Here is a 144,179-nt window from a genome sequence, read left to right as displayed (position 1 = left end):
AGAAGTTGCAGAAAGTTAATTCCAGTCCTTTCTCTGCCCAAGACAGAAGCTGCAACTGCAGGCCAACACAGCAAAGATCACAGCAAAGGGGTAGTACCTCCTCACAGCTTCTCCAGCTCTTTTTATCAGGTTCCTTGATCCAAAAGAGTTCTAAAGTCCTGGGTTCAGGGCCCCAATATTTATACCACATTTACTCTTTGTTCTTTTTGTTGCAAGGGTCTCAGAGCCCAATCCAAACCAGTTCTGCCCTCTCTGACCCAGCTTCACTTCAGGAGGTGGAGACAGCATTGTACAGAGGAGACACTGTCTATTCAGGTGCTAGTGAAAACTCCTCCAAACACTCTAAATGCAAATCATGCCTATTCAACCCAACTATGAGTCACCCAGGAATGGCAGGACAGACCTCAACCCCCCTTGTGGTTGTCTACAGTGAATGCACATCCCAAACCAGCAGAGGCACAAAGAATGGTTAGACAGGAATATATCCACTTTCTAAAAGTGGCATTTTCATCCACATAACATAAAAATCATCTTTACTAAAAGATAATATTTTGAAATCCTGAGTTCAGGTATACTAAACTTTATTTCCCTATCTTGTCCCAAAGAAAAGATATTCTTGCAAGATGTTACAAAGCAACTCCCATGTTAGCCTATGGGACAGGTGGCCTGTCAATAGTGAAAAAAGAAATTGGCATTATTTCACTATCAGGACATGTCACACACCAGGACGTGTGCTACTTTCACATACAATGCACCCTGCCCATGGGGGTACCTTGGGCCTACCTGTGGAATGGCTTACATTCAAGGAAAGGGAAGGTTAGGGCCTGGCAAGTCGGTGCATTTGCCAGGTCGACATGGCAGTTAAAAACTGTACACAGACAACGCAGTGGCAAGTCAGAGACACATTCAAAAAGCTATTTGTGTGGGTGGCACAAACAATGCTGCAGGCCCACTAGTAGCACTTGATTTACAGGCCCTGGGCATACCTGTGCACTGTACCCGGGACTTAGTAGTAAATCAAATAAGGCAATTATGGAAACACCAATCCATAAACACAATTTACATGGACAGCATAAACGCTTTAGCACTGAATAGCAGTGGTAAAGTGCCCAGAGTCCTAAAACCAACAAAAACATGGTCAAAAACAGGAGGCCAAAAAGCAAAAGGTCTGGGGTGAAACTGCTGGTAAAGCCAAGTCTAACAGATATGTTAGTCATGTATATGAATTGCTCCAATGGCTTGATTGCACATGAGATCAAAGAATGTTTCAATAAAGAGTGTTTAAGTGCAAAAGTTAGGCATATTCCCTAATGGGCAAATTTATGAGTCCATTTCATCGCTCTTGCACCAAGCAACATGGTGCAAGAGCAACGCAACTTAAAAATGAGATTCATGAAGCCACAAAAGACCACCTTGTGTGGCCCTGAGTTGCTGCATAAATCTTGAGTAACACAAGGCAGTGCAACTCGCTGCATTATATTACTCTCGTCAGGGAGGTGTTTCCATGGGCAGCACATCCATGGATTTTATGCATTCCGAGATTTACCAGAAGTGGTAGATCTGAGAATGTGACGAAAAACCTATGCCTTCTCAGGTGAGGCGTAGCAAGGGGAATATAAAGGGAGCTTGTGAGTGTGGCCGGGGTAGCTGGACCCCTGTTCTTATTTTTATTTGCCCTCATGTTTGTTACTCTGTTTTTAAATTGAGCCCTCACATTCTACAACGCCTGCGGCCACACCTCCTTCACACCCCCCAACCACCCCTATGGCCTTTAAAACCAGCCGAGTCTGATCTCATGCACCTCGTTTCACCGACTATCTCAGTAGTATCATTTCCTTGTAGGCACTAGCATGCCGGGGAGTTGCCAAGCTCCCACCTAGTTGCCATCTTGAAGTAGAATATTTATATATTTTTGCTGCCAAATCTAAATATGGACAGTACAAATAAAAAAAGCTACTGATAAAAAAATTGACTACCCCCATGGTAACTGATATAGCAGTAAATAATCAAGATATTTGCAATGCTCTAGCTTATTCCTTCCAGCAGTTGTTCTGCAAATATATCTACAATATTAAGCACTATGTAGGTCAGCTTCGGTCACTTTACGGCCCTTTCAGTGGCGCAGATTGTTGAACTTATTCCAAAGATTAAAACAGGATCTTCCTGCGACCCATGCCCCCCTGAGATTGCTCACCTATTCCAAGAAATTATAGCACACCATCTATCTGTTATCTTCTCCACCATGCTTAACACAGGGATGCTCCCCAGCTCCTGGAAAACACCCTCAGTGCTTCCTCTTGCAAAGAAGCCTAATCTCAACATTTTGGATTAAAAAGAACTATCGACCCATAGAACGGCTTCTTTACCCAGCTAAGCTAACAGAAAAAAACATGAATCTCCAACTTTCCTCCTTTATTGAGGATAATATTCTTCTGGATGAAATGCAGTTCAGTTTTAGAGAAAATCACAGCACCGAAACTGCTCTGATTACAGCTACGGAGGAAATCAGAACATCCCTCAACAGGGGGGGGGCAATGCGATCGTTATCCTGCTGGATCTTTCAGCGGCTTTTGATAGGGTAATCACGAAATACTGGCAGACCGTATGAATGATTTGGGGAGTGGAAACCCAGCCCCAGCAGGTCTTCTGAAAGCTGTGGTCATTGCGATAGTTTTATTGCGACTGGATTACTGGATTGGCCAATAGGGCCACTTCCGTCAAAAAATTCCTAAATCTCAATCAGCTAGGTCAGCCATTGGACAACTGCATTGGTTGACGGTTATCCATCGTATCACCTTCAAGGCACTCTGCTTAGCCTCTAAAATATTCTATGGTAAAGCCCCAGTGCATTTTAAGAAATACCTGGTGTATATACCAGGTATAACTTTGCGTTCCAGTGCAGCTAGACTCATAAAGGTTGTTTCCTTCAAACTCACCACCTGGTGGGGGAGAAGCTTTTTCTGAGCTACGGCTCTTCATTGGAACCAATTGCCACCTGAAATGAAAACAGCATCCTCACTCCTCGTCTTTAGGAAACAACTCAAAACCTGGCTATTTAATCAGTGATCACCTACTACACTATTCAGGACACCATTGGCTCTTCTCTGCTCCACATAGCGCCAAGACGCCTCTGGGCATTCGTGCACTTTAAACTTACATCATTCATTCTTTCATGTTTACATACATTACACTAAAAGAAAGGCACATGAGGGGGGCTTACGGGACAATGGAATGTGGGAGTAAAAAGGATTGGTAGGGGTACTAAGTGAGAGAAAACACAATGCTTTGTAAAATAGCCAACATCTTTGAAGACTTTGAAAACAGAGCAAGGGAGAGTGTGTGTGTGCATTCTTTCTGTGTGTATGTAATCATTCTTGGTGAATTCAGACAGACACCTCACCATGCCTGACTGAAAGCAGCTGTACCCAACTATTTACCACAAAATACATGTATTAGGTGGATGTAACAGCCCAAACATCCCCTGATGCTATGCCCCTGAGTGCCACATACTACAAAGTGCATTGCATGTATTGAGAATGTAGTTCCCAGATAGGTTTGCCACCAGGCCGGTTGTCATAGATCAGCTAAGCTGGCATTTTTAACCCTTTTCTGTACATTCTCCAAACAGAAAATATGAATAGAAAGCACTTCTAACCCCTTCACTGCTAGGTCTACCTAACCCCCCACCCCCCACCGTGATAAGCCTTTGGGGGCTATTTTGGGTAGCTTAGCTTAGGCCCTTGTTACTTTTTGTCCACATAAGGTATCTTTGCCAAATTTGCACCCTTTTTTCCAATATCCTGGGGATTCTTAAGTTACCCTGCGTTTGTGGATTACCCTGGAGACAACAGAGAAATTAGCAAAAATACAGCTAAATGTAAGTTTTTTTAGAAAACAAAGGGGAACAAAAGTGCCGCAGAAGAAAATGTCTGTTTTTTTCCCTGCAAACGTTATCATTGAAAGGTTTATGGTGCTAAAATCACCATCTTCTCAGATTTCAAGAAGAGACAGGTGTTTGATAGAAAACCAACATTTTACACACAGATTTGGCATTTTAGCGGGACATAGTATATTTTTCCTATTTTTTTATCTTTTAACCTCCTACCAGTTAGTGGTAGAAATGGGTTTAAAATCAACAATGGATCCCAAAAAGCTATACATTTCTAAACAGTAAAGTAAATTCAGAATTCATCAACACATCATTTGTGTGAATTCTTCAAGGTTTTGTTATAGAAAGTAACAGTTGAAATTAAAGAAATAGTGAAACTGAGTTGAAAAACATGCCTACGTTTTTACCTGTAACTTCTTCAAAGTATGGCAGATTTTGAAAAGCAATATACCGGTATATCCAGTGGTGTCTGAACCTGAGGTACCCAGAGTCAATAGCTGAGCTGCGCGTTGCAATGGTTTTCATAGTGTACCCGGTATACCTTAAATCATTTGGCAAAATATAAAAAATAGGTATCAAAGAAACCTGTGTATTTCCGAAATGGAAACAACATATAGATTTTATAAGCAGTGGTTATTTGCACATCTCCGAATATGTTGGTGCCATACTAGCATGTGAATTAGAGGGGATTTTTTAAAATTACTTCTTTTTCATACACTGTCTTACATTTGGAAGGCAGAATTGATTAGAAAGTCAATTGTCAATAACACTTGTTTCACTAATCCTTGTGGCCTAAGTCTCCCGAAAATGGGACCTCACTTGTGTGGATAGGCCTTGTGCCAACAACAGAAATCGGCCCACAACGCAACGTGGACACATTGCGTTTTTTTCCAGTGATGTAAATGTACATTTTTGAAAACTAGATGCAGAGGGAAATCCAGGATGGGCTGACTTGTGTGGCTCTCAACAGGTTCTGTTACTCACAATCTCTTGCAAACCTCAACCTTTGCAAATAAAAAAACATTTTCCTCACAATTCTGTGATGGAAGTTTCTAGATTCTGCGGGGAGCCACAAACTTCCATGCACTCAGCATTTCCAGTCTCTCGATTCAAAATGGTACCTCACTTGTGTGGGTAGGCCTAGTGACTGTGACAGGAAATGTCCCAAAACCCGGGGACACATCCCAATTTTCCACTGAAAACAGACCCTTTTTTGCAATGTGTCTAGCTGTGGATTTTGGACCCTAGCTCACCAGGTACCTATGGAAACCTAGAAAACGTGTAAATTTTTGAAAACTAGATACCCAGGAGAATTCAGGGTGGGGTGTCTTATGTGGCACTCACCAAGTTCTGTTACCCAGAATCACATGCAAACCTTATACTTTTAAAAAAAAACACATTTCTGTGATGGAAGGTTATAGATTCAGCATGGAGCCATAAACTTCCACCCATACAGCATTTCCCCAAGTCTTCCAATAAATATGGCATCTAATTTGTGTGGATAGGCCTAGTGCCTGTGACAGGAAATGGCCCAAAACACAACGTGGACACATCACATTTTTCCAGCAAAAACAGACCCTTTTTTAAATTTGCCTAGCTGTGGATTTTGGGCCCTATCTCTTCCGCACCTAGGAAAACCTAGCAAACCTGTAGCTTTATGAAAACTAGAAAACCAGGGGAATCCAGGATGGGGTGACATGTGTGGCTCCCACTAGGTTCTGGTACTCAGAATCCCTTGCAAACAAACTTTGTAAATAAAAAAAATTCTCAAAATTACAGTGATGGAAAGTTCTGGAATCTGTGTGAAGCCTCAAATTTCTACCTGCTCGGCATTCCCCTAACTCTCCCAATACAAATGGTTCCTCACTTGTGTGGGTCGGCATAGTATCGACGACAAGAAATGGCCCAAAACACAAAGTGGACATATCACATTTTTCCAGTGAAAACAGACCTTTTTTTGCAATGTGCCTAGCTGTGGATTTTGGATCCCAGCTCGGCCCACACCTAGGGTAGCCTATAAAACCTGTATACCGGGGGTATACAACCTTTTCTGTAGTAGGAGCTAATTTTTTTCTATAGAAATCCTCCCGAGCTACTAACATTTGTAGAGATGCAGTAGTAACTACATTTCACAAGATTATATTTGTTGCCACCAAATGAAAGATCACAAGCAGTAATCACCTCTGTGCTTCAGAGACAGTTGCCAGACATAATGTAAAAAGGCTTTGTCAATGTGGAAAGCCTCTACATGGGTAAAACATAACAGCAATAGCTGATGTGCTCCTATGACCAAGTTAATAATATTAGTAATAGTCTCCCCAACATGGCTTGATATTTATCAGCGTTAAACATAATTTGGAAAAATCCGCCTTTTTCCCCCAAAAAATTAGTTTATGAATTCTTAAAATACACACATTTTTGTTTCAAATGTAAACTTTTCAATTTTGGTAAACATATACTCATTCAACCAAGTAAAAGCTTCTAATTTAATTGCTTGTGGTAAACAGAGGAGATCTACTTACAGGTAGCTGGAGAGCTACCAGCAGGTCACAAGCTACTTATTGGAGAAGCATGCTGGATACATTTTTGAAAACTAGACAAAAAGGGAAATACAGGATGGGGTGACTTGTATGACACTCTTAAGGTTCTGTTACTCAGATTACCTTATAAACCTCAAACTTTGTGAAAAAAATACATTTTCTCCACATGTATGTGATGAAAAGTTCTGGAATCTAGAAGGTGAGTCACAAACTTCCAAACACCAAGAATTCACCCAAGCCTCTTGATAAAATTGTACCTCATTTGTGTGGGTATGCCAAGTGCCCGCAACAGGAAACATCCCAAAACACAATGTGGTCACATCACATTTTTCCAGTGAAAACAGACCCTTTTGTTGAAATGTGCCTAGCTGTGGATTTTTGACCCTAGCTCAGCCGGCAGCTATGGAAACCTAGCACACCTGTACATTTTTTAAAGCTAGATATCCAGGGAATTCCAGGATGGGGTGACTTGTGTAGCTCTCACAAGGATCTGTCACTCAGAATCACATGCAAACATCAAACTTTGTAAAATAAACACATTTTCCACAAATGTTCGTGATGAAAAGTTCTGGAATCTGAGGGGAGCCACAAACAGTCACCAACCCTGAACCTGACTCTCCCAATAAAAATGGTACCTCACTTGTGTGGATAGGCTTAGTGCCCGTGACAAGAAACAGCATAAAACGCAAAGTGGACACTTCACATTTTTCCAGTGAAAATGGATCCTTTTTTTGCAATGTGCCTAGCTGTGGATTTTGGACCCTATCTCAGCTGGGACATAGGGAATCCTAGCAAACCTGTACCTTTTTAAAAGTAGACAGACAGAGGAATCCAGGTTGGGGTGACTTGTGTAGCTCTCTTAAGGTTCTGTTACTCAGATTCCTTTCGAAACCTCAAACTTTGTAAAAAAACACATTTTCCCCACATTTATGTGATGGAAAGTTCTGGAATCTGCGGGGAGTCACAAACTTCCAACCTTTCAGAATTCCCCAAGTCGTAGATTAAATGGTACCTCACTTGTGTAGCTATGCTAAGTGCCCACGAGAGGAAACAGCCCTACATACACTGTGGTCACATCACATTTTTTCACAGAAAAATGACCCATTTTTTGCAATGTGCCTGGCTGTTAAGGTTAGACCCTAGCTCAGCCGGCACTTAGGGAAACCTAGCAAACCAGTAAATTTTTTTTTAACTAGACACACAGAGAAAGACAGGATGGCGTGACATGTATGGCTCTCACCAGGCTCTGTTATCCAGAATCCCTTGCAAACCTCAAAGTTTGTCAAAAAAAAAAATCCTCATATTTCCGTGATGGAAGGTTCTGTAATCGGTGGGGAGCCACAAACTTCCACCAACCCAGCATTCCTAATAAAAATGGTACATCACTTGTGTTGGTAGGCCCCGTGCCCTTGACAGAAAAGGGCTAAAACAAAACGTGGATACATCACATTTTTCAAGTGAAAAATAACCCTTTTTTTGCAAAGTGCCTTGCTGTGTATTTTGCACCCTTGCTCAGCCAGCACCTCGGGATACCTAGCAAACTTGTAAATTTTTAAAAACTAGATGCTCGGGGTAATTCAGAATGTGGTGACCTGTGTGGCTCTCACCAGGTTGTGTTACCCGGAATCCCTTGCAAGCATCAAACTTTGTTAAAAAAAAAAAAAAATGTTCCCACATTTATGTAATGGAATGTTCTGGAATCTGCGTGGAGCCACAAACGTCCACCCTCCTAGCATTTCCACAACACTCCCTATAAAATGGTAGCTCATTTGTGTGGGTAGACCTAGTGCCCGCACCAGGAAATGGCCCAAAACATAACGTGGACACATCAAATGTTTCCAATGAAAACTGACCCTTTTATCGCAATGTGTCTAGGTGTGGATTTTGGACCCTAGCTCAGACAGGACATAGGGAATCCTACCAAACCTGTATCTTTTTAAAGGTAGATACCCAGGGGAATAATCCAGGATGGGGTGACTTATGTGGCTCTCACCAGGTTCTATTACCCCGAATCCCTTGAAAACCTCAAACTTTGTAAAAAACAAAACATATTCTCCCTACATTTGTGTGATGGAAAGTTCTGGAATCTGCTGGGAGCCACACATTTCCACCCACCCAGCCTTCCCCCAAGTCTCTTGATAAAAATGGTACCTCACTTGTAGGGATAAGCCTAGTGCCCATGACAGGAAATGGTTCAAAACACAACGTGGACACATCACATTTTACTAGTGTAATGTGACCCTTTTTTTGGCAATGTGCCTAGTTGTGGATTTTAGAACCTAGCTCAGCCGGCACCGAGGAAAATCTACCAAATCTGTAGATTTTGAAAACTAGACACACAGGGCAATCCAGGATGTGGTGACTTGTGTGGCTGTCACCAGTTTCTGCTACCCAGAATTCCTGGCAAAATTCAAACTTTGTAAAACAAAAGACACATTTTCCTCATATTTCTGTGATGGAAAGTTCTAGAACCTACGGGGAGCCACAAACTTCCACCCACCCAGAATTTTCCCAAATCTACCTATGAAAATGCTACCTCACTTGCGTGGGTGGGTCAAGTCCCACATTTTCCTCACATTTCTGTGTTGTAAAGCTGGGGAATCACCGAGCCGACACAATTTCCTACCCAGCATTCCTCCACATCTCGTGATAAAAATGGTACCTCACTTGTGTCAGTGGCCAGTGACCCTCAACAGGGAAGGGTCCAAAATGTTTTGTGGAGATATACTGGGATTCTATTATAGTGAAGGACATGGCCAACCCTGTGGGCACACTGACCCAGGATTTTATCAGTTTTAACATGTAAGGCCTGCCCAGAATCAATAACCCACTTGCTCCCCACAATATAGAACCACAAATTTGAGGTTTTCAGGGGATTCTGGGTAAGAAATCTTTGAGGAATCCATGCAAACCACACCTCTCTGGACTCACCCAGGTGTCTAGTTTTCCAAAATGTCTGGGTTTGGTAGATTTCCCTAGACGGCTGCTGAGTCCGGGACCAAAAACGTATTGAACCCACTTGCAAAATCAGGTTCTTTTGTGATCAATAATTTTGATGCCTCCACAATATGTTTTGGGCCCTTCCCCGTCGCAGGCACTTTGACCACCCACACAAGTGAGGTAGCATCTTCATCAGGAGACCTGGGGGAGCACTGGGTGATAGGAAATTTGTACCAGCCCAGTGATCTCTCAACTTTCTGATGCAGAAATGAGAGGAAAATTTGATTTGTGTAGCTAGATTTGATATTTGCAGGGATTCTCGGTAAGAAAACATTTGGGGATCCACACAAGCCACACCTCCCTGGACTCTCCCTGGTGTCTAGTTTTCCGAAATGTGTGGTATTGGTAGTTTTCTCTAGATGGCCACCAAGCCTGGGACCAAAAACGCAGGTGACCCTCTTGCAAAACCAGGTCCTTGTGTGATCGATAATTTTGATGTCTCCACAATATGTTATGGGTGCTTCCATGTCACATGCACTTGGCCCACCCACAGAAGTGAGGTACTATTTTTATCGGGATACCCGAGGGAACACTGAGTGGAAAGACATTATTGGTTTTTCTGATTCTGGAAATAAATGGCAAAGTTATGCAAGGAAAATGCATGACTTTAGTCACCTTTTGGGGTTTACATGGCATTATGGGTAGGAAAACTTGTTGGGATCCACGAGAGACACACCACCCTGTACTGCCCTGGGTTTTTAGTTGACGAAAATATCTAGAGTTGGTAGGCATTCACTAGAGACAATGTACACCTTGGCAGAAAAAGGCAGAAAAGACAAATATTACTGTCCATACATCTGTTCCTCAAGTACACACATATTCCGGATTGATTTGATACGAGGGTGAGTGAAAGGTTAAAAATGTATCATTTATCAACAAGAGATTTCACAGAAAAGAAATACACAGTTAATAATTGAAAGTTCCAAAAACTAATCCAATGACTCACAGCTTGTGAGCTGTAAAGCTGCATCGAGGCACCAACCGCTTTACAGACCATTCATATACCTTTCATACGTGACATACACAAGAACATTCACACTGCCATCCACGAGCCCAGCACATTACAAAACTCACATCAACTGACAATGTAGAGATAATGTACACCCTGACCGAGAATGACAACATACAAAAATTACTTCACAACTATCTATTCCTCAAGTGCACATATACTGTTTGGATTTGACATGAGGGTGAGTGAAGATACAGAGTGTACAATATTCTTTAAGAAGAGATTTCAAAAAAAAGAAATACACTGTTAATAACTAAAAAGTTTCAAAAACTGATCCAATGACTCACAGCTTCTGAGCTGTAAAACTGTGTCAAGGCACCAACTGCTTTACAGGTCATTCACACAACTTTCATATATGACACACAAGACCATTACCACCGCCAGCTGCAGGCCCAGAACATTACAACACTCAAATAAACAGACAGTGCCATTCAAGCGCCCATCAGTTTCATACGCCAACAAAACTGACAGCAATCACACCGGCTGGCAGTTGCCAGAGTGTGTGCACTGACATTTAGCTAGCAGTGTGTGTACTGACCAGCAGCAAGTCACTTCACACACACCACCAGCCAAACACCAGTCCATGCATGCCGTCAGCCAAGCGCCAGTCCACGTACACCGCCAGCCACGTACCAGTCCACGCAGGCCATGAGGCAAAAGCACCAGTCCATCCAAACTGACAGCCAAGGTCCAGTCCACACACACGACCAGCAAAGCACCGGTCCATTTACACCACCAGTAAAGTGCCAGTCCACGCACACCACCATCATATTATTTTGAAATAAAACACACAACAATTGGAAGTAAATTCAAAACTATAAATACAAAACAACAGCTCTAACTAAATGCACCACACTAATTCCAATCATAAAACTGAACAAAAAATATAAATCAATACAGATCAGGCAGTTTACTTTTACACTCATGGTTGCTCCCAAAACCTCTTATGTGTGTGATGAGGCACAGGGTCAAGAATGATTTGCTTATAGCTGGGTCTGAACTGAGGTGGTGAAGTGAGCTAAAGAAAAATGATGAATTCTGCCCAGATCTGTGACTGGGGGTGAGTGTCTGAAAAGTTTCAGCGCTCTCTCCATCATTTCCTTGTGTTTGCTTTGTTCACCCTAAGTTGGCAGGGGATGCCCAGACTTGGGTCCCTTGCTCACTTTGCCACTGGATTCAAGCTAGCCTGGCTGATGAGGGGTGTTACCCCACAACCTGACCCAGGTAGGTTGTTTCCAATTCAAGGAAGACCTGGCTTGGCAGTTTGGGCTAGACTGTTCCCATGAGGCAAATGGTCAAGACTGATATGCTTATAGCTGCGTCTGAACTGAGGTGGCAAAGTGAGCGAAAGAACAATGATGGATACAACCCAGGGGGTGAGTGTCTGAAAAGTTTCTGCCCTCCATCCATAATCTGCTTTTGTTTGCTTTGTTTGCCCTAAGTTAGCAGGGTATGCCCAGACGTGCGTCCCTTATTCACTTTGCCACTGGATTCAAGCTAGCCTGGCTGATGAGGGGTGTTACGCCGAAATCAGTCCTAGGATGCTTGTTTATGGTTCAGGGAAGATCTGGCTTGGCAGTTCAGGCTGGATGGTTCCCATGAGAAACACGGTCAAAACTGATTTGCATATAGCTGGGTCTCAACTGAGGTGGCAAAGTGTGCTAAAGGACGATGATGGATCCAACACAGATCTGTGACTGGGGATGAGTGTTTGAAAAGTGTCAGCGCTCTGCCCATCATCTCCTTGTGTTTGCTTTGTTAGCCCTAAGTTGGCAGGGTATGCCCCGATGTGGATCCCTTGCTCACTTTGCCACTGGATTCAAGCTAGCTGGGCTGATGAGGGGTCTTACCCCAAAACCTGACCCAGGATGCTGGTTTCCGGTTCAGGGAAGATCTGATTTGGTAGTTTGGGCTGGACTGTTCCCATGAGACAAAGGGTCAAGACTGATATGCATATAGCTGGGTCTGAACTGAGGTTGCGAAGTGAGCTAAATAACTATGATGGATTCAACCCAGATCTGTGACTGGGGGTGAGTGTCTGAAAAGTTTCTGCACTCTGGCCATCTCCTTGTGTTGGCTTTGTCCGCCCTAAGTTGGCACGGTATGCCCACTTGTGGGTCCCTTGCTCACTTTTCCACTGGATTCAAGCTAGCCTGGTTGATGAGCGGTGTTACCCTGAAACAGGTGCCAAGATGCTTGTTTCCGGTTCAGGGAAGTCCTGGCTTGGCACTTCGGGTGGACTGTTCCCATGAGGCACAAGGTCAAGACTGATTTGCATATAGCTGGGTCTGAACTGAGGATGTGAAGGGAGCTAAAGAATGATGATGAATACAACCCAGATCTGTGACTTAGGGCCAGGGAAGACCTGGCCCTAAGTTGGCAGTATACACCCGTAAATTATAGAAATATCCTGTACTGCTCTCAGACAATATATACAACTTAGTTCCATAATGTTCCCTCTTACTAGGAATGTACTGCCTTAAAAGCCCTTGAACAGGACCAAAGACTCATCAACAGCTATTTCTTTCCCTGCAGCATAGACCTCTGAAAATCGATCTACAAAGTAACTAGGACAGGCAGAATCTTAAAAAGAAGGTCACAATCAGGGTGAACCTGTGGCCACGATGAAGCATTATCAACAGAATACAGCATCCGAAGCAAAACCAAATACTCATGATTGCAGGAAATATGTCCTTTAAGTAAAACAGTCTGCATTTAAAAAGAAAATGCTTTATTTAAAAAGCAGTCACAGACATGGTGGTCTGCTAACCACAGTAGGCCACCATCCCTGGGGGTGCTAGCCATTCTCAATGGGGTCACGAATTGCACCTGCCTTGTGAATATTAATTAGGCAGCCAATTTGCAACCCCATTAGGAATCGCAAAACAGTGCCTGAGACACTGTTGTAAATTCCAATTTGCGAGTCACAAATTGCGAGTCGCAAATTGGAAGGTTCCTACATCTGTCCCCTAAATTGGTATTCTACCTCAAGATTCAGGAGTGTGTCCCACCCTCACCGCGGACATGCACCTCTATATACTACCCCTCTCAGTACTTTTATGGGACTTTGTGCACCCTCAGAGCAACTTCATATATTAAGAACTATGTGTCTATATCACCTCCCACCAAATAACAGGGGACTCAATCTTTGGGTATGTAAACCCTCACCTCATCATTGTACACTGCTGATATGGTGCCACCATTACTGCTGCGCTCAATCTGCTTGCCTCTCAGGTCCAGCTCCCTGAGACTTAGCTCAAAGGCCCTCCTCCTCTCCTCCATGGTCAGGCTCTTTTCCTCCAAGGCCCTTTCAGCAACAGTCTTCTCTAGTCTCATCTTGGCTCGCTCCAGATTGAGCTTCCTGTCTTCTTTCCTCTCCATCAGTTCTTGTGAGGTCAGGCTCCTGGCAGACACCCTGCTCCCTGCTCTGTCATGGACATCCGGGTCATTCAGGTAATCTTCTGTGGTCAAGTTGGGCTCTCCTGGCAGCTCAGGACCCTGGGCTGAATCCTCCCTCTCCTTCCCCTTCGCCTGTCTTCCCTCCTCCTCATTGCCATCCACATCATCCTCCTCTGAGGTGGCCTGCCATCTCTGCACCTCCTCAAAGGCCCTGAGGGCTACTTGCAGATCTAGTTTGCAAGCCTTCTTGTCTGTTTTCAGCCCCTTCTGTTTGCAGAGTTTCAGTAGCTCAGTCCTGCTAAGGGTGTCAAAATTACAGGGAAAAAGGAAGGTAGTGCGCTTAAAATTAGAAAAGGGGGGAAATAGGCAATTGAAAAGCTAAGGAAGAATTTAGAAAAAGGGGTCACTACGATGTTAAATTATTTATGTGGGATTTTTGTGTAACACAAAACACTGTATGGCAGTGCACAAACACAAATCCTAAACCATACTGCTGAAAACCAATGTAAGAAAAAAGGTTGTAGGCTGATTTGGGTGTGAACCTTGGTCAAACAACACTAAATTAACCTGTGCTTACTGCTGAGTAGCTTCACACAAAAGCATTCAGGCTTAACTTAGAGGCAATGCGTAAAGTATTTATACTGCACATAAACAGTAATCAAGTGAAAACACAATAAAAATCCCAAATCAACTTAGATAAATAAAGTATATTTTAATAAATTATTTGGCACCAACATGACAAAAACCCAATTAGTAGAAACGGATTTAAGAATGTTTTAAGTTTAAGTTTAAAATAGTGTCTAAAAGATCAACAAGGCAACCGCAGAATAAGGGCGGGTCAAAAACAAAAGTTAAGGCTGACCACAATGGAGCGAAGTTTGGATAAAAGAAATGGATTGGGCATTACCTTTGGACTAAGAAAACATTTTGAAGAAAAATGTCTGAGAAGATAAAGTTCAGCAGGGCAAGGCTGCAGGAGGTGTTCAATCAGTGAGTGACCTCGGGTTGAAACCACAGTGAAGATTTCTATGTTCAGACTTAGTCACTGAAATAGAAGTAAAAAAACTCCAGTGGAACGAGGCAGAAGGCTGTAGTCGAAAACAGTTCCACAAGGTCAGATACCCCTTTGGCGAAGGACTGCTGTAACGGATTGCTACTTTGGAAAAGTACACAGCAGGAGATGCTGCAAAATCAATCTGACCAGCAATGCACATCAGGCGGATATATAAGCAGATTGGTCTCAGTCTTCTCCTGTTTCTCAGAGCACATTTTGGAAAAATGTTGTTAAGGTCCTCGGTTTTGGAAAATGTCCATCTGGGTACATTTAGCACCAAAACCACAGGTGCAGGATTGGTGGGACACCTCTTGGGGGCTACAGACTCACACAGGATGGGCCCAGGTGAGGGTTCAAGATCAGGGGAGCCTGTTATTTCCCTGTGTCTCTGAAGAGGTCAGCAACCAACCCTTGGAGTCACTTCTGGTAGTCCTAGGTGTAGATGAAGATGCAAGGCTCAACAGTGCGGCTGACCTTTAAGGGTTCAATATAGGATCTAGGCAAAAACAACTTCCTTCCAGGTACATCACCAGTCTGGCCGAGTGCACAGCAACTCATAATAGCAGGCAGTCCTCTGAGAGTCCTTCCACAGGCCCAGTAGTGAACTGAAGAGTGGGTCTGACTGTCAGTGACAACCATTCATGTGACCCAGGCCAGCCTTGAGGAAGAAAAGGGATAAGGGGAGAAAAATGACAACTTTCTTTGTAGTGAGGACGGGGTTTTATTTACACACATGGCTATGTTAACATAAGCGTTTTAGAAACTAAACGCCATCTTGCCACTTTGCTGCTTTTGCACACGACACTACAGGTAGCTGTTATTACAAGTAAAACTGCTTGCTTGTTTTTTCTTCACATGAGAACGGTCTGTTGTTCCCATCCTTAGACGTGCTCTGCGACCTTAGTCTGAACACTGTGTGCAGCAGCCATCAAGGTCAAATAACAATGTATGCTGTTGAATTCAGGTTGATCGGCCCACGCTCTAGACACAACACGCTCACAGCTGAAAAATATCTAAAACTCGGGTGCCTTGCATTTGCGTGCCTTATTCAGACACTTTGAGAAAACCTTTCCAGACACAGAGAGCAGAGCTGATCCTGTGATGTGATTCACCTAAGCTGATCTTTGAGGTATGGGGCTCCCCATTCAAACCTAGAGACCTTCTATTACTTTATAAATCTAGTTTACTTGCCAAGGGAGGGTGGTTCACATCGTATTACAGGACTTGTCTTCCACATCATTATTATTATGATTTCTCCCTTCATTTTCTATGGCATTGTAACACTGCTGATGGTTTTGTTTTTAATCATTTGTCTGCTTATATTAGCCAAAGTACTGCACCTTAGAGCACGTAGTAAAAAATAAACATTTTAAACTTTTCCGTGTCTCTGATTACTCTTGTTGTGGACTGATATGAGAATAATAACGAAAAAGTGTTTCTGATTCCCACCATTCCTGAGAGTACTCTAAGTCGCTTGTTCTGGGTTGTCTAATCATTGGTTGCTTCGAGATGCTACAGAGAACGAATGAGACACTGATGCTAGTCGGATAGGGGTTCTGGGTACGGAGGTGAGGTTTTTGGTACACCACAATTCACTGAGGTCCTAGTTTCCTGTGCATAGTTCTGTGCATGAGCAGAATACCTGCAACATCTTAAGGTGGCATTTTCAAACTGTAAGAATAATCTGACTTTACAATTAAAGAGGTATTACCATTACAGTGTTATAGGTACCAAACATTACAGATATACCTCCTCTCAATGCGGAATTCCAGATTATTAAATGTAATAAGGAATTCCTAATGTGACTCTATGGGAGGTGTAAGCCTTACAGTAGTGAGAAAGGAATTTGGGAGTTTTTCACTACCAGGACTTGCAAAACCTAAACATGAATGTCCAAGCTTTCATTTGTACAAGACCCTGTCCTATGGGCAGCCCAGGGCCTACCTTATTTTTTTTTATATGTAATAAAAGGGGAGTTTAATGCTTGCAGCTGAGTTTAAATGCCAAGTATACATGACAGTGGGACATTGCATTCAGGCTATATTGGCTAGACTGAGTTATATTTTAAGGTACTACTTAAGTAGGTGGTACAATAAATACTGCACTCCAACTGGTAGCATTTAATCTACAGGCCCTGGATTCATGGTAGACTATTCTACTAGGGACTTAAACAAGAATTACATATGTCAATTATGTATATGCCTTTAAACCATGTTTAAGAGAGTGAATAAAAACATTTTAGCAATGGTTAGCAGTGGTAAAGTGCACAGAATAGCAATGCCAACAAAAACTAATTTCAGTAAAAAGTGGACGGTAAAAGGCAAAAGGTTTGGAGCTGACCCTGCAGAGCGGACCAGGTCCAACACAACTCTCCTCCAGCCTAAAGCCCGGGGAGACTAATGAATAACTTTGTGGACCTCTCTGTTTAGGCAATATAACAAGGACACTGGCCCTCTACTGCAGAGTTCTGTGCCATTTCTATGCCACTCTAAATTCAGCTGGATACCTCTATCTGCACTCCCCTCAGCCACTGAATTGACTCATGGGTAACCCTTACCCTCACATGTTGACCCCATTTGTGAAGTGCCAAATCTTAATTTGCTCACAGATTCATCCCTGTAAGCAGGCAGTACCGCCATGACCAACAAAGTGATGTGCACCATTCCACGCCTTGGAAAAGACTTCTGCCCACATCTCAATGAAAGCTCTGCCTAAGAAGACAGCAGCCCAGACCACTGCCAGCTATCAGTGTCAACAAATAGGCCCCAGGTCATCCAAGCTCCTCTGTCCTATGTGGTTTCTCAGAGTGGTGGAAAAATGTCGATGTTTTAGGCACACTTCTCCCACTCTATTCTCTTCCAAACTATATATGTTAGGGACTGAGGAGACTGGCTACTCAGCCCAGGATCTATACCTTTAGGATGAATAGGGGTCAGGGATGAGTCCTTCCTCACACTACCCCTCAATCTGGAGCTCTGTTCACTCCATTTGAGAGTGGTACATCAAGATGTCTGAGCTTTCGGTGTGGTCTGGGTGGCTGCCCCTCCTAGCTCTTCCATCACCGGTGGCAACTCATTCCCAAGAAGACCCTCAATGGGTATCTTGGGACTACCTATGACCCTTCTCTGGGTCACCTACCCACCCCACTCCAGGGATACCAGGGCCATGTGGCAGACAAAGACCTCCCCCAGTGCCTGAATTACCCTGCACACTTTGCCGGTGTACTGCTCAGGGGAAAACAGCTTTTCCACTACCATGGTCTGGCTGGCCCTGGTATCACACAGAGCCATGAAAGGGCCCCTCATTCACCTTGACCCTGTGGAATTGGTGACTCCCACCCTTCGGGATCACCAGTCTACTCTCTGAGTGCACCCCTATCTAAGGAAGACTATGGCATGATCAATCACCTTCCCCTTGGGACCATTTTGCCCTTTGGTTATATATTGATGCCCCCTGTAGAGGTCCCACCACAGGGTGGTGTCTTTAGACAGACAGAGTCATCCTGGTTGTGTCCTAGCTAGGAACATTCAAAGCAGCAGGGTTTGAAATGGGGCACCCAGGATCACCACCCATCAGAATCTAGATTCTTCTTCTCAGAAGGGACATGGGAACTGTTTCCATTCTTCATAACCTGAGACTTGTCTGGTATTCCTTGACGTCCCTGTCACTCTGTTGGAGAGAACCTGACCACCCTTCTTGGAGTCGCTCATAGGTACCTTTTTGGACACTCTGGTGCTGACACAGAGGTACGCCTACTCAGAAAGCTTGCTGGGGTTACCAAGCTTGCTATCTACCAGGTGTTGGCGCAGCTCTGTAAAACAGGTATTGAGCATGTGCTCCCTCAATATCAGGTTGTGCAGCCAGTGAAATAATGTACCTTGCTGCCCTTCACCCATACCTTCAGTGTCTTGCTGGCATTGTTTAAGAAGTCCACCTGAGAGTGATTTTTGAGTTTGTGGATGTCAATGAACGTCTGTCTTTACTTCTCAGGGGTCAGCCCAAATTTGGTAAGAAGAAAGGCCATCATGGGGCATAACTTTGTTTGGTATTCAACCTCAAGTGTCTGGAGTGTGTCCCACCCCCACCATGAGTATGTATCTCCACGAGGTACCCTTCTCAGTACTTCTCTGGTACCTTGTGTACCCTCAGAGCCGCTTTATATGCTGAGAACCATTTGTCTACATCATCTCCCACCACATAACAGGGAACCAGGTCTTTAGGTATGTGAACCCTCCCCTCATCATTGGACACTGCTGAAATGCTGCCACTATTACTGCTAGAATCTATCTGCTTAGCTCTTAAGTCCAGCTCTCTGAAACTGAGCTCACGGGCCATCCTTTCCTGGCCAGGCTCTTTTCCTCCAAGGCCCATTCAGCCCCAGCCTTCTCCGTCTCTAGTTTCAATTTGGCTAGCTCTAATTGAGCTTACTCTCCTCTATCATGTCCATCAGCTCCTGTGAGGACAGGCCCCTGCCAGGCACACTGCTCCATGCTCGGTACTGGGCACCCTGGTCATTCAGGTAATCTGTTGGTGTTGATTTGAGCTCTCCTGCCAACTCAGGACCCTGGTCTGGGTCCTCCTTCTTCTTCTCCTCTGTCTGTGCTCCCTACTCTTAATTGCCATCCACCTCCAATTTCTTTGAAGTGACCTGCCATCTCTACACCTCCTAAAAGGCCCTGAGGGCTACTTGGAGATCAAGTTTGATAGCCCTCTTGACTGTTTTCAGTCCTTTCTGCTTGAAGAGTTTTAGTAGTGTGGTCCTGCTAAGAGTGTCAACATTATAGGGATCCATCTTAATGGTGGAAAAAGGAAGATAGACCATTTAAAATTAGAAACAATGAAAAATTGCCAATTGAAAAATGAAGGAAGAATTTAAAAGGGTGTAACACAAAATACAGTATGGTAGTGCACAAACACAGATCCTAAACCATACTGCTGAAAGCGAGTGTGCAAAAACAGGGTGTAGGTTGACTGGGGCATGAACCTTGGTCAAGCAACAACCACAATCCCATTCAGAGTGAACTACAAAAAGTCACTAAATCAACCTGTACTTAATGCTGGGTTTGCGTGGCACGAAAAGCATTCAAGCTTAACTTAGAGGTAATGTGTAAAGTATTTATGCAGGACACAAACAGTAAAAATGTGAAAAGACAATAAAAATCCCAAACCAATATAGAAAAAAGAGCAAATTTTAATAAATTATTTAAAACCTACGTGACAAAAACCCACAATGAAGATTTCTATGTTCAGACTTAGACACTAAAATGGAAGTCTAAAAGCTCCAGCGGGATGAGGCAGATGGCTGTAGCCGAAAACAGATCCACAAGGTCAGATGCCCCTTTGAGGAAGTACTGTTGAACCAGAGTGCTACTGTGGAAAAGAACACAGCAGGAGATGCAGCAAAATCAATGTGACTGAAGATGCAAAATCAATGTGACCGGAGATGCACATCAGGTGGATATGTGAGCAGGTTGGACATGGTCTCCTCCTGGTTCTCAGACACCCTTTTTGTCCAAATTTTGTCTAAGTCCTCGGTTTTGGAAAATGTCCATCTGGGTACATTTAGCACCAAAACCATGTGTGCAGGACTGGTGGGACATCTCTTGGGGGCTATGGACTCACTCAGAATGGCTCCAGGTACGGGTTCAAGATAGTGAGAGTCTGGTACTTCCCTGTGTCTCTAAACAGGAGCAAAAGGAACAAATGTTGGATGGAATACTGAACAATGCAAACATTCACCCCCAGTCACAAAGATCTGGGTTTAGTCCATTGTTATTTTGCTCACTACGCCACCCCAGTTTGGACCCAGCCATATGCAAATCAGTCTTGACCCTGTGCCTCATGGGAACAGTCCAGCCTGAACAACCAAGCCAGGTCCTCCCTGAACCGAAGAAAGCATCCTTGGACTGGTTTCGGGGCACCACCCCATATCAGCCAGGCTAGCTTGAATCTAGTGGCGTAGTGCGCACCGGACCCATGTCTGGGCATACCCTCCCCACTTAGGGTGACAAAAGGAAAAGGAACAAATGATGGATGGAATGCTGAACAATTCAAACATTCACCCCCACTCAAAATGATCTGGGTTTAATCCATCATTCTTTTGCTCACCATGCCACTCCAATTTGGACCAAGCCATAGGCTAATCAGTCTTGACCCTGTGCCTCATGGGAATAGTCTAGCCCGAATTGCCAAGCCAGGTACTCCCTGGACCAGAAACAAGCATCCTGGTCCGGGCATACCCTGCCCACTCAGGGCAACAAAAGCAAAATGAACAAATGATGGATGGAATGCTGAACAATGCAAATATTCACCCTGTCACAAAGATGTGGGTTTAATACATTGTTCTTTTGCTCACCACGCTACCCAATTTTGGACCCAGCCATATGCAAATTGGTCTTGACCCTATACCTCATGGGAAAACAGTCCAGCCCGAACTGCGAAGCTAGGTCCTCCATCGACAGGAAACAAGCATCCTGGGACCGGTTTGTGGGTATCACCCCTCATCAGCAAGGCTAGCTTGAATCCAAAGGCGCAGTGAGCACCAGAAAGTACATTAGGAAAAAACATTTTGTCCTGGTTAGTGTTATTTTTGTGACGCTAAACCAGTGCAAAATGTTAGTAAATCTACTCCAGAGTATCTATGATAAATATGATACAGTGGTCCATGACACCAGATAAAATCCACAGGATGTTCCCAAGTCCAAGTGCATATTGGAGAGGATGCAAAACACATATACATGGTGAAATTGACCCAAGTTCCAAATGTACAGGAAATAAGACTTGTCAGTTATTAAAGATATAATTGGGTTGCCATTTCCGAGAGACACAGCTGCGATTATTGAAACTGAGATCTAAGACAAGAGAAGGAGCAAAAGGATTAGTTGGAAACTGCTCTCCAATGTAATGTTATGTGCAAGCATATTGATAGCCTGGAAAAATAGGCATGAAAAGGTTATCTAGACACATCATAAAGGAGAGCCGATTTCTGTCCTGGGTGGTAACTTGTTCTGGATTCCGTTGGGTGAAACTGAACAGAATAAACATGCGCACCTAGGATTCAGGCTTTACACCTGTTTGATTGACAACATACAGACAAGACAAAAAGGCACGCACAAAGATGAAAGCGAAAGGATTCATGGAGATCAAAATAACAAGAATTGCAATGGAAAGGATTAGAGATGTTAGGAGAAAATGTATTAAATCTATCTTGAAAATATTTGTACAATGACATCTGATATCAAATCAAAGTAATGGAAAAGTGAGGCATGAAGAATACTCTGATAAGTGAAAAGATTTATATCAAACGGTATGTTGAATCTACTGCATTTAGTACATTGACAATGGAAAGAATCAACAAGAAATGTTCAGGTAAAAGGCATTCCACGAATACAATATTTTATTATATTATCTTAATAAACGACAGGGGTGTGTCTAACTTGGACTCTGAAGAATGGATTTTGAGATGTCCACATCTCTTTTGTTACTATGTTAATTATTTGAACCAGGGTATTAAATTGGTAGGTCCTAATTTTCTAAAAAATTCAGAGACGTATAGCATGATTTGTAATAGAAAATCTATGTGTGAGGACATTGTGCCGTTCTCAAATGAAATTACGAGTTGGTTATTTATTTTTCTGCTGGTGATTAATTTGCATCATCAGCTCATTTAATATTTCTGCCAATGTTTTACTTACAGAGAAGTCAGGTGACTGTCCTAAGGTAAAATTTACCTGCAAGATCGATCCTCTGCCCAGAACGTGCAAGACTGACAATAACTGTGAAGGGATTCAGAAGTGCTGCCAGCAGTCTTGTGGCTACCATTGTACAGACCCCGCGCCCCCAGGTACAGTACAAGTGCAAGCCTGTCTATGAACAGGACACAGATTATGTGCTCAGTCCCTATTACGGCTTGTTAGATGATGCAATGTTCTGATGTGCGCACCCTAGAGATCTGATTGGAAGCTGCAAGCTAAATCGCAGTGATCAGGTAATCCGACCTTTAAATTTACAAACATTGTAACAAACTTACTGAATGTATTGCCAATTGTAGCCCTGATGCAAGTTTTGGAAAGCACCTAGAGATTGTACTTAGAGTATTGCTCAATTTTAAAATGCACACTTTACCATTCCAAATTAGTTATCAGTAGAAGCTCTACATCAGGTGTGGGCTCTGGTTACATGGAATTAAAATTGTTTCTTGGTGTACCTGGTAAACTTGCATCTGGTTTGTGATCCTTCTATGAGCTATGACAATATCTGAACAGGTTATATATAAGCAAGATTAGGGAGTGAAGAGGTAGTGTCAAAACAGACACTGGGGTGGATACGTCCTCCTCTAGTATACAGTAATTAAATCAAAAAGATCCACCTAAAAAGGGTATAGCTATGTTTTAGGGAATTGTGTCACTCATCAAAATGTGGAAGCACACAGTGTTTGCTTAAATACCCCTCACACACCAAAAGGGCCCTCGGTGTCATGCTTTATCATAGGGGTCTTCCCTCCCCGCTGTGGGACGGGGCGTGCTACGACCTACGACTACACGGGAGCACTTTTATGATGATACCATGTGTAGTGGTAGGGTAGTGAGAGGAGAGGTCGGGAGTGAATATGGGTAAGTGAGTTAAAAAGGACCTGGCCTCGTGGGCGTAAAGATTTTAATAGGTAATTGAAGCTGGACCTGTTAAAAAAGTGATGCGGAGATCTCCTGCCTTTAATGTGCGGATAATCCTATGTAGTCAACATGTTTCGAAGCAAAGGCTTCTTCATCAGGACTAGAAAGGTCCTCTCAGTGCTCACTAAATTAGTTTTCCCAATGAATGTGCTATAAACAAATAGTGAAAAATGAAAATATGCATTGTTATGTACTTGATACGATACCTGATAGTACCGACTATGTGTTGATCTGAAAGAGAAAGTACAATTACTAGCGCTTTCCCATGCGCAAACACTCGCAATCTGTAAAGGAAATGGATAAAAAGTGAAACAACCACATGGTGACTGTAGCGTGATCTTAGTGCTATCGTTACCGTGGTCTATCAGTGTGAAGACCTGTGGAAGAAAAAGGACATACGAGACACACATACATGAAACAGGAAGCATACACTCTACTTCTGTGGCTAGAGTGACAATTGTAAAAATTATAAATATACAGTGGCATCGATCATTGGATAATACATACTATGTAATGTACGAGGTAATACTCCATGAGCCTGCTGTAACGGGTGGGGGAGGGGCTCGCCAAGCGTAACTCGGTTAGACAAGCTGGAAGGTAGAAGGGGAGTTGGCATTATATCTCAACATACCTCGCATACTCTCTAAAGGCTGCGATGTGCAATGCTAGTGATCATCTGATGCTAGGCAGCCCAGAAATATTCCACATCGGCTATGCCATACTTACAGTCTGGTCGATCTCGCCTCAATGTGACGCCTACCCGCGGCTCCGTGATGGGAAAAGGAACCGCGGTGAGGGTCTATTTATGATGTCAGTAAAGACTTAATTGTCTACACCTGCATCCACAGAACGCCCTAGCGCCACCGGAAATGGATGTTACAGCAATATCTGTCATGCGGCAGGGTTGTCATGGTGACGCAGGCGTGTTTAGGCGGAAGTGAGGATACATTCATGCACAAACTAGAACGTGGAGTTAACCGATTCCGATCGTTGGTTGTGAACACGTTTTGACGTTCATGGAAACACGGAGCTAGAAAATGATCTAAGCGTCGTTAAGTATAGTGCCGAACATCTCTTAATTTATAGAGAGAAAAGGGTGTGGGAGGTTTTAACCCATACATACCCCATCCAAATGAACAACCACTACTGGGATAGACGCTAGTCTATCTAAATGCCGGGGGGAGGAAAACCTTTTGTGTTAGCACATAATTTAAATGTACTAATGTTTTCTACCCAGAAAATCTAGGTGTGATCTTTAAAAAACTCCTATAGAGAGAAGGGTAGAGTACAGTCTCAGCATGCTATATGAAGGTGTACATTGATGGTGACATTATGTACATACAGCCAAACAGGATCATAAGAATCCAGTAGGAGAAACACAGTCAGTGTTTTTTCTGGGGTGTATTATTATAATTGGGCCCATGGTATATCGTCATTAAGGCCAGTGTGATTAGTCTCCAGACGGAACTCCCACCTCTGTTCTTTTTCTAGTAAGTCACTCTTGTTCTGGATTTGCTCTATAAAGGTCCATTTCAGGTCATCCACAGTGTGGGTCATGGTTAGATAGTGGTTCGCCATCTTTCTCGTGCTTTTCTTGCAGCGTACGTTAGTCTTATGATCGCCTATTCTGATCTTCACTGGTCTCGATGTCATGCCGACATATTCCAGTCTGCATGGGCAAGTTGTGATGTATATTACATTTTTATTGATGCAGTTTGTAAATTTCCTCTGTTCCCAAACCTCTCCATTGGTGAACGTGACATTTCTGCATTTCTTGGTGAGATAGCATGTGCTGCAATTACTGCAGGGATGATGTCCCTCTACCGGGGCGATGCTGAGAGACAGTGTGTCCCTCTCCTGTGTTGGTCACGGTCTTGTATGGACCTTTATGTTCGAACCTCTTTTGTGAGAGAACTTTGGTTTTGGAAAATGGAGTTGGCCACAATTCATTACTCTTCAGTGTTTATTTATTATCTTAGATATTTGGTTTGAGTGGCTGCTGAAGGTGGTTACACAAATAGGTCTAGTCGGTACTATCAGGTATCGTATCAAATGCATAACATTAATGCATATTTTCATTTTTCACTATTTGTATATAGCACATCCATAGGGAAAACTAATTTAGTGAGTACTGAGAGGATCTTTCTAGTCCTGATGAATAAGACTTTGCTTCGAAACATGTTGACTACATAGGAGTATCCGCACATTATAGGCAGGACATCTCCGCATCACTTTTTCAACAGGTCCAGCCTCAATAACCCATTAAAGTTTTTACGTCCACAAGGCCTGATCCTTTTTATCTCACTTACCCATATTCACTCCTGACCTCCCCTCTCACTACCATATCACTATACATAGTATTGTCATAAAAGTGCTCCCGCGTAGCCGTAGGTCGTAGCACACCCCGTCCCGCAGTGGGGCAGGAAGACCCCTATGATGAAGCATGACACCAAGGGCCCTTTTGGTGTGTGAGGCGTATTTAAGCAAACACTGTGTGCTTCCACATTTGGATGAATATCTGAACGGGAGCATAGAGCTGCACTATACAAGGAAGATAGAAGAGGTTAACTGCCTTCATAAGAGAAGACGACCATTCCTACTCCACAGCAGGAGCAACGTTACATCCTTCCCTACAAGTGAATTCACATGATTTTTTTTACTATGCTCTTTAGTATTACTGCGACCGTTTACAGAGTCTTCCACAACAACTGGCCCTTTTTTTCTCTTGGAATTGGTGGCAAACCTACGTTCAGGATATTGTCTGACATTATTATCATGCCCTAAATACATGAGCATTAATTAAGGGATCGCCAGGGATAAATGTGAAAATCATATTACATTCATCAATCCATCACACTGCTGCAATACATCTATGTGAAATAGCTGAATTAGGCCATGCTCATCCTTTCACAAAATGTGTCTCTTTGTGGAACACCAAGAGATAGAGTGAGTCATTTTATAGTCATCACTAATGTCTACGTATACAGAGAACATTTAATTCTGACTTATTAATCAAATTCTCTTATGGCTGTTACATTCTGCCTGTAGCTCAAGGGCAAAGATTTCTCAACAAAGAGGGTGAAAGATTTGAACTTTAACTACAGCAAGATTCTTCTATTTCATTTGTATATTATTTCAAAGCCAACACTAGCATTACTTTGGCTCTGGGGGGAGTCAAAACAATGACATTTAGACAAGTATAGACTGGCTTGCAAGCAGAAGTGCAACTACAGAAACAAAAGTATTTCATTGATTTTAAGTGAAATTTCACTGCAATGGACCTAAGGCATTTCCATTGGCCCCAGGCAAAGATTTGTAGCAAACAATCACAAGCAAACGATTCTTTTCTAACAAATCTGTCAGTAGATCGGGGTTGTTTTCTTTTCTTCTTACAATGATCGAAATGCATCATAAGTACCACTTATTTACCTCTCCTGTAAACAGCTTTAGGCCGAGATTTACTTAAAATTTGGTGTTGGGGTTGCATTACATTTTTGGCACAGCCCTGAAGGAGGAGGGATTTACTAAGCCAAGCACAGTGCAATTTGCATGGCTTACAGAAAAAAAATAATAACGCAGTGGGTGGTACTGATATGCATTACCTTGTATCGGAGAGACTTTCCTTGAATGGGGCATGGGCATTCCCTGCATCTACCCATGTATTTTGATGCAAAACCAGATTTAATAATGTCTGCAAAACTACCTTAGCAACAAAATGGTGCACCTATCTGAGGAGAAATATCTCAATATCTCCTTGTTTCATCACTCTTTCAATATGTACTTCACCTTTGCAGCACACGTACAAAGGATCGCTTTTGTGCAGGAAGGTGCATATATGTGAGCAGGTTGGTCATGATCTCCACCTGGTTCTCAGGGCCCTTTTTGGCCAAATTTTGTCTAAGTCCTTGGTTTTGGAAAATGTCCATCTGTGTACATTTATCACCAAAACCATGGATGCAGGACTGGTGGGACATCTCTTGGGGGCTTTGGACTCACTCAGAATGGGTCCAGGTACGGGTTCAAGAGAGTGAGAGCCTGGTACTTCCCTGTGTCTCTAAACAGGAGCAAAAGGAACAAATGATGGATGGAATTCTGAACAATGCAAACATTCACCCCCAGTCACAAAACTCTGGATTTAATCCATTGTTCTTTTGCTCACCACGCCACCCCAGTTTGGACCCAGCCATATGCAAATCAGTCTTGACCCTGTGCTTCATGGGAACAGTCCAGCCTGAACGGCCAAGCCAGGTCCTCCCTCAACCAAAGCAAGCATCCTTGGACTGGCTTGGGGGCACCACCCCATATCAGCCAGGCTAGCTTGAATCCAGTGGCTTAGTGAGCACGGGACCCATGCCTGGGCATACCCTTCCCACTTAGCGTGACAAAAGGAAAAGGAGCAAATGATGGATGGAATGCTGAACAATTCAAACATTTACCCCCAGTCAAAATGATCTGGGTTTAATCCATCATTCTTTTTCTCACCATGCCACTCCAATTTGGACCCAGCCATAGGCTAATCAGTCTTGACCCTGTGCCTCATGGGAATAGTCCAGCCTGAATTGCAAAGCCAGGTACTCCCTGGACCAGAAACAAGCATCCTGGGACATACTCTGCCCACTTAGGGCAACAAAAGCAAACGGAACAAGTGATGGATGGAATGAGGAACAATGCAAATATTCACCCCCAGTCACAAAGATGTGGGTTTAATACATTGTTCTGTTGCTACCACGCCACCCAAGTTTGAACCCAGCCATATGCAAATTGGTCTTGACCCTATACCTCATGGGAACAGTCCAGCCCAAACTGCGAAGCTAGGTCCTCCATCGACCGGTAACAAGCATCCTGGGACCGGTTTTGGGGTATCACCCCTCATAAGCAAGGCTAGCTTGAATCCCTAGGGGCATTGAGCACCGGAAAGTACATTAGGGAAAAACATTTTGTGCTGTTTAGTGTTATTTTTGTGATGCTAAACCAGTGCAAAATGTTAGTAAATCTACTCCAGAGTATCTATGATAAATATGATACAGTGGTCCATGACACCAGATAAAATCCACTGGATGTTCCCAAGTCCAAGTGCATATTGGAGAGGGTGCAAAACCACATATACATGGTGAAATTGACCCAAGTTGTAAATGTACAGGAAATAAGACTTGTCAGTCATTAAAGATATAATTGGGTTACCATTTCCAAGAGACACAGCTGCGATTATTGAAATTGAGATCTAAGACAAGAGAAGGAGCAAAAGGATTAGTTGGAAATTGCTATTCAATGTACTGTTATGTACAAGCATGTTGATAGCCTGGAAAAATAGGCATGAAAAGGTTATCTAGATACATCATAAAGGATAGCCGATTTCTGTCCTGGGTGGTAACTTGTTCTGGATTCCGTTGGGTGAGACTGAACAGAATCAACATGCGCACCTAGGATTCAGGCATTACACCTGTTTAATTGACAACATACGGAAAAGACAAAAAGGCATGCACAAAGATGAAAGCGAAAGGATTCATGGAGATCAAAATAACAAGAATTGCAATGGAAAGGATTAGAGATGTTGGGAGAAAATGTATTAAATCGATCTTGAAAATCTTTGTACAATGACATCTGATATCAAATAAAGGTAATGGAAAAGTGAGGCATGGCGAATACTCTCATAATTGAAAAGATATATAGCAAATGGTATGCTGAATCTACTGTATTTATTACATTGACAACAGAAAGTATCAACAAGAAATGCTGAGGTATAAGGCATTCCACGAATACAATATTTTATTGTATTATTTTAATAAACAGCAGGGGTGTCTCTAACTCGGACTGCGATGAATGGATTTTGAGATGTACACATCTATTTAGCTACTATGTTAATAATTTGAACCAGGGTATTAAATTGGTAAATCCTAATTTTCTAAGAAATTCAGAGACGTATAGCATGCTTTTGTAACTGTAAATCTATGAGTGAGAACATTGTGCCGTTCTCAAATGAAATTACGAGTTGGGTATTTATTTTCTGCTGGTGATTAATTTGTATCATCAGCTCATTTAATATTTCTGCCAATGTTTTACTTACAGAGAAGTCAGGTGAATGTCCTAAGGTAAAAATTACCTGCGAGATCTATCCTCTGCCCAGAACGTGCAACACTGACAACAACTGTGAAGGAATCCAGAAGTGCTGCCAGCAGTCTTGTGGCTACCATTGTACAGACCCCGCACGCCCAGGTACAGTACAAGTGCAAGCCTGTCTACGAACAGGACACAGATTATGTGCTCAGTCCCTATTACGGCTTGTTAGATAAGGCAATGTTCTGATGTGCACACCCTAGAGATCTGTTTGGAAGCTGCAAGCTAAATCTCGGTAATCAGGTAATCCGACCTTTTAAATTTACAATCATTGTAACAAACTTACTGAATGTATTCCTAATTGTAGCCCTGATGCAAGTTTTGGAATGCACCTAGATATTGTACTTAGAGCATTGCTCAATTTTAAAATGCACACTTTACCTTTCCAAATTAGTTATCAGTAGAAGCACTGCATCAGGTGTGGGCTCTTGTTAGATGGAATTAAAATTGTTTCTTGGTGCACCTGGTAAACTTGCATCTGGTTTGGGATCCTTCTATGAGCTATGACAATATCTGAACGGGTTAATATATAAGCAAGATTAGGGAGTGAAGAGGTAGTGTCAAAACAGACACTGGGGTGGATACGTCCACCTCTAGTATACAGTAATTAAATCAAAAAGATCCACCTAAAAAGGGTCTAGCTATGTTTTAGGGAAGTGTGTCGCTCATCAAAATGTGGAAGCACACAGTGTTTGCTTAAATACCGCTCACACACCAAAAGGGCGCTTGGTGTCATGCTTCATCATAGGGGTCTTCCCGCCCCGCTGTGGGACGGGTCGTGCTACGACCTACGACTAGGAGGGAGCACTTTTATGATGATACTATGTGTAGTGATAGGGTAGTGAGAGGAGAGGTCGGGAGTGAATATGGGTAAGTGAGTTAAAAAGGACTTGGCCTCGTGGACGTAAAAAGTTTAATAGGTCATTGAAGCTGGACCTGTTAAAAAAGTGATGCGGAGATATCCTGCCTATAATGTGCGGATACTCCTATGTAGTCAACATGTTTCGAAGCAAAGGCTTCTTCATCAGGACTAGAACGATCCTCTCAGTACTCACTAAATTAGTTTTCCCAATGGATGTGCTATATAGAAATAGTGAAAAATGAAAATATGCATTGTTATGCACTTGATACGATACCTAAAATTACCGACTATGTGTTGATCTGAAAGAGAAAGTACAATTACTAGCGCTTTCTCATGCGCAAGCACTCGCAATCTGTGAAGGAAATGGATAAAAAGTGAAACAACCACATGGTGACTGTAGCGTGATCTTAGTGCTATCGTTACCGTGGTCTATCAGTGTGATGACCTGTGGAAGAAAAAGGACATACGAGACACATATACATGAAACAGGAAGCACACACTCTACTTACCTCGCATACTCTCTAAAGGCTGTGATGTGCAATGTTAGCGATCATCTGATGCTAGTCAGCCCAGAAATATCCCCCATCAGCTATGCCGTACTTACAGTCTGGTCGATCTCGCCTCAATGTGACGCCTACCCGCGGCTCCGTGATGTGAAAAGGAACCGCGGGGAGGGTCTATTTATGTTGTCAGTAAAGACTTAATTGTCTACCTGTCTACACCTGCGTCCACAGAACGCCCAAGCGCCACCGGAAATGTATGTTGCAGCAATATCCGTCATGCGGCAGGGTTGTCATGGTGACGCATGCGTGTTTAGGCGGAAGTGAGGATCAGATTGTGAACACGTTTTGACGTTCATGGAAAAACTGAGCTAGAAAATTATCTAAGCGCCGTTAAGTGTAGTGCAGAACATCTCTTATTAACCCATACATACCCCATCCAAATGAACAACCACTACTGGGATAGACGGTAGTCTATCTAAATGCCGGGGTGAGGAAAACCTTTTGTGTTAGCACATAATTTAAACATACTAATCTTTTCTACCCAGAAAGTCTAGGTGTGGTCTTTAAAAATCTACCATAGAGAGAAGGGTAGAGTACGGTCTCAGCGTGCTGTATGAAGGTGTACATTGATGGTGACATTATGTACATACAGCCGAACGGGATCATAAGGATCCAGTAGGAGGAACACAGTCAGTGGTTTTTCTGGGGTGTACCATTATAATTGGGCCCATGGTATATCGTCATTAAGACCAGTGTGATTAGTCCCCAGACGGAACACCCACCTCTGTTCTTTTTCTAGTGAGTCTCTCTCGTTCTGGATTTGCTCTATAATGGTCCATTTCAGGTCATCCACAGTGTGGGTCATGGTTAGATAGTGGTTCGCCATCTTTGTTGTGCTTTTCTTGCAGCGTACGTTACTCTTATGCTCGCCTATTGTGATCTTCACTGGTCTCGATATCATGCCGACATATTCTAGTCTGCATGGGCAAGTAATGATGCATATTACATTTTTACTGTTGCAGTTTGTTGGTGAGATAGCATGTGCTGCAATTACCGCAGGGATGATGTCCCTGTACGGGGGCGATGCTGAGAGACAGTGTGTCCCTCTCCTGTGTTGGTCGCGGTCTTGTATGGACCAGTATGTCCTTTATGTTCCTACCTCTTTTGTGAGAGAACATTAGTTTTGGAAAATCGAGTTTGCCACAATTCATTACTCTCCAGTGTTTATTTATTATCTTAGATACTTGGTTTGAGTGGCTGTTGAAGGTGGTTACACAGATAGGTCTTGTCTCTTGTTTCCTTGGGGGATTGTACTCCAGGAGGGCATCTCTGTTGTTATTCCTAGCTCGCTTGAGCCCTTACTTCACGATGCGTATAGGGTAGTTACGTCTCAATAGTTTTTGTTTCAGATCAGATGCCTGTACCTTGCAATCAGTAATTTCTGAACAGTTCCTTCGTAGACGAACAAATTTTCCATACGGAAGGTTATCTCGTAGGTGTCTTGGGTGGAAGCTACTGTATAATAGCAGACAATTCTTCGCTGTGGGCTTAAAGTGCGTGGTTGTCTTTAGACCACCACTTTCAGGGTAAATGTTAAGGTAGAAAAACACTAGGTTGCTGCTGGAGGTAGTGTGGGTAAATTTCAGATATGGATTTTGATGGTTTAGCCATGTCATGAAGGCCTCCACAGAATCAATGTTGCCTTTCCAAATCACTGCTTAAGTTAACCGAAGTACTGCACCCTAGAGCACGTAGATAAAAATGAACATTTTAAACTTTTCCGTGTCTCTGATTCCTCTTGATGTGGACTGATGTGAGAATAGTAATGAAAAGGTGTTTCTGATTCCCACCATTCCTGAGAGTACTCTAAGTCGCTTGTTCTGGGTTGTCTAATCATTGGTAGCTTCGAGATGATACAGAGAACAAATGAGACACTGATGCTAGTCGGATAGGGGTTCTGTGTACTGAGGTGAGTTTTTTGGTATACCACAATTCACTGAGGTCCTGGATTCCTGTGCATAGTTCTGTGCATGAACAGAATCCCCGCAACATGGCGCCCAATGTTTTAGTCTTCTGATTGAGACGCCTTAGTAGTGCATATATTTGTCCACAAAACCCTCACTTTTGTTTCCGGTTGACGGGAGTGACGGTTTAAACCTACCTAAATAGTTAATATATAGGTTCTCTCAAGCTTGACAATTAAAAAGGTTTCATTTTAAATTATACCCTTTTTGTGCTACGGTTTAATATAGATTGTTTTTCTTCTCTGTATCCTTATGGCTGAAGTTGCTATTGCAGCGCATAGTCGCGAACCTCTCCGGCGTCATTTGACGCAGTTCGGGGTGCCTGACGATGGGATGGCTATTATCTTTGTACTGATTGCCGATGCATCGTTTCCCTATGAGTTGTTTTACTCTTGGGTTACTTTGCCGGAGTTGAATGTGGATGATAAGACGTTTCACACATACACTCCTACGGCGGTCCCAGCTAATTACACGACGCGTAGGACGCAGGAAATTCCCATTTCTGCTTGGCAGCATCATATTTGGTTCAATGGCCCCCTCCCCCACACCGTTACACCAGTTCGTTTGGGTCCCTTGTCCATTCCAGGGGACTCTTGGAAAGTCTTGGCCGGGTTTACAACACATCCACGTTATTTGCAAGCCCCACTGGATGACTTACGTCAACTCTATACCGCCTTGAATACGGTACATAGGGCTTTAGTGCAATACGTCTCTCGCAATGTCCAGGTGAGGTCACCTGGAGTGGCAGCGCAACCAGCTGGCCCAGCCGGGATTACTATTAGTCCCGTCATGGTTAATTCGGTAATGGGCAAGCGCCCCCAGAATAAGGACGATATGCCTTATTGCCTTGCTGAGAAATTTGACCAGCTGGAAGCAGTATTTCCCAATTCTACTCCTGTGGAAAAACACAGGACCCTTACTATTAGTTTGCAGAAAGACTTAGTCCCAGAGGTTAATGATTGTCAGAACTGGGTAAAGTGTTTTCAGCAGTCTTCTCGAGGTGCTTCGGCACACCGTCTATGACTGTACTGCCCTCCGTGAACAAGCATGTTCAAGACCAACACGGTCCGGAGGCGGCGGTCGAGTTAGGAATGAGGCTTGTCTGTTTGTTCGACGAAGTTGCTGATCTCATCCTTGCTAACATCAAGGGAGATGCGGTTAACTTTCAAGTGTCGAGTGAACTGCGTCTCGTCCCTGAGTTACAGAAAATTATTGCTGAGGCTTATAATACCATTGGCCTCATTAGTTTAGGGCTTAAGCCTTTTGCTAAAGCAATAGCGCAACCACAAACTCAGACGGTTACGCCTCCTAAAGACGACCGTTCAGCTTTTCCTAAACAAAATTGGAAAACTAAGAAACAGGGGAAACAGCAACAGAAACAGGGGTCTCGGCTCGCGACACCAGTACAAGTGACTACTGAACGCAAATATGAATTGCGCGATCGCACTAGAATTAGGTCTCCTGATAGATTTCAGGTTCCTGAACAATGTTCTCCTCGTTCTTCACAGGAAACATCTGTCTCACAGTCCGGTGGCGGAGAACGTGGCAAAGGTCGGGGTGCCCAACCAGGACGTGAGCAACCCTGCCCAGCTGACGGTAAAGGCATCAGGAACAGTTTGCATGTCAGCGACCCCGTTTCAGAAAAAGAAGATTGCTGCACTAACAGCGAGGTATGCCACAGATAGTGAGAACGCAGCTTCGGAACCTGACATGGGCACTAACGCTGCTCGACAGCTCGGTGGAAGTTACAATAGTGCGGCAAGCACTGCGTTCATATCTGAAGGCGACAGCAAGTGTTACTATCAATACTGTAGAAACTGCTGACACTAGAGTGTCTCCCCCTGACAGACTATATGACATAGTCCTTTTAATAAAAGGTGACATACATCGTACCATAAAAGGGATTTTTTGGGAAAATCTGGCCTCTACATATGACATTCTGTTAGCAGAGGCGGACTGGCCCCCAGCTTTCGTTTTGGCAGTTCCGAGAGGGGAGGAGGTAATCCTCCCAGCTTTCGCGCACACTGTGCCGAAAGAGCAAGCTCATAACTTTGCAGAAGAGTGGGCCCTGGTGCTTGCTCCGGCATTGTACCGTACTCAGGTTGGGTGGGATAAATTGTTGCCTAGCCATGAGGTTCCATTACGATCTATGCCACAGCCACAACCCCGATATCCCATGCACAGCGAAGAAATCCTTGAACAATTGGAATATCAAGGTGTAATTGAAATATGTGTGTCACCCATGAATGATCCTCTTTTCACTGTAAACAAACCTGATTGGTCGTACCACCTGGTTTTGGATTATCGGCATTTGAACTCTCATTTTCGAACGTGCGCGGTACAGAATTCCCACAGTTCTGCCCTCGTTGATAGTCTTATGAGAAAAAGGTTTAAGACCACACTTGACATCTCCAATGGCTTTTACAGCCATAATCTGTCCTCTATTAGTAGTCAATGGACAGCCTTTATTTCCGACAGCAAACAGAAACAGTTTAAAAGATTAGCCATGGGCTACAAAAACAGTCCAGGTGTCTTTGCCGCTCGTGTAGTCTCTCTGTTGGAGAGCATTGACCCTGATGCGTACTCGTATGTTGATTATATCTATTTCACAGACGAATTAAGGCCGCATCTGTGTCGCGTTGACCGCATCATTGTTATATTTGCGGACTTCGGTTACAAATTCAACTTTGCAAAATCACACATTGCAGAGTATACAGTGTTGTTTTTGGACTATGAACTCAACAATGAAGGTCGAGGTTTAGCACCTCACTCCCTGGAGAAATGTGCATGTTTGCGCGCTCCAACAACTCTGAAAAAACTACAATCTTTGCTGGGTTTTTTACATTTTGGGCGTACTTACATTCCCGATTACGCCCAGCGTATCAAGCCGCTGTATGCCTTGGTACAACCTACTTTTTCCAAATCGAGCTGGCTGCCAGAACATACAGCTATCCTGCAATCTTTGCAGGCTGATCTTCTTGCTTCTAAATACTTACTGGCGCGTGATAACCACACAAACCTGGTAATAAGAATTGTGCCTGACGCAGTGGGTTTCACCTACTTAACGTTCAATGAGGGTGACACAGTCCCCATTACTTACAAGTCACACTTGTACACTTTGGCTGAAATGTGCTTTTCCACTGTCTAAATTTTTTTGACTGCAGTGCAGATGGCAATTCTGAAAGAGAGAGCACTGTCGCAAGGGAAACGCATTTTGGTTGTTACACCATATCCTACCCTAGAGGCAGTGACAAAAGCCAGTGTACCAAATTCTAAAGCTTTGCATCCGCGTTGGATACAATGGGCCACTTCTTTGACGTCTCCGGATGTCACTTACATCTTTGATGCCTCAGTGCAGACTCAGGAGTATTACAAGAAAGTCACTTACAGGGTAAGTAGTTCTAGAGCCAACACCCACAGGAGCACCGTAGTGCTGGAGTTACCTCACCCAGGAAAGCCGGGTGCATAGGTGTGTTTTGGTGTCGGGTCTCGACGTCATTTTCAATGGGAGCCAATGAAGACTTGCTGCTTGTGAAGACAGGAGAAGTGTCCGGTGGAATCCAAGCCTGGACTCAGAAGAAGGAAGACCTGAAAGCAGAGGGGACAGTGTTTCAAAGTGACTTGGCAGTGACCCGGTGCAAGGAAGATGGATGCCCACAGTCGTCGGGTGATTTCAGGTAGTCCACGGGTGTCTTGACTCTTCAGCCATGAGGTCCAGGAGGTGTCGACGATGACCAGGAGCTGGATACGGCGTGTCCCAGGAAGTCTGCAGCTTACTGCGGTGTCGGTGACTAGATTGGAGCCACAAGCCTTGGTAACAGCAAGTCTCGTGGAAAGACAAAAAGTCAGCGGTACAGACCAGCAAGGTCTGAGGGGCTCACCCAGCAAGGGTAAGTCAGGGAAGGGCTGGAGCAACCAGGAGAGCCCTTTGGAACTGTAGAAAAGTCTTCAGGAGACCCACAAGCCAACAGGCAAGGGATCGCAAAGACGCCTCAGGAGGATCCACTCAACAGGGGCCCACGGTCACTCGGGATGGGGTAGGCCTCTGATCTTTGGAGGGATCCCTGCTAGAGGCTTTGACCACACATGACCCAATGCACAGGTTCATAGAACGTCGTGAAGGGGTTGCACTCGAAAATAGTGCAAGGTACCCAGGGATTGCGGTTTCTCGTCACTCGTGGGGTCCACTTGCCTCAGCGTCACTGGGGACTCACGATGGCCTTGGAGAAGTCAGGAAATCCTCTTCCTGGGCTGCAGGGACTTCGGGCTCCGGCAGGAGCGATGGAGTTTGCGACCGCAGTTTGTAGCTTTTGGTGCCTGCCAAGCAGGGGAGTCACTCCTTGACTCCAAGGGAGATTCTTCCATCTTCCAGAGGTAGTGGAACATCGAAGAACTGGGATTCGTCCTAACTTATACTGGAAGGAAGGGAGGGACTAGCTCTATGACGCCACCTATGGGAGGGTCAGGGGAGTGGGTGGCTACACCCATTTCCCTTTGTCCAGTTTCACGCCAGAGCAGGGGCAGGTAGCCCCTGAGTCGGTTTGAACTGGTGTATGCACAGAGGAGCCTACTGCTCCCCCGGAGCAGGACTTCAAAGCACCCACCCACCCCAATACAATAAACCCTGTCTGGGAGATGGTCACCTATTGTTGGGCTTCCTCCACTGCGAGTTTCGGTCATCGGTAGGAGGGCAGCCCAGTGTCTGTGCCAGGGCTCTTCAGGATTCTACCGTGTTTCCACAGAAGGTACATGTCTATCCCTCTAGAAGGGTGGGATCATACTCCCACACCAGTTACTGGTGTGGGGGTATGATTCCAAAGTGTTTGACGCCAAACACGACATGTTTTGATGCAGCCATTCCAAAGTTAGCATGAGGTTATAATGCACTTAAGAGAGTATGGTTTGACCGCATTCACAAACAGCCCCAGAGAATGAAGTCTGAGAGCTGCAGAGGAGCCCAGCTCAGGCAGAGGCACCCCTTGACATGGAAACCAAGCACCCTGCCCTCAGGATTGATAGGGCCTGCTTTAGGGATGACTGATAGGTTTAAATGTGTGTGCAGGAGAGATATAGGGAACCTATATCTCAGTGAGGAGTGCTAGCATCACCTCACCCAGGCTGCAGTAGCAGGCCTGTGGTGTCAGATTTAGTCTGCTTCCCAGGGATGGCATGATACATGCTTCAGCCCCTGGCAGCCCTGTGATGTACCTATGCCCTTGGTACCTAAGGTACCATATACTAGGGGTTCATAAGGCACCACAGTATCCAATCACTAGTGCACCTAATATGCACTCCATGTTGTTTAGAGAGAACAGAGAGGCTGGGGCCCTGATTAGCAGGGTCTCAGCCAGACTATAGCCAGAAACCAGTGTAAACATTAGAAAAAAAGTGGGGGCAACATAAGAGGCAGATCCTACTCTCCTACACCTGCCATCTCTGCACCCCCTTAAAGGCCCTGAGGGCTACTTGGAGATCAAGTTTGGTAGCCCTCTTGACTTTTTTCAGTCCTTTCTGCTTGCAGAGTTTCAGTAGTGTGGTCCTGCTAAGGGTGTCAACATTATAGGGATCCATCTTAATGGTGGAAAAAGGAAGATAGAGCACTTATAAGTAGAAACCGGGAAGGATAGCCAATTGAAAAATGAAGGAAGAATTTAAAAGGGTATAACACAAAATACGTATGGTAGTGCACAAACACATATCCTAAACCATACTGCTGAAAGCGAGTGTGCAAAAACAGGGTGTAGGTTTACTGGGGCATGAACCTTGGTCAAGCAACAACCACAATCCCATTCAGATTGAACCACAAAAAGTGACTAAATTAACCGGTACTTAATAGTGGGTAGCTTGGCACAAAAAGCATTTAAGCTTAACTTAGAGGTAATGTGTTAAATATTTATGCAGGACACAAACAGTAATAACGTGAATAGACAATAAAAATCCCGAACCAATATAGAAAAAAGGAGTACATTTTAATAAATTATTTAACACCTATGTGACAAAAACCCACAATGAAGATTTCTATGTTCAGACTTAGACATTAAAATGGAAGTCGAAAAACTCCAGCGTATGAGGCAGATGGCTGTAGCCGAAAACAGATCCACAAGGTCAGATGCCCCTTTGAGGAAGTACTGTTGAAACAGAGTGCTACTGTGGAAAAGAACACAGCAGGAGATGCAGCTAAATCAATGTGACTGGAGATGCAAAATCAATGTGACCGGAGATGCACATCAGGTGGATATGTGAGCAGGTTGGACATGGTCTCCTCCAGTTTCTCAGACACCCTTTTTGGCCAAATTTTGTCCAAGTCCTTGGTTTTGGAAAATGTCCATCTGTGTACATTTTGCACCAAAACCATGGGTGCAGGACTGGTGGTACATCTCTTGGGGGCTTTGGACTCTCTCAGAGTGGGTCAAGGTACGGGTTCAAGATAGTGAGAACCTGGTACTTCCCTGTGTCTCTAGACAGGAGCAAAAGGAACAAATGATGGATGGAATTCTGAACAATGCAAACATTCACCCCCAGTCACAAAGCTCGGGGTTTAATCCATTGTTCTTTTGCTCACCACGCCACCCCAGTTTGGACCCAGCCATATGTAAATCAGTCTTGACCCTGTGCCTCATGGGAACAGTCCAGCCTGAACGGCCAAGCCAGGTCCTCCCTGAACCGGAAACATGCATCCTTGGACTGGCTTGGGGGCACCACCCCATATCAGCCAGGCTAGCTTGAATCCAGTGGCTTAGTGAGCACGGGACCCATGTCTGGGCATACCCTTCCCACTTAGGGTGACAAAAGGAAAAGGAGCAAATGATGGTTGGAATGCTGAACAATTCAAACATTCACCCCCAGTCAAAATGATCTGGGTTTAATCCATCATTCTTTTTCTCACCATGCCACTCCAATTTGGACCCAGCCATAGGCTAATCAGTCTTGACCCTGTGCCTCATAGGAATAGTCCAGCCCGAATTGGAAAGCCAGGTACTCCCTGGACCAGAAACAAGCATCCTGGGACCAGTTTTGGGTCATCACCCCTAATTAGCCAGGCTAGCTTGAATCCAGTGGCGCAGTGAGCACGGGCCCATGTCCGGGCATACTCTGCCCACTTAGGGCAACAAAAGTAAAAGGAACAAGTGATGGATGGAATGAGGAACAATGCAAATATTCACCCCCAGTCACAAAGATGTGGGTTTAATACATTGGTCTGTTGCTACCACGCCACCCAAGTTTGAACCCAGCCATATGCAAATCGGTCTTGACCCTATACCTCATGGGAACAGTCCAGCCCGAACTGCGAAGCTTGGTCCTCCATCGACCGGAAACAATCATCCTGGGACCGGTTTTGGTGTATCACCCCTCATCAGCAAGGCTAACTTGAATCCAAAGGGGCAGTGAGCACCGGAAAGTAAATTAGGGAAAAACATTTTGTGCTGTTTAGTGTTATTTTTGTGACGCTAAACCAGTGCAAAATGTTAGTAAATCTACTCCAGAGTATCTCTGATAAATATGATACAGTGGTCACTGACACCAGATAAAATCCATGGGATGTTCCCAAGTCCAAGTGCATATTGGAGAGGATGCAAAACCACATATACATGGTGAAATTTACCCAAGTTGCAAATGTACAGGAAATAAGACTTGTCAGTCATTAAAGATATAATTGGGTTGCCATTCCCAAGAGATACAGCTGCGATTATTGAAATTGAGATCCAAGACAAGAGAAGGAGCAAAAGGATTAGTTGGAAATTGCTATCCAATGTACTGTTATGTGCAAGCATGTTGATAGCCAGGAAAAATAGGCATGAAAAGGTTATCTAGACACATCATAAAGGAGAGACGATTTCTGTCCTGGGTGGTAACTTGTTCTGGATTCCGTGGGGTGAGACTGAACAGAATCAACATGCGCACCTAGGATTCAGGCATTACACCTGTTTGATTGACAACATACGGAAAAGACAAAAAGGCATGCACAAAGATGAAAGCGAAAGGATTCATGGAGACCAAAATAACAAGAATTGCATTGGAAAGGATTAGAGATGTTGGGAGAAAATGTATTAAATCGATCTTGAAAAAATTTGTACAATGACATCAAATCAAGGTAATGGAAAAGTGAGGCATGGCGAATACTCTCATAAGTGAAAAGATTTATCGCAAATGGTATGCTGAATCTACTGCATTTAGTATATTGACAACAGAAAGTATCAACAAGAAATGTTGAGGTATAAGGCATACCACGAATACAATATTTTATTGTATTATTTTAATAAACAACAGGGGTGTGTCTAACTCGGACTGTGATGAATGGATTTTGAGATGTAAACATCTATTTAGTTACTATGTTAATAATTTGAACCAGGGTATTAAATTGGTAAGTCCTAATTTTCTAAGAAATTCAGAGACGTATAGCATGCTTTTGTAACTGAAAATCTATGTGTGAGAACATTGTGCCGTTCTAAAATGTAATTACGAGTTGGGTGTTTATTTTCTGCTGGTGATTAATTTGCATCATCAGCTCATTTAATATTTCTGCCAATGTTTTACTTACAGATAAGTCAGGTGAATGTCCTAAGGTAAAATTTACCTGCGCGATCGATCCTCTGCCCAGAACGTGCAACACTGACAACAACTGTGAAGGGATCCAGAAGTGCTGCCAGCAGTCTTGTGGCTACCATTGTACAGACCCCGCGCGCCCAGGTACAGTACAAGTGCAAGCCTGTCTACGAACAGGACACAGATTATGTGTTCAGTCCCTATTACGGCTTGTTAGATAAGGCAATGTTCTGATGTGCACACCCTAGAGATCTGTTTGGAAGCTGCAAGCTAAATCTCAGTGATCAGGTAATCCGACCTTTAAATTTACAAACATTGTAACAAACTTACAGAATGTATTCCTTATTGCAGCCCTGATGCAAGTTTTGGAAAGCACCTGGAGTTTGTACTTAAATCAAAAAGATCCACCTAAAAAGGGTCTAGCTATGTTTTAGGGAAGTGTGTCACTCATCAAAATGTGGAAGCACACAGTGTTTGCTTAAATACCCCTCACACACCAAAAGGGCCCTTGGTGTCATGCTTCATCATAGGGGTCTTCCTCCCCCGCTGCGGGACGGGGCGTGCTACGACCTACGACTACGCGGGAGCACTTTTATGACAATACTATGTGTAGTGATAGGGTAGTGAGAGGAGAGGTCGGGAGTGAATATGGGTAAGTGTTTCGAAGCAAAGACTTCTTCATCAGGACTAGAAAGATCCTCTCAGTACTCACTAAATTAGTTTTCCCAATGGATGTGCTATAAACAAATAGTGAAAAATGAAAATATTTATTGTTATGCACTTGATACGATACCTAATAGTACCGACTATGTGTTGATCTAAAAGAGAATGTACAATTACTAGCGCTTTCCCATGCGCAAACACTCACAATCTGTAAAGGAAATGGATAAAAAGTGAAACAACAACATGGTGACTGTAGCGTGATCTTAGTGCTATCGTTACAGTGGTCTATCACTGTGAAGACCTGTGGAAGAAAAAGGACATACGAGACACACATACATGAAACAGGAAGCACACACTCTACTTCTGTGGCTAGAGTGATATTTGTAAAAATTATAAATATACAGTGGCATCGATCATTGGATAATACATACTATGTAATGTAAGAGGTAATACTCCATGAACCTGCTGTAAAGGGTGGGGTATGGGATAGCCAAGCGTAACTCTGTTAGACAAGGAAGAAGGTAGAAGGGGAGTTGGTATTATGTCTCAACATACCTCGCATACTCTCTAAAGGCTGTGATGTGCAATGCTAGTGATCATCTGATGCTAGGCAGCTCAGAAATATTCCACATCGGCTATGCCATACTTACAGTCGACCGATCTCGCCTCAATGTGACGCCTACCCGTGGCTCCGTGATGTGAAAAGGAACCGCGGGAAAGGCCTATTTATGTTGCCAGTAAAGACTTAATTGTCTACACCTGCGTCCACAGAACGCCCTAGCGCCACCGGAAATGGATGTTGCAGCAGTATCCGTCATGCGGCAGGGTTGTCATGGTGACGCGGGCGTGTTTAGGCGGAAGTGAGGTTACGTTTACGCATGAACTAGAACGTGGAGTTAACCGATTCCGATCGTAGATTCTGAACATGTTTTGACGTTCATGGAAAACACGGAGCTAGAAAATTATCTAAGCGCCGTTAAGTGTAGTGCCGAACATCTCTTAATTCATAGAGAGAAAAGGGTGTGAGAGGTATTAACCCATACATACCCCATCCAAATGAACAACCACTACTGGGATAGACGCTAGTCTAACTAAATGCCGGGTGGAGGAAAACCTTTTGTGTTAGCACATAATTTAAATGTACTAATGTTTTCTACCCAGAAAATCTAGGTATGGTGTTTAAAAAACTCCCATAGAGAGAAGGGTAGAGTACAGTCTCAGCGTGCTGTATGAAGGTGTACATTGATGGTGACATTATGTACATACAGCCAAACAGGATCATAAGGATCCAGTAGGAGGAACACAGTCAGTGTTTTTTCTGGGGTGTACCATTATAATTGGGCCCATGGTATATCGTCATTTAGGCCAGTGTGATTAGTCCCCAGATGGAACACCCACCTCTGTTCTTTTTCTAGTAAGTCTCTCTCGTTCTGGATTTGCTCTATAATGGTCCATTTCAGGTCATCCACAGTGTGGGTCATGGTTAGATAGTGGTTCGCCATCTTTGTCGTGCTTTTCTTGCAGCGTACGTTAGTCTTATGCTTGCCTATTCTGATCTTCACTGGTCTCGATGTCATGCCGACATATTCCAGTCTGCATGGGCAAGTTGTGATGTATATTACATTTTTACTGTTGCAGTTTGTACATTTCCTCTGTTCTCAGACCTCTCCATTGGTGAACGTGATATTGCTGTATTTCTTGATGAGATAGCATGTGCTGCAATTACCGTAGGAATGATGTCCCTGTACGGGGGCGATGCTCAGAGACAGAGTGTCCCTCTCCTGTGTTGATCATGGTCTTATATGGACCAGTATGTCCTTTATGTTCCTACCACTTTTGTGAGAGAATATTGGTTTTGGAAAATTGAGTTTGCCACAATTCAGAACTCTCCAGTGTTTATTTATTATGTTAGATATTTGGTTTGAGTGGCTGTTGAAGGTCACACAGATAGGTCTTGTCTCTTGTTCTCTTGGGGGATTGTTCTCCAGGAGGGCATCTCTGTTGTTATTCCTTGCTCGCTTGAGCCCTTTCTTCACGATGCGTATAGGGTAATTACGTTTCAATAGTTTGTGCTGCAGATCAGATGCCTGTACCTTGAAGTCAGTAATTTCTGAACAGTCCCATCGTAGAAAAAGAAATTGTCAATACGGGAGGTTATCCCGTAGGTGTCTTTGGTGGAAGCTACTGTATAATAGCAGACAATTCTTCGCTGTGGGCTTAAAGTGCGTGGTTGTCTTTTCACCACCACTTTCAGGGTAGATGTTTAGGTCGAGAAACACTAGGTTGCTGCTGGAGGTAGTGTGGGTAAATTTCAGATATGGATTTTAATGGTTTAGCCATGTCATGAAGGCTTCGACAGAATCAATGTTGCCTTTCCAAATCACTAGGACATCGTCGATGTACCATTTCCAAACAACGATGCAGTTGTGGAATGGGTTATCATGATGCAGTATTCTGGTTGTCTATAAATGATGAACGTACAGCCCGGCCAGACTTGGGGCAAAGGTGCTGCCCATGCTGGTTCCGTGCTTCTGTAGGTAGTGCACCCCTTCATATAGGAAAAAATTATTTGTTAGTGCTAGTGAGATGCACTCCATCACCATGCTGCGCGTAGTCTGATAATCCCATGTAGTGTTGTACAGTACTTCCTCTATGATTTCTAGAGTTTCACAGTGTGGTAGGCTAGTGTAGAGGCTCTCGACGTCTAGCCCGAGAAGAAGATGTTGGTCCGGGTCAAAGTCAAGATTCTTTAGTAGTTGTAGTACCGCCCTAGTGTCCTTCAGATAGGTGGCTGTTTTTTTGACTAAGGGTCGGAGGAAGGCGTCTGCAAATTCTGAGAGGGGCTCGAGTACGGAGCCAATCCCCAAACGCGTGTATCCCTACATATGCGATGACTATGTAGCGATGAGGTCCAACAGAGAACAGGGATCGGATAGTGATCTATCCGACACAGGCTCCAGTGACTAGTATTCCAGTCGCGGGAGTGATCAGAGTAACCGAAGAGGTGGAGCACAACACCAGAAGACATCCAGACCCAGAGGGAGAGGATGGGGACATTACCAAGGCCCCCCCAGTTTACGCACAGTACCCATATGGCCTGCCAATGATGGGCGGCCCTTTCCAATAGTGGAATCCAGCTCCACCTGAGTACAATTATTACGGACCACCTCCCCCTCATTTTTAGTACCACGCCTAGGCCCCCAAAGAAGAAGGAACCGGAGGGGCAACCAAGTTCACTGGCACGACGAGTCCGAAGAGGCAGCCAGGATGGCAACAAGGAGTATGAAAGCAACATTGAATCAGGCAACAGCCAACAGGAGGGGCATCTAGTGGTGAACCTGACAGAACATGTACTCACGGAACCACAGACAACTGTCCTGGAAAAGGGCCTGGGCTTTGTCCCGACCAATAAGATGGACAAATTAAAATTTTGTCTCGAGGTAAAAGAGTTCATGAGAAAACTGAAGCTACATGCTTTATTCTCTGAGAAAAAAATGACAGAGACAACTGAGCAATTGACAACAGATACGGGACTACGACCTAGATCCACCTTCACACCTCTAGACTTCACACTTTCAGTCGAATTACTCACCTTTGAAAAAGCAGTGATGGAGGAGATAACTTGTCTACCAACTAATGATAATCACGTCTTTCAGAATACGACACGCCAAGAGAAACAAGCTCTACAAGTAATAGCTAATAACATCGACCTCGTAATCAAGCCTGCCGACAGAGGGTGTGCGATCGTAATTCAGACAGCCCACAACTATGACATCGAATGCAAGAAACTGTTAGATGACCCAAGGAACTATGAAATCATCCCTGATGATCCAACTGAGGGGATACGGACAGAGATTGCAGGAATGATCAAAGAGGCAACAACACACAACTGGATATCCAGAAAGTGTAGTGAAGACTGCTATTTATATACGTACAATGCTAAGTTAGCACAACCGCGTTAGATGTTAGAAAGCCATCTTGACACTTTTGCTGCTTTTGCACACGACACTGTAGTTACATGTTATTAATTGAGAAATGCTTGCTCGCCTTTGCTTCACATGAGAACTGTCTGTTGTTCACATCCCTAACAGTGAGCAGCGACCTTGGACTGAACATTGTGTAAAGAAACAGTCTGGGTCGCTAGACGGTGCATGTTGTTGGGTTCAGGTTGATCGGCACACTATTTAGCCATAACACGCACGCAGCTGCAAATACCTGAAAGTCGAGTGCTTTTAATATTGCAGTGCTGCATGTTTTGCACACATTCGGAAGAAGAGCTTTCCCAGGAGCAGAGTCTAGCTGATCCTGTGATGTGATTCCACTAAGCTGATCTTTACGGTATGGGATTCCCCATTCAAGCCTAGAGACCTTTTATTAGTCTAATAATAATAATATTAGTTTACTAGCGAAAGGAAGGTGGCTCATGTCCACTGTCATTTTAGTATGATTACTCCTTTCATTCTCTATGGTATTGTAACTATGCTGATGGTTTTGATCTTAATCATCTGTCTGCTTATGTTAGCCAAAGTACTGCATCTTAGGACACGAGGTTTATAAAATAAACTCTTTAAACTTTACTGTGTCTCTGTTTATTCTGTTGTGGACTGATATGAGAATGTTTACGAACAGGTATTTCTGATTCCTACCATTCCTGAGAATACCCTAAGTCGCTTGTTCTGGGTTGTCTATACATTGGGACCGCCGAGATAAAACTCGGATAACGAATGGGACACTGATGCTGATCGGATAAGGGGTTCTGGGTTCTGAGGTTAGTTTTTGGTACACCACAATTCACTGAGGTCCTGGTTTCCTGTGCATAGTTCTGTGCATAAGCAGAATCCCTGCAACAAAAGGAAGCTGATTTCCTAGTACAAAAATCACCAAAGACACCATACTTTTACATCATCCCGAAGATCCATAAGAATTTGGAATACCCACCGGGACGCCCTATAGTGTCGGGGATTGGCTCCGTACTTGAGCCCCGCTCAAAATTTGCAGACGCCTTCCTCCGACCCTTAGTCCAAAATACAGCCACCTACCTGAAGGACACTAAGATGGTACTACAACTACTAATGAATCTTGACTTCGACCCGGATCAACATCTTCTTCTCGGGCTCGACATCGAGAGCCTCTACACTAGCCTACAACACAGTGAAACTCTAGAAATCATAGAGGAAGTACTGTACAACACTACATGGGATTATCAGACTTCGCGCAGCGTGGTGATGGAGTGCATCTCACTAGCACTAACAAAGAATTTTGTTCATATATGAAGGGGTGCACTACCTACAGAAGCATCTGACCAGCATGGGCAGCACCTTCGCCCCAAGTCTGGCCGGGCTGTAGGTTCATTATTTAGAGACAACCAGAATACAGCATCAAGACCCCTATGATGAAGCATGACACCAAGGGCCCTTTTGGTGTGTGAGGGGTATTTAAGCAAACACTGTGTGCTTCCACATTTGGATGAATATCTGAACGGGAGCATAGAGCTGCACTATACAAGGAAGATAGAAGAGATGAACTGCCTCCAGAAGAGAAGACGACCATTCCTACTCCACAGCAGGAGCAACGTTACATCCTTCCCTACAAGTGAATTCACATGATTTTTTTTACTATGCTCTTTAGTATTACTGCGACCGTTTACAGAGTCTTCCACAACAAATGGCCCTTTTTTTTCTCTTGGAATTGGTGGCAAACCTACGTTCAGGATATTGTCTGACATTATAATCATGCCCTAAATACATGAGCATTATTTAAGGGATCGCCAGGGATAAATGTGAAAATCATATTACATTCATCAATCCATCACACTGCTGAAATACATCTATGTGAAATAGCTGAATTAGGCCATGCTCATCCTTTCACAAAATGTGTCTCTTTGTGGAACACCAAGAGATAGAGTGAGTCATTTTATAGTCATCACTAATGTCTACGTATACAGAGAACATTTAATTCTGACTTATTAATCAAATTCTATTATGGCTGTTACATTCTGCCTGTAGCTCAAGGGCAAAGATTTCTCAACAAAGAGGGTGAAAGATTTGAACTTAAACTACAGCAAGATTCTTCTATTTCATTTGTATATTATTTCAATGCCAACACTAGCATTACTTTGGCTCTGGGGGGAGTCAAAACAATGACATTTAGACAAGTATAGACTGGCTTGCAAGCAGAAGTGCAACTACAGAAACAAAAGTATTTCATTGATTTTAAGTGAAATTTCACTGCAATGGACCTAAGGCATTTCCATTGGCCCCAGGCAAAGATTTGTAGCAAACATCACAAGCAAACGATTCTTTTCTAACAAATCTGCCAGTAGATCGGGGTTGTTTTCTTTTCTTCTTACAATGATCGAAATGCATCATAAGTACCACTTATTTACCTCTCCTGTAAACAGCTTTAGGCCGAGATTTACTTACAATTTGGTTTTGAGGTTGCATTACATTTTTGGCACAGCCCTGAAGAAGGAGGGATTTACTAAGCCAAGCACAGTGCAATTTGCATGGCTTACAGAAAAAAAAATAATAACGCAGTGGATGGTACTGATGTGCATTACCTTGTATCGGAGAGACTTTCCTTCGATGGGGCATGGGCATTCCCTGCATCTACCCATGTATTTTGATGCAAAACCAGATTTAATAATGGCTGCAAAACTACCTTAGCAACAAAATGGTGCACCCATCTCAATATCTCCTTGTTTCGTCACTCTTTCAATATGTACTTCACCTTTGCAGCACACGTACAAAGGATTGCTTTTGTGCAGGCAGGTGCACAAAAATAACCCTATCTAGAATACAGGCACTCTTGCCCACCTACAACACAGGCACAGACGCACTATGGTACAGGGCTGTCGATATTGGCTCTATGGAGCCCAAAGTGTGCCAGTACAGGGAGCAGCTGACACAGCCCTAAATCTTGGTAAATATGGCACAGTTCAGCGCGCTCCCTTTCATGCAAAGTAGCACAGCATCTTCTCTTGCAGCCTTGATTGAAAGATTAATACATCTGCCCACAAGCTCATTTATACCAATATTTTGCATGAATGACTTGTGGCTGCTCCTGAGTGTAGCGTCAGCTACTATGATGCCCGACCAACTAAAGATGTAACTTGTGTGGTTCACCTAGAAGATAGATCCAAATCTTCTGTTAGTTCTCCAGGACTTTTTATTTGCAACATTTTCTGAGTCTGAACTTTTGAAGAAGTACCCCAAGCACCACTACCAGGGGTCTAGAACCTTAGTGGGGGGCAAATACACAGTATTACAGTCAAATACCCAGCACACGACAAGAGGTAGGACACTCAATAGCAACTAACAGGAGGCTGCCCACTTGCTTGTCTTCCCTGACCCAATCCATGATAATCAGCAGAGGGGACACATGAAAAAGTGCCTACAATTATAGGGATGGTGTGAGAAATTGGGTTCCTTGTTGACTGAGATGTGAGCCCTGGTCAAGCAACAACCACAATCCCTTGCAGGGTGAACCTCAAAAAGTCACTAAATTAACCTCGTTTTAACCTTGGGTAATTTGGCACAAAAACAGCCATTCTTTTCGTAGGCGCAAGGTGTAAAGTATTGATGCAGCAAACAAACTGAGATAAAGTGAAAACACAACACAAGATAAGTCATGAACCAATTTAGAAACAAAGAGTACATTTTTATAACTTATTTGACATGAAAACTACACAAATCAAATAAATAGAAGCAGAGTTATGGACTTTTAAATTGTAAGGTACCAAATAGCACCTGAAAGATCAAAGCTTCAACCATGGACATCTAGTCGTGCAAGACCAATACAAATGTAAAAGTTGTAGCCTACTGTGATGAAGCCGCTTTAGAACCAAATGTATGGTGTGTACTACAGAGTGTTCTGGGACAAAGTGTCCATTCAAAAGCACACAATCACGAAACCAATCTAGAGTATTAGGAAAAATAATGCAACTGTAATCAAAAGGTGCAATTGTGGAGAAACAAGGTATGTTCTTTTCAGCCAATGATACAAGACATGCACCTTTAAATCGTAAGGCATTCGTGATGGGGGCATTCAGGCTGAAATGGGAGGGCTGGGACGTGTTTTACGGTGCTACTTATGTGGGAGGAACAAAATGCTGCAGGCCCACTGGTAGTATATTACAAGCCCTGGGTATTTTGGCATACCACTATACAAAGGACAAAAAAGAAAATGCAATCTGCCAGTTTGGTAAATGCCAATCAAATCATGTTTACAGGCATTCTGACACTGGTTAGCTATAATAAAGTGCACAGAGTCCTATGGTCAACAAAAAAGAATTTCAGAAAACAGTGGAAGGTAAAAGGCATAAGGTTTGGGGGTTACCTGTAGAAAGGGCCAAGTTCAACAGATTGAAATTTTCTATGGGACAAGGACATGTAAAAGAAGAGATTTAACACACAGTTTATCAGTGGCACAGAGAGGCCCAGAGTTAAGAAAAAGTTACAGAAAGCAGCGCAGCTGCCAAAAATGTTGCACGCCGTTGCATGACGGTTGAGGACAGCCCCTGTCTACTGAGATACGGCTCTCACCTCTCTTCTCTTTTTTTCTGGTGCTGATTTCAGCTGCCGTGCGCCAGGCACTCACCTTCGCATCATAGTACTAGGTTGTGTGCCTGAGTCTACCATAGGTTTTGTACTGGACCGTTACCCTCCCACTACAAAATACTATACGTAGACACACTTAAAAATGTTTCCAACTTTGCATGTATGCTATAGTGCAGCACGCTGCAAAGTTAGAAATGAAAGGAGAAATAAATACATGTCTCCTCTGAATGCCTGCTTTTAAATGGCATTAGGTTTTGGCACTATATCCTGTATATCTTTGTTTATAGATTGGGTTTTTGCTTCAAAAGGCATGGGGGGTAGCATGGGAATGCCCATGTATCACCCATGTAACAACCCCTTGGCACCAAGTAATGCAAAGCAGTGCATCGCATTACTTTCAGGTTATGTTCCAGCGCAACACACGTTTTGCACTTGAAAGTAAATTAGGAAAAAACATTTTGTGCTAGTTATGTGTTACTTTTGTGACTATAACCCAGCGCAAAATGTAAGTAAATCGACTCCAGAGTATCTATGATGAATATCACCATGGGGTGGTCCATGCTGGACTGTTCCCATAAGGAACAGGATCAAGACTGATTTACATATGGCTGGGTCTGAACCTGGGTGGCGAAGTGAGCTAAAGAACAATGATGGATTAAACCCAGGTCTGTGACAAAGGGGTGAGTGTCTGAAAAATTTCAGTGCACCACCTATCATCTCCTTGTGTTTGCTTTGTTTGTCCCTATGTTGGCAGGATATGCCTATACATGGGTCCCTTGCTCACTTTGCTACTGGATTCAAGCTAGCCTGGCTTATGAGGGGTGCTACCTGAAAACTGTTCCAGAGATGCTTGTTTCCGGTCCAGGGAAGACCTGGCTTGACAGTTCGGGCTGAACTGTTCCCATAAAGAACAAGATCAAGACTGATTTGCATATGGCTGTGTCCGAACTGCGGTTGTGAAGAGAGCTAAAGAACGATGATGGATTTAAGCCAGATCTGTGACTGGGTTTGAGTGTCTGAAAAGTTTCAGTGTTCCGTCATGAGCACATGGGTACTGTGGCTCATGATGGAACCATTCTGCCATGAGCATTAAAGGGGTTCAATTTGCAAACATTGTAACACAATTACCAGATGTATTCCTAATTGTAGCTCTGATGCTAATTTTGGAAAACACCTGGATATTGTACATAGAGTATTGCTCGTATTTTATATGCACACTTTGATGTTCAAAATTAGTTAACAGTAGAAGTTCTACATCAAGTGTGAGGCTCTTGTTAGATGTGCTTAAAATTGTTTCTTGGTGTACCTGAAAGAATTGCATCATGAGTGGGATCATTCTGTTACCTATGGAAAGGTCTGAACCAGAGCATAGAGCTGTACTATGCAAGGAAACTGAAACTTAGGGGAACACAGAATAGTAGAACAAGTGTTATTACCAATTGACTTTTTATGCATTTCTGCATTCCAAATGTAAAACAATGCGTAAAAAATAAGTCATTTTGAAAAATGTCCTCTAATTCACATGTTTGTATGGGTACCCACAATTTCGGAGATGTGCAAATAACCACTGCTTCTAAACTCTAGATTTTGTTCCCATTTCATAAATATATATGTTTCCCGGGTACCTATTTTTCCCTCTTTATATTTTACCAAATGATTCGCTATATACCTGGTGCACAATGAAAAAACATTGCAAGATTCAGATCAGTTATTGACTCTGGGTACCTCGGGCTCTTGGTAAGCCTACCTATATATCCCCAGAACCTGAAGGGTCCAGCGGACGTAAGGGTATATTGCTTTAAAAAATCTGCCATACTTAGAAGAAGTTACAGGTGAAAATGTTGGCACAAATGGCTGTTTTTTCCACTTAATTTCACAATTTTGTTTTTAATTGTTAGATTCTATAGAATAATCTTAAAGGATCTACACAGATTAGCAATTGCTGATTTCAGAATTTTGTCTGCTAATCACAAATGTATAGTTCTTTGGTATCAATTATTGCTTTTACACCCATTACTACCACTAACTGGAACTAACTAACTAACTAACTGTAGAGGTCCCACCACAGGGTGGTGTCTTTAGACATTGTCATCCTGGTTGTCTCCTAGCTAGGAACAATCAAAGCAGCAGGGTTTGAAATGGGGCCCCCAGGGTCAACACCCATCTGGACCTCCCTTCTCCTTCTCAGAAGGGACATGGGAACTCTTTCCTTTCTTCATAACCTGAGACCTGTCTGGTCTCCCATGACCTCCCTGTCACTCTGTTGGAGGGAACCTGACCACCCTTCTTGGTGTCGCTCATAGGTATCCTTTTGGACACTCTGGTGCTGACACAGAAGTACGCCTCCTCAGAAAGCTTGCTGGGGTCACCAAGCTTGCTATCTACCAGGTGTTGGCGCAACTCTGTAAAACAGGTATTGAACACGTGCTCCCTCAATATCAGGTTGTAAAGCCACTGAAATCATTTACCTTGCTGCCCTTCACCCATCCCTTCAGTGTCTTGCTGGCATTGTTCAAGAAGTCCACCTGAGAGTGATTTTTGAGATTGTGGATGTCAATGAACTTCTGTATTTACTTCTCAGGGGTCAGCCCAAATTTGGTAAGAAGAAAGGCCATCATGGGGCAATACTTAGTTTGGTATTCAACCTCAAGTGTCTGGAGTGTGTCCCACCCCCACCATGAGTATGTATCTCCACGAGGTACCCTTCTCGGTACTTCTCTGGTACCTTGTGCACCCTCAGAGGCGCTTTATATGCTGAGAACCATTTGTCTATATCATCTCCCACCACATAACAGGGCACCAGGTCTTTAGGTATGTAAACCCTCCCCTCATCATTGGACACTGCTGAAATGCTGCCACTATTACTGCTGGAATCTATCTGCTTAGCTCTTAAGTCCAGCTCTCTGATACTGACCTCATGGGCCATCCTTTCCCGGCCAGGCTATTTTCCTCCAAGGCCCATTCAGCCCCAGCCTTCTCCGTCTCTAGTTTCAATTTGGCTAGCTCTAATTGAGCTTACTCTCCTCTATCATGTCCATCGGCTCCTGTGAGGTCAGGCCCCTGCCAGGCACACTGCTCCATACTCGGTACTGGGCACCCTGGTCTTTCAGGTAATCTGTTGGAGTCGATTTGAGCTCTCCTGCCAACTCAGGACCCTGGTCTGGGTCCTCCTTCTGCTTCTCCTCTGTCTGTGCTCCCTACTCTTAATTGCCATCCACTTCCACTTTCTCTGAGGTGACCTGCCATCTCTGCACCTCCTAAAAGGTCCTGAGGGCTACTTGGAGATCAAGTTTGATAGCCCTCTTGACTGTTTTCAGTCCTTTCTGCTTGCAGAGTTTTAGTAGTGTGGTCCTGCTAAGAGTGTCAACATTATAGGGATCCATCTTAATGGTGGAAAAAGGAAGATAGACTATTTAAAATTAGAAACAGGGAAAAAATAGCCAAATGAAAAATGAAGGAAGAATTTAAAATGGTGTAACACAAAATACGGTATGGTAGTGCACAAACACAAATCCTAAACCATACTGCTGAAAGCGAGTGTGCAAAAACAGGGTGTAGGTTGACTGGGGCATGAACCTTGGTCAAGCAACAACCACAATCCCATTCAGAGTGAACTACAAAAAGTCACTAAACCAACCTGTACTTAATGCTAAGTGGCTTGGCACAAAAAGCATTCAAGCTTAACTTAGAGGTAATGTGTAAAGTATTTATGCAGGACACAAACAGTAATAATGTGAAAAGACAATAAAAATCCCAAACCAATATAGAAAAAAGAGCACATTTTAATAAATTATTTAAGACCTACATGACAAAAACCCACAATGAAGATTTCTATGTTCAGACTTAGACACTAAAATGGAAGTCTAAAAGCTCCAGCGGGATGAGGCAGATGGCTGTAGCCGAAAACAGATCCACACTGTCAGATGCCCCTTTAAGGAAGTACTGTTGAAACAGAGTGCTACTGTGGAAAAGAACACAGAAGGAGATGCAGCAAAATCAATGTGACTGGAGATGCAAAATCAATGTGACTGGAGATGCACATCAGGTGGATATGTGAGCAGGTTGGACATGGTCTCCTCCAGTTTCTCAGACACCCTTTTTGGCCAAATTTTGTCCAAGTCTTCGGTTTTGGAAAATGTCCATCTGGGTACATTTAGCACCAAAACTATGGGTGCAGGACTAGTGGGACATCTCTTGGGGGCTATGGACTCACTCAGAATGGCTCCAGGTACGGGTTGAAGATAGTGAGAGTCTGGTACTTCCCTGTGTCTCTAAACAGGTGCAAAAGGAACAAATGATGGATGGAATACTGAACAATGCAAACATTCACCCCCAGTCACAAAGATCTGGGTTTAATTCATTGTTATTTGGCTCCCCACGCCACCCCAGTTTGGACCCAGCCATATGCAAATCAGTCTTGACCCTGTGCCTTATGGGAACAGTCCAGCCTGAACGGCCAAGCCAGGTACTCCCTGGACCAGAAACAAGCATCTTGGGACCATTTTTGGGTCATCACCCCTAATTAGCCAGGCTAGCTTGAATCCAGTGGCGCAGTGAGCACAGGGCCCATGTCCGGGCATACTCTGCCCACTTAGGGCAACAAAAGCAAAAGTAACAAATGATGGATGGAATGCTGAACAATTCAAACATTCACCCCCAGTCAAAATGATCTGGGTTTAATCCATCATTCTTTTGCTCACCATGCCACTCCAATTTGGACCCAGCCATAGGCTAATCAGTCTTGACCCTGTGCCTCATGGGAATAGTCCATCCCGAAATGCCAAGTCAGGTACTCCCTGGACCAGAAACAAGCATCCTGAGACCATTTTTGGGTTATCACCCCTAATTAGCCAGGCTAGCTTGAATCCAGTGGCGCAGTGAGCACAGGGCCCATGTCCGGGCATACTCTGCCCACTTAGGGCAACAAAAGCAAAAGTAACAAATGATGGATGGAATGCTGAACAATGCAAATATTCACCCCCGTCACAAAGATGTGGGTTTAATACATTGTTCTTTTGCTCACCACGCCACCCAAGTTTGGACCCAGCCATATGCAAATTGGTCTTGACCCTATACCTCATGGGGACAGTCAAGCCCGAACTGCGAAGCTAGGTCCTCCATCGACAGGAAACAAGCATCCTGGGACCGGTTCGGGGGTTTCACCCCTCATCAGCAAGGCTAGCTTGAATCCAAAGGCTCAGTGAGCACCGGAAAGTACATTAGGAAAAAACATTTTGTCCTGGTTAGTGTTATTTTTGTGACGCTAAACCAGTGCAAAATGTTAGTAAATGTACTCCAGAGTATCTATGATAAATATGATACAGTGGTCCAGGACACCAGAAAAATCCACAGGATGTTCCCAAGTCCAAGTGCATATTGGAGTGGATGCAAAACCACATATACATGGTGAAATTGACCCACGTTGCAAATGTACAGGAAATAAGACTTGTCAGTCATTAAAGATATAATTGGGTTGCCATTTCCAAGAGACACAGCTGCGATTATTGAAACTGAGATCTAAGACAAGAGAAGGAGCAAAAGGATTAGTTGGAAACTGCTATCCAATGTAATGTTATGTGCAAGCATGTTGATAGCCTGGAAAAATAGGCATGAAAAGGTTATCTAGACACATCATACAGGAGAGCCGATTTCTGTTCTGGGTGGTAACTTGTTCTGGATTACGTTGGGTGAGACTGAACAGAATCAACATGTGCACATAGGATTCAGGCATTACACCTGCTTGATTGACAACATACAGACAAGACAAAAAGGCACGCACAAAGATGAAAGTGAAAGGATTCATGGAGATCAAAATAACAAGAATTGCAATGGAAATTATTAGAGATGTTGGGAGAAAATGTATTAAATCTATCGTGAAAATGTTTGTACAATGACATCTGATATCAAATCAAGGTAATGGAAAAGTGAGGCATGAAGAATACTCTCATAAGTGAAAAGATTTATATCAAACGAACGGTATGTTGAATCTACTGCATTTAGTACATTGACAACAGAAAGTATCAACACGAAATGTTTAGGTATAAGGCACTCCACGAATACAATATTCTATTATATTATCTTAATAAACGACAGGGGTGTGTCTAACTTGGACTGTGAAGAATGGATGTTGAGATGTACACATCTCTGTAGTTACTATGTTAATAATTTGAACCAGGGTATTAAATTGGTAAATCCTAATTTTCTAAGAAATTCCGACACGTATAGCATGCTTTTGTAACTGAAAATCTATGTGTGAGGACATTGTGCCGTTCTCAAATGAAATTACGAGTAGGTTATTTATTTTTCTGGTGGTGATTAATTTGCATCATCAGATCATTTAATAGTTCTGCCAATGTTTTACTTACAGAGAAGTCAGGTGACTGTCCTAAGGTAAAATTTACCTGCGCGATCGATCCTCTGCCTAGAACGTGCAACACTGACAACAACTGTGAAGGGATCCAGAAGTGCTGCCAGCAGGCTTGTGGCTACCATTGTACAGACCCCGCGCGCCCAGGTACAGTACAAGTGCAAGCCTGTCTACGAACAGGACACAGATTATATGCTCAGTCCCTATTACGGCTTGTTAGATAATGCAATGTTCTGATGTGCACACCCTAGAGATCTGTTTGGAAGCTGCAAGCTAAATCTCAGTGATCAGGTAATCCGACCTTTAAATTTACAACTATTGTAACAAACTTACTGAATGTATTCCTAATTGCAGCTCTGATGCAAGTTTTGGAAAGCACCTAGAGATTGTACTTAGAGTATTGCTCAATTTTAAAATGCACACTTTACCATTCCAAATTAGTTATCAGTAGAAGCACTGCATCAGGTGTGGGCACGTGTTAGATGGAATTAAAATTGTTACTTGGTGTACCTGGTAAACTTGCATCTGGTTTGGGATCCTTCTATGAGCTATGACAATATCTGAACAGGTTATATATAAGCAAGATTAGGGAGTGAAGAGGTAGTGTCAAAACAGACACTGGGGTGGATACGTCCTCCTCTAGTATACAGTAATTAAATCAAAAAGATCCACCTAAAAAGGGTCTAGCTATGTTTCAGGGAAGAGTGTCGCTCATCCAAATGTGGAAGCACGCAGTGTTTGTTCAAATACCCCTCACACACCAAAAGGGCCCTCGATGTCATGCTTCATCATAGGGGTCTCCCCCCCCGCTGCCGGACGGAACGTGCTACGACCTACGACTACGCGGGAGCACTTTTATGATGATACTATGTGTAGTGATAGGGTAGTGAGAGGAGAGGTCGGGAGAGAATATGGATAAGTGAGTTAAAAAGGACCTGGCCTCGTGGACGTAAAAAGTTTAATAGGTCATTGAAGGTGGACCTGTTAAAAAAGTGAGGCGGAGATGTTCTGCCTATAATGTGCGGATACTCCTATGTAGTCAACATGTTTCGAAGCAAAGGCTTCTTCATCAGGACTAGAACGCTCCTCTCAGTACTCACTAAATTAGTTTTCCCAATGGATGTGCTATATAGAAATAGTGAAAAATGAAAATATGCATTGTTATGCACTTGATACGATACCTTAAAGTACCGACTATGTGTTGATCTGAAAGAGAAAGTACAATTACTAGCGCTTTCCCATGCGAAAGCACTCGCAATCTGTGAAGGAAATGGATAAAAAGTGAAACAACCACATAGTGATTGTAGCGTGATCTTAGTGCTATTGTTGCCGTGGTCTATCAGTGTGAAGACCTCTGGAAGAAAAAAGGACATACGAGACACACATACATGAAACAGGAAGCACGCACTCTACTTCTGTGGTTAGAGTGATATTTGTACAAATTATAAATATACAGTGACATCGATCATTGGATAATACATACTATGTAATGTAAGAGGTAATACTCCGTGAGCTTGCTGTAACGTGTGGGGGAGGAGGTCGCCAAGCGTAACTCTGTTACACAAGGTAGAAGGTAGAAGGGGAGTTGGTATTATGTCTCAACATACCTCGCATACTCTCTAAAGGCTGCGATGTGCAATGCTAGCGATCATCGGATGCTAGTCAGCCCAGAAATATCCCCCATCAGCTATGCCGTACTTACAGTCTGGTCGATCTCGCCTCAATGTGACGCCTACCCGCGGCTCCGTGATGTGAAAAGGAACCGCGTGGAGGGTTCATTTATGTTGCCAGTAAAGGCTTAATTGTCTACACCTGCGTCCACAGAACGCCCAAGCGCCACCGGAAATGTATGTTGCAGCAATATCCGTCATGATCCAGGGTTGTCATGGTGACGCATGCTTTTTTAGGCGGAAGTGAGGATCAGATTGTGAACACGTTTTGACGTTCATGGAAAAAATTAGCTAGAAAATGATCTAAGCGCCGTTAAGTGTAGTGCCGAACATCTCTTAATTCATAGAGAGAAAATGGTGTGAGAGGTATTAACCCATACATACCCCATCCAAATGAACAACCACTACTGGGCTAGACGGTAGTCTATCTAAATGCCGGGGTGAGGAAAACCTTTTGTGTTAGCACATAATTTAAACATACTAATCTTTTCTACCCAGACAGTCTAGGTGTGGTCTTTAAAAATCTACCATAGAGAGAAGGGTAGAGTACGGTCTCAGTGTGCTGTATGAAGGTGTACATTGATGGTGACATTATGTACAAACAGCCGAACGGGATCATAAGGATCCAGTAGGAGGAACACAGTCAGTGGTTTTTCTGGGGCGTACCATTATAATTGGGCCCATGGTATATCGTCATTAAGGCCAGTGTGATTAGTCCCCAGACGGAGCACCCACTTCTGTTCTTTTTCTAGTAAGTCTCTCTCATTCTGGATTTGCTCTATAATGGTCCATTTCAGGTCATCCACAGTGTGGGTCATGGTTAGATAGTGGTTCGCCATCTTTGTCGTGCTTTTCTTGCAGCGTACGTTACTCTTATGCTCACCTATTGTGATCTTCACTGGTCTCGATGTCATGCCGACATATTCCAGTCTGCATGGGCAAGTAATGATGTATATTACATTTTTACTGTTGCAGTTTGTAAATGTCCTCTGTTCCCAGACCTGTTCATTGGTGAACGTGATATTTTTGATTTTCTTGGTGAGATAGCATGTGCTGCAATTACCGCAGGGTTGATGTCCCTGTACGGGGGCGATGCTGAGAGACAGTGTGTCCCTCTCCTGGGTTGGTCGTGGTCTTGTATGGACTAGTATGTCCTTTATGTTCCTACCTCTTTTGTGAGAGAACATTAGTTTTGGAAAATTGAGTTTGCCACAATTCATTACTCTCCAGTGTTTATTTATTATCTTAGATATTTGGTTTGAGTGGCTGTTGAAGGTGGTTACACAGATAGGTCTTGTCTCTTGTTCCCTTGGGGGATTGTACTCCAGGAGGGCATCTCTGTTGTTATTCCTAGCTCGCTTGAGCCCTTACTTCACGATGCGTATAGGGTAGTTACGTTGCAATAGTTTGTGTTGCAGATCAGATGCTTGTACCTTGCAATGAGTAATTTCTGAACAGTTCTGTCATAGACGAAGAAATTGTCCATACGGAACGTTATCCCGAAGGTGTCTTGGGTGGAAGCTACTGTATAATAGCAGACAATTCTTCGGTGTGGGCTTAAAGTGCGTGGTTGTCTTTAGACCACCACTTTCAGGGTAGATGTTAAGGTCGAGAAACAATAGGTTGCTGCTGGAGGTAGTGTGGGTAAATTTCAGATATGGATTTTGCTGGTTTAACCATGTCTTGAAGGCCTGCACAGAATCAATGTTGCCTTTCCAAACCACTGCTTATATTAACCGAAGTACTGCACCCTAGAGCACGTAGTTAAAGATAAACATTTTAAACTTTTCCGTGTCTCTGATTACTCTTGTTGTGGACTGATATGAGAATAATAACAAAAAGGTGTTTCTGATTCCCACCATTCCTGAGTGTAATCTAAGTCGCTTGTTCTGGGTTGTCTAATCATTGGTAGCTTCGAGATGATACGGACAACAAATGAGACACTGATGCTAGTCGGATAGGGGTTCTGTGTACTGAGGTGAGTTTTTTGGTACACCACAATTCTTATATTTGTCCACAATACCCTCACTTTTGTTTCCGGTTCACAGGAGTGACGGTTTATACCTACCTACCTAAATAATTATTATATAGGTTCTCTCAAGCTTGACAAATAAAAAGGTTTCATTTTAAATTATACCCTTTTTGTGCTACGGTTTAATATAGATTGTTTTTCTTCTCTGTATCCTTATGGCTGAAGTCGCTATTGTAGCGCATAGTCGCGCACCTCTCTGGCGTCATTTGACGCAGTTCTGGGTGCCTGACGATGGGATGGCTATTATCTTTGTAGTGAGTGCCGATGCATCGTTTCCCTATGAGTTGTTTTACTCTTGGGTTACTTAACTTTGCCGGAGGTGAAAGCGGATGTTACCTCCACTTCCTGGTTGCAAGGATAACAGGTACATCTCCATTGACAATGTCAAACTACAACGAGTGGCCGATTCTTCTTAGTATGACTCCAGCGGTCTCTTGTCCAGCAATGCTGAGAAATTCTGTTTTGGCTCCGGCACATACCATCGGGCCTGACGTTGCCATCGAGATGCATACAGTTGCTAATCCTTTATTTACTCCAATGGCTGGTGGTCCAGTTGAAGATACTGAGTATACTTATCCCACAGATGTGTCGTTGCCTGGTTTCCAATCAAGCGCAGTTGACCAGTCCCATTTTTCATTTGACACTAACTCTACAAGATCGAATGCCCCATCGAAAATTTCTATTTTTGCTGTTTGGTTTAAAAGACATTTTTTAATTCCCCCTTGGACTTACATTTGGCTGGTGCTCATATCTATTTTTTTATTTATGTCGATTGGTTTTGTGGTTGTATTTTTTCGTCTAGTAATTGGACACTATCTCACCGAAAGATCTGCAATTAGATTAATTGATGGAACTTTGGCACCCCACTCCTCGTCACACATCATGAAGAGAGACCAGACTTTTGTTAATATTACTGCCTGGTCTGTGTTAGATGGGATTGTATGGGATGCTGTTACATTTAAAATCCATGGTCCCACAGAGGTGATAAATGTCCCCAATGTACTTCAAGTTTCTATGGGGGATGTTGTGAAACAAAACATACGCTCTGATGATCAGAATGTCCAAGCCGTAGAGGCTCTTTTTTCTGATTTGAAATATTATGCTGCTTTTTATGCTGAAGATTTATATTTAGACACAGCGAACTACGGAGGGTTGTTTTGCTACCAACACTATGGCAATCATTTCCTACATAAAGCAAATACATTTAGAAATGTTGTCAATTATACACAATGGGTACATTGTCCAGCACCATTTGAAGGCAGCTCCGAAACTATAGTGAAAAAATGTACATATTTTACTGATTTCAGTGTATCTGAACCTGAGGCGTTTTATTTTAAAATGGCTGCTGAGTCAGGTTCCAAAGTTAGACTGGCCCACACTAAATTATTGTATTCCGAGTCCTCTATGGATGAATTAGCTATAGGGGGCTATGAGCTGTGGAAAGATACCACTGATCTGAAGTCTATTTGGGATTCTAAAGTTTGGCAGGTACGAGGTACAGAAGCTCTGCATCGTGCGTACCTTATCCCAAACCACATGTTGTTTTTGAATTCTACCATTTTATAGACCACCTGCTTTGGATTGGCTACTTCTAAAAAGATGAATTCCCCCTCTATTCCTGATCTCGGCGCTTATCCAAGATGGGATAATCACACAGATCTGTCCCTTGATGCATTGCAGTCATTCATTACTAATACATCTTTCAACATTTCCAACATAGACCCTGCAGGGTGGTTAATATGGCAGAAAAGTTCAGATTCTTGTCAACTTCATTTTCTGGGTCTGTACCCCGGCTATACACAGGTTAGGGTGGACCCCCACTTTGAATCTCCCCATTCCGTTACTACCTATTCAGTAGGGAAGTTATGTCAGACCTGGCTGCAACATTCCACCTTGGCATCTGTTAAACTTAATTTATCCAAATTGAATGACAAGGTAGATTTAAATGATTTTCTTAAAGGCCCTGTGGGTGGCAGGTCCAAAAGATGGGTGTATGCTGTTTACAACGAAGTTTGGAAACTATCTCAAATTGAAGCTGCTTCTAGATTGAGTGCTATTGATCAGGCCAATTTAGAAAAAGTACTTGCTGTCATTGATAATAGCATTAACACCCTTTCTTCCAGAATTTATACATTAGATAATAGTGTTTCACCTGTTGTGGATATTGTACAGGATGATATGTCTGTTCTATACCATGGTCAAAATCAATTGCGTTCAATAATGCAGTTTGCAAGGACTTTACAAAAATTAAAGGCTGGGAAAGTTCTATGGGACCACATGAATACATCATCTTTATTCCTGCCGTTTAATCTGACTGCTCAACAACAGTTCATGTCCATGAAGGATGCGACATATTCATTATTGCATATTGAAAAGTTGGATCCTTTACCGTTCTCTGTGGCCAAATCAAACTCAGCTGTGTGGCTTATTCATGGGTTGATCACTTTGCCATTTCCATTGTTTAAGTTCAGTTCCTATATGAAACACCATGCCTTAGGCAGGTACGAACTATTGGGTACCACTTTCCTGCATGAAGTTTGGTCACTCTCATTTACATACAGATGTCTGAGAGAGGGTAAAGAGGTTTATTTAAATGGAGTGGAATGCAGTTCCACACCTGATCATTCAGTAGTCTGTAGGAACATCCAATTGCATGGCGCATACAATGTTCACGCAGCAAATTTAGCTTGCATTCTGAAGGGTAATCCTGTGCCAGCAGTAAAACCCACTTTTACGTTATTAGCTAACGTTAGATATTTGCTTTTAAATAATGAGGCATGCTGCGGGATGCTAGTGGGGATTCCGTACATTGCAACTGTCTCACAACGAGTAGTCTGTTGTAAGAATGTCCTTTTCCCACCCCCGCATGGGAGACTAGATGTATCCATCTGGCCTTCCATCCCAACCTTGAAAGCAGAGTTCACCAAGATGAGCAGAATAAGGGCTCTATTGTCTCAAAAAGAAGTAGCCCTGACTTCCTCGCGTGAAACATTTGTCCTTCACGTAGCAAACATGCGCACCGAGGTGCATGAGCTTTTGAATACTGATCTCCCCCTTCATTTTGGTGCTCTGATTCATACTATATTCAATGCCCCGTCAACAACTGGCTTGGCGCATTTTTTCAAAGTTGTGGGCTCCGGGCTTGTGACCTCCTTCCAAACAATATTTGGTGTGATACCGGCATTTTTTCATTCTATCTTTTCCAGCGTCTTCGGCGGGCTTCTGTTGATTCTCGCCTTGACTGCTGGTGTGCTGCTGTTGGCTTGCTTGCTCCGCAATGGCTGCAAGACCTGTATCACACGAAAGCCTGCCCCGACTGCTTCATCTGCGCAACCGGATGCTTGATTACTATGGAACATTACCACTGGCCACTTTGAGCGTAGCCTTCGGATTATCCTTCCCGTTCTCACACTTTACTTGCGTGCAACCTGTTTTCCATTGCCTAGATTGTCCATTCGAATGGGCTCTGGATTTGTGCCTGTCGAACACGGCATCTCCTGCCCTGGATTATGATCGACTAATGAGCCCCTCAGTGGCTCATGAGTTGGACTGTTCTGGTATCGGGATTAAGGCCTGTGGAGCGGCGCATGGAATCCTAGGGAATTGGGATATATATGTGGCAACATATGACTTCTTGGCGAGAAGTTATCTTGGAGAACACGCAAGTTTTCCTCTGATAGTGCTAGAGGCTCCGCTTATCGAAGAACATGTATGTTAATTTACTTTACTTGACTGGATGACTGAGTCTTTTACTGAACATTATAATGACTTCCTCTTGGAGGCAGTTGCAACTTATTGTGCCTACACATTGATGGATTAAATTGGTAGTTGTCCATCTTCCGCACGTCTTGATCCAGACTTTTTAATTTTTTTACTCCTCATTGGGCTGTATACCGCCCCTGCAAGATGTTTTAATTTTTTCTCTTTTCCCAACAAACTTTTTGTACTTTTACTACCAATAATGTGGCTTGGCAATAGATGAACTTAGCTCTGTCATTACGAACTTGAACTCTGCGTTCCTACATTGCTTCCCTATACTGTTCGTGGTCCGATCAAGGGAGGGTGTACTGAGGACGGAGTTTTATGTACACACATTGCCATGTTAGCATAAGCGTTTTAGAAACTAAATGCCATCTTGCCACTTTGCTGCTTTTGCACACGACACTACAGGTAGCTGTTATTACAAGTAAAACTGCTTGCTTGCTTTTTCTTCACATGAGAACGGTCTGTTGTTCACATCCCTAGACGTGCACCGCGACCTTAGTCTGAACACTGTGTGCAGAAGCCGTCAAGGTCAAATAACAATGTATGCTGTTGAATTCAGGTTGATCGGCCCACGTTCTAGACAAAACACACACACAGCTGCAAATATCTGAAACTCGGGTGCCTTTAATATTGCATTTGCATGCATGATTCAGACGATTGGAAAAAACCTTTCCAGACACAGAGAGCAGAGCTGATCCTGTGATGTGATTCACCTAAGCTGATCTTTGAGGTATGGGGTTCAAAGCTGATCTTTGAGGTATGGCATTTTCAAACTGTAAGAATAATCTGACTTTACAATTAAAGCGGTATTACCATTACCGTTTTATAGGTACCAAACATTACAGATACACCTCCTCTCAATTAGGAATTCCAGATTATTAAATGTAATAAGGAATTCCTAATGTGACTTTATGGGAGGTGTAAGCCTTACAGTAGTGAGAAAGGAATTTGGGAGTTTTTCACTACCAGGACTTGCAAAACCTAAACATGAATGTCCAACCTTTTAATTGTACAATACCCTGTCCTATGGGCAGCCTAGGACCTACTTTAGTTTTTTTATATGTAATAAAAGGGGAGTTTAAGGCTTGGCAGCTGGGTTTAAATGCCAAGTCTACATGACAGTGGGACATTGCATTTAGGCTACATTGGCTAGACTGAGTTATATTTTAAGGTTCTACTTAAGTAGGTGGTACAATAAATACTGCAGTCCAACTGGTAGCATTTAATCTACAGGCCCTGGATTCATGGTAGACTATTCTACTAGGGACTTAAACATAAATTACATATGTCAATTATGTATATGACTTTAAACCATGTTTAAGGGAGTGAATAAAAACATTTTAGCAATGATTAGCAGTAGTAAAGTGCACAGAATAGCAATGCCAACAAAAACGAATTTTAGTAAAAAGTGGACGGTGAAAAGCAAAAGGTTTGGGGCTGACCCTGCAGAGCGGACCAGGTCCAACACAACTCTCCTCCAGCCTAAAGCCCGGGGAGACTAATGAATACCTTTCTGAACTTCTCTGTTTATGCAATACAACATGGACACTGGCCCTCTACTGCAGAGTTCTGTGCCAATTCCATGCCACTCTAAATTCAGCTGGATACCTCTATCTACACTCCCCTCAGCCACTGAATTGACTCATGTGTAACCCTTACCCTAACGCTGGATTTCGTGAGATTATTGCTGGGTTTCCAGCGATATTTTCACGTTAGGCAGTTAGCGCTAGGATTGTTATCGCTTTTGAGATAAGCGTTGCTAATAGCCCGCTATCTCAGCGATAAAAATCTGCGCTAGCCGACGATAATTATCTTAGCGCTAAGGGCGCTTAGCGATAATTATCGCAGGTTGTTGCTGATATGCCCCATGGTTCTTAGATAGGTTCGCCTCCTAGACAGTTTTCATAGATCATCTAAAGCTGGTATTTTTTGCCCTTATCTGTACATTCCCCAAATAGAAAGTAATTTTACATGTGCTTTAGAGATGTGCTAACAATCACTGGCAAATAAAGTAGACAAAGATATATAAGTCATGTTATAAGTGAATTCATACGATTTTGCTTACATTCCTCTTTAGTATCACTTCGACCCTTTACAGAGTCTTCCACAACAAATGGCCCTTATTGTTCTCTTGTAGGGGTGGCAAACCTACTTTCAGGATATTGTCTGACATTATTATTATGCCCTACATACATGGACGTCATTTAGGGATCGCCAGGGATTAATATGAAAATCATATTACATTCATCAATCGATCACCCTCCCCAAATGATTCTATGTGAAATAGATGACTTAGGCCATGCTCATCCTTTTACTGATTTGTGCCCCTTTGTGGAACATCAAGACATAGATTGACTCTTTTTAGAGTCATCATTAATATCTAAGTATACAGAGAACTTTTAATACTAACTTATTAATCAAATACTCTTATGGCTGTCACATTATGCCTGTAGCTCAAGGACGAAGGTTTCCTAAAATGAGGGTGGAAGATTAGAACTTTAATTACAAGTTTCTTTTATTTCATTTGTTGATTATTTTATTGCCAGCACTAGCATTCCTTTGGCTCTAGAGTGTGTCGAAACACTGAAAGTAGAGACAGGTATTGGCCACCTAGCAAGCAGCAGCACAATCACATTAGCAAAGGTATTTCACCTATTTTTGAGTGAAAAGTCACTGCAAGGGATATACAGCATTTTCGTTGGCCCCATGTGAAGATTTTTAGCAAACAGGGCCAGCAAATAGGGGCATATTATCAAGCCAGGCGATAATGGGCTTGATAATATGCTCTATGGAATTCCAATTGAAACCCACGTTAGATGTGAAGGACATCTATCGCCTGGCTTGAAAATATGCCCCTTAGTTCTTTTTTGACAAATCTGAGTAGATCGGGGTTGTTTTTTCTTCTTACAACGATTGAACTACATCACAAGTACAACTTATTTACCTCTCTTGTACACAGTTATAGGCCGAAATACTTTCATTTTGAGTTGGAGTTGCATTTTCCTTTTTGACAGAGCATTGAAGGTAGAGGTATTTCGGGATTTACTAAGCCAACCACAGCACGATTTGTTTGGCTTATTAAAAACAAATTGTAACGCAGTGCATAGCGCTAATGTGCAATTCCTTGTGTTGACGAGGCTTTCCTTAGCTGAAGCATAGACTTTCTGTAAATCTATCCATGTATTTTGACGCTAAACCAGATTTAATAAACTCTGTAAAAGAGGCTTACTGTCAAAATGGTGCGCCTACCCAAGCTTGGCACAATGAGGAGAAATATCTTAATATCTCCTTCTTTCTTCCTCTTTCCATATGTGGTTCACCTTTGCAGCAAACGTACAAAGAGGAATATGCTTTTAAGGATTGCTGTTGTGCAGGAAGGTATCCACAAGTGTGCCAGTGCAGGGACAGAGCTGAACAGCGCTAAATCTTTGTAAATATGGCACAATTCAGCTGTATCCCTTTCACGCAAATAAGCAACTTCCCTTGCTGCCTTGCATGAAAGATTAATAAATCTGCCCTCCAGCTCATTTATTCCAATATTTTGCATGAATTACTTTCCGCTGCTCCTGACTGTAGTGGGAGCTACCATGAAGTTCGACTAACTGGCCATGTACCTTGTGCGGGTTGCTTCCAGGTCCTGGTCTTCTCTGGGTTCTCCAGGAATTTTTATCGGGAACATTTTGTAAGCCCCTACTTTTGAAGAAGTACCCAGAACACCAATACCAAGAGTGCAGGACCTGCAGGGCAAATATACAGTATAACAGTCAAATACCCAGCGCACTACTAGCAGTAGGGCACTCAATAGCTGCTAGCAGGGGACTGCAGACTTTCTTGTCTTCCCAGACCAAATCCATGATAATCTGGATGTTCCTCCAGCCCACAAAGGGCAAACAGTTAAAGCATGCATAGAAGGTGAACAAAATGTCATAGTAAAACTGGGGCCACATCATAGAAAGTGCCCCAGGTGCAAAAGGCATGTGTGCCAGCATTTTGATCACCCGGGGCACTACGGTATTACAAACGTTTGTGCAGCACCTTCTGTAATACAGATAATTCTGGTCCACATATTGTACCAGTGCTGTTTCAAGAAGGAGTTCCCTCATTTGCATGGGGGCGTGGATCCATGCAAATGAGGGAATCTCTTTACCTCTGTGCCTGTGCCATATTATGGGCATGGATGCTAAGGCAAAGAAGCTGATCAGGAGGCACACTGACAATGCGCCACAAAAATGTGGGGCAGTGTCATTGCACCCTCCAATGGCTTCCCTCTGGAGGAGTCAAGGGCTCCTATGGACCCCCACAGTCAATCACTGCAACCACTTGCAAGAGGATATCTCTCCCCTCTTAAAAATGCAAGCGGGCTGGCGCCTGCACAGTAAAACATGGAGTGGACTTGAAGCAGCCACTATGTATTTCAATTTAATGCACTGCCCCCAGGGCAGCACTAGTTCAAAGGTGCCCTGAGTGCAGCACATTCAACATATTAGGGCACACTTTCCCTGTTTGCACACGATACCGCTGTTCGAAGGTGAGGAGTGGCAACAACAATGAAAGTCTGGACTATATGCAATAGGGCCCTTGTTTATTAGAAGAACTAGTACTCTTTTGAGGAATGTAAGCAAATGTATGGTATGGAGGAACAAGAGATTGATTCAACACATAATGAAAAAAGCAGCATTGATAGAACTGCATTCGATAAATTCATCACCATCCATCAAGGACAAGAATGGAATCAGTTTTTTCAAAATTGAAGCTGGTCAGCAGCCCATTAGTGCAACAACAGAGGGGACACATAAAAAAGTGCCAAAAAAGATAGGAATGGAGTGAGAATTTGGGTTGTTAATTGATGTAGGTGTGAGCCAAAGTCAAGCAACAACCACAATCCATTGCAGGATGTACCAAAAAAAAGTCACTAAATTAACCAGCACTTAAACCTGGGTAGTTTGGCAAAAATAACAGCCTGTCTTCTCTTAGACGCAATGTGTAAAGTATTTATGCAGCACACAAACTGTAATACAGTGAAAACACACCATAAGAAAAATCTTGAACCAATTTAGTATAATATTTCTAAATTATCTGACATGAAAATTGCAAATATCCTATCAGTGTAAGTGTAAGGGACAAAATAGCACCTAATCGAGCAAAGCGGCAACTGTGGACATCTAGTCACACAAGACCAGGTTAAATTTGAAAGTTGTGGCTGACTGTGATCGAGCCTGTTTAGACAGAAGAAGTAGATTGGGCCCAGTAAGCACTTGCCTTCCGACTTAGAAGCATTTCTGAAGAAAAATATCTGAGAAGGTAAGGTTAAGCGGGGTAAGGCTGCAGGATGTGTCTGTTAAGAGAGCACCGACATAGGATAACCTTGGGTCGAAGCTGTAGTGACGATTTCCGTGTTCGGACTCAGTCGCCAAAATGGAAGTCAAAAACTCCAGCTGGATGAGGCAGAAGGCTGTAGCTGAAGACAAATTGACATGTCAAATACCTCTTTGGTGAAGAACCTCTGAAATTTATTTGCTGCTGCTGAGAAGAACATAGCGGGGGAAGCCTCAAAGATAATCTGACCAGCGACGCACCTCAGGAGGATAAGCTAGCAGGTTGAACCAGGTCTCCACCTGTTTCTCAGAGCACTTTTTGGCCAAATTTTGTCTCAGTCCTTGGTTTTGGAAAATACCCATCTGGGTACTTTGAGCATCACAATCAAGGGTGCAGGACTGGTGGATACCTCTTGGGGGCTGCAGACTCATTCAGGCTGGGTTGAAGATATTGTGAGCCTGTTATTTCTCTGTGGCTCTGAAAAGGAGGTCAGAAACCAACCCTTGGAGTCACTTCTGGTGGTCCTGGGTACAGATAAAGATGCAGGGCTCAACAGCAGGCCGTCCTCTGAGGGTTCAAGGCAGGATTCAGGAACAAATGTAGTCCTTCCAGGTACAGCAGGTAGAGTCTTGTAGAGTGCACAGCACTCGTAGCAACAGACAGTCCCCTGAGAGTCCTTCCACAGGTCCAGTAGTGAACTGAAAAGAGAGTCTGACTGTCAGTTACACCCAGTCTTGTGACCCAGGCCAACCTACAGGAAGAAAAGCGGTAAGGGAAGGAAAATGACAACTTTCTTGAAGTGACATTTTCACATTTTTAAAATAATCTGGCTTCATCATTAAAAAAGGTTCAATATTACAATTTCATAGGTACCAAACATGACATATTTACCTCCTCTCAATTAGTATTTATGGCCCTATTACGATGTAATTCGGAAACTGTGACGAACAAATCGGTCTCGAAATCATTTCCGAACGAATAGGGTTGTGCGAGTCCGACCAACCGATTACGATGCTTTCCAGCATCGTTTGGTTGGACTCACATTGACTTCAATGGGAGCCTGTGTTCCGATTGAGGACAGAGACTCCCATTGAAAAAAGAGTAGATTGGGGAAAACCTTGCACCCTGTCACGGGCACCCCATGGTGCCTGCCACATTGTGCATGGTGGGGAAGAGGGGTCCCTTGGATACCCCCAAGGGCCCCTACCAGATGCTTCCAGGTGTGGGCAACCCACAACGGGCCCCAAAGACAGATTTCGACAGCCGTTTCGTGTCGGGCAGACCGAATCATAACAGCTGTCCAAATCGGTCATCATAATCGCACGCTCAGAAACCATGTCCAGAGAGCTGTACGATTCGGTTCCAAAAGACTCTGGCTGTCCAAATGCCTTTCAGAACTTATTCAGACTGCCCATCAGTTTTCGGGCATTGCAATTGGTCGTTGGGAAATGTGCATGATTCGTTCGGAATCAAATTCTGCAATACCGAATTCTACTTGGAGCATTTCCGAACAACATCGTAATTGACCCCTTACAGTTTATTAAATCTTAAAAGAACAAGCCCAACCTTTTAATTACAGAGCACTCTGCCCTATGGGCTTCCAAGGAACTTCTGCAGGGGTGATTTATATCTAATAAAAGGGGAGTTTTATTAACAAGTCGACATGGCATTGAGTCACTGCATTCAGGCTGCAATGGGAGGGCTGGGACATGTTTTAAAGTGCAACTTAAGTGAGAGACACAATCAGTGCTGCAGGCCTACTGGTATTATTTTGATTACAGGCCCTGTGGATTTTTAATTTACAAGAGACATATAAGTAAATTCAATCTGGCAATTTGGTAAATGCCAATCAAATCATGTTTAGAAGGGTGAGCACAAGCATTTTAACACTGGTTAGCAGTAGTAAAGGGCACATAGTCCTAAGGTCAACAAAAACGAATTTCAGAAAATAGCTGAGGGCAAAAGGCAAAACGTTCGGGGAGGACCTGTAGAAAGGGCAAGGTTCAACAATTGGAAATTTGCTATGAGACATGGGCATGTCAAATGATAGAAGCAACACACAATAAATCAGTGCCACACAGAGGCCCAGATTTAGGAAAACGTCACGGAATGCAGCGCAGCTGCCAAAAATGTTGCACTAGGTTGCATGACAGGGAGGGAGGAGGAGAGCACCTGTCTACCAAGATATGACTCTCTCCTCCCCTCTCCTAGTGCCAGTGCTGATTTCAGGTGCAGTGTGCCAGGTACACACACCATAGCACCATAGTGCTAGGTTGTATGCCTGAGTCTACCATTGGTTTTGTACTGGAAGGCTACCCTTCCAGTACAAAATATTACACTTTTAAACTTTTCCAACTAGTCATATGTGCGGCACATGTGCCCATGTACCACACATGTATCACCCCCTTGGCACTAAGTAACGCAAAGTAGTGCTTCACGCTGTTGAGTTACTTTCACTGATTTTCCAGTGCACTGGGAAATAAATAAGGAAATCAATATTTTGTGCTGGTTAGTGTCACTTTTGCGATGCTAACCCAGTGCAAAATGTTAGTAAATCTACCCCACAGTATTTATGATGAATATCATGATGGGGTGGTCCATGATACCAGACAACATACACAGGATTTTCCTATGAAGCCCAAGTGCAGGTTGGAAAGGATGTAAAACCACATAGACATGGTGGAATTGACCCATATTGCAAATGTACAGGAAATAAGACCTGTTAGTCATAAAATATATGGGGTTGCCAGTTCCGAGAGATACAGCTGCGATTCTTGGTATTGAGACCTAAGACCAGAGAAGGTGCAAAAGGATGAGTTGGAAACTTCAGTCCCTTGTACTGTTATGTGCAAGAATGGTAATAGTCTGTTTTTGATGAAGTTATATTAAATTCTGGGAAACAATCGTAATGGAATGGTAATCCACACATAACCAAAAGAGAGCCAATTTTCTGCCTGGGTGGTAACTAGTTCTGGATTCCGTTGGATGAGACTCAACAGAATTAACATGTCCACCTAGACTTCAGGCATTACACCTGTTTCACTGACAACATACAGACAAGACAAATAAGGCACGGACAAAGATGAAAGCGATAGGCCCTATGTAGATCGAAATAACTAGGATTGCAATGGAAAGGATTAGAGATGTTGGGAGAAAATGAATTAAATCTATATTGAAAATATTTGTACAGTGACATCCGATATCAACTCAAGGTAATGGGAAAGTGGGGAGTGGTGAATACTCTCAAGAAAGAAAAGATATATAGCAAATGGTGTGTCAAATCCACTGTATTTCTTACATTGACAACTGAAATCAACAAAAAAGTTGAAGTTTAAGTCATTCTATGAATACAATATTTTATTACATTATTTTTACAAACAACAGGACTGTGATAAATGGATGTTATGATGTACACATCTCTTTATTTCCTGTCTTAATAACTTCAGCAAGGGTATGAAACTGGTACGTCTTCATTTTCAAAGGAATTCTGAGACTTATGGGATGCTTTTGCTATTGAAAATCTATGTCTGAGGACATTGTACCGCTCTCAAATGAGCAAGGGAACCACGTCTGTGCATACCCTGCCAACGTAGGGCAAACAAAAAAAACACAAGGAGATGATGGAGGGAGCGCTGAAACTTTTCAGACACTCACCCCCAGTCACAGATCTGGGTTGAATACATCATCACTCTTTAGCTCTCTTTATCACCTTAGTTCAGACACAGCTATATGCAAATCAGTCTTGCCCCTGTTCCTCATGGTAACAGTCCAGCCTGAACTGCCAAGCCAGGTCTTCCCTTAACTGAAAACAAACATCCAGGGGCCGGTTTCAGGGTAACACCCCTCATCAGCCAGATTAGCATGAATCCAGTGGCAACGTGAGCAAGGTACTCACGTCTGGGCATACCCTCTCCAACTTAGGGCAAACAAAGGGGTAAGAAATAGGGTTGTTAGTTGACTGAGATGTGAGACGTGGTCAAGCAACAACCACAATCCCTTGCAGGGTAAACCATAAAAAGTCACAAAATTAACCTGCTTTTAACCCTTTGACGTTTGGCACGAAAAACAGCAAGTCTTAACTTAGAGGTAATCTGTAAAGTATTTATGCAGCACACAAACTGTAATAAAGTGAAAACACAAAAGAGGAAACATTCTGAAGCACTTTAGAATAAAAGATTACATTTCTATAAATTATCTGACACCAAAACAACAAAAGACAGGGTCCATGTGGGGGTTCAAGATCGTTGGAGCCTGTTATTTCCCTGTGGCTCTGAACATGAGGCCAGCAACCAAACCTTGGAGTTACTTCCGGTAGTCCTGGGTGCAGAATAAGATGCAGGGATCAACAGCGGGACTGACCTCTGAGGTTACAAGGCAGGATCCAGACACAAAAGCAGTCCTTCGAGGTACAGCAGCCGTCTGTCAGAGTGCACAGGAGATCATAGCAGCAAGCAGTCCTCTCAGAGTCTTTCCGCAGGCCAAGTAGTGAACTGAAGAGTGGGAATAAATGTCACTTACATCTAGCCATGTGCCCCAGGCCAGCCTACAGGAAGAAAAGGGGTAAGGGGAGGAAAATGGCAACTTTCTTAGGTGGTATTTTTGAAAATTGTAAGAATATTCTGACTTTACTATTAAAGAGAGTTTACCATTACAATTTCCTAGGTGCCAAACATGACATATTTACCTCCTCTCAATTACTATTTACAGATCATTAAATATAATAAGGACTACCCAATGTTATCCTACCCAATGTTGTTCTACCGTAGATGTAGGCCTCAGAGTAGTTAAAATGGCATTGGGAGCTTTTTACATTCGGGACATGTGAAACCTAAGAGAACATGTCCAACCTTTTAATTACAGAGCACCCTGCCCTATGGGCTACCAAGGGCCTACTGTAGAGGTGACATATCCATTAAAATGGGAGTTTAAATGCCTATTCAACATGGCATTGGGACACTGCATTAAAACTGGGGTCAACAAAAACACATTTCAGAAAACAGTGGAAGGTTAAGAGCAAATGGCTTGGGGGTAACCTGTAGAAAGGGCCAGGTTCAACAGATGGCAATTTGCCGTGAGATATGGGCATGTAAATGTTGCACTGCCTTGCATGACAAAGAGGAAGGAGGAGAGCACCTATCTACCATAGTCTACAAGGTTTTGTACTGGAAGGCTTCCCTTCCAGTACAAAATAATGTACGTAGACACACTTTATAAATTCCCCAACTTTGCAAGCATGCTGCATAGTGTAGCACACTTCAAAGTTAGAAAAGAAATGAGAAATAAATACATTTCTCCTCTTAGTGCCTCCTTTTAAATGGCATCACATTTTGGTACTTTAACCTGTCTACCTTTGTTTGTAGAGAGGGTATTTCATCAAACAGCATGGGCGTTAGCATGGGAACGTCCATGTTACACCCCCTTGGCACTAAGTAATGTAAAGCAGTTCTTTGAACTGCTTTGCATTACCTTTAGTTTACTTTCCAGTGCAAAACAAGTTTTACACTGGAAAGTAAATTAGCAAAACACATTTTGTGCTGGTTATTGTTACTTTTGTGATGCTAACTCTGCGCGAAATACTAGTAAATCTATTCCAGAGAATCTAAGATAAATATCATGATCAGGTGGTCCATGACACCAGACAAAATTTACAGGATGTTCTTGTGAAGTCCAAGTGCAGGGGATGCCAAACTACATACACATGGTGGAATTGATCCAAGTTGCAAATGTATGGGAAATAAGACCTGTCAGTCACAAAAGATATAATGAAGTTTCCAATTCCAAGAGACACATGTGATTATTGGGATGAGATGTAATACAAGAGTAGGAGTGAAAGGATGAGTTGGAAACTGCTGTCCCATGTACTGTTATGTGCAAGAATGGTGATAGCCTCTTTTAGGAAATTAAATTTAATTATGGGAAACAATAGCCATGGAAAGTTTAATGCCTGGGTGGTAACTAGCTCTGAATACCGTTTGGTGAGACTGCACAGAATTAACATTCCCACCTAGCCTTCAAGCATTACACCTTTTTTTTTTATAATCAACTTTATTTATTTTTAGAACAGAGACACGATGATGCATAATACAGCAATACATATTGCTATTTGCTCCGGTTGCTTGGTGCATGGACAACCTCCCTTTCCATACAAAATAACAAGTTAAATCAGGTGCAGAAAGACATTAGAACCAGCTATACATTTTACTCCACAAGCCCCAGACATTTGCCCCATACATTCTCATACTTGGCAGAACAGCCTCTTGAATCATATACTATTCCTGTATTGCGCACCTGCCCACCGTTTTGCGTCATTGTGACACTGTTGGGGGGGCAGGGATCTTCTACTTCGCTGCTATGTCTCTTTTGGCCACCATGGTAGCCGTACCAAAAAAGGCTCTGCCCGCCTGGGACCCAACCAAGCCCTCTAATATCCCTAAAATAAGGCCCAGAGAAGTGAATGGGATCTCCCATCCAAAGACTGAGCTGAGCTCATTCACTACGAACTCATGTGGTAAATGTCAGCAAGAGCCTCCGCATCTCAAGGGCAATAAAGAGTCAGGAGGAGGTCAGCACGATGAAGTCTGACCGTGGGGAGATAAGTGCAGTGCAGATAAAACATCTGGATCAATCTCAACCTGGATAAGATTGTGATCCCTGGAGGGGTTATTAGAGTGTCTTGCCAGTACTCATCTTCAACAAGGGCCAAGCCACTGGTGCCAACATGCTCGCAAGAAGTCTAGAGTAGTTGGAATGTTACTGATAAGGGAGCAGTAATTTTAGAATACCCCCCTTTCCCCAGACTTCCCATCAGGAGTTTGGCTTCAATTAGGCTGAACTCAGGGAGTGTGGTGTTGGTGGGAACGTGTAGAGTGAGTACATGTCTGAGTTGAAGATATTTATAAAATTGAGTGGAGTTGAGGGAGTAGGTGCCCTGTAGGTCTTGGAATGTGCATAGGCGACTCCCCGCCCAGACATATTCAAGTTGAGTGATACTGATAAGATCCTATTTCTGGAACCCCTCAAGTGTTGCAACCTCTTTCAGCCAGGTCCAATGCCACAAAGGTGTCTGAAGTGTAAGCTTAGTATGCCAGTGAGTATGATGAAGTGTGGAACGCCATGCCACGAAGACCATGCAGGTCACTGTGGGAATGGTACAGAGAACGAGTGAGCCATAAAGCATTGCTTGGATTTGGGAGGACCCCGGAAATGGCAGTTCCAGCCGATAGGCCGGGTCTGTCCAGCCCCCAGAAAAACAGTCATTAATCACCAAAAGTTGAACCGCTAGATAGTAGAGGAAGAGGTTGGTCATTCACAGCCCTCTATCGTATGAGGCCCATTGGCAGTGAGCATGTGCCAGACTTGACCCAGAGCCACCCCAGAGAAATGTAATGGCCAATCTGATCAGAGTGTGGTACCAGTAACGTGGAAGGTGAAGCAGCAGGTTCTGAAGCCATACAAGAATCTGGGGAGTATCATCATTTTATACATAGCAATCCTGCCCATTGGGTTCAATGGGACGAGTTACTACTTGCGGAGGTCCTCCTTTCTCTTCTTTACTAATGGGGTGAGATTAAGGGTCCAAGTGAGCTCTGGGTGTAGTGCCACCCAGATCCCCAAATAGCAAAAAATAAGGCATCAGATTGGTATGTTGGATTGCCACTCCACACAGGTGCGAGAGATGTGAAGGGGTACTGGAGCTGATTTGATAGGGTTAACTTGCAGACATCATATGTCACAAAACAGCTGCAGGATGCACAGGCAGTGGGGGCTGGTCCAAGTGGTTTCCCCCATGAAGAGGAGGACATTGTCCGCATGAAGGAAAAAGTTGTTTAGTGGAAATCACTCCATTGCCACCCTCGTATCTGGGCGTCACATCTAAAGAAGCAGGCAAGAGGTATGATTGCCAAGGGAAAGAGGGGGGGCTATAGAGGGCAGCCCTGTTCTGTTCCGCTACCGATGGGAAAATTGCCAGAGAGGTACCTGAAGGGCATGAGTAGACCAAATAGATCAATCCCTGCAAGTGCTGGCCAAAGCACGCTTTTACAAGCACCGCCTCTAAGTATTAACATTCCACCATGTCGAAGGCCTTTTCAAAGTCAATCAATAGCAGGGCCATGTAAGGTGGGAGGAGATGATGATGGGCCATTGTCATGTAGAGGAATCAAAGGCAGTGTCTCGTGTTACAATGGATCAGGGTGTGGATCACCTATTTAAGATGCGTTGCGAGGACAGGGGCATACATTTTAACTTTGGTGTTGATGAAGGAGATCGAAACGGTAGTCCAAGCAGGAGGATGATGCAGGGTGTGTTTTGGGAATCACCAAAATTGTGGGTATGTCAATATCTACTGGGAAAGTACAGTTCTTCGCTGCTTTTGTGTTCAGGGTATGGAGTAATGGAGATAGAGTATCCTAAAAGACCTTGTAGTACTCTCTCAGGTACCCATCAGGGCCTGGGGTCCTCCCAGACATATTGGCAGAAATAGCCACCTCTATCTCATCTAACATGATAGGTTGATCAAATAATTGTACGTCGGCACCTGAGAGTTGTGGGAGCCGTATTTCACATATGAAATGGGAACCGGGTCCCAGGTCCACCAATGAGGCCACTGTATAGAGATTAATGTATTATTCGGTGAGAGTCTGTGCAATGGCAAGTTAATAAAAGAGTTTGCCATTTTTGGCTCCCCAGCCGTAGACTCGGGTTGTGGAAGTTCTCCATATCTTATTGGCTGTACCCAGAGTGATATGAAGGATTTCTTCCCACAGGAGCTGAAATTGCTGAGGTGTGTCACCTCAGCCATCCATGGCCTTGGTGTGCTACAGACGGATGATCTGAGCCTCTAGCCTAGAGAGATGGTCCTCTCTGGCCCTATGCTTATTTATAAGGTGGCCTTTATCGAACCTCCTGATGGCAGTTTTACCCGCTGCTCACAGTGTATCAGGGGACCAAACCATGCCTTCATTTTGGTGAAAGTAAAGCTCAAGTTTGTTTCCCAGGGCCTTTTTATAGTCCCTGTCTTGGAGAAACCCGGCGTTCAGCCACCAGCTAGGACGGAGAGCTCCAGTGGGGCCTCCCATATGGAGAAGGAGAGAAACATGGTCAGAGATTCCCCGAGCAAGGATTTGAATATCAGTGACTGCACGGCATTCAAGGGCAGGTATGAATATTAAGTCAATGCGGGAGTGAGTGCAGTGAGCATGCAGAAGTGTGAGTGTATTGGAGCAGGCTGGGGTTCCACGTTCTCTACACATCGCATAGGCCAGACCTGGAGGCCCATTCTTAGAGACGTTTAGCATTTGTGCAACGTTGAAAGGAGGGGATCCCCGTGGAGTCACTGTCGGGAGATAAGACTGCGTTAAAGTCTCCCCCGATTACCGTCAACCCTTGCTTAGGGGCCGACAACAGTGTCAAGAGGTCTTGAAAGGAAGACTCGGCAGTCGCCAGGTGCACATTTTCGAAACAAGATTAAGGGGTCTGACCACTCAGTGTTCCTGTGGAGGCCAAAAATTGCCCCTGGGGATCTTTAGTATCTTTGGTGACCATAAATGGGTAGGAACGGTAAAAGAGGATCGCTAGGCCATGGAAGCCACATGTAAACTCTGTGTGGAAAACCCTGCCATACCCTAGACGCATCAGGAATGGGCAGTGATTCCCCAGAAGACATGCACCAGTAAAGCATTGGGAAGGAACAGCTGAGAGTATTTTAGAACTCCGTGCTTTTGACACAGTTTATATGACTGTTAACCTTCCACAAAAGGATATGGAGAGGCTCAAAGTCAAGGTAAGGCTCTGTCGTGGCTGTGATTGGTGAGGAGGTCTGGTCTATCTATCTGGGACGTGGGTAGGCTCCCAGGCATCGGGCTCACAGAATAGGAAGGGTGGTGCCTCTGGGCCAAGCGACCTATAAGTACCCAGTGGAAAAGTGTTTTGTCACAAGCTGAACTCCGAGAGAGGAAAGGCAACTACATAAAAACAGAGTCCCCAACATTCCCCTGAACCAACACCCCACCCCATACTTCATTCCCGGAAGCATCTCTCACCCTCAAAAGAAAACTTAATGCAAACACTGTCAACTTCAGAGTGGAGTGGTGGACCCCTCCTTGCTGCAGCGTTGAGAAAGTTCAGGAGTTTGGGACAATCCATAAGTATGAGGCCTGCGAGTGGTTTCCTCCATAGTCAGTGTGGCCTCACTCTCCGATCACCGGGCTCCACTAGAGATCACAGTCATCCAGGCCAGTGAAAGGTGGGGCATCTGACCATCTGTCCGGCTCACCCGAACTGTAATGGAGGTCAGCGGTGTGAGTCAGTAGCCTGGAGACCTGCGCCTTCAGTGTCAAAGAAGTAGGTTTTGTTGTTGAAAACTACTTTGAGTCGAGCTGGATACATGAGCCTTTATCGAAGGTTGAGATCACAGAGTTTTTGCTTTACTTAAGTATAAGAGCGATGTTGGGCTTGCACCTCTTTGGTGTAGTCAATAAAGATCAATATCTTGTTCCCTTGGTAGGAGAGGGTGGGCCGAGAATGGGCCTCCTGCAGGATAATGTGTCAGTCTTTAAAGTTGAGCACTCAGGCGATCCTTGGTCTGTGTGGGGCCCCCAGGGGAGGTCTGGGCACGAGGGCCCAGTGAGCGCGATCCGAGGGCATCTAGGATCTAATCGAGCTCTCCAAGAAGGTCACGGCTTGCGTTTGTTCCACTCTCTGGAATGCCAATGAAGCCTAGAATGTTCTGGCAAGAGCGATTTTCAGTATCCTCAGCCCGTCAATGGAGTTCAGAGGTGTGAGTCAGTATCCTGGAGACCTGCGCCTTCAGTGTCCCAACATCATCTTCCACTGAGGATGTGCGAGATTCCACATCAGAGAGCCTGGCCGTCATGTTTCTGGGGTCTTGTCTGATGAGAACCCATGTCGATGCGCACTTCCCCAATCTTGGTCTCCATAGAGTCCTGAGAGGAATGGATAGCCTGGAGGATGCTGTACAGATCTCACTCCATTAAAGGATTTATAGCCGGGGTGGTGTCTCCAGAGGAGGAGCAGCCTGTGATATATTTGTCTATCCAGGTTTGAGATGGAGGAAATTTTGATAGTTTATCCTTTCCCGTGGTGAGCACGTGAGGAGGGAGATGTCCCCGTTGAGGTAGACCAATTCAAGAAGGAGGTAACACCTCTTGGTCAGGGGATAAGTGCGTAGGCTAGGGAGGGAAGGGTCAATACCCCTCTTACACTTCACCAGCCATCCAGCCGGATGCCTCTCAACCAGGAACCAATTTCACTAGGAGGGGCGGCAGGGAAGTCAATGGCATGTCACTGGCGCCTCGATCAGGGAATGATGGGCAGTACCCCATCATCTTAGGGGCTTCATGGTGCTCACGGGGCCATGAGGCCTCAAGGGAGATGCACCGGAAGGACCCACAGCCCAACACCTCCAGGGAAGGAAAGGCCTGTAGGGACGTCAAAGTCTGGGGTCTCCCTGCCCACTGCTTCCGAGGCACCTCTAGGGGTGCCCTAGTGGTGAATCAACCCCTTCTTTTCACAAGCTCTCTTCAGCCTCTCCATCTCCCCGGCGGGCGTCATGTCTGCCAGGTGCCATGTGCGTGATCCACTCCCAGGCTGCCTTCCTCCCAGTCCGCGGTGGTCTAATCCTCGTGCGGGGAGCAAAACCTTAGCACTTGGATGTAAGTCCACACATCAGGAGCCATGTGAGGGTATAGCTGCTTACCTGGAGCCAGGGATTGCAACCAGGAAGTCCCCCCAGCATCTTCAAATGGGCAGGTTGTGTGTGGGCAGTGGCCCCAGCAGTTCAGGTATTAAGGGGCCAGTGTGAGACCAGGAATAAGTAGGTTTCACTCCAACCACACCTTGCCCCAAGTTAGGCGTCACTCCCCAGGCAATCCAGTCCCTGGATCCACTGGCATGAGTGGTCCTTCACGAGTGTCAAGTCTCTTAGGGTGCCTCCTGGGGATCAGCTACCAGCAGGCCCATCGTGGAGCCAGGCGGGACAGGGGCAAGAAGGCCTCTTCAGAATGTCCCCCCCCTTAGGCAGGCCCGACTACGGGTCTAGCGGGAGCCCAGGCATTGCAGACAGGTAGGTATATTCAGCAAAGGGGAGGGTCTGAGATCCTCTGACCTGACCCACTGAGCCACCCATCTGTGCTGCTCCCCTTGCTAGCGTCCTCTTTTCGACTCACCAGACCCCCTTAGGCTGTCACGTGGAGTTGGGTGTCACAGCCAGAAGCACCCAATCGAGGCCGGTGCTGCGATGCGGGCAGCACACCAGCAGTCCATGGATAGACCTCTCTATGGGAAGCAGGTAGGCGACAGTCCAGTGGGCTCCACGCCCACATCAGGCCACAGAGTCACAGAGGCAGCACAGTTGGATGCCACGGAAATGTTCAGCTGACAACATGAGCCCTCCTCAGAGCCCCAGCAGTCCTGGTTCACAGACCCTCATTGCAGCCTTCCCATGGGGCAGCCATCTTGTGGGTGGGCAGGCCTGATGCCACGGCCCCAGGAAACAATCGTGGTGTCCGGCAGAAGCAGGATTTCTTCAAGGCAGCAACAGGCAGGGACAGGAGTAGTTTGGGGTGTCCACTGCTCCTGAAATCAGCAGGGAGGCGAGCGCTCGATGGAAGGCTCCAGAGCACAGTTAGAGTGAAACCGCCATCTTGACGCTCGTAGCCACACCTCCATTACACCTGTTTGATTGACAACATGCATACAAGACATAAAGGCACGAGCAAAGATGAAAGAGAAACGACCTATGGAGATCAAAATCAAAATAACTAGGATCACAATGGAAAGGATTAGAGATGTTGGGAGAAAATGTATTAAATCTATATTGAAAATATTTGTACAGTGATATGGAATATCAACTCAAGCTAATGGAAAAGTGAGGCGTGAAGAATACTCTCATGACTGAAAAGATTAATTTCAATGTTGTGTCAAATCTACTGTATTTATTACATTGACAGCAGAAATTATCCACAAAAAGTGTTGAAGTATAAGGCATTCCATGAATACAATATTTTATTGTATTATTTTAACAAACAATAGGAGTGTGTCTAACTGGGACTGTGATGAATGGAGGTTGAGATGTACACATCTCTTTAGATACCAGAGGCGCCATTCTGACGGAAAACGGGACCGCCGGCCATATGTGCGGCGGTCCCATGGGGGATATTAGGATGCGCCCGCCACACTGGCGGGCGCATCACACATTTTTAACATTGCAGCGGGCGGTGCTTTCAGCAGCACCCGCCGCAAAGGTAAAACTGCATGTTGTGCATTTGCATGCACAAAGTGGCAGGCAACACGAGGTGCCTGCCGCATTGTGCATGAAATTGCAGGGGGGTACCATAGGTACCCCCCATGTGTACCCCCCACCCCCCCAAAACCCTGGGTGCCCGCAACAGGCCCCCAAAGTCACTGTCCGCATGCCTTTCTGTGGCAGCGTTGGTGCCACGGAAAGGCAGTTTCCTGCTGCCTTCTTAATATAGATGGCGGTGTCTAACAGACACCACCACCATAGCAGGCCCCTTTTCCGACCGGTCACCTGTGTGATCAGCGGAAAACCGGCGGACATTCTTTCCATCCGCCGGGGTCCCCCCCGCCATACCAATATGGCGGGGGGAAATGGGTGGCGGGCGGGGAAGGATGTAGGGCGGATCACCACCGCCATGCGGGCAGGAGTGTGTCTAACTGGGACTGTGATGAATGGAGGTTGAGATGTACACATCTCTTTAGATACTATGTTAAATAATTTCAACCAGGGAATGAAACTATAGGATGCATTTGCTACTGAAAATCTATGGGTGACGACATTGTGCCTTTCTCATATGAAATTCACAGTAGGTTATATATTTTTCTGCTGGTGATTAATTTGCATCATAAGCTCATTTAATATTTCTGCAAATGTTTTACTTACAGAGAAGCCAGGTGAATGCCCTAAGGTAAAATATACCTGCGGGATCTTTCCTCTGCCCAGAAGTTGCGACAGTGACAACAACTGCCGTGGGATCCAGAAGTGCTGCCAGCAGTCTTGTGGCTTTGAGTGTACAGACCCTGTGCGCCCAGGTACAGTACGAGTGCAAGCCTGTCTACGAACAGGACACAGATTCAGTGCTCAGATCCTATCACGGCTTGTTAGATAATGTAATGTTTTGATGTGCATACCCTAGAGATCTATTGGGAAGCTGCAAGCAGAATCTCAGTGGTCCGTAATCCGACCTTTAAATTTACAAACATTGTAACAAAATTGCCAAATGAATTCCTAATTTTTGCCCTGATGGAAGTTTTGGAAAGCACCTAGACATTGTACATAGGGAATTGCTCATTTTTAAAATACACACTTTGCCATTCCAAAAAATAGTTATCAGTAGAAGTTCTCCATCATGTTTGATGCAATCAAAATTGTTTCTTGATGTACCTCGTAGAGTTGCATCCTGCTTGGAATTCTTCTGTTAGCTACGAAAAGATCTAAACCTGAGCATAGAGCTGCACAATGCAAGCAAGAAATAAGAGAAAAGCTGCCATTATAAGAAGAGATGCCTATTCCTACACCACAGCATGTGTAACGTTACACCCTTCAACGCTCATAAAGCAGTCATCTCATCTCATAAGCATGCAGCTGCCTGTAGAACCCACCTAAGATAAGACATACAGCTCAGCAAAAAAATATACCCCTAATCCAGACTGCAACACAGAGTTATTTCACTCAGTCAACAGAAGAGATGAATTGCCATATTAAGAACAGGCATGCAACCTCAACTAAAGAAAGAAAGAGCGGTTAGATGAAAAGAGATATAGTGAAGAATGCCAGAGAGAAGAGCAGTGGTAAGAACAGTGATAGAGTTAAGCATGGTAGTGTAAAGAGTGGCCTGAAGGGTTGCGTTATACTTAGTAGAGAGAAGAGTGAAGTGCGCTATAGTGAAAAACTGCTATGTGCAGGGTATTAGAGAAGACTGATGAGAAGTAGGGTAAGGTGTAGTAGAGAGAGCACTGGTGGAGAAGAAAAATAAGAATAGTAGAAGAGAGTGGAGGGTTGGAGGCGAGATACTATGAGTTACAACTTAAAGATGCATATGTTTGCCGGCCCTCTGAAAATCTTCGAGGCTTTTTCAATTTCCTTATTTTCAAAGGAGTCAACAGTCTATAACGCTAATTCAGTGTGAAAATGTGTAAACTGATTAGTGTCAACCTGCACACCGTATAATGCTTTTATACCTGAATTATTAAATGAATCAAATTCAACAATGTGTGCAGCTGTGAATTATGGGATCTGCCTGTTTCCCTTGAGAAATACTGTAAACAAGTAGGTGTGGAGATCACTCCATACCTAGTCGCAGCGCACAGCTGTGGTCCCTAAGGCTTCATCACAATTCCTAAATGCTAAAATATTCATGACAAACATTCAATCAATAAACAGAAATTAATTTCTAGAAGTACTTTGTTTCATTTATATTCTTGAATATACAGTATGCCAAAAAACTCACAAATCAAACACAGCGTTCAAAGTTCATGAAAAACATAATAGGTTTTTTAAAGTACATATCACTTTTAGCAACCCTCTTAGTGTTGCATTGTATGTAAACAGCCACAATGCATTTCGGGTAATGCCCTTCGTCAGGGGGATAACGTTGATACCAATGAATCTTCCACGTGCTCCTGCCGGAACACAAAAAAAGATATCAGAATGCTATGTGTACATTTTTCCTTCACATCGCAATGATATATTATCACTGTTCGCAATCACTTATGACAGACCATCACCTACAGTGCAACATCTCCAGTGTGTCCTACTGAAACCAGCATGGAAATCCTGCAACACAGGGATTTCCATGCTGGTTTCAGTAGGACACACTGGAGGTGTTGCACTCTCGGTGATGGTCTGTCATAAGTGATTGCGAACAGTGATAATTTATCATTGCCATGTGAAGGAGAAATGTACACATAGCATTCTGAGTTGGATTTTTTTTTGTGTTCCGGTCGGAGCCCGTTGAAGATTCATTCGTATCAACATTATCCCTCTGACGAAGGGCATTACCCGAAATGCATTGGGGCTGTTTAAATACAATGCAATACTAAGAGGGTTGCTAAAATCATATTTACTTTAAAAAACCAATTGATTTTCATGAACATTGAACGCTGTGTTTAATTTGTGATTTTTGGGCATACTGTATATTCAAGAATATAAATGAAACAATGTAATTCTAGCAATCCATTTTTGTTTATTGATTGAATGTTTGACATAAATATTTTAGCATTTAAGAATTGTGATGAAGCCTTAGGGACCACAGCTGTGCACTGCGCCTAAGTACAGAGTGAACTCCGCACCTACTTGTTTATAAGATGTGTAAACTGCCTCTGGCAGTAGTGATGTTAGCCCAAGAGGTCTGTGTTTCTAATTCAGAATGTTAATAATACTGATTGTGTGTTACAGATGCACCGCACCCGGGCACATGCCCTATCATAAATGTCAAGTGCAAGTTGCAACTGCCTCTGCCACAGTGCCAGAGCGACAGAGAGTGCCCACAGACTCAGAAGTGCTGCGACTTGTGTGGGAAGAAATGCTTAGATGCTGTGTTCGGTAAAGTAACCACAGAATCCTATTTTCTTGTGTGTCAGGGGTCAATTACTAAGGCCTGTTGTTGCTTTTGTTCCACACACAGCACCCAAACAATTGTGGAAACTTAGAAGAGCCACATAAAATAATACTACGTCAGCCAGCACAACAAGGCATAGCATAGTATTACATAAAATAACTAAGATAGGATAATATGGCGTGACATATAACAACATAACATTACATAAGATACCCTCACATGGTTTAGCATTTCATAACATTTCATAAGATAGTATAACACAATATGACACAGCAGTACATAAGATTATATAAAATAGGATAATATGGCATGACATAGCATAAAAGAACATTACATTAGATGGCATAACACAACATGACATAGCATAACATAACATTGCATAAGATAGCATAACATAACATGACTTAGCATAACATTAAATTACATAGGATAGCATAATACAAACATGACATACATAACATACAATTTTTATTAGCCACACAAAGTCTGATTACTTTTTCTAATTGTTCTAATCTTTTTCTTGCTTTCCACCAATTAAAAATTATATCATTGTGTCGCTAAACCCAAGTGCACGTAAAAAATACTGCAATATTACTCTACTGATTCACCACAACTTCTTCCTTGAGTTTGAAGAACAAATGTATTCTTTTCCATAGTATCTTACAATAAAAAATGGCAGTCCCCCAGTGTAGTTATGATTCAGTCACACTTTCCACAGAAAAAGCATGAATTTTTGCCCATTGGTTTGCGCTACTTGGTTGGCTAGGCATTACATTTGGCACTCACCTACAGATCTGACATGTCAAACTTCATGTAAATGTGTGTATAGAAAAAAGGTTAAGGAGTTAGTGATTAAAAAAAAGATTTTCTTTCCCTTTAATGCTTCCATAGGAAATGTTGTTCTCAGCTAAAGCAAAAACAGCTGAACAGATTTACACCTTGAAAGAAGACAATTTCTCAGAAAGCATGCTTTTGTTGGCTTCAGTAAATCCTTTCAGCAGTTTTTTAGATATTGACATTGTAAAAAGGTGTTGGTAGGCTTCAAAGGGTTAGAAATACATTGTATTGGCCTTTTAAAGTCACAATTTTGAATAATTCCAGATCAGAACAAGCAACTATTTAAGGAAATTAGAAAGATGAAAGAGCTTTAAATAATACATGATGAAGATTAAAGCAGAAATCATGTATCCACATGCATAGAAGGGGGGGAGTTGGGAGAATGAAAAAGTACCTTTATCCATGTTGTCAACTGGACTGGCTGCTTGGAAGAGGTGCTATGCATGGAGCCCCCTCGTGTTGCATGCCGTCTGCTGTGAATGCCCCCAGAGCTCTATGCTCTAAATTTCTGTCCCCGCTCTGGGCTCAGCTGCCTGCCACATTTCCATCCTGATGCTAAATTAAATTGACAAATGTTTCCGATGAAGGAAGAAGGATCATCTAAAGTAAACAAACCTGCTGCTACTGTCCCCACTGGTTAAAAAAAAACAGCAGTTGTGGGACAGCATGTCTTGCCTGCAACGGATGGCAGCAGAAGTCAAGAATGGACTCACCTTTCATACATTTAGGCTGGTCACCGGCCCATAAGAAAAAGGTGCCAAAAAATGAAAGAGATGGGGTAAGAAATTGGGTTGTTAGTTGACTGAGATGTGAGCCGTGGTCAAGCAACAACCACAATCCCTTGCAGGGTGAACAATAAAAGTCACTAAATGAACCTGCTTTTAACCCTTTGTCGTTTGGCCCAAAAAACAGCAAGTCTTAATTTAGAGGCAATTTGTAAAGTATTTATGCAGCACACAAACTGTAATAAAGTGAAAACACAAAAGAGGAAAAATTATGAACCACTTTAGAATAATAGATTACATTTCTATAAAATATCTGACACCAAAAAAACAAAAGACAGGTTCCAGGTGCGGGTTCAAGATAGTTGGAGCCTGTTATTTCCCTGTGGCTCTGAACATGATGCCAGCAACTAACCCTTGGAGTTACTTTGGTAGTCCTGGTTTTCAGAGGAAGATGCAGGGCTCAACATAAGGCTGACCTCTGAGGTTACAAGGCAGGATCCAGACACAAAAGCAGTCCTTCCAGGTAAAGCAGCAGTCTGTCAGAGTGCACAGCAGATCATAGCAGCATGCAGTCCTCTCAGAGTTTTTCCGCAGACCCAGTAGTGAACTGAAGAGTGGGTCAAAATGTCAGTTACATCCAGCCATGTGCTCCAGGCCAACCTACAGGAAGAGTAAGGGGAGGAACATGGCAATTTTCTTACGTGGTATCTTTGAAAATTGTAAGAATATTCTGACTTTACAATTAAAGAGAGTTTACCATTACAATTTCCTAGGTGCCAAACACGACACATTTACCTCCTCTCAATTACTATTTACTGATCATTAAATATATTAAGGACTACCCAATGTTATCTAATGGTAGATGTAGGCCTCAGAGGAGTTATAAATGGCATTGGGACCTTTTTACCACCAGGACATGTGAAACCTAAGAGAACATTTCCAACCTTTTAATTACAGACCACCCTACCCTATGGGCTACCACGGGCCTACTGTAGGGGTGACTTATATCCGTTAAAAGGGGAGTTTAAATGCCAAGTCGACCTGGTATTGGGACACTGCATTCAAACTGGGGTCAACAAAAACGAATTTCAGAAAACAGTGGAAGGTTAAGAGCAAATGGCTTGGGGGTGACCTGTAGAAAGGGCCAGGTTCAACAGATGGAAATTTGCTCTGAGACATGGACATGTAAATGTTGCACTGCCTTGCATGACCAAGAGGGAGGAGGAGAGCGCCTGTCTACCAGAGTCTACAATAGGTTTTGTACTGGAAGGCTTCCCTTCCAGTACAAAATAATATACGTAGACACACTTTATAAATTCCCCAACTTTGCAAGCATGTTGCATAGTGTAGCACACTTTAAAGTTAGAAAAGAAATGAGAAATAAATATGTTTCCCCTCGTAATGCCTCCTTTTAAATGGTATCCCATGTTGGTACTATACGCTGTCTACCTTTGTTTGTTGAGAGGGTATTTCATCAAACAGCATGGGTGTTGGCATGGGAATGCCCATGGAACACCCCCTTGGCACTAAGTAATGTAAATCAGTTCTTTGAACTGCTTTGCATTACTTTTAGTTTACTTTCCAGTGCAAAACAAGTTTTACACTGGAAAGTAAATTAGCAAAACACATTTTCTGCTGGTTATTGTTACTTTTGTGATGCTAACCCTGCACAAGATACTAGTAAATCTATACCAGAAAATCTATGATAAATATCATGATGAGGTGGTCCATGACACCAGACAAAATTAACAGGATGTTCTTGTGAATTCCAAGTGCATTTTGGAGGGGATGCCAAACTATATACGCATGGTGGAATTGATCCAAGTTGCAAATGTATGGGAAATAATACCTGTCAGTCATAAAAGATATAATGCAGCTTCCAATTCCAAGAGACACATGTGATTATTGGGATGAGACGTAAGACAAGAGTAGGAGTGAAAGGATGAGTTGGAAACTTCTGTCCCAAGAACTGTTATGTGCAAGAATGGCGATAGCCTCTTTTAGGAAATTAAATTAAATTATGGGAAACAATAGCAATAGAAAGTTTATCTAGACACATCATAAAAGAGAATTAATTGAATGCCTAGGTGGTAACTAGTTCTGAATACCGTTTGGTGGGACTGCACAGAATTAACATGCCCACCTAGCCTTCAAGCATTACACCTGTTTTTTTTTATAATCAACTTTATATATTTTTAGAACAGAGACACGATGATGCATAATACAGCAATACATATTGCTATCTGCTTCGGTTGTTTTGTGCACGGAGGAAAACCTTCCTTTCCATACAAAGTAACAAGCTAAATCAGGTGGAGGAAGACATTAAAACCAGCTATACATTTTACCCATGGGACCCACCCAAGCCCTCCAATACCCCTAAAATAAGGACCATGGGAGTGAATGGGATCTACCATCTTAGGACCATGCTGAACTCATTCACTACCAACTCATGTGGTAAAAGTAAGGCAGAGCCTCTGCATATCAATGGCAATAAAGCGCCGGAGGAGGCCAGCACTATGCAGTCTGACCGTGGGGATATAAGTGCAGTGCAGTTAAAACGTCTGGATCAATCTCAACCTGGATAAGATCGTGATCACTCGAGGGGCCGTTAGAGCGTCTTGCCAGTAATCATCTTCAAAAGTGCCTAGCCACTGCTCCCAACATGCTCGCAAGAAGTCTAGAGTAGTTGGAACGTTACTGATAAAGGAGCAGTCATTTTAGAATACCCCCCTTTCCCCAGACTTCCCATCAGTAGTTTGGTTTCCATTGGGCTGAACTCAGGGAGTGTGGTGTTGGGGGGAATGAGTTGAAGATATTTATAAAATTGAGTGGAGTTGAGGGAGTAGGTGCCATGTAGGTCGTGGAAAGTACGTAGGCAACTCCCCGCCCAGACATCTTCAAGTTGTGTGATACCGATAAGATCCCATTTCTACAACCCCTCTAGTGTTGTGACCTCTTTCAGCCAGGTGCAATGCCACAAAGGTGTCTGAAGTGTAAGCTTAGTATCCCAGCGAGTATGACGAAGTGTGGAACGCAATGCCACGAAGACCGTGCAGGTCACTGTGGGAATGGTACGGGAAACTAGGGAGCCATAAAGCATTGCTTGGATTTTGGAGAACCCTAGAAATGGCAGTTCCATCCGATAGGCCGGGTCTGTCCAGCCCCCAGAAAACCAGTCATTAATCACCAAAACTTGAACCGCTACATAGTAGAGAAAGAAGTTGGTCATTCACAGCCCTCTATCGTATGGGGCCCATTGACAGTGAGGAAGTGCAAGACATGGCCCAGAGCCACCCCAGAGAAATGTAATGGCCAATCTGACCAGAGTGTGGAACCAGGAATGTGGAAGGTGAAGCGGCAGGTTCTGAAGAACATACAAAAATCGAGGGAGTATCATAATTTTATACATAGCAATCCTGCCCATTGGGTTCAATGGGACGAGTTTCTACTTGCGGAGGTCCTCCTTCATGATCTTTACTAATGGGGTGAGATTAATTAACAAAGTGAGCTCTGGATGTAGTGCCACTCAGATCCCCAAGTAGCAAAAACTATGGCATCAAATTGGTATGTCGGATTGCCACTTCACACAGGTGCGAGAGATGTGAAGGGTACTGGTGTTGATTTGATAGGGTTAACTTGCAGACCACATACCTCACAAATCAGCTGCAGAATGCACAGGCAGTGGGGGCTAGTCTAAGTGGGGTCCATCATGAGGAAGAGGACATCGTCCACATGAAGGGCAATGCGGTCATCATGGGAATCACTCCATTGCCACCCTCGTATCTGGGCGTTATACCTAAAGAAGAAGGCAAGAGGTTTGATCGCCAAGGCAAAGAGGGGGGAATATAGAGGGCAGCCCTGTCCTGTTCTGCGACCAATGGGAAAAATGCCAGAGAGGTAGCTGAAGGACAAGAGTAGACGGATAAATCCCTGGAAGTGTTGGCCAAAGCCCACTTTCACAAGCACCGCCTCTATGTATTGGCATTCCACCATGTCGAAGGCCTTTTCAAAGTCAATCAATAGCAGGGCCATGTAAGGTGGGAGGAGATGATGATGGGCCATTGCCATGTGAAGGAACCAAAGGCAGTGTCTCGTGTTACTGTGGATCAGGGTGTGGATCACCTGTTTAAGACAAGTTGCTAGGACCGTGGCATACATTTTAACCTTGGTGTTGACGAAGGAGATCGAAACACTAGTCCGAGCAGGGTGTGTTTTGGGAATCACCACAATTGTGACTATGTCAGTATCTACTGGGAATGTACAGTTCTTCACTGCTTTCGTGTTCAGGGTGTGGAGTAGTGGAGATAGAGTATCCTAAAAGGCCTTGTGTACTCTTTCAGGTACCCATCAGGGCCTGGGGTCCTCCCAGACACAATGGTGGAAATAGACACCTCTATCTCATGTAACGAGATAGGTTGATCAAATAATTGGATGTCGGCGCCCAAGAGTTGTGGGAGTGGCATATCCCATATGAAATGGGAACTGGGTCCCAGGTCCACCAATGAGGCTGCCGTATAGAGGTGAAGGTAGTATTTGGTGAAAGTCTGTGCTATGGCGGCTGGGACTCCCTGAGCCTGACCCTCAGCATCTACAATCTCTGGGTTTATTCGATTTTCTAAGGGGCGGGAGGCAAATCAATAAAGGAGTTTGCCATTTTTGGCTCCTCAGCCATAGACTCGGGTTGTGGAAGTTTTCCACATCTTTTTGACTGTGTTCACAGTGATATGAAGGCTTTCTTCCAGCAGGAGCTCAAATTGCCGACGTGCGTCACCTCGGCCATCCGTGGTCTTGGTGTGCTCCAGACGGATGATCCGAGCCTCCAGCCATGAGGGATGGTCCTCTCGGCCCTATGCTTCTTTTTGAGGTAGCCTTTATCGAACCCCCCTGATGGCAGTTTTACCCACTGCCCACAGGGTATCGGGGGACCAAACCATGCCTTCATTTTGGTGAAAGCAAAGCTCAAGTTTGTTTCCCAGAGCATTCTTATAGTCCCTGTCTTGGAGAAACCGGGCGTTCAGCCACCAGCTAGGACGGAGAGCTCCAGTGGGGCCTCCCAAACAGAGGAGGAGGGAAACATGGTCAGAGATTCAGGAGTTTGGGACACTCCATAAGTGTGAGGCCTACGAGAGGTTTCCTCCATAGTCAGTGTAGCCTCACTCTCTGATCATCGGGCTCCACGAGAGGTCTATTTCATCCAGGCCAGTAAAAGGCGGGGCATCTGACCATCTGCCCGGCTCGCCCGAACTGTATTCCAGGTCCTGCATCGGCCAATGCAGAGTGGTGGACACAGAAGCCCTGGGTGCCCTCACTGCAAGGGCAAGTGATGAGGAAACCACTCTCCTGGCATTGTGGCCCCTGCGGGTGCGAGCACACCTTCTCTGAGGCCTGGGAGTCTCATCAGCTCCAGCGCACATGCATGGTTGTGAGTAGGAGGGGTGGGCGGCCACCTGTTGGTTGAGAGGCTGCTCCTCCGTGGCCCAGGAAAATGCCTCCTCCGGGGTGTCAAAGAAGTAGGTTTTGTTGTTGAGAACTACTTTGAGTCGAGCTGGATACATGAGCCTGTATCGAAGGTTGAGATCCCATAGTGTTTGCTTTACTTAAGTATAAGAGCGATGTTGGGCATGCACCTCTTTGGTGTAGTCCAGAAAGATCAATATATTTTCCCTTGGTAGGAGAGGGTGGGCCGAGAATGGGCAGGATAGTGTGCATGGGCCCGATTCACAGAACTAACTTAAGACAAAATCCTAAACTTACTACCATTTTAGTATTCACAGAAGGCACTTACTCATTTTGGTATTCACAGAAGGCACCTACTCATTTCGGTATTCACAGAAGTTAGGAGTCCTAACTTTAGGACTCCTAAATGCCTTCTGTGAATACCGAAAGCCTTAAAATTAGGATTTTTCTCAGTTTAGTAGTAGTATAGTTAGGACTCCTAACTTTAGGACTCCTAAATGCCTTCTGTGAATACCGAAAGTCTTTAAATTAGGATTTTTCTCAATTTAGTAGTAGTAAAGTTAGGACTCCTAACTTTAGGACTCCTAAATGCCTTCTGTGAATACCAAAAGCCTTAAAATTAGGATTTTTCTCAGTTTAGTAGTAGTAAAGTTAGGAGTCCTAACTTTAGGACTCCTAAACTGAGAAAAATCCTAATTTTAAGACTTTCGGGATTCACAGAAGGCATTGAGGAGTCCTAAACTTAGGACTCCTAACTTCTGTGAATACCGAAGTGAGTAAGTGCCTTCTGTGAATACGAAAATGGTAGTAAGTTTAGGATTTTGTCTTAAGTTAGTTCTGTGAATCGGGCCCAATGTATTTAAAGTTGAGCACTCAGGCGATCATTGGTCCATGTGGGGCACCCAGGTGAGGTCTGGGCGCGAGGGCCCAGTGAACTTGCTCCACAACAAACCATGCAGAAAAGTGATCCGAGGACATCCAGGATCTAATCCAGCTCCCCAAGATGGTCACGGCTTGCGTTGGTTCCGCTCTCTATGGAATACCAATGAAGCCTAGAATGTTCTGGTGGGAGCGATTTTCAGTATCCTTCAGCACGTCGATGGAGGTCAGCGGTGTGAGTCAGTAGCCTGGAGACCTGCGCCTTCAGTGTCCCAACATCATCTTCCACTGAGGATGTGCGGGATTCCACATCAGAGATCCTGGCCGTCATGTTTTTGGGGTCTTGTCTGATGAGAACCCATGTCAACGCACACTTCCCCAATCTTGGTCTCCACAGAGTCCTGAGAGGAATGGATAGCCTGGAGGATGGTGGACAGATCTCACTTCTTTAAAGGATTCATAGCCGGGGTGGCATCTCCAGAGATGGAGCAGCCTTTGATATATTTGTCTATCCAGGTTTGAGATGGAGGAAATTTTGATAGTTTTTCCCTTGCCCATGGTGATCACATGGGGAGCAAGATGTCCCCGTTGAGGTAGACCAATTCACAGAGGAGGTAACACCTCTTGGTCAGGGGACCAGTGCATAGGCCAGGGAGGGCAAGATCAATACCCCTCTTACACTTCACCAGCCGGATACCTCTCAACCAGGAACCAATTTCACTAGGCGGGGCCGCAGGGAAGGCAATGGCATCTCACTGGCGCCTTGATCAGGGAATAATGGGCAGTTCCCCATTGTCTTAGGGGCTTCATGGTGCTCAGGGGCCTCAAGGGCAATGCACCGGAAGGACCCACAGCCCAACACCTCCAGGGAAGGAAAGGCCTGTAGGGACGTCAAAGTCTGGGGGCTCCCTGCCCACTGCTTCTGAGGCACCTCTGGGGTGCCCTAGTGGTGAATCGACCCCTTCTTTTCACATGCTCTCTTCAGCCTCTCCATCTCCCCGGCGGGCAGCGTGGCTGCCAGGTGCCTTGTGCGTGATCCACTCCCAGGATGCCTTCCTCCCATTCCGTGGGGGTCTAATCCTCCTGCGGGGAGCAGGACCTTAGCACTTGAATGGAAGTCCACACATCAGAAGCCATGTGAGTGTCTAACTCCGTTCCTTGGGCTTGCAACCAGAAAGTCCCCCCAGCATCTTCAAATGAGCAGGTTGTGTGTGGGCAGCGGCCCCAGCAGTTCAGGTATTAAGGGGCCAGTGTGGGACCAGGAATAAGTAGAGTTCACTCCAAGCACCCCTTGCCCCAAGTTAGGCGCCACTCCCCAGGCAATCCAGTCCCTGGATCCACCGGCGTGAGTGGTCCTTCACGAGTGGCAAGTCTCTTCGGGTGCCCCACTTCTCTTGGGGATTCAAGACTGCTATCCGCTCCCCCATGCAGTCTCCTCAACTGCTCAATCACCACCCCGCCGGGTGTCTCCTGGGGATCAGCTACCAGCAGGCCCATCACAGAGCCAGGCGGGACAGGGGCAAGAAGGCCTCTTCAGAATGGCCCGCCCTCTTAGGTAGGCCCGATCACGGGTCTAGCGGGAGCCCAGGCTTTGCAGGCAGGTATATTTAGCAAAGGGGAGGGTCTGAGATCCTCTGCTCTGACCCACTGCGCCACCCATCAGGATCTGAGCTGCTTCCCTTGCTAGCATCCTCTTTTCGACTCACCAGGCCACCCCCCGCCCCTCAGGCTGTCACCTGGAGTTGGGGGTCACAGCCAGAAGCACCCAATCGATGCCGGTGCTGCGATGCGGGCAGCACACCAACAGGCCATGGATAGACCTCTCTATGGGAAGCAGGTAGGCGACAGTCCAGTGGGCTCCACACCCATCCTGGGCCACAGAGTCACAAAGGCAGCACAGCTGGATGCCACGGAAATGTTCAGACGACCACATGAGCCCTCCTCAAGCCCCAGCAGTCCTGGTTCACAGACTCTCACTGCAGCCTTCTCATGGGGCAGCCATCTTGTGTGCGGGCAGGCCTGATGCCACAGCCCCAGGAAACAATCGTGGTGTCCAGCAGAAGCAGGTTTTCTTCGAGGCAGCAAAAGGCAGGGACAGGAGTAGTTTGGAGTGTCCACTGCTCCTGAGATCAGCAGGGAGGCGAGCGCTTGATGGAAGGGTCCAGAGCAGAGTTAGAGTGGGACCGCCATCTTGACGCTTGAAGCCACACCTCCATTACACCTGTTTGATTGACAACATACAGACAAGATAAAAAGGCATGAGCAAAGATGAAAGAGAAAGGACCTATGGAGATCAAAATCAAAATAACTAGGCTCACAATGGAAAGGATTAGAGATGTTGGGAGAAAATGTATTAAATCTATATTGAAAATATTTGTACAGTGACATGGAATATCAACTCAAGCTAATGGAAAAGTGAGGTGTGAAGAATACTCTCACGACTGAAAAGATTAATATCAATGTTGTGTCAAATCTACTGTGTTTATTACATTGACAGCAGATATTATCCACAAAAAGTGTTTAAGTATAAGGCATTCCATGAATACAATATTTTATTGAATTATTTTAACAAACGATAGGAGTGTGTTTAACTGGGACTGTGATGAATGGAGGTTGACATATACAGATCTCTTTATATACTATATAAATAATTTCATCCAGGGAATGAAACTGTAGGATGCTTTTGCTACTGTAAATCTATGTGTGACGACATTGTGCCTTTCTCATATGAAATTCACAGTCGGTTATATATTTTTCTGCTGGTGATTAATTTGCATCATAAGCTCATTTAATATTTCTGGAAATGTTTTACTTACAGAAAAGTCAGGTGAATGCCCTAAGATAAAATTTACCTGCGGGATCTTTCCTCTGCCCAGAAGTTGCGACAGTGACAACAACTGCCGTGGGATCCAGAAGTGCTGCCAGCAGTCTTGTGGCTTTGAGTGTACAGACCCTGTACGCCCAGGTACAGTACGAGTGCAAGCCTGTCTACAAACAGGACACAAATTCAGTGCTCAGACCCTATCACAGCGTGTTAGATAATGCAATGTTTTGATGTGCACATCCTAGAGATCTATTTGGAGGCTGCAAGCAGAATCTCAGTGGTCCGTAATCTGTCCTTTAAATTTACAAACATTTTAACAAAATTGCCAAATGTATTCCTAATTGTTGCCCTGATGGAAGTTTTGGAGAGCACCTAGACATTGTATATAGAGTATTGCTCATTTTTAAAATACACACTTTGCCATTCTAAAAAATAGTTATCAGTAGAATTTCTGTATCATGTTTGATGCAATCAAAATAGTTTCTTGATGTACCTCGTAGAGTTGCATCTTGCTTGGAATTCTTCTGTTAGCTACGAAAAGATCTAAACCTGAGCATAGAGCTGCACAATGCAAGCAAGAAATAAGAGAAAAGCTGCCATTATAAGAAAAGATCAGGGCTGGACTGGGAACCAAAACCGGCCCTGGCAAAGTGCTGGGATGACCCTCCCCCCACCCCCTCGGGGGGTTGGGGGTGCCGCCGAGCTCTTTGACAGGGTCAGTATTCCGACGATTTTGTTACAGGGCCGATTTTGCAAAATCGGCCCTGTATCAAAAACGGCCCCCAGGGGCCCAAAACCGTCCCCCACCCATGCGGTGCACCGGGGGATTGCCCGGTGCCCGCTACGGCCAGTCCGGCTCTGGAAAAGATGCTTATTCCTACACCACAGCATGTGTATGGTTACACCCTTCAACGCTCATAAAGCAGTAATCTCATCTCATAAGCATGCTGCTGCCTGTAGAACCCATCTAAGTTAAGACATACAGCTCAGCAAAAAAATTATACCCTCAATCCAGGCTGCAACACAGAGTTATTTTACTCAGTCAACAGAAGAGATGAATTGCCATATTAAGAACAGGCATGCAACCTGAACTAAAGAAAGAAAGAGTGGTTAGATGAAAAGAGACAGCGTGAAGAATGCCAGAGAAAAGAGCTGTGGAAAGAAAAGCGTGGTAGTGTAAAGAGTGGCCTGAAGGGTTGTGTTACACTTAGTAGAGTGAAGAGTTAAGTGCTCAATAGTGAAAAACTGTTAAGTGAGGAGTTTCAGAGAAGACTGATGAGAAGTAGGGTAAGGTGTAGTAGAGAGAGCACTGGTGGAGTAGAAAAATAAGAATGGTAGAAGAGAGCGGAGGGTTGGAGGCGAGATACTATGAATTACAACTTAAAAATGCATCTGTTTGCCGGCCCTCTGAAAATCTTGCATGCTTTTTCAATATCCTTATTTTCAAAGGAGTCAACAGTCTATAACGCTAATTCAGTGTGAAAATGTGTAAACTGATTTGTGTCAACCTGCACACTGTGTAATGCTTTTATACCTGAATTATTAAATGAATCAAATTCAACAATGTGTGCAGCTGTGAATTATGGAATCTGCCTGTTTCCCTTGAGAAATACTGTAAACAAGTAGGTGCGGAGATCACTCCATACCTAGACGCAGCACACATCTGTGGTCCCTAAGGCTTCATCACAATTCTTAAATGCTAAAATATTCATGACAAACATTCAATCAATAAACAGAAATTAATTTCTAGAAGTACTTTGTTTCATTTATATTCTTGAATATACAGTATGCCAAAAAATCACAAATCAAACACAGCGTTCAAAGTTCATGAAAAACATAATAGGTTTTTTAAAGTACAAATCATTTTTAGCAACCCTCTTAGTGTTGGATTGTATTTCAACAGCCCCAATGCATTTCGGGTAATGCCCTTCGTCAGGGGTTAGCTTTGATACCAATGAATCTTCCACGTGCTCCTGCCGGAACACAAAAAAAAATATCAGAATGCTATGTGTACATTTCTCCTTCACATGGCAATGATATATTATCACTGTTCGCAATCACTTATGACAGACCATCACCGAGAGTGCAACACCTCAAGTGTGTCCTACTGAAACCAGCATGGAAATCCTGCGACACCGGGATTTCCATGCTGGTTTCAGTAGGACACACTGGAGGTGTTGCACTGTAGGTGATGGTCTGTCATAAGTGATTGCGAACAGTGATAATTTATCATTGCCATGTGAAGGATAAATGTACACAGAGCATTCTGAGTTGGATTTTTTTTGTGTTCCGGTCGGAGCCCGTTGAAGATTCATTTGTATCAACATTATACCCCTGACGAAGGGCATTACCCGAAATGCATTGGGGCTGTTTAAATACAATGCAATACTAAGAGGGTTGCTAAAATCATATTTACTTTAAAAAACCAATTGATTTTCATGAACATTGAACGCTGTGTTTAATTTGTGATTTTTGGGCATACTGTATATTCAAGAATATATTAATGAAACAATGTAATTCTAGCAATCCATTTTTGTTTATTGATTGAATGTTTGACATAAATATTTTAGCATTTAAGAATTGTGATGAAGCCTTAGGGACCACAGCTGTGCACTGCGCCTAAGTACAGAGTGAACTCCGCACCTACTTGTTTATAAGATGTAGAAACTGCCTCTGGCAGTTGTGATGTTAGCCCAAGAGGTCTGTGTTTCTAATTCAGAATGTTAATAATACTGATTGTGTGTTACAGATGCACCGCACCCGGGCACATGCCCTATCATAAATGTCAAGTGCAAGTTGCAACTGCCTCTGCCACAGTGCCAGAGCGACAGAGAGTGCCCACAGACTCAGAAGTGCTGCGACTTGTGTGGGAAGAAATGCTTAGATGCTGTGTTTGGTAAAGTAACCACAGAATCCTATTTTCTTGTGTGTCAGGGGTCAATTACTAAGGCCTGTTGTTGCTTTTGTTCCACACACAGCACCCAAACAATTGTGGAAACTTAGAAGAGCCACATAAAATATTACTACGTCAGCCAGCACAACAAGGCATAGCATAGTATTACATAAAATAACTAAGATAGGATAATATGGCGTGACATATAACAACATAACATTACATAAGATACCCTCACATGGTTTAGCATTTCATAACATTTCATAAGATAGTATAACACAATATGACACAGCAGTACATAAGATTATATAAAATAGGATAATATGGCATGACATAGCATAAAAGAACATTACATTAGATGGCATAACACAACATGACATAGCATAACATAACATTGCATAAGATAGCATAACATAACATGACTTAGCATAACATTAAATTACATAGGATAGCATAATACAAACATGACATACATAACATACCATTTTTATTAGCCACACAAAGTCTGATTACTTTTTCTAATTGTTCTAATCTTTTTCTTGCTTTCCACCAATTAAAAATTATATCATTGTGTCGCTAAACCCAAGTGCACGTAAAAAATACTGCAATATTACTCTACTGATTCACCACAACTTCTTCCTTGAGTTTGAAGAACAGATGTATTCTTTTCCATATTATCTTACAATAAAAAATGGCAGTCCCCCAGTGTAGTTATGATTCAGTCACACTTTCCACAGAAAAAGCATGAATTTTTGCCCATTGGTTTGCGCTACTTGGTTGGCTAGGCATTACATTTGGCACTCACCTACAGATCTGACATGTCAAACTTCATGTAAATGTGTGCATAGAAAAAAGGTTAAGGAGTTAGTGATTAAAAAAAAGATTTTCTTTCCCTTTAATGCTTCCATAGGAAATGTTGTTCTCAGCTAAAGCAAAAACAGCTGAACAAATTTACACCTTGAAAGAAGAAATTTTCTCAGAAAGCATGCTTTTGTTGGCTTCAGTAAATCCTTTCAGCAGTTTTTTAGATATTGACATTGTAAAAAGGTGTTGGTAGGCTTCAAAGAGTTAGAAATACATTGTATTGGCCATTTAAAGTCACAATTTTGAATAATTCCAGATCAGAACAAGCAACTATTTAAGGAAATTAGAAAGATGAAAGAGCTTTAAATAATACATGATGAAGATTAAAGCAGAAATCATGTATCCACATGCATAGAAGGGGGGGAGTTGGGAGAATGAAAAAGTACCTTTATCCATGTTGTCAACTGGACTGGCTGCTTGGAAGAGGTGCTATGCATGGAGCCCCCTCGTGTTGCATGCCGTCTGCTGTGAATGCCCCGAGAGCTCGATGCTCTAAGTTTTTGTCCCCGCTCTGGGCTCAGCTGCCTGCCACATTTCCATCCTGATGCTAAATTAAATTGACAAATGTTTCCGATGAAGGAAGAAGGATCATCTAAAGTAAACAAACCTGCTGCTACTGTCCCCACTGGTTAAAAAAAAACAGCAGTTGTGGGACAGCATGTCTTGCCTGCAACGGATGGCAGCAGAAGTCAAGAATGGACTCACCTTTCATACATTTAGGCTGGTCACCGGCCCATAAGAAAAAGGTGCCAAAAAATGAAAGAGATGGGGTAAGAAATTGGGTTGTTAGTTGACTGAGATGTGAGCCGTGGTCAAGCAACAACCACAATCCCTTGCAGGGTGAACAATAAAAGTCACTAAATGAACCTGCTTTTAACCCTTTGTCGTTTGGCCCAAAAAACAGCAAGTCTTAATTTAGAGGCAATTTGTAAAGTATTTATGCAGCACACAAACTGTAATAAAGTGAAAACACAAAAGAGGAAAAATTATGAACCACTTTAGAATAATAGATTACATTTCTATAAAATATCTGACACCAAAAAAACAAAAGACAGGTTCCAGGTGCGGGTTCAAGATAGTTGGAGCCTGTTATTTCCCTGTGGCTCTGAACATGATGCCAGCAACTAACCCTTGGAGTTACTTTGGTAGTCCTGGTTTTCAGAGGAAGATGCAGGGCTCAACATAAGGCTGACCTCTGAGGTGACAAGGCAGGATCGAGACACAAAAGTAGTCCTTCCAGGTAAAGCAGCAGTCTGTCAGAGTGCACAGCAGATCATAGCAGCATGCAGTCCTCTCAGAGTTTTTCCGCAGACCCAGTAGTGAGCTGAAGAGTGGGTCAAAATGTCAGTTACATCCAGCCATGTGCTCCAGGCCAACCTACAGGAAGAGAAAGGGGAGGAACATGGCAATTTTCTTACGTGGTATCTTTGAAAATTGTAAGAATATTCTGACTTTACAATTAAAGAGAGTTTACCATTACAATTTCCTAGGTGCCAAACACGACACATTTACCTCCTCTCAATTACTATTTACTGATCATTAAATATATCAAGGACTACCCAATGTTATCTAATGGTAGATGTAGGCCTCAGAGGAGTTATAAATGGCATTGGGACCTTTTTACCACCATGACATGTGAAACCTAAGAGAACATTTCCAACCTTTTAATTACAGACCACCCTACCCTATGGGCTACCACGGGCCTACTGTAGGGGTGACTTATATCCGTTAAAAGGGGAGTTTAAATGCCAAGTCGACCTGGTATTGGGACACTGCATTAAAACTGGGGTCAACAAAAACGAATTTCAGAAAACAGTGGAAGGTTAAGAGCAAATGGCTTGGGGGTGACCTGTAGAAAGGGCCAGGTTCAACAGATGGAAATTTGCTCTGAGACATGGACATGTAAATGTTGCACTGCCTTGCATGACCAAGAGGGAGGAGGAGAGCGCCTGTCTACCAGGGTCTACAATAGGTTTTGTACTGGAAGGCTTCCCTTCCAGTACAAAATAATATACGTAGACACACTTTATAAATTCCCCAACTTTGCAAGCATGTTGCATAGTGTAGCACACTTTAAAGTTAGAAAAGAAATGAGAAATAAATATGTTTCCCCTCGTAATGCCTCCTTTTAAATGGTATCCCATGTTGGTACTATACGCTGTCTACCTTTGTTTGTTGAGAGGGTATTTCATCAAACAGCATGGGTGTTGGCATGGAACACCCCCTTGGCACTAAGTAATGTAAATCAGTTCTTTGAACTGCTTTGCATTACTTTTAGTTTACTTTCCAGTGCAAAACAAGTTTTACACTGGAAAGTAAATTAGCAAAACACATTTTCTGCTGGTTATTGTTACTTTTGTGATGCTAACCCTGCACAAGATACTAGTAAATCTATACCAGAGAATCTATGATAAATATCATGATGAGGTGGTCCATGACACCAGACAAAATTAACAGGATGTTCTTGTGAATTCCAAGTGCATTTTGGAGGGGATGCCAAACTATATACGCATGGTGGAATTGATCCAAGTTGCAAATGTATGGGAAATAATACCTGTCAGTCATAAAAGATATAATGCAGCTTCCAATTCCAAGAGACACATGTGATTATTGGGATGAGACGTAAGACAAGAGTAGGAGTGAAAGGATGAGTTGGAAACTTCTGTCCCAAGAACTGTTATGTGCAAGAATGGCGATAGCCTCTTTTAGGAAATTAAATTAAATTATGGGAAACAATAGCAATAGAAAGTTTATCTAGACACATCATAAAAGAGAGTTAATTGAATGCCTAGGTGGTAACTAGTTCTGAATACCGTTTGGTGGGACTGCACAGAATAAACATGCCCACCTAGCCTTCAAGCATTACACCTGTTTTTTTTTATAATCAACTTTATATATTTTTAGAACAGAGACACGATGATGCATAATACAGCAATACATATTGCTATCTGCTTCGGTTGTTTTGTGCACGGAGGAAAACCTTCCTTTCCATACAAAATAACAAGCTAAATCAGGTGGAGGAAGACATTAAAACCAGCTATACATTTTACCCATGGGACCCACCCAAGCCCTCCAATACCCCTAAAATAAGGACCATGGGAGTGAATGGGATCTACCATCTTAGGACAATGCTGAACTCATTCACTACCAACTCATGTGGTAAAAGTAAGGCAGAGCCTCTGCATATCGATGGCAATAAAGCGCCGGAGGAGGCCAGCACTATGCAGTCTGACCGTGGGGAGATAAGTGCAGTGCAGATAAAACGTCTGGATCAATCTCAACCTGGATAAGATCGTGATCACTCGAGGGGCCGTTAGAGCGTCTTGCCAGTAATCATCTTCAAAAGGGCCTAGCCACTGCTCCCAACATGCTCGCAAGAAGTCTAGAGTAGTTGGAACGTTACTGATAAAGGAGCAGTCATTTTAGAATACCCCCCTTTCCCCAGACTTCCCATCAGTAGTTTGGTTTCCATTGGGCTGAACTCAGGGAGTGTGGTGTTGGGGGGAATGAGTTGAAGATATTTATAAAATTGAGTGGAGTTGAGGGAGTAGGTGCCATGTAGGTCTTGGAAAGTACGTAGGCAACTCCCCGCCCAGACATCTTCAAGTTGTGTGATACCGATAAGATCCCATTTCTACAACCCCTCTAGTGTTGTGACCTCTTTCAGCCAGGTGCAATGCCACAAAGGTGTCTGAAGTGTAAGCTTAGTATCCCAGCGAGTATGACGAAGTGTGGAACGCAATGCCACGAAGACCGTGCAGGTCACTGTGGGAATGGTACGGGAAACTAGGGAGCCATAAAGCATTGCTTGGATTTTGGAGAACCCTAGAAATGGCAGTTCCATCCGATAGGCCGGGTCTGTCCAGCCCCCAGAAAACCAGTCATTAATCACCAAAAGTTGAACCGCTACATAGTAGAGAAAGAAGTTGGTCATTCACAGCCCTCTATCGTATGGGGCCCATTGACAGTGAGGAAGTGCCAGACATGGCCCAGAGCCACCCCAGAGAAATGTAATGGCCAATCTGACCAGAGTGTGGAACCAGGAATGTGGAAGGTGAAGCGGCAGGTTCTGAAGAACATACGAAAATCGAGGGAGTATCATAATTTTATACATAGCAATCCTGCCCATTGGGTTCAATGGGACGAGTTTCTACTTGCGGAGGTCCTCCTTCATGATCTTTACTAATGGGGTGAGATTAATTGACAAAGTGAGCTCTGGATGTAGTGCCACTCAGATCCCCAAGTAGCAAAAACTATGGCATCAAATTGGTATGTCGGATTGCCACTTCACACAGGTGCGAGAGATGTGAAGGGTACTGGTGTTGATTTGATAGGGTTAACTTGCAGACCACATACGTCACAAATCAGCTGCAGAATGCACAGGCAGTGGGGGCTAGTCTAAGTGGGGTCCATCATGAGGAAGAGGACATCGTCCACATGAAGGGCAATGCGGTCATCATGGGAATCACTCCATTGCCACCCTCGTATCTGGGCGTTATACCTAAAGAAGAAGGCAAGAGGTTTGATCGCCAAGGCAAAGAGGGGGGAATATAGAGGGCAGCCCTGTCCTGTTCTGCGACCAATGGGAAAAATGCCAGAGAGGTAGCTGAAGGACAAGAGTAGACGGATAAATCCCTGGAAGTGTTGGCCAAAGCCCACTTTCACAAGCACCGCCTCTATGTATTGGCATTCCACCATGTCGAAGGCCTTTTCAAAGTCAATCAATAGCAGGGCCATGTAAGGTGGGAGGAGATGATGATGGGCCATTGCCATGTGAAGGAACCAAAGGCAGTGTCTCGTGGTACTGTGGATCAGGGTGTGGATCACCTGTTTAAGACAAGTTGCTAGGACCGTGGCATACATTTTAACCTTGGTGTTGACGAAGGAGATCGAAACACTAGTCCGAGCAGGGTGTGTTTTGGGAATCACCACAATTGTGACTATGTCAGTATCTACTGGGAATGTACAGTTCTTCACTGCTTTCGTGTTCAGGGTGTGGAGTAGTGGAGATAGAGTATCCTAAAAGGCCTTGTGTACTCTTTCAGGTACCCATCAGGGCCTGGGGTCCTCCCCGACACAATGGTGGAAATGGACACCTCTATCTCATGTAACGAGATAGGTTGATCAAATAATTGGATGTCGGCGCCCAAGAGTTGTGGGAGTGGCATATCCCATATGAAATGGGAACTGGGTCCCAGGTCCACCAATGAGGCTGCCGTATAGAGGTGAAGGTAGTATTTGGTGAAAGTCTGTGCAATGGCGGCTGGGACTTCCTGAGCCTGACCCTCAGCATCTACAATCTCTGGGTTTATTCGATTTTCTAAGGGGCGGGAGGCAAGTCAATAAAGGAGTTTGACATTTTTGGCTCCTCAGCCATAGACTCGGGTTGTGGAAGTTTTCCACATCTTTTTGACTGTGTTCACAGTGATATGAAGGCTTTCTTCCAGCAGGAGCTCAAATTGCCGACGTGCGTCACCTCGACCATCCGTGGTCTTGGTGTGCTCCAGACGGATGATCCGAGCCTCCAGCCATGAGGGATGGTCCTCTCAGCCCTATGCTTCTTTTTGAGGTAGCCTTTATCGAACCCCCCTGATGGCAGTTTTACCCACTGCCCACAGGGTATCGGGGGACCAAACCATGCCTTCATTTTGGTGAAAGCAAAGCTCAAGTTTGTTTCCCAGAGCATTCTTATAGTCCCTGTCTTGGAGAAACCGGGCGTTCAGCCACCAGCTAGGACGGAGAGCTCCAGTGGGGCCTCCCAAACAGAGGAGGAGGGAAACATGGTCAGAGATTCAGGAGTTTGGGACAGTCCATAAGTGTGAGGCCTACGAGAGGTTTCCTCCATAGTCAGTGTAGCCTCACTCTCTGATCATCGGGCTCCGCGAGAGGTCTATTTCATCCAGGCCAGTAAAAGGCGGGGCATCTGACCATCTGCCCGGCTTGCCCGAACTGTATTCCAGGTCCTGCATCGGCCAATGCAGAGTGGTGGACACAGAAGCCCTGGGTGCCCTCACTGCAAGGGCCAGTGATGAGGAAACCACTCTCCTGGCATTGTGGCCCCTGCGGGTGCGAGCACACCTTCTCTGAGGCCTGGGAGTCTCATCAGCTCCAGCGCACATGCATGGTTGTGAGTAGGAGGGGTGGGCGGCCACCTGTTGGTTGAGAGGCTGCTCCTCCGTGGCCCAGGACCATGCCTCCTCCGGGGTGTCAAAGAAGTAGGTTTTGTTGTTGAGAACTACTTTGAGTCGAGCTGGATACAGGAGCCTGTATCGAAGGTTGAGATCCCATAGTGTTTGCTTTACTTAAGTATAAGAGCGATGTTGGGCTTGCTCCTCTTTGGTGTAGTCCAGAAAGATCAATATATTTTCCCTTGGTAGGAGAGGGTGTGCCGAGAAATTGGCAGGATAGTGTGCATGGGCCCGATTCACAGAACTAACTTAAGACAAAATCCTAAACTTACAACCATTTTAGTATTCACAGAAGGCACTTACTCATTTTGGTATTCACAGAAGGCACCTACTCATTTCGGTATTCACAGAAGTTAGGAGTCCTAACTTTAGGACTCCTAAATGCCTTCTGTGAATACCGAAAGCCTTAAAATTAGGATTTTTCTCAGTTTAGTAGTAGTATAGTTAGGACTCCTAACTTTAGGACTCCTAAATGCCTTCTGTGAATACCGAAAGTCTTTAAATTAGGATTTTTCTCAATTTAGTAGTAGTAAAGTTAGGACTCCTAACTTTAGGACTCCTAAATGCCTTCTGTGAATACCAAAAGCCTTAAAATTAGGATTTTTCTCAGTTTAGTAGTAGTAAAGTTAGGAGTCCTAACTTTAGGACTCCTAAACTGAGAAAAATCCTAATTTTAAGACTTTCGGTATTCACAGAAGGCATTGAGGAGTCCTAAAGTTAGGACTCCTAACTTCTGTGAATACCGAAGTGAGTAAGTGCCTTCTGTGAATACGAAAATGGTAGTAAGTTTAGGATTTTGTCTTAAGTTAGTTCTGTGAATCGGGCCCTATGTATTTAAAGTTGAGCACTCAGGCGATCATTGGTCCATGTGGGGCCCCCAGGTGAGGTCTGGGCGCGAGGGCCCAGTGAACTTGCTCCACAACAAACCATGAAGAAAAGTGATCCGAGGACATCCAGGATCTAATCCAGCTCCCCAAGATGGTCACGGCTTGCGTTGGTTCCGCTCTCTATGGAATACCAATGAAGCCTAGAATGTTCTGGTTGGAGCGATTTTCAGTATCCTTCAGCACGTCGATGGAGGTCAGCGGTGTGAGTCAGTAGCCTGGAGACCTGCGCCTTCAGTGTCCCAACATCATCTTCCACTGAGGATGTGCGGGATTCCACATCAGAGATCCTGGCCGTCATGTTTTTGGGGTCTTGTCTGATGAGAACCCATGTCAACGCACACTTCCCCAATCTTGGTCTCCACTGAGTCCTGAGAGGAATGGATAACCTGGAGGATGGTGGACAGATCTCACTTCTTTAAAGGATTCATAGCCGGGGTGGCCTCTCCAGAGATGGAGCAGCCTTTGATATATTTGTCTATCCAGGTTTGAGATGGAGGAAATTTTGATAGTTTTTCCCTTGCCCATGGTGATCACATGGGGAGCAAGATGTCCCCGTTGAGGTAGACCAATTCAAAGAGGAGGAAACACCTCTTGGTCAGGGGACCAGTGCATAGGCCAGGGAGGGCAAGATCAATACCCCTCTTACACTTCACCAGCCGGATACCTCTCAACCAGGAACCAATTTCACTAGGCGGGGCCGCAGGGAAGGCAATGGCATCTCACTGGCGCCTTGATCAGGGAATAATGGGCAGTGCCCCATTGTCTTAGGGGCTTCATGGTGCTCAGGGGCCTCAAGGGCAATGCACCGGAAGGACCCACAGCCCAACACCTCCAGGGAAGGAAAGGCCTGTAGGGACGTCAAAGTCTGGGGGCTCCCTGCCCACTGCTTCTGAGGCACCTCTGGGGTGCCCTAGTGGTGAATCGACCCCTTCTTTTCACATGCTCTCTTCAGCCTCTCCATCTCCCCGGCGGGCATCGTGGCTGCCAGGTGCCTTGTGCGTGATCCACTCCCAGGATGCCTTCCTCCCATTCCGTGGGGGTCTAATCCTCCTGCAGGGAGCAAGACCTTAGCACTTGAATGGAAGTCCACACAGCAGAAGCCATGTGAGTGTATAGCTCCGTTCCTTGGGCTTGCAACCAGAAAGTCCCCCCAGCATCTTCAAATGAGCAGGTTGTGTGTGGGCAGCGGCCCCAGCAGTTCAGGTATTAAGGGGCCAGTGTGGGACCAGGAATAAGTAGAGTTCACTCTAACCACCCCTTGCCCCAAGTTAGGCGCCACTCCCCAGGCAATCCAGTCCCTGGATCCACCGGCGTGAGTGGTCCTTCATGAGTGGCAAGTCTCTTAGGGTGCCCCACTTCTCTTGGGGGTTCAATACTGCCAGGCTGGACAGGGGCAAGAAGGCCTCTTCAGAATGGCCCGCCCTCTTAGGTAGGCCCGATCACGGGTCTAGCGGGAGCCCAGGCTTTGCAGGCAGGTATATTTAGGAAAGGGGAGGGTCTGAGATCCTCTGATCCGACCCACTGCACCATCCATCAGGATCTGACCTGCTTCCCTTGCTAGCATCCTCTTTTCGACTCACCAGGCCACCCCCCCCCCTCAGGCTGTCACCTGGAGTTGGGGGTCACAGCCAGAAGCACCCAATCGATGCCGGTGCTGCGATGCGGGCAGCACACCAACAGGCCATGGATAGACCTCTCTATGGGAAGCAGGTAGGCGACAGTCCAGTGGGCTCCACACCCATCCCGGGCCACAGAGTCACAAAGGCAGCACAGCTGGATGCTACGGAAATGTTCAGACGACCACATGAGCCCTCCTCAAGCCCCAGCAGTCCTGGTTCACAGACTCTCACTGCAGCCTTCTCATGGGGCAGCCATCTTGTGTGCGGGCAGGCCTGATGCCACAGCCCCAGGAAACAATCGTGGTGTCCAGCAGAAGCAGGTTTTCTTCGAGGCAGCAACAGGCAGGGACAGGAGTAGTTTGGGGTGTCCACTGCTCCTGAGATCAGCAGGGAGGCGAGCGCTTGATGGAAGGGTCCAGAGCACAGTTAGAGTGGGACCGCCATCTTGACGCTTGAAGCCACACCTCCATTACAACTGTTTGATTGACAACATACAGACAAGATAAAAAGGCATGAGCAAAGATGAAAGAGAAAGGACCTATGGAGATCAAAATCAAAATAACTAGGCTCACAATGGAAAGGATTAGAGATGTTGGGAGAAAATGTATTAAATCTATATTGAAAATATTTGTACAGTGACATGGAATATCAACTCAAGCTAATGGAAAAGTGAGGTGTGAAGAATACTCTCACGACTGAAAAGATTAATATCAATGTTGTGTCAAATCTACTGTGTTTATTACATTGACAGCAGATATTATCCACAAAAAGTGTTTAAGTATAAGGCATTCCATGAATACAATATTTTATTGAATTATTTTAACAAACGATAGGAGTGTGTTTAACTGGGACTGTGATGAATGGAGGTTGACATATACAGATCTCTTTATATACTATATAAATAATTTCATCCAGGGAATGAAACTGTAGGATGCTTTTGCTACTGTAAATCTATGTGTGACGACATTGTGCCTTTCTCATATGAAATTCACAGTCGGTTATATATTTTTCTGCTGGTGATTAATTTGCATCATAAGCTCATTTAATATTTCTGGAAATGTTTTACTTACAGAAAAGTCAGGTGATTGCCCTAAGATAAAATTTACCTGCGGGATCTTTCCTCTGCCCAGAAGTTGCGACAGTGACAACAACTGCCGTGGGATCCAGAAGTGCTGCCAGCTGTCTTGTGGCTTTGAGTGTACAGACCCTGTGCGCCCAGGTACAGTACGAGTGCACGCTTGTCTACAAACAGGACACAGATTCAGTGCTCAGATCCTATCACGGCTTGTTAGATAATGCAATGTTTTGATGTGCACATCCTAGAGATCTATTTGGAGGCTGCAAGCAGAATCTCAGTGGTCCGTAATCTGTCCTTTAAATTTACAAACATTTTAACAAAATTGCCAAATGTCTTCCTAATTTTTGCCCTGATGGAAGTTTTGGAGAGCACCTAGACATTGTATTAGAGTATTGCTCATTTTTAAAATACACACTTTGCCATTCCAAAAAATAGTTATCAGTAGAATTTCTGTATCATGTTTGATGCAATCAAAATAGTTTCTTGATGTACCTCGTAGAGTTGCATCCTGCTTGGAATTCTTCTGTTAGCTACGAAAAGATCTAAACCTGAGCATAGAGCTGCACAATGCAAGCAAGAAATAAGAGAAAAGCTGCCATTATAAGAAAAGATCAGGGCTGGACTGGGAACCAAAACCGGCCCTGGCAAAGTGCTGGGATGACCCCCCCCCACCCCCTCGGGGGGTTGGGGGTGCCGCCGAGCTCTTTGACAGGGTCAGTATTCCGACGATTTTGTTACAGGGCCGATTTTGCAAAATCGGCCCTGTATCAAAAACGGCCCCCAGGGGCCCAAAACCGTCCCCCACCCATGCGGTGCACCGGGGGATTGCCCGGTGCCCGCTACGGCCAGTCCGGCTCTGGAAAAGATGCTTATTCCTACACCACAGCATGTGTATGGTTACACCCTTCAACGCTCATAAAGCAGTAATCTCATCTCATAAGCATGCAGCTGCCTGTAGAACCCATCTAAGTTAAGCCATACAGCTCAGCAAAAAAATTATACCCTCAATCCAGGCTGCATCACAGAGTTATTTTACTCAGTCAACAGAAGAGATGAATTGCCATATTAAGAACAGGCATGCAACCTGAACTAAAGAAAGAAAGAGTGGTTAGATGAAAAGAGACAGCGTGAAGAATGCCAGAGAAAAGAGCTGTGGAAAGAAAAGCGTGGTAGTGTAAAGAGTGGCCTGAAGGGTTGTGTTACACTTAGTAGAGTGAAGAGTGAAGTGCTCAATAGTGAAAAACTGTTAAGTGCAGAGTTTCAGAGAAGACTGATGAGAAGTAGGGTAAGGTGTAGTAGAGAGAGCACTGGTGGAGAAGAAAAATAAGAATAGAAGAAGAGAGCGGAGGGTTGGAGGTGAGATACTATGAGTTACAACTTAAAGATGCATCTGTTTGCCGTCCCTCTGAAAATCTTGGATGCTTTTTCAATATCCTTATTCTCAAAGGTGTCAACAGTCTATAACGCTAATTCAGTGTGAAAATGTGTAAACTGATTTGTGTCAACCTGCACACCGTATAATGCTTTTATACCTGAATTATTAAATGAATCAAATTCAACAATGTGTGCAGTTATGAATTATGGGATCTGCCTGTTTCCCTTGAGAAATACTGTAAACAAGTAGGTGCGGAGATCACTCCATACCTAGTTGCAGCGCACAGCTGTGGTCCCTAAGGCTTCATCACAATTCTTAAATGCTAAAATATTTACGACAAACATTCATTCAATAAACATAAATGGATGTCTAGAAGTACTTTGTTTTATTTATATTCTTGAATATACAGTATGCCAAAAAATCACAAATCAAACACAGCGTTCAAAGTTCATGAAAAACATAATAGGTTTTTTAAAGTACATAACATTTTTAGCAATCCTCTTAGTGTTGCATTGTATTTAAACAGCCACAATGCATTATGGGTAATGCCCTTCGTCAGGGGGATAACGTTGATACCAATGAATCTTCCACGGGCTCCTTGCAGAACACAAAAAAAAATATCAGAATGCTATGTGTACATTTTTCCTTCACATGGCAATGATAAATTATCACTGTTAGCAATCACTTATGACAGACCATCACCGAGAGTGCAACACCTCAAGTGTGTCCTACTGAAACCAGCATGGAAATCCCTGTGTTGCAGGATTTCCATGCTGGTTTCAGTAGGACACACTGGAGGTGTTGCACTCTCGGTGATGGTCTGTCATAAGTGATTGCGAACAGTGATAATTTATCATTGCCATGTGAAGGAAAAATGTACACGTAGCATTCGGAGTTGGTTTTTTTGTGTTCCGGTCGGAGGCCGTTGAAGATTCATTTGTATCAACGTTATTCCCCTGACGAAGGGCATTACCCGAAATGCATTGGGGCTGTTTAAATACAATGCAACACTAAGAGGGTTGCTAAAAATCATATGTACATTAAAAAACCTATTGATTTTCATGAACATTGAACGCTGTGTTTAATTTGTGATTTTTTGGCATACTCTATATTCAAGAATATAAATGAAACAAAGTACTTCTAGAAATTAATTTCTGTTTATTGATTGAATGTTTGTCGTAAATATTTTAGCATTTAAGAATTGTGATGAAGCTGTGCACTGCACTGAAGTACAGAGTGACCTACGCACCTACTTGTTTATAAGATGTGTAAACTGCCTCTGGCAGTAGTGATGTTAGCCCAAGAGGTCTGTGTTTCTAATTCAGAATGTTAATAATCCTGATTGTGTGTTACAGATGCACCGCACCCGGGCACATGCCCCATCATAAATGTCAAGTGCAAGTTGCAACTGCCTCTGCCACAGTGCCAGAGCGACAGCGAGTGCCCACAGACTCAGAAGTGCTGCGACTTGTGTGGGAAGAAATGCTTAGATGCTGTGTTCGGTAAAGTAACCACAGAATCCTACCTTCTTGGATGTCAGGGGTCAATTACTAAGGCCTGTTGCTTTTATTCCACACACAGCACCCAAACCATTGTGGAAACATAGAAGAGCCACATAAAATAATACTACATCAGCCAGCAAAACAAGGCATAACATAGTATTACATAAAATAACTAAGATAGGATAATATGGCGTGACATATAACAACATAACATTACATAAGATACCCTCACATGGTTTAGCATTTCATAACATTTCATAAGATAGTATAACACAATATGACACAGCAGTACATAAGATTATATAAAATAGGATAATATGGCATGACATAGCATAACAGAACATTACATTAGATGGCATAACACAACATGACAGCATTACATAACATTGCATAAGATAGCATATCATAACATGACATAGCAAAACATTAAATTACATAGGATAGCATAATAAAACATGACATACATAACATACAATTTTTATTAGCCACACAAAGTCTGATTACTTTTTCTAATTGTTCTCATCTTTGTCTTGCTTTCCACCAATTAAAAATTATATCATTGTGTCGCTAAATCCAAGTGCACGTAAAAAATACTACAATATTACTCTACTGATTCACCACAACTTCTTCCTTGAGTTTGAAGAACAAATGTATTCTTTTTCATATTATCTTACATTAAAATATGGCAGTCCCCCAGTGTAGTTATGATTCAGTCACACTTTCCACAGAAAAAGCATGAATTTTTGCCCATAGGTTTGCGCTACTTGGTTGGCTAGGCATTACATTTGGCACTCACCTACAGATCTGATATGTCAAACTTCATGTAAATGTGTGCATAGAAAAAAGGTTAAGGAGTTAGAGATTAAAAAAAGATGTGCTTTCCCTTTAATGCTTCCATAGGAAAATTTGCTCGTAGCTAAAGCAGAAACAGCTGAACAGATTTACACCTTGAAAGAAGAAATTTTCTCAGAAAGCATGCTTTTGTTGGCTTCAGTAAATCCTTTCAGCAGTTTTTTAGATATTGACATTGTAAAAAGGTGTTGGTAGGCTTCAAAGGGTTAGAAATACTTTGTATTGGCCATTTAAAGTCACAATTTTGAATAATTCCAGATCAGAACAAGCAACTATTTAAGGAAATTAGAAAGATGAAAGAGCTTTAAATATTACATGATGAAGATTAAAGCAGAAATCACGTATCCACATGCATAGAGGGGGGGAGTTGGGAGAATGGAAAAGTACCTTTATCCATGTTGTCAACTGGACTGGCTGCTTGGAAGAGGTGCTATGCATGGTGCCCCCTCGTGTTGCATGCCGTCTGCTGTGAATGCCCCCAGAGCTCTATGCTCTAAGTTTCTGTCCACGCTCTGGGCTCAGCTGCCTGCCACATTTCCATCCTGATGCTAAATTAAATTGACAAATGTTTCCGATGAAGGAAGAAGGATCATCTAAAGTAAACAAACCTGCTGCTGCTGTCCCCACTGGTTAAAAAAAAACAGCAGTTGTGGGACAGCACGTCTTGCCTGCAATGGTTGGCAGCAGAAGTCAAAAATGGACTCACTTTTCATACATTTAGGCTGGTCACCGTCCCATAAGAAAAAGGTGCCAAAAATGAAAGAGATGGGGTAAGATATTGGGTTGTTGGTTGACTGAGATGTGAGCTGTGGTCAAGCAACAACCACAATCCCTTGCAGGGTGAACCATAAAAGTCACTAAATGAACCTGCTTTTAACCCTTTGTCGTTTGGCCCAAAAAACAGCAAGTCCTAACTTAGAGGCAATGTGTAAAGTATTTATGCAGCACACAAACTGTAATAAAGTGAAAACACAAAAGAGGAAAAATTCTGAACCACTTTAGAATAATAGATTACATTTCTATAAAATATCTGACACCAAAAAAACAAAAGACAGGTTCCAGGTGCGGGTTCAAGATAGTTGGAGCCTGTTATTTCCCTGTGGCTCTGAACATGAGGCCAGCAACTAACCCTTGGAGTTACTTCGGTAGTCCTGGTTTTCAGAGGAAGATGCAGGGCTCAACATAAGGCTGACCTCTGAGTTTACAAGGCAGGATCCAGACACAAAAGCAGACCTTACAGGTAAAGCAGCAGTCTGTCAGAGTGCACAGCAGATCATAGCAGCATGCAGTCCTCTCAGAGTTTTTCCGCAGGCCCAGTAGTGAACTGAAGAGTGGGTCAAAATGTCAGTTACATCCAGCCATGTGCCCCAGGCCAGCCTACCGGAAGAGTAAGGGGAGGAACATGGCAATTTTCTTACGTGGTATCCTTGAAAATTGTAAGAATATTCTGACTTTACAATTAAAGAGAGTTTACCATTACAATTTCCTAGGTGCCAAACATGATACATTTACCTCCTCTCAATTACTATTTAAAGATCATTAAATATATTAAGGACTACCCAATGTTATCCTATGGTAGATGTAGGCCTCAGAGGAGTTAAAAATGGCATTGGGAGCTTTTTATCACCAGGACATGTGAAACCTGAGAGAACATTTCCAACCTTTTAATTACACACCACCCTGCCCTATGAGCTACCCATCAGGGCCGGGGGTCCTCCCAGACACAATGGTGGAAATAGACACCTCTATCTCATCTAACGAGATAGGTTGATCAAATAATTGGATAACGGCGCCCAAGAGTTGTGGGAGTGATATATCCCATATGAAATGGGAACTGGGTCCCAGGTCCACCAATGAGGCCGCCGTATAGAGGTGAAGGTAGTATTTGGTGAAAGTCTGTGCAATGGCGGCTGGGACTCCCTGAGTCTGACCCTCAGCATCTACAAACTCTGGGTTTATTCGATTTTCTAAGGGACAGGAGGCAAGTCAATAAAGGAGTTTGCCAGTTTTCGCTCCTCAGCCGTAGACTCGGATTGTGGAAGTTCTCCACATCTTTTTGACTGTGTCCACAGTGATATGAAGGCTTTCTTCCCGCAGGAGCTCAAATTGTCGACGGCCATGCGTGGTCTTGGTGTGCTCCAGACGGATGATCCGAGCCTCCAGCCATGAGGGATGGTCCTCTCGGCCCTATGCTTCTTTTTGAGGTAGCCTTTATCGAACCCCTGTGGAAATATGGATTTTTCTGATCAGTTATGTCCCCTATCTTGGACCCCAACGGTTTCATGTATAAATCACAAGTACATGTATGTTCCCTCCAGTTCCAGTTATGAAGACGCAAACACATGTGCGTCCACCGCCAACATGTCCTCTTTCAGATCCGCCATGAATGGGCCGGATATTCCATTCCTAAGTATGAAAGGCCACCGGCTTTATATGGTTCACTTATGCCATTTTACAGTCCAGGCGAGTAGGCCCTGATTCTGCCATCAAGCTTTTCCTGCCTTCTGCCTCTGAAAGCTCCAGTCTGAGCTCGCATCTGTATCCATGAACTTTGTCTCACTCCCTGCGCAGCTAACGGTGCCTGACATCAGCCTGTTGCCTGCCAAAAAACTGTATTTCACCTTCGAAATTATCTGCTCCGCTCCCTATCCAATGCATTCCTGTCTAGTAGTTTAAGTAAACATTCTTCCAGCTACCGAACAAAAGGCCCGGCTTCTCTGTCTTTATGCAAGTAATTCATAGCCCTGTTACTATGGAAGATTTCTGCCCCCGCATCTAGTGTAGACACTTAGACGCTTGTACACGCACTAACAGTCAGTATAGTCAGTATAGAATAAGATTCTACTCCAAGAGACCTCTCTTTTGGATAACATAGTTCTCTAAACATAGGATGTTAGATATGATTTGGGATTAGGTTGACTTGACCCTCCAGACTTCTGTCGCCACATGTAGAGCTAAATGTCAAGTCCCCTTCACCCCCTAGTTGCACGTCAATCACACGTCATGCTGCTGCGCGCGCATTTCTGCCAAGTATTTCTGCTGACATTGCGAAATTCTTTCATGGAACCACCCTATTATGACATCATACCTGATGACGTTCTTTAGTTACACCCAGTTACACCCACTTTTGCTACGCATGTATGTTTTATCTTTACTATCAATTGTTACGTCTCCTGCATTTGCTTCACTGTAATGCCTATTGTATAAAAATGATTACTTGTCAATAAAGTAACGTCTTCACTTCCTGAACCTTCGTGGTGATGGAATATGGAGCTCCTCAATTTAAATTGATTTTGGAATAAAGCCCGTTCCGAACCTCTAATACCACGGATTCTGCCTCTTATTTTACTGAGCTATTATTATAGATTTTCCGCATCAAATTAAGTTCCGGTAATTAAATTATTTACCACATAAATGGCGCCCGAACAGGGACACTTTCTCATCTCACGCGCCGGCGGTGCGTTGCAGGCCCGGTCTCCTGTCACAGTTGGACGGACAACAACGCGTACCCACAGGATTTCCTGTATCTTCCTCCTGCCGAGCGGGGGTAACTGAGGCTGCGATCAACACCCAGACGAGGCGGTGAGAAGTGCGAAGTATCCCGACCAGAGCCTAGCTGAGAGAGCAAGATCCGAGGTATACAGAGGCCCACCAGATTCCGAAGTTCCGAAGTTCCGAGTCGAGTCCAGTCCGGTTCAAGTTCAGTTCAGTTCCGAGGCCTTCCGTTCCGAGCTACCCGGTGAGTACCATTATCGGGGAGGCGTTCTGACGTGCACATAGGTTGTGCCGGTCAAGACGGGTTTGGGTACACAAATCCGGTCTGCACTGTTTCAGCAGTGTATCTGTACTGTTTAGCAGTATATCAAGTATGTCTAGTATATAATTCAGAATTACCTAGTTAGTATCGAGTATTATGCTTAGTGACTAGTTCCCTAAATGGCCATCATTGTCTATTTCATTTAAAATGTTAAATGTTAAAATGTTTTAAATACGTTCTGTATACTGTGGTGTGAATGACTGTTCATTATTGTGTTTTTTGGTACTAAACGTGTTCAAAATTAAGTATCAGACCAGTTCTCAATATGCCGCTCTTTTCGAAATTAAGACAGATTAAAACTAGAAAAGGGGTACTCGAAGAAGCTGTTCCCATTCCTCCTAGGGACACTCCAGGGTACTTCATGTATCATAAACATGGCCTAGACGCCATATTATTTCTTGATCTATGGGTAGACTACACCAAGGAATTACCAGAAAGTCAGAGGTGGCCCGCAGCTGGGACCTGGGATGCAGATTGCATTATGAAAGTAGAAGAAGAATTATGGAAAAAGAAAGCTAGACAGTCACAGAAAGATGCCATTGAATTATGGCGTAAAGAATCATATAGACGCACAGAAAAAGCGCTCAGACAGGAAGAGAAAAGTAAGGAGAATCCAAATAAAGTTTGAGAAAATGTATTAATTGAAGAAGGTACTCGAGTGAAGTCAGAACAAACAGACAGACAAAGAAATGCCCTTGTGAATGGTATGTATCCTCTTCTGGCCGAAGGATTACCTAAGGCTACTCCAGAGATACCAAAAGACTTGCCACCCCCGTTGTTTCCGATAAAAGTACATCCCAAAGGGCATCCCAGATCCGCAGAAGATGTTTTTCTTTCCTCTTATTTAGACGACGCAGCTCCCGAGTATACAAATGCTGCGCCACATAGACCGTCTGCCGAGGGGGTTCAACGCCAAGACCCTCCTCCGTCTGTATCTCTGCAACAGCAAACCCCGACACAAGTTCCGGCAAGCACATCTGTTTCTACATCCGCATCCACACCTATGGTTGCTATATCCCGTTCAACGAATCCTTTCACATCCAGCACCCCAGGTGGTGCTACCGGAGCTACATCAAGCATTTTTTCCACGCCGCCTAGAACAAATAAACTTTCCTTTCAAGAATTAGCCCACCAACGTACACCCAAACTAGTAACTCCCAACACGCTCAAGGAACTTCTAATAGATTGTAGATATGACCCTGTGCCCGGAAAAGGGGACGAAATGATGCTGGCATCATTACGTATCCGACGAGCTGCAATATACTTAGGGAAGCTACCAGGAATGACTGCACATTTAGAAAATATATATCATTTTGTTCAGTCAGGGCGAGACCCTGAGAGTATTACCAGAGCCATGGAGTACCAAAAGGTGGAAATACAGGGGGAACTGTTACGTTTCCTCATAAACTGTGTGATCAGAAATCAAGATCAACCAGGGGTAAATCCGGAAGAAATGCAAATTCTTACCACATGGGGTAAGAATATATCAGAGGGGAGACATGATAAACGATCATGTATAGTAGCTATGAGCCGAAAGATCCGCAAAGAAATAGAACGAATACACGAAGAAAGATTAGCAGTAGACGAGCCTGAACAAACCGAGGACGAGGAAGAATTAGAACTGCCCACGGGACAGTTAGAAACTATGGCCTATGTAGGTAGAGGAAGATCTTGCAATAATACTAGATGCTTTACTGATCCGATACGTCCAGACAATAACAGAAAATTCCAAACTCCTATAATAAATACAAGGTCCCCCGAACATTCATTCCAAGCCGCTGACAAATTACTCCGAGAACGAAGGGGTTATCATATACTCGATTCTATGGACGAACAAGAATTAGCCAGGTCGGCCGTACACTGGGTTGATAGTCCTGGAAAATATGGTGATGATACACTAGCACATACGTTTTTGAACCTCGCCCCAGATGAACAGCGTTTAGCTGGTATCTATATGATTCAACAACTCCTTATATTATATAAAAGCCAACACTCCGATCCTGGCCCCTTACCTGATATATTGACTGAATTACTCACGAATAAATGGAGAGGTTCCGGTACTAAGTTAATTAGAGAAATACTAGAATCTAGAAGGCAGTACATTCTTTTTGTATGTCCTGAACATGTCTCACTGCCCATCAAGGAAAGAACGACGTATTACATGGATAGACAAAATCCCTTACGCGAAGTGCACCCGATAAAGGGTGATGACAATGAGTTTAAACGTGTGTTTGTATACACACCAATATCCAAAATAGAACTATTAGAAATGAAGAAAGTGGTACCAAGTCATGACAAAGACCCAGCGGGTTTCCATCGTGAAATTAAAGATATGTTACTCATGGGAGAATATACCTACCCCGACATTATGACAATATTGAAGGTATTAATGCCCGCGGGCATTTACGAAAAACTCAAGGAAAAGGATTGGGAGGTGGGAGACCAGAAGATAGATTGGACAGGATTAGAGAACGAAGAAAAAGCTCGAGGTCCAGGTTCAGGGCTCGGGGACAAGACCAAAGCACTACCAGGTTTACTAGTACAGGTACTGCCACGTTTATTAACTACGAAAAAGGAAGACTGGGGTGCAATCTCAGCCTGTAAACAAAAGCAAGATGAAGACACTAGTGATTTCAATGCCCGATTTGAGAAATGTTTTGGTATAAATAGTGGAATAAAAGCAAGTAGCGAGTCGTATCCACATCTGTTTGTGACAAAATTGGTTGAAAATGCCTTGCCCCAAGTTAAGAATAGAGTATTGAAATTCGAGAGTACCTGGCAAGGTAACACTCCGTCACAAATGTTACAAATGCTACAGTACCATCACAATAGAATTAGAGAAGAACAAGAACATGAACATAGACGCATGAAAGACACGAAAATGAAAATGCTAGTTTCCCAGACAGTGCCAGTTGACGGTCATAAAAAGGGTATAACACAGTCCAGTGTTTCAACAGGTCCTGTAAAAGGGACATGTAACTATTGTAAACAGCCAGGTCATTATGTACACGATTGTCCAGTCTTAAAACATAATATCGCCATAGGTAACACAAAAGAAAGACCACGACCACTTAGACAGGATCAGAATCAACAAGGAGCACTGCAGCATGCACAGTCCATGCCAGCTCCGCAACAGTCTATGCCAGCTCCACCACCGCAGCCTATTGCTGCCACACAAACAACGACCCGACAGATGTATCAGACCGCACAGTATGACTATCCTGATTATCAACGATACTCATGAAACAGCCTAGAGAGGGAAGTTGGCTTACCCCTTATTGAGGTCCCTGTAGATCAAGAAGGACCTTATGTACACAGTGAACTATTAGGTCAAGATGGAAAATTCTTACTGGATACAGGGGCAAGCCGAACAACAATAAAACGTAGTGAAGTTCCAGGGGCACCCCTCTCAGGCACACAGAATATTTCCCTTGGCTTTTCAGGAAAACCTATCATTAACGAAGTGTCACAGCCTCTTCCACTTACGATCGGTCCCTTGACACGAACTACAGATTTATTACTTACTAAATCATGTCCAGAAAACTTGTTAGGCATAAAAACTTTGAAAGCTCTAGGATCTATTATATGTTGTTCTCCAGAAGGAGTAAGATTGTTTTTACGTGATTTCAAAGGGCACTACGTGTCCCGAGACATGGATCACCGACTACAGACTTTACCGACACATTTATGGGCACAAGGCCCTACAGATGTTGGTTGCATGAACATTACACCATATCGAGTCACACTAAAGGCAGGAGTGGTACTACCCCGAATGCGACAATACAAGTTACCCCCAGATGCTGTAGTGGCTTTACTACAAATCATTGACGAGCTTATTACCCAAGGAGTGGTTGTGGAAACTGACTCCAATGTATGTAATTCACCGATAATTCCGATTCTTAAACGAACCGATCCAACAGCCCCGCCAGTATATCGATTGGTTATTGATCTGCGCGAATTAAATAAATGCATAGTACCACAATACCCCGTAGTCCCAGACATTTCTTCATTACTGACAGCTATTGATTCCGAAGCGACATTCTTTACTGTAATTGATCTCAAGAATGCCTTCTTCAGCGTCCCAATAGATCCGGAAAGCCAATACTTGTTCGGATTTAGTTTAAATGGACGTAGCTTCAAATTCACACGCGCACCTCAAGGATCTATAGCGCCCCAGCATCTATAGCCAAGCACTGAAACGAGAACTCGACAGTATCCACATGCCAGTCAACACTGCCCTGCTTCAATATGTCGATGATCTGCTGATCACCGCTAGAAGCGAACCTGAATGTGAAAAAGCCTCACTGACGGTTTTACAATTTTTGGCCGAAAAGGGGCACAAGGTGTCCCCTTCTAAGCTGCAATTCTGTGTCCAGCGAGTTGTTTACCTTGGTCACTCGCTGTCCAAGGAGGGAAGGCAGATTACACCAGATCGCATCCAGCTAATTGCTAATATGTCAATACCCAAGACACAAAAGGAGGTGCGGGCTTTCATAGGCCTCACTTCATATTGTAGGCAGTGGATCCCTCAGTATGCATTTCCAGCAAAACCACTCATTCAATTGACAACACAGGAGGCAGCCACATCGACTGTTCTCCCTTGGACTCAGGAACATACACAAGCTTTTGAAAGCCTAAAGAAAGCCTTATGCCAAGCACCTGTTTTAGCAACACCATGTTACAATAAACAGTTTACACTCTTTGTTACAGAACGCGAAGGTACTGCCTTGTCAGTACTCACACAGGAACAAGCAGGATCACACAAACCATGTGCTTATTTTTCTAGTACATTAGATCCCGTAGCTCAGGCTTTGCCTGCGTGCCTAAAATCAGTGGCAGCAACAGCTTTAGCAATCAGACAAAGCGATGCCATAGTATTAGGACATCCATTGACAGTACAAGTACCACATGCAGTAGAGGTTCTCTTGAACCGCACACAAACACAACACTTGACTATAGCACGACTCACTGGTTACGAATTAACATTGTTTCAGCCACATATAGAAATCAGACGTTGTAGTACATTGAATCCTGCCACACTGTTACCTATAAATGGAACAGACCCACTAGCACATGATTGTATTGAAGTTATCACTATCACGACGAAACCCAGACAAGATTTGACAGACGTCCCATTGTCAGACCCAGACCTGACGTTGTATGTAGATGGTTCATGTATGAGAACAGGTACAGGAGAGCTAGTGGCCGCTTACGCAGTCACAACAGACACTGAAATCGTTGAAACAAATTGCATAAATACCTTGTCAGCTCAAGCCGCAGAGCTCATCGCTCTGACACAAGCCTGTATTCAAGCCACAAATAAAAAAGTCAACATATACACTGATTCACGTTATGCATTCGGAGTTGTACATGACTTCGGCGTGCTGTGGCGAGAGAGAGGTTATTTAACTTCTCACGGTGCCCACATTCAGCACAGACCCCTCATTCATGCCTTATTAGATGCAATACATCTACCCACTGCAATATCAATTATGAAATGTAAAGCTCATACGAAAGTTACTGATATCATTTCTCAAGGCAATGATCTAGCTGACAGAACAGCTAAACAGACTGCTCAAACTCAAACATCCGACATGACAAAGACAATAGTCCCGACACCAACATATTGCATGACGGTTAAGGATCCCGCTCTTGACGTAATTGACATACAGACACATGCTACACCAGACGAAATAAAGAAATGGACTGAGTTAGGAGGGATCCAAACGGATCAAGGATGGATGACGAAGGAAAAATCAGTGTGGTTCCTTCCTGATTCAATGGTCCAAGTCGTTATTAACACGGTACATAGTCCAGCGCATCTAGGAGAAAAAGCTATGCTAGACAGCATTCAACACATTTGGTTCAACAAACATTTACGAGCAGCAGCTAAACAAAAAGTTCGTACCTGTATGATCTGTTGTCAGTTTAACCCAGGAAAAAGCATTCCCGTAGAGCAGGGTGGATTTCAGCCTCCTGATCACCCTTTTGAAGTCCTCCAGATGGATTATATCCAGATGGAACGATGTCGAGGATTCAAATATGTTCTCGTAGTTGTCTGTGCTCTTTCCCGTTGGACAGAGGCATACCCGGTTTCAGATTACACTGCCCCGACTACTGCCAAACAGTTAGTTCGAGAATTCTTCCCACGGTACGGTTTACCACGTGCTGTCTACTCAGATAACGGCCAGCCGTTCTCATCCGAACTAATGAAACACGTTTCACTTTTGTTAGGCTATCAGTGGAAATTTCACTGTGTCCGACACCCCGAGGCAGCAGGTCTCGTGGAACGACATAACCAGACCCTGAAAATTAGATTGTCCAAAATTTGTAGAGAGAAAGGTGTCGACTGGGTAGTAGCCTTACCCGTTGCACTCTTTTACATGAGAATGGTAGCACACTCTCGAACAGGGCTATCCCCGTATGAGGTGATCTTTGGCAGACCACCAAATATGTGGGGGACACCTATACCACGCAAAATAACTGATATTGACTGTAATATGCTGACAGATTACTTGGCTTCCTTGATGTCTGCACTACAATCTTGTCGTTCACAGGTAGCTGCAGCCTTTCCCGACAACACCGAGGTGAAACCCCATGACGTAATTCCAGGAGATTTAGTTTTAGTGAGGAACTTTGATCGGAAGTCTCAGCTGGATCCTAGGTGGAAATCGCCTCAACTCGTATTACTAACGACGAGGACAGCCGTGAAGATCGAAGGTCGAAAAGGCTGGATACATTCAAGTCATATCAAGAAATTTCATGGACTACCGTCAGACGTAAACGACACACCTTGCGTGTCTTCACCGATTGACTCAAAACTTCCTTTGGTTGAACTGAATAACCATGAACTATATAAACTAAAACTTAGGTCTAACAAGTCAGGCAATTTGATTGTTTAAGTCCTCTCCAAGGTGAATCGGTCGAATTTGTCTCTGACATGTATCCCTTAGACCTGTATAGAGAAAGAAACAGAAGGATAAAGTTGAAACGACATGCGTACTGTAAATCACTGCGTAGTCATTGCACAGTGACGTTATTAATTTTGTTTTTCTTAAGTCTTTTAATAATTACTGCAAGTATATTGTTGCACATATATTATCCTATTTCTAGACATGTTTATAATGTTACTGCTGAACATTCTTTTAGTGAATTACCTCCGCATGAGTTGTCTTATAGATTTGCGCTGCGCAATAACACTTTTATTAGTATATTACATCATTCCCATCAGGTTAGCAATGCTACAAATTGTTGGATATGTGGTCGACTCCCTCCCTATCAGAACTATAAAGGAATTCTGCCTCTCTTTCCATACCCGTTCACACACAATGGATCCTGTGGAGCATGGTTTAGTTTAATTAATTCCCTAGATTCGAATTCTGCAGTTTACCAGAATAACTGGGTATGGGGAAATCTGAACTTAGTTTTACTCAAAGTCTGTCACCCTAACAAGGAGGGACTTCCCAAAGGAACAGGAACTGATCTAGAAAATGAAGTATATGGATTAGGTAATTTTACACTTAACCTCATGATCCTGAACGTTGAATCTGAAGCTACACCAATCTTGCCCGCCATGTCCGTATTCCCAGTAAAAGGGGAATTATGTATAAGAAAGAATGGCTCCATACACATGGGCCATAGTAAATGCACCACTGTAATAAAATTCAGTGATCAAGGCAAGTCTACATTTAGAGCTTCTCGTCATTCCTACTTCATATGTGGTCAGACGGCATATATACGTTTGCCTCTAGATTGGGATGGTACCTGCTACATCGGATTCCTTTTGCCACCTGTTTTTCTAGCTCCTCCTGATTATCATAGAAATACTCATTTAGTACACAATAGAGAAAAGAGAGATCTCCCAATTGTCGATTACACTGAAACAGCATGGGAAAAATACACAGATTTCAATAAAGGTCTCTTTCCCTATATAGGTACAGTTACTAATAGTAAACTGATACGTAGATTAACTAGAACCCTTGAAGCAGTAGTGAACGAAACTATTTCCGCCTTAGGCAATTTAACAGAAGAGCAGTCTACTATGCGGATTGTTGTGCTTCAAAATCGTCTTGTCCTTGACGTCATCCTGGCCGATAGGGGCGGAGCTTGTAGGGTCATCGGATCAAGTTGTTGCATTTTCATACCAGAAAATTCGCCATCTGTATATAAAGCCATAACTCGCCTTCATAAGATTGTAAGCCTGATACACCAGAATCCAGGCACCTGGACTTGGTCCGGTTGGTTTTGGAGTGTATTATCTACCTTTGGATGGAGGGTCCTATCCTTCCTAGGTATTGGCTTTCTCATACTATTCAGTTGCTGTCTATGTCTACAATGTGGACCAGCGATCTGTGGTCTGTGTGCCACATCGTGTATTCCACCACCAAGATTTCATTCATCACGGAAGAAGAAAGAAGAACAAATGATGCTATATGAACAGATCAACGGATTGATGAAGATTGATATCTCTTGACGGGCAAGTAGGGGACAAGGAGGGAATGTGGAAATATGGATTTTTCTGATCAGTTATGTCCCCTATCTTGGACCCCAACGGTTTCATGTATAAATCACAAGTACATGTATGTTCCCTCCAGTTCCAGTTATGAAGACGCAAACACATGTGCGTCCACCACCAACATGTCCTCTTTCAGATCCGCCATGAATGGGCCGGATATTCCATTCCTAAGTATGAAAGGCCACCGGCTTTATATGGTTCACTTATGCCATTTTACAGTCCAGGCGAGTAGGCCCTGATTCTGCCATCAAGCTTTTCCTGCTTTCTGCCTCTGAAAGCTCCAGTCTGAGCTCGCATCTGTATCCATGAACTTTGTCTCACTCCCTGCGCAGCTAACGGTGCCTGACATCAGCCTGTTGCCTGCCAAAAAACTGTATTTCACCTTCGAAATTATCTGCTCCGCTCCCTATCCAATGCATTCCTGTCTAGTAGTTTAAGTAAACATTCTTCCAGCTACCGAACAAAAGGCCCGGCTTCTCTGTCTTTCTGCAAGTAATTCATAGCCCTGTTACTATGGAAGATTTCTGCCCCCGCATCTAGTGTAGACACTTAGACGCTTGTACACGCACTAACAGTCAGTATAGTCAGTATAGAATAAGATTCTACTCCAAGAGACCTCTCTTTTGGATAACATAGTTCTCTAAACATAGGATGTTAGATATGATTTGGGATTAGGTTGACTTGACCCTCCAGACTTCTGTCGCCACATGTAGAGCTAAATGTCAAGTCCCCTTCACCCCCTAGTTGCACGTCAATCACACGTCATGCTGCTGCGCGCGCATTTCTGCCAAGTATTTCTGCTGACATTGCGAAATTCTTTCATGGAACCACCCTATTATGACATCATACCTGATGACGTTCTTTAGTTACACCCAGTTACACCCACTTTTGCTACGCATGTATGTTTTATCTTTACTATCAATTGTTACGCCTCCTGCATTTGCTTCACTGTAATGCCTATTGTATAAAAATGATTACTTGTCAATAAAGTAACGTCTTCACTTCCTGAACCTTCGTGGTGATGGAATATGGAGCTCCTCAATTTAAATTGATTTTGGAATAAAGCCCGTTCCGAACCTCTAATACCACGGATTCTGCCTCTTATTTTACTGAGCTATTATTATAGATTTTCCGCATCAAATTAAGTTCCGGTAATTAAATTATTTACCACACCCCCCTGATGGCGGTTTTACCCACTGCCCACAGGGTATAGGGGGACCAAACCATGCCTTCATTTTGGTGAAAGCAAAGCTCAAGTTTTTTTCCCAGAGCATTATTATAGTCCCTGTCTTGGAGAAACCGGGCGTTCAGCCACCAGCTAGGACGGAGAGCTCCAGTGGGGCCTCCCAAACAGAGGAGGAGGGAAAAATGGTCAGAGATTCCCTGAGCAAGGATTTGAATATCAGTGACTGCACGGCATTCATGGGCAGACATGAATATTAAGTGTATGCAGGAGTGAGTGCAGTGAGCATGCAGAAGTGTGGGTGTATTGCAGCAGGCGGAGGTTCCACGTTCTCTATAAATCGGATAGGCCAAACCGGGAGGCCCATTCTTAGAGGCGTTTAGCGTTTGTGCAACGTTGAATGGAGGGGATCCCTGTGGAGTCACTGTCAGGAGCTAAGATTGCGTTAAAGTCTCCCCCGATTAGCGTCAACCCTTGCTTAAGGGCTGACAACAGTGTTGAGAGGTCTCAAAGGGAAGGCTTGGCAGTCCACAGGTGCACATATGTCGAAACAAGATTAAGGGGTCTGGCCACTCAGTGTTCCAGTGGGGGCCAAAAACTGCCCCTGGAGATCTTTAGTATCTTTGGTGACCATGAATGCGTAGGAACGGTAAAAGAGGATCGCTAGGCCATGGAAGCCACGTGTAAACCCTGTGTGGAAAACCCTGTAATACCCTAGACGCATCAGGAATGGGCAGTTATTCCCCAGAAGACATGCAGCAGTAAAGCATTGGGAAGGAACAGCTGAGAGTATTTTGGAACTGCAGTGCGTTTGACACGGTCTATAAGACTGTTAACCTTCCACAAAAGGATATGGAGAGGCTCAAAGTCAAGGTAAGGCTCTGTCATGGCTGTGATTGGTGAGGAGGTCGGGTCTATCTGTCTGGGACATGGGAAGGCTCCCAGGCATCATGCTCACGGAATAGGAAGGGAGGTGCCTCTGGGCCAAGCGACCTATAAGTACCCAGTGGAACAGTGTTGCGTCACAAGCTGAACTCCGAGAGAAGAAAGGCAATTACATAAAAACTGAATCCCCAACATTCCCCCAACCAACCCCCAACCCACACTTCATTTGCTGAAGCATCTGTCTCCCTCAAATGAAAACTTAAAGCAAACACTGTCAACTTCAAGAGTATAGTGGTGGATTCCTCCTTGCTGCAGGATTGTGAAAGTTCAGGAGTTTGGGACAGTCCATAAGTGTGAGGCCTACAAGAGGTTTCCTGCATAGTCAGTGTGGCCTCACTCTCTGATCATCGGGCTCCACGAGAGATCTGTTTCATCCAGGCCAGTGAAAGGCGGGGCATCTGACCATCTGCCCAGCTCGCCCAAACTGTATTCCGGGTCCTGCATCAGCCAATGCAGAGTGGTGGACACAGAAGCCCTGGGTGCCCTCTGTACTGCAAGGGCAGGTGATGAGGAAGCCACTCTCCTGGCATTGTGGCCCCTGCAGGTGCGAGCACACCTCCTCTGAGGCCTGGGAGTCAAATCCGCTCCAGCGCACATGCATGATTGTGAGTGGGAGGGGTGGGCGGCCACCTGTTGGTTGAGAGGCTGCTCCTCCATGGCCCAGGTCCATGCTTCCTCTGGGGTGTCAAAGAAGTAGGTTTTGTTGTTGAGAACTACTTTGAGTCGAGCTGGATACAGGAGCCTGTATCGAAGGTTGAGAGCCCATAGTGTTTGCTTTACTTAAGTATAAGAGCGATGTTGGGCTTGCACCTCTTTGGTGAAGTCAAGAAAGACCAATATCTTGTTCCCTTGGTAGGAGAGGGTGGGCCGAGAATGGGCAGGATAGTGTGTCTGTATTTACAGTTGAGCACTCAGGTGAACATTGGTCCATGTGGGGCCCACAGGTGAGGTCTGGGCACGAGGGCCCAGTGAGCTTGCTCCACAACAAACCATGCTGAAAAGTGATCCGAGGGCATCCAGGATCTAATCCAGCTCTCCAAGATGGTCACGGCTTGCGTTGGTTCCGCTCTCTATGGAATACCAATGAAGCCTAGAATGTTCTGGTGGGAGCGATTTTCAGTATCCTCAGCACGTTGATGGAGGTCAGCGGTGTGAGTCAGTAGCCTGGAGACCTGTGCCTTCAGTGTCACAACATCATCTTCCACTGAGGATGTGCGGGATTCCACATCAGAGATCCTGGCCGTCATGTTTTTGGGGTCTTGTCTGATGAGAACCCATGTCGACGCGCACTTCCCCAATCTTGGTCTCCACAGAGACCTGAGAGGAATGGATAGCCTGGAGGATGGTGGACAGATCTCACATCATTAAAGGATTCATAGCCGGGGTGGCGTCTCCAGAGATGGAGCAGCCTTTGATATATTTGCCTATCCAGGTTTGACATGGAGGAAATTTTGATAGTTTATCCTTGCCCATGGTGAGCACGTGGGGAGCAAGATGTCCCCGTTGAGGTAGACCAATTCAAAGAGGAGGTAACACCTCTTGGTCAGGGGACCAGTGCATAGGCCAGGGAGGGCAGGATCAATACCTCTCTTACACTTCACTCTCCATCACCCCGGCGGGCATCGTGGCTGCCAGGTGCTTGTGCATGATCCACTCCCAGGATGCCTTTCTCCCAGTTTGTGGGGGTCTAATCCTCGTGCGGGGAGCAAGACCTAAGCACTTTTGAATGGAAGTCCACACATCAGGAGCCATATGAGAGTATAGCTCCGTTCCTTGGGCCAGGGCTTGCAACCAGAAAGTCCCCCCAACATCTTCAAATGAGCAGGTTTTGTGTGGGCAGTGGCCCCAACAGTTCAGGTATTAAGGGGCCAGTGTTGGACCAGGAATAAGTAGAGTTCACTCCAACCACCCCTTGCCTCAAGGTAGGCGCCACTCCCCAGGCAATCCAGTCCCTGGATCCACCGGCATGAGTGCTCCTTCATGACTGGCAAGTCTCTTAGGGTGCCCCACCTCTCTTGGGGATTTAAGACTGCTATCCGCTCCCACATGCAGTCTCCTCAACTGCTCAATCACCACCCTGCCGGGTGTCTCCTGGGGATCAGCTACCAGCAGGCCCATCACAGAGCCAGGCGGGACAGGGGCAAGAAGGCCTCTTCAGAATGGCCCGCCCTTTTAGGGAGGCCCGATTACGGGTCTTGCGGGAGCCCAGGCTTTGCAGGCAGGTATATTTAGGAAAGGGGAGGGTCTGAGATCCTCTGATCCGACCCACTGCACCATCCATCAGGATCTGACCTGCTTCCCTTGCTAGCATCCTCTTTTCGACTCACCAGGCCACCCCCCCCCCCTCAGGCTGTCACCTGGAGTTGGGGGTCACAGCCAGAAGCACCCATTCGATGCCGGTGCTGCGATGCGGGCAGCTCACCAACAGGCCATGGATAGATCTCTCTATAGGAAGCAGGTAGGCGACAGTCCAGTGGGCTCCACACCCATCCCGGGCCACAGAGTCACAGAGGCAGCACAGCTGAATGCCACGGAAATGTTCAGACCACCACATGAGCCCTTCTCAGAGCCCCAGCAGTCCTGGTTCACAGACCCTCACTGCAGCCTTCTCATGGGGCAGCCATCTTGTGTGCGGGCAGGCCTGATGCCACAGCCCCAGGAAACAATTGTGGTGTCCAGCAGAAGCAGGATTTCTTCGAGGCAGCAACAGGCAGGGACAGAAGTAGTTTGGGGTGTCCACTGCTCGTGAGATCAGCAGGGAGGCGAGCGCTTGATGGAAGGGTCCAGAGCACAGTAAGAGTGGGACCGCCATCTTGACGCTTGAAGCCACACCTCCATTCCGCCTGTTTGATTGACAACATACAGACAAGACAAAAAGGCATGAGCAAAGATGAAAGAGAAAGGACCTATGGAGATCAAAATAACTAGGCTCACAATGGAAAGGATTAGAGATGTTGGGAGAAAATGTATTAAATCTATATTGAAAATATTCGTACAGTGACATGGAATATCAACTCAAGCTAATGGAAAAGTGAGGCGTGAAGAATACTCTCACGACTGAAAAGATTAATATCAATGTTGTGTCAAATCTACTGTATTTATTACATTGACAGCAGAAATTATCCACAAAAAGTGTTGAAGTGTAAGGCATTCCATGAATACAATATTTTATTGAATTATTTTAACAAACGATAGGAGTGTGTCTAACTGGGACTGTGATGAATGGAGGTTGACATATACACATCTCTTTATATACCATGTTAATAATTTCATCCAGGGAATGAAACTGTAGGATGCTTTTGCTACTGTAAATCTATGTGTGACGACATTGTACCTTTCTCATATGAAATTCACAGTCGGTTATATATTTTTCTGATGGTGGTTAATTTGCATCATAAGCTCATTTAATATTTCTGAAAATGTTTTACTTACAGAGAAGCCAGGTGAATGCCCTAAGATAAAATTTACCTGCGGGATCTTTCCTCTGCCCAGAAGTTGCGACAGTGACAACAACTGCCGTGGGATCCAGAAGTGCTGCCAGCTGTCTTGTGGCTTTGAGTGTACAGACCCTGTGCGCCCAGGTACAGTACGGGTGCAAGCCTGTCTACAAACAGGACACAGATTCAGTGCTCAGACCCTATCACAGCTTGTTAGATAATGCAATGTTTTGATGTGCACACCCTAGAGATCTGTTTGGAAGCTGCAAGCAGAATCTCAGTGGTCCGTAATCCGACCTTTAATTTTACAAACATTATAACAAAATTGCCAAATGTATTCCTAATTGTTGCCCTGATGGAAGATTTGGAAAGCACCTAGACATTGTATGTAGAGTATTGCTCATTTTTAAAATGCATACTTTGTCATTCCAAAAAATAGTTATCAGAAGTTCTGTATAATGTTTGATGCAATCAAAATAGTTTCTTGATGTACCTCGTAGAGTTGCATCCTGCTTGGACTTCTTCTGTTAGCTACGAAAAGATCCAAACCTGAGCATAGAGCTGCACAATGCAAGCAAGAAATAAGAGAAAAGCTGCCGTTATAAGAAAAGATGCCCATTCCTCCACCACAGCATGTGTATGGTTACACCCTTCAACGCTCATAAAGCAGTCATCTCATCTCATAAGCATGCAGCTGCCTGTAGAACCCATCTAAGTTAAGACATACAGCTCAGCAAAAAAATGATACCCTCAATCCAGGCTGCAACACAGAGTTATTTCAGTCAGTCAACAGAAGAGATGAATTGCCATATTAAGAACAGGCATGCAACCTGAACTAAAGAAAGAAAGAGCGGTTAGATGAAAAGGGATAGCGTGAAGAATGCCAGAGAGAAGAGCTGTGGAAAGAAAAGCGTGGTAGAGTAAAGAGTGGCCTGAAGGGTGGTGTTACACTTAGTAGAGTGAAGAGTGAAGTGCTCAATAGTGAAAAACTGTTAAGTGCAGAGTTTCAGAGAAGACTGATGAGAAGTAGGGTAAGGAGTAGTAGAGAGAGCACTGGTGGAGAAGAAAAATAAGAATAGTAGAAGAGAGCGGAGGGTTGGAGGCGAGATACTATGAGTTACAACCTAAAGATGCATCTGTTTGCCGTCCCTCTGAAAATCTTGGATGCTTTTTCAATATCCTTATTTTCAAAGGAGTCAACAGTCTATAACGCTAATTCAGTGTGAAAATGTGTAAACTGATTTGTGTCAACCTGCACACCGTATAATGCTTTTATACCTGAATTATTAAATGAATCAAATTCAACAATGTGTGCAGCTGTGAATTTTGGAATCTGCCTGTTTCCCTTGAGAAATACTGTAAACAAGTAGGTGCGGAGATCACTCCATACCTAGACGCAGCACACATCTGTGGTCCCTAAGGCTTCATCACAATTCTTAAATGCTAAAATATTTATGACAAACATTCATTCAATAAACATATCTGGATTTCTATAAGTACTTTGTTTTATTTATATTCTTGAATATACAGTATGCCAAAAAATCACAAATTAAACACAGCGTTCAAAGTTCATGAAAAACATAATAGCTTTTTAAAGTACATATCATTTTTAGCAACCCTCTCAGTGTTGGATTGTATTTCAACAGCCCCAATGCATTTCGGGTAACGCCGTTCTTGATACCAATGAATCTTCCGCGTGCTCCTGCCGGAACACACACAAAAAACAACTCAGAATGCTACGTGTACATTTTTCCTTCTGTGGTAAATAAAAATTCCTTTACCGGGACTGAATTTGATACAGAAACATTATAAAATAGCTCAGTAAAATGAGAGGCAGAATCCGTGATATTAGAGTTTCGGAATGGGCTTTATTCCAGTGATCGATTATAATCGGATGCTCCAAGTTCCATCACCACGGGGGTTCAGGAAGTGAAGTACATACTTTATTGACAAGAAGTAACTTTTATAGTACATTCATTACAATGAAGCGAATACAGTAGGCGTAACAATTGATAAGGAAATTGACGTTTTGTCTGCGTAACCAAAAATGGGTGTAATAATGAGTAAAAAGGAACATAATTGGTTATGATGTCATACATAGGTGGATCTATAAGATAATACTTGGCATAGATGCGCGCGCAGCAGTATGACGTGTAATTGACGTGTAACTAGGGGGTGAAGGGGACTTGACATTAGCTCTACATGTGGAGACGAAAAGTCTGGGGGGTCAAGTCAACCTAATCCCAAATCATATCTAACATCCTATGTTTAAAGAACTATGTTATCCACAAAAGAAGGACTCTCGGACAGAATCTATTCTATACTGACTGTGCGTGCGTGTACAAGCGTCTAAGTGTCTACACTGAATGCGAGGGGGTAGGAATATTCCATGGTAACAGGGCTATGAATTACTTGCATGAGGACAGAGAAGCCGGGCCTTTTGCTTGGTAACTGGAAGAATGTTTACTTAAACTACTAGGCAGGAATGCATCGGCTGAGGGGGAAGCAGATAATTCGAAGGTGAAATACAGTTCTTGGCAGAGAATAGGCTGATGTCAGGCTTCGTGAGCCGCGCAGAGAATGAGACAAAGTTCATGGTCACAGATGCAGGCTCAGACTGGAGCTTTCAGAGGCAGAAGGAAAGAGGAGTTTTGATGACAGAATCAGGGCCTACTTGCCTGGACTGTAAAATGGCATAAGTGAACCATATAAAGCCGGTGGCCTTTCATATTTAGGAATGGAATATCCGGCCTATTCATGGCGGATCTGACAGAGGACATGTTGACGGTGGACGCACATGTATTTGCGTCTTCATAACTGGAACTGGAGGGAACATACATGTACTTGTGACATGCACATAGAACCGTTGGGGTCCAAGATAGGGGACATAACTGACCAGAAAAATCCATATTTCCACATTCCCTCCTTGTCCCCTACTTGCCCTTCAAGAGATATCAATCTTCATTAATCCATTGATCTGCTCATATAGCATCATTTGTTCTTCTTTCTTCTTCCGGGATCTTGAATGAAAATCTTGATGTGGAATGCACGATGTGGCACACAGACCACAAATCGCTGGTCCACATTGTAGACATAGACAGCAACTGAATAGTATGAGAAGGCCAATACCTAGGAAGGATAAAACTCTCCATCCCCAGGCTGATACCACATTCCAAAACCAACTGGACCAAGTCCAAGTGCCTGGGTTCTGGTGTATCTGGCTTACAATCTTATGAAGGCGAGTGATGGCTTTATATACAGATGGCGAATTTTCTGGTATGAATACGCAGCAGCTTGATCCGATGACCCTACAAGCTCCGCCCCTATCAGCCAGGATGACGTCAAGGACAAGACGATTTTGAAGCACAACAATCCGCATAGCAGACTGCTCTTCCGTTAAATTGCCTAAGGCGGAAATAGTCTCATTCACTACTGCTTCAAGGGTTCTAGTTAATCTACGTATCAGCTTACTATTAGTAACAGTACCTATATAGGGAAAGATACCTTTATTAAAATCTACATACTTGTCCCATGCCGTCTCAGTGTAATCGACAATGGGGAGATCTCTCCTCTCTCTGTTGTGTACTAAATGAATATTTCTGTAATAATCGGGAGGAGCTAGGAAAACAGGTGGCAAAAGGAATGCAATGTAGCAGGTACCATCCCAATCTAGAGGTAGACGCATATATGCAGTCTGACCACATATAAAGTAGGAGTGGCGAGAAGCTCTAAATGAAGATTTGCCTTGATCACTGAATTCTACTATAGTAGTGCATTTACTATGGCCCATATGTATGGAACCAACCTTTCTTACACACAATTCACCCTTCGCTGGGAATACTGACATGGTGGGTAAGACTAGTTCAATTTCGGATACGACATTTAGAATCATGAGATTAGGTGTAAAATTACCTAATCCATATACTTCATTTTCTAGATCAGTTCCTGTTCTTTTGGGGCGACCCTCCTTGTCAGGGTAGCAGACCTTGAGCAAAACTAGGTTCAGGTTTCCCCATATCCAATGATCTTGGTAAACTGCTGTGTCTGAGTCTATGGAATTGATTAAACTGAACCATGCTCCACAGGAGCCATTATGTGTAAATGGATGTGGAAAGAAAGGCAGGACTCCTTCATAATTCTGATAGGGAGGGAGTCGACCACACACCCAACAATTAGTGGCATTACTAGTCTGATGGGAATGATGTAACATACTAATGAAAGTGTTATTGCGCAGCGCAAGTCTATAAGACAATTCATGCGGAGGTAAGTCACTAAAAGAATGTTCAGCAGCAACATTATAAACATGTCTAGGAATAGGGTAATATATGTGCAACAACATACTTGTAATAATTATTAAAAGACTCAATAAAAACAAAATTAATAATGTCACTATGCAGTGGCTACGCAGTGATTTACAATACGCCTGTCGTTTCAACATTTTCCGGGTATTTTCTCTACTCAGGTCCAAGGGATACATGTCAGAGACAATTCAACCGCTTCACCTTGGAGAGGACTTAAACAATCAAATTGCTCGACTTGTTGGGCCTAAGCTTTAGTTTGTAATTTTCAGAGTTGTTCGGTTCAACAAAAGGGAGTTTTGTATCAGTCTGTGAGGGAGTGCAGGGCACAATGTCTATATCCGAGGATAGTCCATGAAATTTCTTGATATGGCTTGAATGAATCCAGCCCTTGCGGCCCTCGATCTTCACGGCTGTCCTTGTGGTCAGCAGGACCAACTTGGGTGTCTTCCACCTGGGCTCCAGCTGAGTCTTTCGGTCGAAATTCCTCACAAAGACAAGATCACCCGGAACAACGTCATGGGGTTTCACCTCAGTGTTGTCGGGAAAGGCTGCAGCTACCTGTGAACGACAAGATTGTAGTGCAGACATCAAGGAAGCCAAGTAATCTGTCAGCATATTACAGTCAATATCAGTTATTTTGCGTGGTATAGGCGTCCCCCACATATTCGGTGGTCTGCCGAAGATCACCTCATACGGGGATAGCCCTGTTCGAGAGTGTGCTACCATTCTCATGTAAAAGAGTGCAACTGGTAACGCTACTACCCAGTCGACACCTTTCTCTCTGCATATTTTGGACATTCTTATTTTCAGTATCTGGTTATGTCTTTCTACGAGACCTGCTGCCTCGGGGTGTCGGACACAGTGGAATTTCCACTGATAACCTAACAGAAGTGAAACGTGTTTCATTAATTCGGATGAGAACGGCTGGCCGTTATCTGAGTGAACAACACGTGGTAAACCGTATCGTGGGAAGAATTCTCGAACCAACTGTTTGGCAGTAGTCGGGGCAGTGTAATCTGAAACCGGGTATGCCTCTGTCCAACGGGACAGAGCGCAAACAACTACGAGAACATATTTGAATCCTCGACATCGTTCCATCTGGATATAGTCCATCTGGAGTACTTCAAAAGGATGATTAGGAGTTTGAAATCCACCCTGTTCTACGGGAACGCTTTTTCCTGGGTTGAACTGACAACAGATCATACAGGTACGGACCTTTTGTTTGGCTGCTGCTCGTAAATGTTTATTGAACCAAATGTGTTGAATGCTGTCTAGCATAGCTTTTTCTCCCAGATGTGCTGGACTATGTATAGTGTTAATTATAACTTGGACCATTGAATCAGGAAGGAACCACACAGACTTTTCCTTCATCATCCATCCTTGGTCCGTTTGGATCCCTCCTAATTCAGTCCATTTCTTTATTTCGTCTGGTGTAGCATGTGTCTGTATGTCAATTACGTCAAGGGTAGGATCTTTAACTGTCATACAATGTGTCGGCATCGGGACTATTGTCTTTGTCATGTCGGGGGTTTGAGTTTGAGCAGTCTGTTTAGCTGTTCTGTCGGCTAGATCATTGCCTTGGGAAATGATATCAGTAACCTTCGTATGAGCCTTACATTTCATAATTGATATTGCAGTGGGTAGATGTATTGCATCTAATAAGGCATGAATGAGGGGTCCGTGCTGAATGTGGGCACCGTGGGAAGTTAAATAACCTCTCTCTCGCCACAGCACGCCGAAGTCATGTACGACTCCGAATGCATAACGTGAATCAGTGTATATGTTGACTTTTTTATTCGTGGCTTGAATACACGCTTGTGTCAGAGCGATAAGCTCTGCGGCTTGAGCTGACAAAGTATTTATACGATTAGTTTCAATGACTTCAGTATCTGTGGTGACTGCGTAAGCAGCCACTAACTCTCCTGTACTTGTTCTCATACATGAACCATCTACATACAATGTCAGGTCTGGGTCTGACAATGGGACATCGGTTAAGTCTTGTCTGGGTTTTGTCGTTATTGTAATAACTTCAATACAGTCATGAGCTAGTGGGTCTGTTCCGATTACGGGTAAAAGTGTGGCAGGATTCAATGTGTTACAGCGTCTGATTTCTATGTGTGGCTGAAACAATGTAAGTTCGTATCCTGTAAGTCGCGCTATAGTCAAGTGTTGTGTTTGCGTTCTATTTACAAGAACCTCTACTGCGTGTGGTACTTGAACTGTCAATGGATGTCCTAACACTATGGCATCGCTTTGTCTGATTGCTAAAGCTGTCGCTGCTACTGATTTTAGGCACGCAGGCAAAGCCTGAGCTACGGGATCTAATGTACTAGAAAAATAAGCACATGGTTTGTGTGCTCCTGCTTGTTCCTGTGTGAGTACTGACAAGGCAGTACCTTCGCGTTCTGTAACAAAGAGTGTAAACTGTTTTCTGTAACATGGCGTTGCTAAAACGGGTGCTTGACATAAAGCTTTCTTTAGGCTTTCAAAAGCTTGTGTGTGTTCCTGAGTCCAAGGGAGAACAGTCGGTGTGGCTGCCTCCTGTGTGGTTAACTGAATGAGTGGTTTTGCCAGAAATGCGTATTGAGGGATCCACTGCCTACAATATGAAGTGAGGCCTATGAAAGCTCGTACCTCCTTTTGTGTCTTGGGTATTGACATGTTAGCTATTAACTGAATGCGGTCGGGTGTAAGCTGCCTTCCCTCCTTGGACAGCGAGTGTCCAAGATAAACAACTCGCTGGACACAGAATTGCAGCTTAGAAGGGGACACCTTGTGCCCCTTTTCGGCTAGAAATTGTAAAACTGTCAGTGATGCTGTTTCACATTCCGGTTCGCTTCTCGCGGTGATCAGCAGATCATCGACGTATTGGAGCAGAGCAGTGTTAACTGGCATGTGGATACTGTCAAGTTCTCGTTTCAGTGCTTGGCTATAGATGCTGGGGCTTTCTGTAAATCCTTGAGGTGCGCGGGAGAATTTAAAGCTACGCCCATTTAAACTAAATCCGAACAAATATTGGCTTTCCGGATCTATTGGGACGCTGAAAAAGGCATTCTTGAGATCAATTACAGTAAAGAATGTTGCTTCGGAATCAATAGCTGTCAATAATGACGAGATATCTGGGACCACAGGAAATTGTGGCACAATGCATTTGTTTAACTCGCGCAGATCAATAACCAATCGATATACTGGCGGGGCTGTAGGATCTGTTCGTTTAAGAATCGGAATTATCGGTGAATTACATACATTGGAGTCTGTTTCTACAACTACTCCTTGGGCAATAAGCTCATCAATGATTTGTAGTAAAGCCGCTACAGCATCTGGTGGTAACTTGTATTGTCGCATTCGTGGTAGCACCACTCCTGCCTTTAGTGTGACTCGATATGGTGTAATATTCATGCAACCAACATCAGTAGGGCCTTGTGCCCATAGATGTGTAGGTAACGTCTGCAGTCGGGGATCCATGTCTCTAGACACATAGTGACCTTTAAAATCACGTAAAAACAACCTTACTCCTTCCGGAGAACAACATATTATTGCTCCTAGGGCTTTCAGGGTTTTAATTCCTAACAGATTTTCTGGGCATGATTTAGTAAGCAATAAATCTGTAGTTCGGGTCAGAGGTCCTATCGTAAGTGGAAGAGGCTGTGATACTTCATTAACAATAGGTTTTCCTGAAAAACCAAGGGAAATATTCTGAGAGCCTGAGAGGGGTGCCCCTGGAACTTCACTACGTTTTATAGTTGTTCGACTTGCCCCTGTATCGAGTAAAAATTTTCTATCTTGACCTAATAATTCACTATGTACATAAGGTCCTTCTTGATCTACAGGAATCTCGATAAGGGGTAAGTCAACTTCCCTCTCTAGGCTAGTTCATGCGTAACGCTGATACTCAGGATATTCATACTGTGCGGTCTGATACATTTGTCGTGTTGTTGTCTGTGTGGCAGCAACAGGCAACGGTGGTGCAGCTGGCACAAACTGTATTGGCTGTTGTGCGGCTGGCATGGCCTGGGCATGCTGCATAGCTCCTTGTTCATTCTGATCTTGTCTTAGTGGCCGTGATCTTTCTTGTGTTTTACCTATGGCGATATTATGTTTTAAAACTGGACAATCGTGTACGTAATGACCTGGCTTTTTACAATAATTGCATGTCCCTTTTACAGGTCCTGCTGAATCGGAATGTGTCATACCCTTTTTATGTCCTTCAGCTGGAACTGTCTGGGAAACTAGCATTTTCATTTTTGTGTCTTTCATGCGTCTGTGTTCATGTTCTTGTTCCTCTCTAATTCTATTGTGATGGTACTGTAACATTTGTAACATTTGTGTTGGAGTGTTACCTTGCCAGGTACTCTCGAATTTTAATACTCTATTCTTTACTGGGGGCAGGGCATTTTCCACTAATTTTGTTACAAACAGATGTGGGTATGATTCGCTACTTGCTTTTATGCCACTATTTATACCAAAACATTTCTCGAATCGGGCATAGTAATCACTAGTGTCTTCATCTTGCTTCTGTTTACAGGCTGAAATTGTACCCCAGTCTTCCTTTTTCGTAGTTAATAAACGTGGCAGTACCTGTACTAATAAACCTGGTAGTGCTTTAGTTTTATCCCCAAGTCCTGCTCCTGCAGTTCGGGCCTTTTCTTCCGCTTCTAACACTGACCATTCTATCTTTTGGTCTCCTACCTCCCACTCTTTTTCCTTGAGTTTTTCATAAATGCCAGCAGGCATCAATACCTTTAGTATTGTCATAATGTCGGGATAGGTATACTCTCCCATGAGTAACATGTCTTTAATTTCTCGGTGAAAACCCGCTGGATCTTTGTCATGACTGGGTACCACTTTCTTCATTTGCAACAATTCTATTTTTGATATCGGCGTATATACAAATACGCGCCTAAACTCGTTGTCCTCGCCTTTTATTGGGTGCACTTCTCGTAAGGGATTCTGTCTATCCATGTGATACGTAGTTCTTTCCTTGACAGGCAATGAGACATGCTCTGAGCATACAAAAAGAATATACTGCTTTCTTGATTCTAGAATTTCTTTAATTAATTTAGTACCTGGACCTCTCCATTTATTCATAAGCAATTCAGTCAATATGTCAGGTAAGGGACCAGGGTCCGAATGCTGACTCCGATATAGTATAATGAGTTGTTGAATCATATAAATCCCAGCTAACCTCTGTTCATCTGGGGTGAGATTCAAAAATGTGCGTACTACTGTATCATCACTATATTTTCCGGGACTGTCCACCCAATGGACAGCTGCCCTTGCTAAATCTTGTTCATCCATAGAATCGAGAAAATGATAACCCCTTCGTTCTCGGAGTAGTTTGTCGGCGGTTTGGAACGAATGCTCGTTAGACCTTATATTAATTATAGGTATTTGGAAATTCCTGTCATTATCTGGACATATTGGACGTATTGAGTCAGTATGACATCTAGTCTGATTCCTATTACAAGATCTTCCTCTACCTACATAGGCTATGGTGTCCGACTGTCCTGCGGGCAGTCCTGACCCTTCTTCCTCGCTTTGTTCGAACTCGTCTGTCTCTAATCTCTCTTCGTGTAGGCGTTCTATTTCTTTACGGATCTTTCGGCACATGGCTATTATACAGTTTTGCTTATCATGTCTCCCTTCTGATATATTCTGGCTCCACCTTGTAAGAATTTGCATTGCATCCGGATCTACCCCCGGTCGGTCTTGATTTCTGATCACACAGTTTATGAGGAAACGTAACAGTTCCCCCTGTATCTCTACTTTCTGGTACTCCATAGCTCTGTAAATACATTCTGGATCTCGCCCTGTTTGGACAAAATGGTATATATTATCTAGATGCGCAGTCATTCCTGGTAATTTCGCTAAATACATTGCGGCTCGTCTGATACGCAAGGATGCCAGGATCATTTCGTCATCTATACCGGGCACCGGGTCATATCTACAATCTACAAGAAGTTCTTTAAGCGCACGGGCACTTACGAATTTGGGTGTACGTGAATGCGCTGACTCTTGAAAAGTAAGTTTATTTATTCTAGGTGGCGTAGAAAAAATATTGGTAGCACCTCCCGTGGCCCTATCTGGGGCGTCGGGTGTGAAAGGATTCGTCGAACGTGACACAGCAACTATAGGTGTGGTCACAGCTATAGAAGTACCTGTAGGAACAGATGCAGAAACAGATGTGCTTGCCGGAACTTGTGACTCGATTTGTTGCTGTAGGGATACTGGTACTGGGTCTTGGCGTTGAACCTCCCTGGTATGCGGTCTATGTGGGGCGGAATTAGCATACTCGGGAGCTGCGTCATCTAAATATGAGGAAAGAAAAACATCTTCTGCGGTTCTAGGATGCCCCTTAGGATGTACCTTGATTGGGAATAATGGGGGTGGCAAGTCTTTCGGTATCTCTGGAGTAGCCTTAGGTAATCCTTCGGCCAGAAGGGGATACATACCATTCATAAGGGCATTTCTTTGTCTGTCTACTTGTTCTGATTTCACTCGGATACCTTCCTCAATTAATAGATTTTCTTGAACTTTGTTTGAACTTTCTTTACTCTTCTCTTCCTGTCTACGTGCTTTTTCTGTACGTCTATGAGATTCTTTACGCCATAACTCAACGGCGTCCTTCTGTGACTGTCTGACTTTCCTTTTCCATAACTCTTCCTCGACTTTCATGATGCACTCTGCATCCCAGGTTCCCGCTACGGGCCACCTCTGACTTTCTGGTAATCCCTTGGTGTAGTCTACCCATAAATCAAGAAATAATATAGCGTCTAAGCAATGTTTGTGATACATGAAGTGCCCTGGAGTATCCCTAGGAGGAATAGGGACGGCTTCTTCGAGTACCCCTTTTCTAGTAGTGATCTGTCTTAATTTCGAAAAGAGCGGCATATTGACAATCTGATCTGATACTTAATCTTGAACACACTAAATACAAAAGCACAATAATGAACAACCATTCATACCACAATATGCAGGACGTTTAACACATTAAACATTAAAACATTAAACCTTTAACTGAAACAACAATGATGATCGTCTGCATAACTAATCACCAGGCTTAATTCTTGACACTAACTAGATACTTCGGAATACTTGATATACTGCTAAACAGTACAGATACACTGCTAAAACAGTGCAGACCGGATTTGTGTACCCAAACCCGTCTTGACCGGCACAACCTATGTGCACGTCAGAAATGCCTCCCCAGTAATGGTACTCACCGGGTAGCTTCGGAAACAGAAGGCCTCGGTAACTTGAACTTGAACTGGACTGGACTGGACTCGTCGGACACTGGGCTTGACTTCGAACTGGTGGGTCTCTGTATACCTCGGATCTTGCTCTCTCAGCTAGGCTCTGGTCGGGATACTTCGCACTTCTCACCGCCTCGTCTGGGTGTTGATCGCAGTCTCAGTCGCCCCC

The sequence above is a fragment of the Triturus cristatus genome, chromosome 6 (genome assembly GCF_964204655.1).
Source record: "Triturus cristatus chromosome 6, aTriCri1.1, whole genome shotgun sequence".
Classification (NCBI taxonomy): Eukaryota; Metazoa; Chordata; class Amphibia; order Caudata; family Salamandridae; genus Triturus; species Triturus cristatus.
Note: the sequence above shows the minus strand (reverse complement) of the source record.